Raw genomic sequence first — 143,137 nt, 5'->3', positions numbered from 1 at the left:
AGCATTTGGCTATGTTTGTGTGCCCCAGCAATGGCCTTTTATCCATTTTCCACCCTTACTTTCAGTAATTCATTTTTTTTAAAAGTCGGGTAAGCTCGGATGTAACCGATGAATGTGTCTTGTCTAAATCATTGAATAAGGCTTTCCACTAATCTTTTTGCTTCGTGAGGCTCTGAATTTTCAGTTCTTGAAGTTGTAAACTCTCTTCCATTTTTAACTTTAATCGTTTATTTTTTTGTTCCAACACATCTTTCTCGATTTGGAGTTTTCTTTTAACTGTTTCCATTTTGAGCAAAAGATCTCAAAGAATGGCCTTTGAAGAGTGGCCAAATGTTTGTTCTTGAAGAAGCACAATGTCTTTACCCCTCTTTGCATGCCATACACTATATTTTTGGGTAATGTCATAAGTAAGCCTACCTTGATTAACTTTGATGGTTTGCTTCCATGCTTTTTTTTATCTTTTCAATCATTCCATATGCCTCTTTATCAGTGAAAAAAATTTTCACTAGTTAAGTCTATAGGTTTCTGGAATGAATTTCTCGCATTCAGATTGTCCTCTCACTAAAGTTGGGGCATAAGTAACAGCACCCAATAGGCCCAATAAAAACACCCGAGGTTGATTTTCACAACTGTATAACACTGTGTCATGACGCATCTAAGGAGCTCTCTAAACTATCCCTTGACTATTAAAGGCCCAAAAGTATGAAACCCATTCTTATTTTTACTTTGCTTTAGGCCATGTGCTGTAACAAAACTCTTTGATTGGGATGCTGGAATGTAGGTATGGCTTATGAAACTAGCTTTCTTTACACTCAATGTGACTCTGCATCCATACATAAAATAATTATAAGCATCCATTAAACTGACTTTTACCATTTCTGTGATAAAAATTTAAAGAACGAATGGTTTCTGCTAAAATAATTGGTGTTGCATTGACTTGGTATGCTAACTGGTCAATGAAGTCTATCACTGCGACACCAATATACCCAATAACTTTTAGGAATATGACCAGTATATGAAGCTATAGCCATAGCCACTAACCCTTGATCATCATCCACATACCCCTGGATAAAATCTCATAGAAAACTTTATGGGATAGCCTTACTTTTACCTTTTGTCTTGACATATGCATCAACTTGGGGCAAGCTAGTCCAAATATTTGCACTAGCTTTTTATGATAGCCCACCTTATTTGACCAATAAATCTTGTCTGGGTTTGGCAAATCGAAGTAAATGAGGACCATATATTCTTCAATTATGGGCACCATATCTATTTCATTAAAGATGAAACATCTATAACAGAGATCCTAAAACTGAATGATGGCTCTAATCAGATTATTATCCACGTTCACTTGGAGTAGTGAAGCTATGTCCTCATATTTGTTCTCAAATACCTCATACCTTATTCTACTCATGCATCCCTAGACATTGCTTAAGTCAGTCAGGTCATTTTGTTGGAGATCAAGATGAGCTCTCTCAGGCAATGATGAGATAAAAATTTTAGGCAAGCAATCACCCTATTTTTTTTAACCTTCCTCTGACTTGATTTTCAATTAATGAGCAGATTCATGACGAATTGATGTAAACTTTGATTGCATTTGACTTTTCATAGATATAAATGTGATATCTGATTTATCAATAACTGATATGTGACAAATATTTCCTATATGAGAATAATGCAAATGATAATGTTAAAATATGACCATGAAAATGATGCATAGAATGAAATGATATGGAAATGATATAGATGCACAAAATCAAACAAAACAAATGGTTAGATAAGCATTATACAAGTTGTTCCTTCTTGTGTCCTAATTTTGGGTTATATCTATCAATAGATAAGAATGGCTCTATCTTAAGATTGGTCTCTTAAAGGAAAACTATATGCAGGGTTATGAGGTTTTGACCACTAACAGTTCTCGAATTGTTCCTTACATTATTGTCCATCATAGACTAGTAAGGCAGTCCAAGCCTCACCTATCACAAGCTACCAATGAAAATGATTCAATTTGAGTGAAAGTATTTCGCTAGCCACTACAGAGATTATCATCTCACAATAGCATAGGTACTTTACTTTCTCCTAAGAGGGACAAAGCCTAGGTATAGAGCTCATATAATGCAAATGCATGTGATAGTATGTGTGAAGGAACATATAATTATTAACCCCATAAATAAAATACAAGACAAAAAAGGAAAAATGTTAGTAAACAAATAATTGCAATGTAAAATCATTAGATCAAATGATAGGATAAATTTAAATTGTTATGGCATGACTCTCTATGGTTATCCTAAGTGGAGTCACAAAACTATTATAATATATAGATCCATAAATCTATAGCTAAACTTAACAAGTGGAAGAATCGCCACCAATCTTTTTTAACTAGATGTGATTGACCACCTAAAGAATCTATCCTCTTAAGAAGCTCTTAAGCTTGACTAAGAGTCCCTAAAAGAATAGGTTTAGGTCTACAAATCAAAACAGGGTTCAGGAGTTCAATTACATGTGAAGAAAGTTATAACACCCCCATATGTCCATCCAAATGATGGTACTATATTATTTTAAATTTATCCTCAGGTCTTAATTTTAATGGTTTCAAATTTTTATTTGAAATATTGAAAATAATTCTTAAGATTCTTCCATCAATATGGTAGAATTTTCAAAATTATTTCTCACCTCAAAAGCATTCAAGGATCTCATTTGTTTCCTTGAAGAAGCTCCGTCATCGAAAAAAGATTTATTTATTATTCTTTTTTTATCAAATATATATCCAATTATTACACCATTTTGGCCAAATTAGAAATATTTTCTCTTTTTGAATTTCTAAAATTTTCACAATTTGGGCCTATTTAGAAATTCTTTTTATTTCTTTTTTTTATTGGATTTCTAAATTTTTCACCATTTTGGTCAATTTAGAAATATTTTCTTTTTTAAAATTTCTAAATTTTTCACTATTTGGGCCTATTTAAAAATTTTTTTTTCTTTTTTCCCTTTTTTTTGGAAAGAAAATAATATGACAATTATTTTTATTGAAATTTCATTTAAATTCTTCCATCATTTGGGACAAATGTAAAGAAATTTCTCATCTAGAGATTTCTTAAGAATATACCATTTGAAATTCCTGAGATTCCCATCCTTGGATAATTGTCAAATATTTTCAACCAAAATTTTTATTAATATATATTTTTTATTTTTATTTTTTTATTTTTTTGTTTGAAAATAAATATTAATTATTGTTATTAAAATTTTATCTACATTATTTCACTATTTGGGACAAATCTAAACAAAATTTTTCACCTAAGAATTTTATAAAAATTTATCATTTGAAATTTCTATAAATTTCATCATTGGATAATTAATATTTATTTTCAAAAAAATATTTTATATTTTATTTTTATTTTTATATTTTTTTCAAATTTAATCATGTAAAAATACTAAGAAGAAAACTCATAAATAAAATATAAAAAATACCAAAGAAATGGCTCAACTCAGCGACTAAAATGGCTTGGTTGGAGGCATAAATGTTAGCCTGAAATACATAGCTCAAGGCACGGCTCAGCTCGACTTGACTGAGGGGTTGGCTGGAACACGGGTTAACCAAAACGGGTTACGCTCGAGTCAGTTTGGTCGAAATAGAAACGCGTGAATCCTAAGGGGTTTCTTAGCGCCAAAACGATGTTGTTTTACGATGTATAAAAAGCTAATTTTGGCCTTTTTTCACCATATCTCCCTTTTTCCCTCTCACTCTTCTCCCTTTTTCTCTCATTTTCTCTCTAGACCCCCTAAGAACATCGATTAAATTTCACCAGATTTTGGAAAATTAGCTAGAATCTGGGTTATTCACCGAAAGTTCATCGAAAAGTTCACCAGTTTCTGGAAAATGGACGCCAGAAACTAGGAGCTTTGCTGGAATCTTGGGAGGTCACCGAAAAGTCACCGAAAAATTCAAACTTCACTGAAAAATTTTACAGGAACCTGAAATTTTTCCAAAAAGTTTCTAGAAAATTTTTTTTTTTAAAACTAAAAAATCTTCCAAACTCTCTTTTTTACTACTTTCTACTTTTCTTCTCTCCCTTTCTATGTGTTCTCTCAAGCTTAGCTTGGGTCTATATTTATAGGACTTTAAAACCATAGAATTCAAAGTTGAATAAAAATCCCACTTTCCTTTAAACTTTTAATCTTAATCAACCTCTTTCAATCCATCTCAAACTCTTCAACCTAATTTTACACAAATTCAACCATTCTTTTTTCATTTTTTCCACTTTTATTACTTTTTTATTTTTTAATTAACAGAATTAGTCCAATAGACCCCCAATCAAATTGGGGTGTCCACAAATAGAAGGACCAAATTTATACAAAGGATTAAGTCCTTAATTTTGCATGATTAAATGTATTAAATGCACAATTTGACCTTTACGAATTTCTATTTGGCTACTTTCCTCATCCTGATATTTTGTTGGATTAACTTGCAGTGAAATTCTAAGTAACTTTCTTTTGTTTTGTATTTTTCTTTAATGGATATTTATTTGATATTTGTTCTTTTGGACTATCTTTTTCTATTATGGAGCTTTTTTCATAATTATTCTTGAAATTGGTAATTTATTTTAAGTTTTCTAAGCTAGTAATTTCATCCTTGTTTCACTATTACAGCCTTCCTTTTTTATTCTGGTCTAATTTAGGTTTTTTATCTTTTATTTCATTTTTTTCTTCATTAAGAGTTTGTGTATTAAAATATTTTAATTAATTCATTGGGAGTCCAAATGAAATTCTTGCAAGTGATTCATAATAAAAAATAATAAAGAAAAAAAGATCTTCAGTGTCTTGCTATTCAATATTTATTTTAAAATAATTAAACAAATTACTCATAATGTTTTGAAAAAGATATGCATTAAGAAAAATTATCAAATATATTAATAATAAAATTTTTAAGTTTTACAAATAAAATTAATAAAATGATATTTACCTTTTAAAATATATTAAAAAAATTAACTAAAATAAAAAATAAATTATATGTCAATTTTTAACTTCACTTATTAAATTAAAAAAATACAAACAATATATCGAATAATTTTTCATACCTTAAACACTAAACCATACAAAGCTATGTTAGGCCGGAAAGATTAAATCTATGATAACGGGCAACCGTCATCTCATAATGTACACAGAGGTGGTCGATTTCTCCACATTCATTTTTTGGACTATCATCTCAGAATGTACTAGTTTCATTTTTCTTTTTTTTTTTTCTTTTAAAATGAACCCAACCGCACGAATTGAAAGAATCTTTGATCTTTCCTCGTTTACTTGGAAGCCCATTGTTGGATTTTCAAAATTAAATTTATGTAGTATTTGATATGAGTTGATCACTCAAAAAATTATGATGATTTATACATAATGATTAGATCACTTTGTTTGGTAAACACTTAGGTTCTGTTTGGTAATTAGAAGTTAATTTTCTAAAGAAAAATATTTTTCATGAAAGATATTTTTTAGAAAATCAAATATTTTTTGCTGTTTGGATTATTTTATGAGAAATATTTTTTACCGTGTTAATCTTTAAAATTTTCACCATAACACATCAAAATTTCAAAAACTATTATTATTAATAGTAAAAATTTCATATTTTAACATAAAAAAAATTATATCTAATATTATATAATATAAGATCTTATATCCTATATATAAAATTATAAAAAAAATTAAAATCATATCCATAAAAAAAATATCACATATAAATTTTCAATATAATAATATTGTTCCTAAACAAAATTCTTCTATGCTCTTAATTAAGTTAAAGCATGTCCATTGTTACTAAACAAAAAAATCCTACAACCATGTCCATTTTTACTAAACTAAACATTCTATAGCCATGTCCATTGTTCCTAAATAAAAACACCCTCCACTCTCAAGTCAGAGCCATGTCCATTAATATTTATAAGATGAAGGATATTTTATTTGCCAAACAAAAACAATTACATAAATAAGTTTTGCGGCATTATGTAAACAAGTTTTAATTGTCATCCCTACAATTGAAAAAATTTTGAAGCCAAACTATTTTAAGATTATCATTTTTCACCATGAATGCCATCACTTACATTTTATGCTCAACTAAATAATCAAAGGTAGAGGAAAGAGCTACGTTATCAAACCCTTCATTCTTCATCACTTGCTCATAAAAGTCAATAGCAACAATTTGATTTTAATTTAATTTTTTTAATGGCATTGGCAATATCTTTAGGCTTCTTTGATATTTTATCAAGTTTCTCATCTTCGACAATTAGAGAGTGTTTTTTTTTTTTTGCAATTAGATCGAGGTTGTGAAATACTAATCGAGGAGGATGCTTTTTTCCCTTTGATGGTATCTTAATCAATTTTATTTTTCAATCCTACAGGTATCAAATCAACCTCGGTGTTCTCCAAATCTATACCAACAAAAGATTTGGCGAAACTCCCAATAACCATATCTTTCCCTAAAACTAAAGCCATTTTTTCACACATGTCAAGTTTCTTGTTGATGAATGGTTCATGTTTAGAATGTGCCTATTTATGGTTATTAACATTAAAAAAAAAATCAGTCCACCATAATAACAAAATATTAATATAATCCTTTAAAAAATTAAGTTACCATCACTTCATCATCATAAACTTTTCTTGATGCAGATACAACAAGCTAAAACTATATCTACTTGGGTGTCATATTTTCAAAATGGTTCAGAATCTAGTACAAGAAAATGTTTTTTTCAAAATTCTAAATACTCGTTTGGTAGTTGTTCGTAAAAAAGAATGGTGAAGATTAAAAAGTTCTTTCTCATTCTCAAGATGGTGATCACTAAACTCTTTCAAGTGATATCGAACACCATGATATGGATTGATAATTTCATTTCGGATGCCATATCCAACATCAGCAAGATAGTATTTGCCTACAAATTTACAAAAATTATATTGTTGCTAAATAGACTAGTTATCCAAATAATGTAAATTACTAATCTTTTAAATTTCACTAGCTAACTTTGTGGAATTCTAAATCCTCTTGGCCTTGAAAGTGCATCATTTAAAATACAAGAATCATGTGCATTTCTTCCCAAACAGTAAGCGCATATATAAATTTCATGTCAAAAGTGATTGTAGCTAAAACATTTTTTGTCATTCCTCCCTTTAAAGCAAGAAATCTTCCTTGAATCTCAATTGGCACAGATGCATGAATATGAGTGCCAATTAATAATCCCATACAATCTTATTATTATTGTAGGATAGATTTTAGAAAATAAAATTTATAAACTTTGTCTAAAATATATATGAAAAAATTTTTACTACTAACATTGATTCATACCTTAAAATATGGATAAAATCTCAGATTATTCCTTATTTTAGGTAGAGTTGAATTATCAAGTAACCTAATCATATCTTTATAGAATTTCAAATTTACTTTTAAGACAATTCTAAAGTATCTATGAATTGTCTCAATTTTTCTAAAATATCTTGATCTAATCACTCGCAACCTTACATAATGACCAATTAGATGTACAAATACAATCATTTGTTCCCTCATAGACACATATCTATTTGATTTTATTAAATTATTCTATAAAAATGTTACACAATCTAAAAAATGCAATTGGTCTCATCCTTATTTGGTTCATGTAATAAGTATCACCTTTATGTGAAATATTGTTGATGTACATATCCTTTTTTTCATCTCGATTAACACTAAGCTCAATTGGTATATAATTATTATATCTAGATTTTTCAATGAAAATAATACCAAAAGCCAATATAGACACCCATTTGCATCCAGGGTTAATCGGGATAGATTTTTATTGCTATTATTATTTTTATTAGTATTATTATTGATATTGTTATATTATTATTATATTATATTATTATTATTATCATTGTTATTATCCAGTATGCCTACTACTACTACTACTACTACTATTATTTTTTTTTTATTATTATTATTATTATACTTCTTTTCTTTTCTTTTTTGCCTAATCTCGTTGAACAAGGAAATTGAATCCCTTGAATCGAAAGGATCCAGTATGCATGGTCAATGATCATAATCCAAAATCAAATCAGAAGACTTTCAATTCAACCCAAACAAATCAACAAAGACATAGCCTAAAATCATGCTCGGGTAGAATTCAATCCCAGGATTCAAATCTAGATTGGTTATGTGCAATCCCTAAATCCTTACTGAAGAGTGCCTATAAATTGGACAATGTTTAATTAAACAGAACATGGGTGAATTTTTGGGTAAAAAACTCTTTTATTGCAATACTAGAAAAATCTGGGCAATAGGGTTTCTAGGACTATAGTTTCAAATTTTCTAGATTCAAGGTTTTGGGTTATTGAAAGGTGTTTAGATTTCTAGGTTGATCTGAAGTAATTGAAATGAAGTTTAAATTTATGAAAAATCTAGGATTTTCTAGAAATTTTTGGAAATTTTGAGAAAATTTGAGTTTTGAGGTTGAATATTTGAATTTTTTGGTGGTTTTTTATATGAAGTTTAAAGATTTCGACAAGATTCCTGCCAATTTTCCAAAAATTAACAGTCAAACCCAGTTTTCGCTAGTGTTCTTGGATAGGATTTTAGAGAGAAATGAGAGAGTATTTGGCTAGAGAGAAATGAGAGAGTATTTGAGGAAAAACTTAGGAGTGTGGCTTTTACATGGTGCCAAAACGATGTTGGTTTGAAAGTCACAGACCCTCATATAGACCTGTTGACCTGCGTGCCAACCCACATGCTAACTCGACCTAATCGCAGGTTTTTTTTTTATTTTAATTTTATTTTTTGATTTTAGTTTTTATTTTATATTTTAAGTTATTTTATTTTTATTTTTATTTTCATTTTTTATTCATTTTATTTTATCATTTATTTACTTTTATTGAGTAGCTTATTATTTATTAAATATTTTGCAAAAATTCCTTTTTATTTATGAAAAACAATAATAAAAAAAAGAAAAAAATCTTTTCAAATAACTTCATGAATCCTACCAAACTATTGGAGAATCTTCATAAATTTAAATTTTATGGAACCCACCAAACTATTGAAAAATTTCACAAATAAATTTTAAAAAGTAAAAAAATAATTTTTATCTTACCAAACTATTAGAGGATTGCTTCCTAAGTTAAATCTTACCAAACTATTAGAAGATTTAATGAACTTTTTTAAAAGAATAAAATCTTTATAAATATCTTTCAAATAAAATCTCACTAAACTATTGGAAGATCTACCTCAAAGTAAATCCTACCAAATTATTTGAGGATTTTACTATTTTTCCTAATTAAAATACATTAATAAATATGATGACAAAGCCTCTTTAAGGTGAGCCACTAATCTTCATGAATACTCTTGAGGTGAGAAAATTATCTTAAATTGCTACCAAACTATTGGGGTAATTTTAGGATTAATTTTTAATATTAAATATTTTGGTAAAGCATAAACATTTTTAAGGCTTGAATAATTTGAAATCAAACAAGTACCATCTTTTGATAGGCACTGTGAATGTGTTATAACATTTCTCACGCGTAACTATACTATTTAAAGATATCTAAGTTAATCTTGGTATTCATCTTTAAATGGAACAGATTCGATCAGATGGCTAATCACACCTAAACAAAAAAAATTGGTGGTGACTCCCTTAATCCATGTCTAGCGATAAGTCTACGGATCTATACGTTATGATAACTAACATTGAAGTAGCTACACCTATAACCATTACACATAAAGAATTTTTATCTATCTACAAAAAAATAATTATAACAATATTCAATTTCTATTGTATTATGAGAACTAATTTTGATAAAAAATATACAAAAGTTTCAATTTTTATAACAAAATTGAGCTCAAAAGATAAAGTATAATATATAGTTACAGACAAATAAAACAAAGACAAGCAAGACAAATAAACCATACCTAAGACAAGCAAAGCTCAAGGTCGATTTTCATACAACAAGATTTTCATGCAACACCAAGACAAACAAAGCTCATCGTTGATAATAAATACTTTGATATATACATATATATATATGATAAGAAACCTAATATTTAAATGAATGAAAAAATAATCAAAGAAAAAAGTATTTCAATTATAATCAGATTTTAAAAACAATAAGTATAGCAACAAAGTTCAAAAATAAAAAATTAGGGAAAGAAAAAATTATAAAAATTGAAAGATCTAAAAATCAACCTTTTAAATAGAGAAGTTTGAAGCTAAACCTGGTGCTGGAACAAGAGTGTTTCACCCACGAAGCAAATAGAAGAGAAAAGAAAAACAAAAAAAAAAAAAAAAGAGTAAAGGATTATGGTTTGTCAATAAAATTGGTGCTCAAAAGAAAAAAGGCGATTTGTAAGTTTTGATGGTGGCTCGAGATGGAGAATGGGTTAGGATTTGAGAAGGATTATGGTTTGTCGATATAATTTGGGGTAATAAAAGTGACGAAAATTATCTTCAACTGGAAAAAAAAAAAAAAGAAAAAAGAACACAATTTCCATGTGTTAGGGTATAATTTTTTTGTAGACCCAAAAGTAATTTCCTTTGACCAAATTATTAATATCTTTCTTAACACTGAAAAATATGAAACATGACTTCCAAAATCATTTTTCTTTATTACTAAATAGAGTTTTAGTGATCTTATGTGGTAGTGATATTAGATCATGAAAGTAATCGAATCACTACATTAAAAAGTGATTTAATTTTCATCCAAAAAAATGAGAAACTTTTATCATTGAGATGAATTGATATCTAAAATTAATAATAGTCCATATTATTCATTTAATATATAAATTAAAATTTTGATTCCTTTTAAAGTTGTAATTATTTTATATTATAAATTTTTATATTTTCAAATTAATATTCATTATAACAAGTTCAAAAATAATTTGTGCATTTTTTTATTTTTTAATGTTTTATATATAATATAATGTATTTGTTTTTTTATTATGATTTTAATATATTGGTTTTATTTTCTAATTCAAATGTTTTTTATACTATTTATATTATAAAAATTAGCTTACTTAATAAATTAATTAATTAATAATGTAATTATATTGATTATAAAATAAAAAAATTATTATGTTTTATGAATTATTATCTTTAAACAATATATCAATCATTAATTTATTTAACTATTATAATAAGAATGGTTATTTTCTTACTTTTAAATAAAATAATATTTGATTTTTAGTAATATTAAACACAATGATCTTTAATTCATATGAATTAATGATTATTAATCAAATAAAGTGATTTTAAATTACGAGTGATAAGATTACCTTAATAATAAGATCACCTCCATGATTACATTACTATAGTGATTTTAAAAATATATCAAATACTACTTTAGGTTTATTTGTTTCTTGTAAATTGGATTTTAAAAAATATTTTTTGAAATATATTTATATTTTTTAAAAAAATATTTTATTATTTGGATGAATTAATAAAAAATATTTTTATTGTTTGGTTGTTTTTTAAAATTTTTATTTTTTAAAATAATATTGATATAATTATTAAAATTGATTTTTTATTAAAATAATAAATTTATTTTTAAATTATTAATATTTAAAATTAGTTATATTATTTTAATAATATTTAGTATTAAAATATTATACACTTAAAACAAGCCTATTTATTTTTAATATGTTAATATTTAAAATAGTATTACAATTATTAAAATGGTGTTTCTATTAATATAATAATATTAAAAACCATAATATTTATTACTAAATATTTAAAATATTTATACTATTAAAAAAAGTGTATTTTATATTAAAAATATTTATTATTAAATCATAAAAAAGTATTATTTATTTATTATTCAAATATAAATATAAATATATTTATCACTAAAATATAAAAAATAATATATTACTGAAATTTTGGTTCCAAACTTTTTATTTTTTAGGGAATGAGAAGGAAAAAGGAATAAAGTATAAATATTAAAAATGATTTATTATTAAAATAATAAGTTTATTATTTAAGTTCTTAATATTTAAAATTAGTTATATTTTAATAATAATATTTAATATTAAAATATTATACACTTAAAATAAAACTATTTATTTTTCATATATTAATAATTAAAATAGTATTACTATTATTAAAATATTGTTTATATTAATATAATAATATTAAAACTAATAATATTTTGATTAAAATATTAAAAATATCCATACTATTAAATTAATTATATTTTATATTAAAAATATTTATTGTTAAATCATAAAAAATTATAATTTACTTATTATTCAGGTAGCAATGTAAATACATTTATCAATAAATTTTAAAAAATAATATATTATTGAAATTTTGGTTTCAAGCTTTTTATTTTATAGAGAAGGAGAAGGAAAAAGTAATAAAGTCTAAAAAAAAGCTCCGCCTCATACCATCAGAAGATAGAATGCGGGTAACTAAAGTGAAGAATCCCAACATGGTCTAAAATGAAGTGGTCGCTTTTTTCCTTCATTTACGCTACAATCAGAAGTGAGAGCGGGAGGAACGGCCAGCGGGCTTTTCTCACCGCTCTTTATCATTTTTTTTTTTGTTTGGCCAGTCCTTATCATTTGTTTACAAATAATAATAAAACTAAAAAATAAAAAGAAAAGAGAGATGGTCATGGACATGGTCCCGCCTTAGAGTAGAGAGTAAGTTATTCGCGTAAATAAAAAAAAATAAAATTATAAAGGTGCTCGCCCGTTGTTATAGGATTAAAATTTTTGTATCTTTTATTTATATTTATCAATTTTTTATTAAAAGTTTATCGGACATTAATTTTTTTTATCAAAGAAAAATGTTATGGGTTAAAATCTTTTTGTTTTGTCATTTTTATTCACTATTTTTTCGAAAATTATCTAATTAAAAAAGAAAAAAAGATGAAAAGTAAAAAAATCCTACCTATTATCATAAAAATATATATAATTGAAATAAAAATTCAAAACACAAAAAATTGTAAAAAGCAAAAAAACTGAAAATGAAAAAAAAAAATGTTAACAGAATGGGTCACATGGAAGTCTAATTGAGTTTAAAATATTAAATAATAAATTTATTAATATAATATATAAATATATAGTTAAATTAATAATAAAACATATAATTTTATATGTACTTCAAAATAAATTAAAACAAAATAATTTAAGTACACATTCGCTTTAATGTTACATCTTATAAAAAATTTGATCTATCTCAACTCAAATTCAATCTCAAATCGAATTGAAATAGATCAAAATTAATTGATACATATTGCTTTAGCATTTATAAAATTTATCTAATTAAAAATACAAAAAAAGACAAAAAAGAAAAAAAATTAAATGGAGTACTACGTCAATATCTCCATTGGTCCCATTGTTTTAAACAAAATTAATTTATTAAAAATGCATAAAAAGAACAAAAAAAAAAAAAAAAGGAAAAATGAGAAGAAAATTTATTGGGTGCTATGTGGACATTTCAATTGAGTTCAAAATATTAAATTTTAAATTAAGGTACTAATGATAATTTGAGTGATTAAAAAACAATAAAAACTAGGTTGTAACATGTACATATTTGGTTTTTTCTTTTTAATGATCTTCTTTTAAAAAAAAAAAAAGGAAAGGAAGAGAAAAAGCGAAAAAATGGTAAATTGAAAAGATGAAAAGCAAAAAAATTGAGTTATTGCGTGACATTTGCAATGATGAATTTTTTAAAAATATATATATAATGGATTTAAAAAAAATTAAAAAAAAAAATAAAGAATCTTAAAAAAAATTTTAAAAATCTTTATTAAATATTATTAAAAAATTAAAAAGAATAAAAAAGAAAAAGCAATGAAGAAATGTTTGATAATAAGTAGGTCTAACACGTCATAAAATAAAATCTTTTAAAAATATATGCACATTTTTATGATATTTAAAGATATTTATTAAATATTAAAAAAAATAAAAACATGAAAGTAACTAGTGATAGTAAAAAAGAAACAAAAGTACATTACCAAAATTGAATATTTAGATTCTCACAGAATAATCTGTATGCCATGTTGATGCCAGTTCCAGATTATCTAACTCAATTGGATGATCAGTTGGCTACCCCCTTACCATTCAACTAATTAAAGTGTATACCAAAACCACTTCCAGCCTTTCATTGCAATTTCAAATCAATTAGGTTTAGGGTTTTATTGGGCTAACTGTATATATGTATCAAAAGAGAATCAATTTTTCTTAGCCCCACGAAAAAAAAAAAAAAAAAAAAAAAAAACATGAAACAATTTAATCATAGCCCTAGAAAATGTCATTGTGTTTCTAACCTCTTATTTTCATTATATTTTAGAAACTTTTTAAATTCAAAACTCTCATTATTCTTGGGTTTAATTTAGTTTATTTGTTTATTAAGTTCTTTCATAGATGTACTACATAAATGCATCAAAAGTTATTTAATTATAATAAAAATTAATATTTTATACACTGATAATATATCACTTTTATATATTATTAATAAATAATACAATGACACTTCATTAATGAATAAAATTTAAAATTTTTAAGTTCTTAAAAATAAATATTAATAAACTTATTTAGAGTTAATTAATTATAATTAAAACTTTTTTTTCTTTGTCACTTCCTTATGCATTTACCACATCTCTCTTTTGATTTTGTAATTCTTTTTACTAAATACGATTTTTATTTCACTCAAATTTTGTGATTTTAAAGTGATTTTATTGGACTTCACTTTGGAATTTTTATTTTTGTTTGTAATTTTGGATATTGACTTTGGGTATTAGGTGTTGAATGACTTTATCTACTCTTAATTTTCCTCTTTTAATCTTAGGATTTTGTTTATTTTCAAAGGAATGAATTATAATTAATTAACCTTAAAATAAATTTATTAATATTTATTTTTAAGAGCTTAAAAATTTTAAATTTTATTTATTAATGAGATATTATTGTATTATTTATTGACGGTATATAAAAATAATATACTATCAATATATAAAATATTAATCCTTGTAATAATTATAGTAGTAATTTTTATTCATGAATATAACCTCGTAAAATAAATCTGTTTCGAAGATTCAAACCCGAATGAATCCAATAATGCAAAAGAAAGGGCATATATGTAACTTGGCTTGACAAGCAACCTGGATTCTAAAATATTGGTTGATCAAACTGTCTGCCGCGACGTCTTTACTCTTTATGAAAATTACATTGCTTTAGCGTTTCTTTTGATAAAGCAAAAGATGAAACCAAAAGAGAAAGAGGACCTTGGATGCTGTTAACGTGAATTTTTCCTTTAGCCTTTAGATTCTCTCTCTCTCTCTCTCTCTGTATATCTTCTTCCATCTGAATAAAAGGGTTGGGATCTCCAGGACCCTCGTCTAATCGTACGTCATAGTTACCAATGGTTTCTCCAGATATGAAGTTCCCCTTCCTCTTTCCTCTCATCTTTTTCTTCATCTGTTCGTCTACTCCCGTTTCTTCGCATAATCTGTCTCTCAGAAAGCAAGCATCAATCCTGGTTTCTCTAAAACAAGAATTTAAATCCTCCACTCCTCTGGCTACTTGGAACGTCTCAAATTACTTGTCTCTTTGTTCTTGGACTGGCATCCAGTGTGATGTTTCGAATAGATCAGTAGTTTCTCTTGATATATCCAATTCTAACATTTCTGGTTCTCTCTCTCCGGTGATCACCCAACTTCCAAGCCTAGCATATCTCTCGGTGCCTGGCAACAGCTTCTCGGGTGAGTTTCCGCAAGAAATTCACAAGCTAACAAAGCTTCAGTTTCTAAACATATCGAGCAATATGTTCAGTGGAGAGCTAAACTGGGAATTCTCTAAGATGAAAGAGCTCGTGGCATTAGATGCTTATGACAATAATTTCAATGGCTCACTCCCATTAGGCGTCACTCAACTTCCCAAGTTGACGCACTTAAATTTTGGCGGGAATTACTTTAGCGGAGAAATCCCTAAGGCCTACGGAAGTTTGGAGCAGCTCAAACATCTGTCTCTTGCTGGTAATGATTTGGGTGGTTCCATACCTGCTGAGCTCGGTAATCTAACAAATCTCAAGCAACTTTTCCTGGGTTATTACAATGAGTATGATGGTGGTATTCCATCTGAGTTTGGCAAGTTGGTCAATCTTGTTCATTTAGACCTAGCTAACTGTAGCTTGAAGGGTCCAATTCCTCCCGAACTTGGCAATCTAAAGAAACTGGATACTCTCTTCTTGCAAACAAATTACATCAGTGGTTCGATTCCTCCTCAACTGGGCAACTTTAGTAACTTGAAATCCCTTGACCTTTCAAATAATAAGCTAACAGGGGACATTCCACTTGAGTTGTCTGGTCTTCGTGAGCTCATCCTCCTGAACTTGTTCGTTAACAAGTTGCATGGCGAGATTCCTCACTTTATTGCGGAGCTACCCAAGTTGGAAGTTCTGAAGCTGTGGCACAATAATTTCACGGGATCCATTCCTTCAATGCTTGGAGAAAACGGTAGATTGATGGAGCTTGATCTGTCAACTAATAAGCTCACTGGTTTGGTCCCTAAATCTCTTTGCTTCGGAGGGAGGCTGCAGATCTTAATACTGTTCAACAATTTCTTGTTTGGTCCTCTACCGGAGGATCTTAGTAAATGTGACACACTATCAAGAGTTCGAATGGGACAGAATTATCTGACAGGATACATACCAAATGGATTTCTTTACTTGCCAGAGTTATCACTCGTAGAGTTGCAGAACAATTACCTCAGCGGACGAATTCCACAAGATACAGGTAAGGTACCCACAAAACTTGGCCAGCTGAATCTTTCAAACAACAGGTTATCTGGGTCACTTCCAGCTTCAATTGGAAATTTCTCTAGCTTGCAGATTCTACTACTTAGTTCGAACAGATTCACAGGGGAAATTCCATCTGAAATTGGCCGATTGAAAATTGTGCTAAAGTTGGATATGAGTAGAAATAACTTCTCAGGCACAATCCCATCCAAGTTAGGTAATTGTCCCCTGCTAACTTATCTGGATTTGAGCCAGAACCAACTCACTGGTCCAATCCCAGTTCAAATCGCTCAAATTCACATATTGAATTACCTCAATGTTTCTTGGAACCACCTAAACCAAAGCCTTCCCAAGGAGTTTGGTTCTATAAAAAGCCTAACTAGTGCAGATTTTTCTCACAACAACTTCTCCGGATCAATACCGCAGTTTGGACAGTATTCATTTTTCAACTCAACGTCCTTTGTTGGTAACCCTCAGCTTTGTGTGCCATACTTTAACAATTGCAACTATTCTTCAATCTCTCCTTTAGAATTACATAACCTGAGTGGCCCAAATTCTCATGTCCCTGCAAAATTTAAGCTTCTTTTTGCGTTGGGGCTTTTAGTTTGTTCCTTGATATTTGCTGCTTTGGCAATCATCAAGACACGAAAGGTACGAAGAAATTCACATTCTTGGAAGCTAACCGCATTCCAAAAGCTGGAATTTGGAAGCAAAGATATCTTGGAATGTATAAAAGAAAACAATGTGATAGGGAGAGGTGGAGCTGGCATTGTCTACAGAGGAATTATGCCGAACGGAGAGCAAGTAGCAGTTAAGAAGCTTTTAGGCACAAGCAAAGGTTCTTTGCATGATAACGGCCTCTCAGCAGAAATAAAGACTTTGGGTACAATTCGACACAGGAATATCGTGCGATTGCTGGCACTTTGTTCCAATAAAGAGACCAATATACTAATATACGAGTACATGCCAAATGGAAGCTTAGGTGAGGTTCTTCATGGAAAAGGAGGCGGCTACCTCAGGTGGGAAACTAGGCTGAAAATAGCCATAGAAGCTGCAAAGGGCCTATGTTACCTGCACCATGATTGTTCCCCGCTGATAATCCATCGAGATGTGAAGTCGAACAACATTTTACTAAACTCTGATTTTGAGGCTCATGTAGCAGATTTTGGGCTTGCCAAGTTCTTGCATGACACTGGAACTTCAGAGTGCATGTCGGCGATAGCTGGTTCATATGGTTATATTGCTCCAGGTACAGCTTTCACTACGTGGTTACATCGACTTGCTCTCTCTCTCTCTCTCTCAATATAAACAAATTAACATTCACTAACCTAGTCTTTTGATCCTAGTGAATATACATGTCCCCTGATAAACCGGTTGCATTGCATCATTGATTTGAGAACCATATTGATCCTCATTATATAGCAAATAGATTATGGATAGAAAAGCAATGAAGGAAAGTCGGAGTTTAATCAGATTAGTCGAAGTACATAGTAAACCATACCCTATTTCATATTAGTCTTCATCGCCTCGTTTCCACAACATAGAGAATAAACTTTAGCTTGACTAAAGCAGAAGCAAAGTCGTGGAGTCCAAGGATGTGAAAGGCTCCACTAGCATAAAATTCTGCAGCACTTCCGCGACAAATGGGGTGACTCGTAAGATTTTGCATTATGTCTTGGAATCTTTTTTTTTTTTTTTTGGCTAATCATGTCTTGGAATCATAAATCCATATTTTTTGCACCGATCACACACAAACTTTTTGACTGAAAATGTAGATTAGAAGAATAACAAAATGCATACAAATCCAAAGCCTGCCTTCCCCAGAATCCTGATGGGGATCTAAGCTTACTTTCCCTATGCCCTAGAATGTATAAAATGCAAACATAAAGCACCAAGTACTTTTTCCTCTTCAGCGCAGGGATAAGCACTTTACTTGGGGGAAGAGAGCTGAGCTTTGTTTCTTTTTCTGTAAGTGTGCAGAAAGAGAAAAATGAAAAAAAAAAAAAAAAAAAAACCAACTATATACAATTGACGGGTCATGGAATTAAATTTGGACACTGCGAATGGAACCCCATTGCCCATATAAATGACACTTAAATTTGACAGTAATGGTGTGGTGAACAAAAAATAATTATGTTTCACTTCCTCTTATCTCAGAGTATGCATACACTTTGAAAGTTGATGAGAAGAGTGACGTATACAGCTTTGGAGTGGTACTGTTGGAGCTAATAACAGGGCGGAGGCCAGTCGGTGACTTTGGAGAGGAAGGGCTAGACATTGTTCAGTGGACCAAGAGAGAGACAAACTGGAATAAAGAAGGGGTAGTGAAGATAGTTGACCAGCAAGTAAGTAATATTCCAGTGAATGAAGCAATGCAGGTTTTCTTTGTGGCGATGTTGTGCGTTGAGGAGCACAGTGTGGAACGTCCAACAATGAGAGAAGTTGTTCAAATGCTTGCTCAGGCCAAACAACCTAACACATTTCACATGCAATGACTTTGACAAGTTGTTTTCTGGCTGTGCAAAATTCTCAACACTCAGGCATTTAAGTTCCAACCTTCCTAGGATGGCAGCTGTTAATTTATACCACTAGTATATACAACTACACCGGTGCTTTCCTTCTAGTATTTCCAAGCTTTCCCAGTTTTCCATGTAAAATACGGAAACTATTTTTTTTGCACCTCAACTGAGGGGTGTTTCCATCGGTTTTCAAAATTTAAACAAAAAAAAAAAAAAGTACTGCAAACATATTGGCTTTATGATTTTGTCAATGATTTGCATGGCATATACAATCAAACAATCATGTGAAATGGCCTTTTTTGACAGTCCAGATTGAAATACAAGTTTCGTGCCAATAGAAAAATGGAACTTCTTAAATCCTCTCCTTACTGTTTTACGAGTAGAGCATGGGTTTACAAGTGTACATAAAACGTCTTCAAGTAGTAAAATTTCCAAACTAGTAGTGCTATTTACTTCCAATCCCAAACTAATCATGGAGTTGTGACTTTATCTCATAAAAGAGTAACTGATGGATGTCAATCATTCAATGAAAAGCAGATAACAGAAATGCGAAAGAAAATAACGCATCTTGAAACAGTTCCATTTTACTTTGGTTCTAAAGACAAATACAATCGATCGAGGGAGGAGGGCAGGAGCAACACACACTAGTCAAGCAAAACTTACACCTCAACAAGTATCAAGGTTATTGCTTAAGCACAGCTTACCCAAATGTACCGTACTCCCAAAACACTACATCATCGGGTATCGAGCTTATGCTTTCTGCTGAAACAAAGGTTGATGCCACAGTTATAATGATCCTTTATTTATATTATCATTGAAAGTTTCTAAATGAAGGACAAGGGTATTCACACACATACGTACATATTTTAGTCACAGTTTCCTCAAGGTATTATCTCCTTCCCTTTTGGTCATAACAATGTCTTAACTTCAGCCGGGTAAATTCTTAAATCATTAGGTCATCAAAGAAATTGCAAGTTCTGTTTTGCTAAAAAAAAATAATAATAATTTAGTCAAATTGACCAATCTAATAAAGGTTGATGTATAAGACCAATGTGGAGGATACATACAACTAATTAATTCACATCGACTTCAAAAATCATATGGGGTTTAGAGGATAAAAATAAAAAATTGCAACGACCAATTGTCTGTATCATCCAGTTAACACTAAAATTATGATACTTCTTTTCCAAGTGTTAAGCTTCAATATTACTGAAAGAATTCAATATAATAATATTCACCTAAAATGACCAATAAATATTGATTAATGATAACCTATTGCTAACTTATATAAGACTTCAAATTTTTTGTAAGATAAATATCTTAATAAATTAGAATATTTGATAAAAATTCTTCATCCACTAGAATAGCAGCAAGTGAACAAAAACTGTTGCTTGTATTATAAGTAAAGTTGGATTCTTGTCAGTGTTCTAATAACAGTGACAAATGAATGCACTGTTACAGGAAAAATACATTTTCCATTTTGCCCTCCCCCAAAAGCACCTTTTTTTTCAGCCACCAAAAATCTCTCGGCTTCCCCCTCTGCGTCTTTCCCTGGCTTGCACTAAGATTTTTTTGTATTTTTTCTCTATATTCCTTTGTTTCTTCTTTTTTAGTTACTGTTTTTTATATTATCTTATATCCATAATGTATTAGTTTTAGCTTTTTAATTCTCTTTTCATAAATTAAATTACTAAGTAAGAATCATTAATTATAATTATAAATAAATTTAAAAATTCCATTCCGCTAATATTACTGCAATTATTGGTTATTATTTATTTTTGTAACCTTAGATGTAACATGTTACTTGATGATACTTTTTTTTTCTCAATTATTTATCTACGTTTTTTATTTTATGAATAATAATGCTAAATCAATGAATTTTATCCAAAAATGGTTATTGCTCTTTCTTGGGATCCAAAATTTTTTTTTTTTTTTTGTTTTTCTAATCACTTCGGTTTTTTTTTTTTTTTTTTTTATCATATTCATATATTTGATGGCTCATTTTATTTTTTTTTATGAAAATTTGATATTATTGTCTAACACCAACTCTCAACTCAATAAAATTGGCACGCGTCGTTTATTTTATTTTCATCAATATTGTTAAAAGGTCTAGTTAACGGGTAGACATGGACGTTTATAAAGGTTAGTTAAAATACTATTCTAAAACATATTTTTCATCTAGTGCACTATTGTCTTACCAAATTCAGGAAGGCACAATATATTTATTACATAATTCTTTCTATGAATATCACCTTAACTAGTTTCTACATACACTCATTAATATTTCCTTTTTTTAAAATATTAACAAAGGTAATTGATTGATGATTCTTTAAAATATTAATTAAAGGTAATTGATTGATGATTATTCCACTACTATATTGAGGGATTCAATTTAAATTGATGTTATTTATTGTAGTTATATATTAGAGTTATAATTATCAAAATCGGATTGAATTGTTGGTTGGATCAATTAAATCTGTGACCCAATACTCAAACTTATCTGATTTTATTATTAGACCATACTTGCAATTTAAAGTTATTATATAGAACATTGGGTTCTTAATTTTAATGATTAAAGATCAAATTTCAATGCTTTAGCAACCAAAACAAAAAGGAAAATTAAAGTCAATGATATAAACACAAAACTAGAATTCGAGTCTTTCTATTTGTTAACTAACTTTTAAATTCAATTTCTGCCTACTAAATATGAATCTAAATAATGTATTTTCAAATGTATATTATTATTATTATTTAATTTTAATAATGTCTTAACTTTTTATGAAAATAATATTTTAATTTAAGCGTCATTTGGGATTGTTGCCAATTTTGTGTTTATATTTTATGTTTCTGAATTTTTGTTTCATTTTATTTTTAATTTATTGAATTTGAAAATATATTTGGATACAAATTTTTTTTTTTTTTTTTTTTTTGGGGTTGCACAAATTTGTCAAGATGAGATGAGGTTATAAGAGGAAGTGACTAAAACTTCAGATTTTAAAATGGCAGAGGTTCAAATCCTTTTATTAGCAAATTTTCATGAATCTTTTGATTTTGAAATATTAAAATTGACATTGTAGCCGTGCGAATGACCAGTGCTGGTGCCGTAACAATGCCAAAAAAGTTTCCAAAATTTTGGATGCATCATTTTTTATGTTTTCAACAATTTCAGAAACATTATGTTTTGCTTTTGGTTTTTGGATATGAAACTCTCACCAAACATGTTTTTACTTTCATTTTTTTTCTAAATTGAAACAAAAAACAATCCCAATCAGTCCCTCAACAACTTGACAATAATATTAAAAATTCTGGTTCTATAATTGTAATACCGCTGCAATGTGCGGATACCAAAGCTTGTTAAAAACCAAAGAAAATTCATCATTAACTACCCTTCAATTATATATGACAAGATAAGAAAGTACAAGGTTCTGTAATCTATGTACCTTTAAATAGTCTCAACAAGTTCTGCCACCAGCAAACTCCAATTCTCACTAGATTACACTTCATTACAAAGCAGCTGAGCAACTTCAAATCCAAGTTTAAGCAAGAAGACGGTATAATACGAGCCTGCAACTGTTGCTCATGAGTTATGAGACAGCTTCCGAGTCCTCTTTATAGCATTCTTTGTAAGAGCATCAGATATCTCTCTTTTTCTTTTGGAGTTGCTCTTGATGGTATTCTCATTGTTATTTATGTTGCTGCAATCCACAACTTCAGAGCACTTTCCAGCAAGTTTTAGTTTATCTTGAACAAAAACTTTTAATCTCCACAAAGTTAATTCACTCTGTGCGACAAGTCAAATGAGAGCAGGATCCACCTCAGTATTTGCACCCTCAATCGAAGATAGTAATCTAAATAGAAAAGATGTAGTCACAAACACGTTATTGGAACCAAAGCAATTACCTGGGCATCTATGTCAAGATCCACCTCTTGGGCTGCTGGTTGAAAGCCTGGATTGTTCTCAGCAACTATCTCCAGAGCCTTACTAAGATCTTCAGGCGACAATCGGGTGAGAGCTGTCCCAAGTTTCTTTTTCTCTTCAGTTGACATTTTTCTATATGATGGTCCATAGTTAGCATTTATAGTTAAAAGGTCTCAAAGAACTAAAAATATGAACTCAAATGGTCAGGCATGAAAACAGTAGACAGAATGTGCAAGTAATACTTCATACATATATTTTCAATGAAATTAGCCAAGCAAAATGTGATATTTTATTTATTTATTTTTTTTTTGCCAATAACCAAAATTTGATCTTTATTCTATCAACGAAAGCCAGAACTGTGATACCTCTACCAAAAACTTAAGAATGTACCATCATTTACCCTGAAATTACCATAAAATGCAATTAAGAAATGAGAGATCTATGGCTGGTTGAAAATGAAATAGATGGTTAACTCCCACAGCATGATTTACCAAGCCATTACCACAAATGCAATTAAGAGCTAGAAAGTACAGTTTGTTGGAGATTACATAGATGATTAACTCTCTCTCTCTCTCTCTCTCTCTCCCGCCACAGCCACAAATTGCAACATACTAATAATTATTGTTGAAAAGAAGAGAAATCATTCTCAAATTCATGTCAACAAAGTAGTCTTTACCATATGAAGCCAAATCCATCTGATACAACTCTCACCCTGATGCAAACCAATTGATGGTATTCGTAAATTTGTGCCAAATGCATCAAAATCCATACAATTACATATCTTTAAACATACCTGCATTTCTGAATGACTCTCTGTCTGAGTTTATCCAATTGCGAATCAATCTCGCAAAGCTGAAAGAATCAACAATTCTATTGTTCAGAGCATCTTACATAAATAATAAAATTTGAGTTGGCATGCCTTCATTGATAGATAAGGATTAGCGTAAAAACAAAAATAAAGGTTGAAAGCATTCTTCCAATTTATATTTTTTATGCAAGAGGCTCCTAAAGTTACATACTTCATTGCTCAACTCTCTGGCCATGTTAGCATGAGCTGCCTCTTGTGCCAGCTTCATATCTAGCTCAGCCTTTGCATCCTCCTCAACCTGTCTTTTCTCCTGCAAGTAACCTCAAGCAAGTGAACTGACACACAACACTCCTGATTCTAGAACCTCCTGCTTAAAAGACAAAATGCTACTGAAACCAGGTTCAGATAAACCATCAACCATTTATCAGTGAAAGTTACCCATACCCAGATGGTAGCTTACCTCTTCAGCAACTTTAGGCAAAAGTTGCAGCCACTTCTCCTCAAATTTTTCCAATAAAGTTTTGGCCATTATATGGACATCATGTCTTTCATCATTGTATTTCATTGCATTCTTAAACACTAATCTAACATCAGCATAAATTTCGCGTACATTCTTGTACCCAGTATCATCCTTAGCCTCCATCTTACTTTTTATTGTACCAAAGTCCATAGGCTTCTGAATAACCTAACACACACGACCTTATAGTGTATCAGTTAAAGCATACATAATATGGAATAAATATATTAAATAATCAGAATTAAAGAAGTATGGACCACAAATGAGAGATCTTTATGAGCATACGCATATATCTTCTATAAATCTTTATCAAGAAAAAAAAATAGTATTGTGAATTTCTAAAGCACAGAAAAGAGTGTGTCAAATATAAAGGCCAATAAAAACAGAAAATATGTGTCTTCATATATATGAGAAAGATAGCCAATCAGAAAATTTAGAAACAATCAATAAGCTTTACCTCATAATAGTCATGCAAACCAAGACCTTCAACATCAACAGGATGCATAAAAGGGCGCGCCCATTTGTGCTGAGTGATCTGAAAAATGACCAGTATAATTGAAATTAACTAGTAAATATGAATAAGAACTAGTCCGCATTGCTGTTAGCACCTTAAAGCATTGACACCATTAGTTTTCAACAAAAATGGTTTAATTTTGTGCAAGACCACATTAAGTTTTAAGCAATTAGAGGAATCGGAGAGGGAGGATGACAATACTTGTATTGATTTAATAGCAATAAAGTAAAGAAAAACAATATTAAAAATGACAATGATGGGGATGCTGGTTGTGGTCGTGGTGCGAAATCCTTAATAAATTTAAAAATCTAAGTATTCTGTCTTATTACCAGCAACCAAAGGCACTCATCCACCTAGAAGAAATTGGTGAAAAGGATGACTGAATAGAGTAAAGAGTTTAGATGGAGGAAAAAAGTTGTCTGTGCGGATAAATATGATAACTGTTCAATTTAACGCTACATAAGAAGAAGAGGCAAAGATTTTTTCCCCTAAAAGCACAGACTTTATTAAGAAAAGAGAGAATGAAGAGAGAAAAATGAGGAAGAATCAAGCTCTAACATACCTTGCCAACCTAAAGGGCAAAACTTCCTAAAATATTGCCATGTGAACCATCTGTGATAGAAGTTTATACACCAGATAAGTATGAGTAGCACATACCATTCATGTAAAAGGTCCCTGATTAGAACAGCTCAGGACAACATCTTACTAATATTCTTCTTAATTTTTCTAATAAAAAGCTAGCTTTCTTTGCCCTTATCTATGTAAGAATAGATAAGATTTAATCAGAAAAAGTAAACAAATAATTCAGATGAACAAATTTGAGATCTAGAAGAAAGAAACTTGAAGGAAGACATGGGTTTTCAAATAGAAGGTGTAGCCTGAAGATATGATCAATACCTTCAAAGAAAATTCAAAATATTTATAATTACCTGGCGTAAAATCATGGCAAATTGATGCATAAGATCCTGCATTCTCTTCAGAGCAGCTGCCTCTCTATGTGATGCTTCTTGCTGCTGCTTCTCGATGCTACTAAGCTGCTTTTCCTTGACTTTGTCCTTAAAAGCAGAAGAACATTTGGTAGTAGTCAGCTGCATATTATCTGTAGTCATGTAGAACTGTTCAACATCATTGACTCTTTGCTCAAGCTGCAAGTTGAATATAGTTCTAATCAATAATTTAAGGAAGCAAGTATATAGGAAAGCTGCAAAATGCAGGAAGACTTAATATGAATAAGCGTGCAGCCACATTAGCAGAAAGGTGAGAGTATATACCAATATCAGGAAAAACAAAATAGCAAGAAAAAACTCATCAGATATCATGATGAAGTAGAAGAGCCACTTGGGCGAATTATCATCAAAATCCGACATTTTAATTAAAATTTAGATACTAGCTCCCAGTTTCCAAATATGACATTAACTTACATTTGATTCCAAAGTTGAAAAATCTTAAGAAAGGAACCAAATTCCAAAAGGAAAGAACAATCATTCAACATGTGGACCTGGATAGGCTTCCTGTAGTAGGTTTTCCTTTTTTTTTTAAATTATTCTAATTCTATGTTAGTGCAGCTTCATCTTTGGTACTTCTTAAGTAGTAGATATGCATAAACTCTAAAAGACTTGTGATAGAGTAGCTGCTATAAAATAAGAAAGACTACGTCAATCATGAATAATGGACCCAAAAAAAAAACAGCATAAATTATGGAATTCTGAAAAAGAAACTTTGTGGCCAAAGTAGTTATGGGTTTCCTTCATTTTTTTTTTTTTTCTGGGGTTATAAAACGCTTACCTGAATGACAGTGGTGGAAATTTCATCAATGCATCGCCCTAAATCTTCCACTTCTGATTCTGGACCAACACCTTCAACCTTCACTGCTTCCATCTGCGACTCCACTTGGCATGAATTGCTAGCGTTAATGTATAAATTGGAATAATAACTTTAATCAACTGCAAAAAATCATTCACAAAATTACATCCTAATTGAGCCAGTACAAAATTCTTTTGACGAAAGAGAGAGACAATTTCAAAAACCCCGATGGCATAAAAAAAGCAAAAAAAAAAAAAAAAAGAGTTCAAAACCCTTGAGAAATTTTGCGAGAATAATTCGGTTAGCGAAGCCACGGTTCCAGAGGCAGAGGCTGACGGCAGACATGATCTTGTGGGCAGAGACCCGAAAGTATAAGGAACCCCTGCTTCTTGGATTGAATTTTCAGCTCTCATTTCTAATTTAGCCCATTGGGCTTCCATTTTGGACCGCTCTACTCGTCTTCTGCTATTGGTAATCGCAATTGCCAATTACTTATTATTATACATTTTACTTCTTTAAGGGTTTTTTTTTTTTGTTTAATCATTGATAGAATATAGTAAGAAAAGCAAGTAACTTTTGAGGCACTGATTTAGTGGTTGGAAGAAATTTTAAAATTTTAAATTTAAATCTCACAATTTATTTATTTAATTTATTCAATGATATAATATTTAATTATAATTATACTTATAATTTCATAAAAAAATCAATCAACAAATAACAATGAACCAAATACTGAAACATCACTCCAACGAAAACATGCTTATTATTATCATTTTGAATCATTAAAGAAAATACTAAATTTACAAACAATTTTTAGGTATTTCTAACTTTTCAATAAAAACAAAACAAGTAATTATAAGAATTTTACTTGTTTTGAAATACGAAGACGTGAGGATATCAAATCAAAAATTTTAAATAAAAATAATTATAAGAATTTTACTTGTTTTGACATGCGAAGACGTGAGGATATCAAATCAAAAATTTTAAATAAAAGTAATTATAAGAAATTTTCTTGTTTTGAAGTACGTAGACGCGAGCATATCAAATCAAAAATTTTAAATAAAATTATACATGGTCGAATTCTTTCACACAAATGGTTGAAAATAATAAATAATCAAAGTTACGAGTATTTATTTCATAAAATCTTAAGATTTTTTAATATTTTTTAAATATATTTAATTTTCATTGCATTGAAACTTAAAAAAAAAATTTATTGTAACAGTTTTGAGACCACCAAACGTAAAGAATTTAAAAATTGAGAAAAATAAAAGAGTTGTCACCAATCTTTTTTGAATGTGTAATTGATCACCTAAAGGTTTATCTTTTTAACAAAATTATAAAAACAGGTTTAAAATTTATCAAAAAGATAAATTTTGATCTACAAAAAATTAGGTTGAGTCCAAGAGTCAGTTACGTGTGGAGAAGGGTTAGCACCCCCATAATATCCATAAATTAGTACCAATTAATTATGTACTATTTTCGATGTTGGATGAAATAGTTTTAATTTGAAATTTAATAATAATCTCTTTTGTTTGGAAAAATAAAATTTTGCTAAAACTATTTATTTAGGAATATTGAAGAAATCTTTAAGTTAAAGAATTATCTTCAAATTCTCCAACATCTAGGCAGAATTTAAAATAACTCTTTTCGCTTAAAATTTAATACATCAATCCTTAAAATGAAATAACACTCTTTATAAAAAATAATTGTTGGTAACTTTTCAATATCTAGACAGAGTATCAAGAATTATTTCTTTTGAAATGTTATTTTTATTTTATTTTATAATATCAAAAATAAAATTTATTGTCCCTATTTTGTTATAAAACATTTTATCATCAAGTAGTAAATAAAAATTAAAGACAAAATAATGCAGACAATTACCAATGATAACACGTTAACGTATGTATGCCAATGAATGTTATGTAAGATGAAATGTAATTTTAAAGTTGGGGTCTTAAGTATAATGAGATCATCCTGACTTTCTAACATCTAGGTAGAGCTTAGGTGCGACTGTTTATATTTAAGATCTCAATTTACTATTATACTTTTTATTTATTAATCTCATTATTAATGCGAATTAAGAGTTCATATAAAAAAACTTAATGAAATAAAGTTTCTTAAATACTCCATCATCTAGGCGGCATTCAAGAACAAATTATTTCATATGATATTTTCACACGTATCCTTAAAGTTTCAAAATGATTTTGAATATAGGCTTAGGTCGAGGTTTTAGGACTTGCATGATTTTTGGGTAATTATTAGGTATTATGTGTTAAATTTGGGGTTTAAACTTTTAGGACTAAATAAAACACGAATATCTCTAAAAATCTCCAACATCTAGGTAAATTTTAGGAGCAAGTTCGATTTTTATGATTTTTAAAAATTTACTTATTATTATTATTATTATTATTATTATTATTATTATTATTATAAAGAGTTAATATTAATTCACTTAGTTTAAAAAAAATTTTCTTTAATAATAATTTTCCAACATCTAGACAAAATTCTCATTATTTAAAATACGATTATATCCTCTCCAACATCTAAGTAGGAAAAAGTTTTTATTATTATTATTATTATTATTATTATTATTATTATTATTATTATTATGCATATTTTATCTTTTTTGTTTAATATTTGGATTATTAAAAAAACATTAAAAGGAATTAAAAGTTTTAAAAATCATTTAGATTTTTATTATTGTTATTGTCATTTAATTATTATTATTGTTAATTATTACTATAAAACAAAAAATATTTATTTTAATAAACTCTAAAAGTTTTAAACCATGCATAAATAACAATAATAATAATAATAATGTTAAAAATGATATAAATAAATAATATATAAAAATAAAAAAAAAATTTACTTGAACCGGACCGATCAATGGTCGGTCTGGTTGGTTCTAATTGTGGGGTTCAGATCGGTTCATTACGATTCGTCTGGATCAATTGAAGGCTGGCTGAGGCAGGTTAGCAGGTTTGTTTGCGCAGATCTCAGGTCGGCTAATTGGGCAAGCGCGAATCCTCCATGTTCTATACAACGTCATTTTGCTTTTTTGTTTCCTTATAAAAAGCCCCATTTTTTTAGCTCATTTCTTCTTCTCTTCCAAAAAAACAAGTCATAGCTCTAAAAATATCCTCTCTGGCTTTGCCAGAAATCGGTGTCGCGTCATCGCATCAGTCGTCGTTTAAAGTCATCGTCGGTGGTCGTGTCATCTTTGCGAATCCAGTCTCCTTTTTGCCAGAAACAGTTTTCAATAATAGCAAATCGAGCTTTGAGGTTTCTGGATTCCCTTTTTTTCTTTTCTTTTCTTTTTGAAATTAAACTAATGATTTTTTTTTCTTGTATGATAATTTTGGCACTGAGGTTCAGGTTCCTTCCTTCATGAAGTACTATGTTGTTGGTTTTTTGTTTGTTTGGACTGTTTTGGCTTTTTTGGTTTTTTTTTAATTTTTTGGTAGATGAAGTGTTTAAGCTCTTAGGAACGGTTTTAGGCTTTTAGGTGTTGGAGCTTAGTGTTTCGGGGTACCTGGATATGTGTCCGAGAGAGATGAAAAGAAAGGAGGTTGAGTGCTTTTATAGGGTTGGGTGGTGGTGCAAGATGGAGTAAATGGTGGCTGTAGGGTAGGCCATAGGTTGGCTGGTCAGGTGGCTGGTGAGGGCGACTGATCTAATAGGATTGGGTAGTGGTGGCTGGTCTGATGGGACTGGGTAAGGGTGGTTAGATTTGATGGGATTAGACAGGGGGCTGGATAGGGCATTAGCGGCACCGTACACCAACCCTCATGCTTTTTATCTTTTTTATTTTTATTTTTTATTTTATTTTTTTAATTAATAAATATTAAAGTAAAATAAAATAAAATATAAATATGTTTTGGGCTTAAAGAATGAGATTGGGTTTCACGCCTGGTTGGATTAAATTGGGCTTAAAGCCCAATTGAGTCAAAATCAGGCCTAGAGCCCAGTTAAACCAAAATTGAGCTTGGGGCTCAGCCAAATCGGAATCAGGTCTGGGCTTGAAAACACAATACACGCGATGAATTTTAAAATGAGACTCGACTAAAAATTGGACAAATTTGGTGTCTACACCTTTAATTGGGTATTCTCAAACAACGCTAATGATAACTAATTAAAAGATTGAATTGTCGTTTATGTATATGTCTTAATAGTTTAGGAACCGTTAGATGAAAAGATTTTAAAATCGAAAAAACTAAAAGAGTCACTACTGATCTTTTTAAACGTGTGATTAATCACTCAAAAGTTTATCTTTTTAATAAAATGATAAAATAAGTTTAAATTTTATTAAAAAGATAATTTTTAATTTATGAAAATAGAATTAAGTTCAAGAGTCAGTTACGTATGTAAAAATATTAGCACCTCCATAATGTCTATAAAAATTGGTACCAATTAATCACGTTTTATCTTTAGTGTTAGATAAAATAGTTTCAATTTAAAATTTAATAATAATTATTCTCATTTTTTGAAAAAAAAATCAATTTTATTGATCCTTTATTTAGGAATATCGCAAAAATCTTTTAGATAAAAAATTATCTTAAAATTTTTCAACATCAAGATAAAATTTAGAGATATTTCGCCTAACATTTATTATAACATTTCTTAAAAATAAAAATAACACTCTTTGTAAAAGATAATTATTGATGACTCTCCAACATCTAAACAAAGTACCAAAATTATTTCTTTCAAAATATTATATTTATTTTATTTTATAATTTCACATTTTTAAACTACAATTTTTTAAAAAATAAATTTCTACATAAAAAAAAACTAAATGATAGTACAATTTGCTAGCAAATGATAATTAAATGTGTAGACATGTAAAACAAATACAAATAATAATGAATAGATGCATGTATACCAATGGATGTTATGCAAGGTGATGAAATTCAATTTTGAAAACTAATTTTTAAATATAATGAAACTATTTTGATTCCTAACATCTAGAAAAAATTTAGGTGCGACTATTTATATTAAGATCCTATTTTATTTTTTCCTTTATTTTAATTTCATTATTATTATGAGTTAATGACTCATATGAAAAACTTAATAAAATAAAATTTCTTAAATATCTCATATTTTACGAGGTATTCAAGAACAAATTACTTCACATAAAATTTTCACACATATCCTTAAAATTTTGGAATGGTTTTAGGTATGGGTTTAAGTCGGGACTTTAAGGTTGGAAGGATTTTCGGGTGATGATTTGGGGTTACATGTTGAATTTAGAGTTTCAGTTAGATTTAGGGTCTTGTTGGATTTTTACGATTTAAGGTCTCATTTGATGGTTTTGAAATTTTAAGGTTTCAATTGGGATTACGAGGTTTTAGGGTTTAGAGATTTTAGTATTTAGGGTTTAAGGTTTTAAGTATTTAAGGTTTAAGGTTTTGAGTATTTAGGGTTTAAAGTTTAGAGTTTAGGTTTTGAAGATTTAGGATTTTGATTATTTAAGGTTTGAGGTTTTGAGGGTTTAGGGTTTTAAAGGTTTAGCATTTTGAGTTTTAAGGTTTAAAGTGTTTTAGGATTTTCAAATTTTAGGGTTTCAAATTTTGGATTTTTAGGGTTTTGAGAGTTTAAAGGTTTCCGATTTTAGGGTTTCAAAATTTAGATTTTTAGAGTTTGAAGAGTTTAAAGGTTTGGAATTTTATGGTTTCAAGGGTTTTAGAAGTTTAGGGTTTTGATTTTAGTGTTTCAAATTTTGAATTTTTAAGATTTTGAGAGTTTTAGGGTTTGGAGTTTTATGGTTTCAATTTTAAAGTTTTAAAATTTTGAGGTTTAAGATTTTGAAAGTTTTAAAATTTTGAAGGTTTTGATGGTTTTGAAGGTTGAAAGTTTCGATTTTATGGTTTCAAAATTTGAATTTTTAAGGTTTTGAAAGTTTTAGGATTTAGAGTTTTTAGGGTTTGGATTTTAAAGTTTTAAAATATCGTAATTTAGGGTTTTGAATGTTTAAGGTTTTGAGGTTTTAGGGTTTAAAGTTTATTAGGATTGTAAGAGTTTTGCAATTTTAAGGTTTAAGGTTTTGAATTTTAAAGTTTTAGAATTTTAAAATTTAAAAATACAAACATCTCTAAAAATTCCTAACATTTAGGTAAACTTTCAAAACAAATTTGTTTTTTATGATTTTTAAAAATTAGTTAAATTTATATATATATATATTTATTTTATTTTTTTTCATAAAATTTGTTATTATTATTATTATTATTGTTGTTGTTGTTGTTATTTATTACTTATTTATTTTTATTCTTATTAGTTAATAATTTTTCAACATCTAAACGTGATTACTTGTTACAATTTTTCTAAAAAAAGTATTTTTATTCCCTTCATTATCTAAGTAAAGAAAAAAATCTTTTCTATAATTCCATTTTCATTATCATTGTTTATACATATATATTTTTAGTTATTATTCTTCTTTATTTTTCAAATTTAAAAATATAAAAAGTTTTGAAATCATTTTCATTATTGTTATTATTATTTTTTAGTTATTTTTTTATTTTATAAGGTTTATTTTAATTTTTAATGAAATTTAAAATTATCAAAAAATTAAATTTTATTTTTCATTATTTATTGTTATTTCTTCATTATTGTAAATTTTATATTTACTATTTTGTTTTCTTATCAATATTATATTTATTTTAACATATCCTAAATTATAAATTAAAAATGCTAGAAATAACACAAAAAATAAAAAAATGAAATAATTAATAATTAGTAAAAAATAAAAAAATATCAATTTTCACCGATCAAAGATGAGTCAATGCCATTCAATAACCAATCAACATTGGTTTGGAGCAGTCTAAGGCAATTCTGAACCGCTTCAAATGTTACAAAGTGAGTTGTGTGAATCTTGAGTCAAATTCGAGTTCATGTGCGAATCTTTCTTACCTATAATGATATCGCTTTTGTTTTTTTTTTTTTGTGACACTACAAAAAGTCAAAAAAAAAATTTTGTTACTGTGTTGCCGACGTTGGATTCTCTTACCAAAGAGACTATGATTTTTATATTTTTTGCTTTGTTTTTAGTTTGATTTTTGGTTTTTTTTTTTTTCCTGAAGATTTTTCTTTTTTGTTTGGCAAAGTTTTTATTATCTTTTTGGTTTCACTCCGGTGGAGTCTCTCTCTCTCCCCCCCCCCCCCCCCCTTTTTTTGATCCCTTCCGAGAGGTTTCCTGTGAGGCTCCATTTATAGAGCCTAACCAAGAGACAAACCTTCGAATTTCTCGACCGTGATTCATGCTGGTGATAGGTGTAGTTGGTAGGATGCCAATGGAGCCGTGTACGGCACCTTGGCTCCCCTGATTTCTGTTTCTATGTTTTTTTTTTTTTCATTATTTTCATTTTTTGTTGGTTTTTTTAATTAATTAAATATTTTATTTAATGTTATTGTATTTTAATATTTAATTAGAAAACCAAATATAATAAAATAAAAATAAAAACAGTGGGCTCAGGCCCAACAAATAAAATTAGATCTTGACCCAAATAAATCGAAATTGAACTGACTCAAAGAACTTGGACAAATTTAGTGTCAATTATAAAGCTTTTAGTTATCTCAGGAGGCAAACGGCATTGTCTATTAGCACTTTGATTATTCTTCCAATAGTAGACCTCCCAAGCAGATGAATACTATACTATGAAGTACTCTTGCAACTTTATAAAGATTGTATGCTAATTGTTAATTATATAATAATATATAACGGGATAAAATATTGAAAATTGATTTTTTTTTTGTTTGTTTGTTTGAACTGTCTTTAATTAATTTCATTTAAGCCGTTGCTTTAATTTTATGAAGCCTTGGGTGGTTCAGCAGGCAGCCTCGCCCACTCAAGCTGCTTTTTCTTGAACGACGACGTCAACCTCTTCTTTCTAGTCTTCATCCACTGCTATCTCCTTTCTCTTTGCTGCTTGTTTCTTCCTTATCAGCTGCTAGCTGTTGCTGCTGGCTCTTCTACTTCAAGTAAGGTTGAGACCTGAGACCTTGTTAAAGATAAACAGCACAGCCTTATACTCTAACACTGCTTTTGATCCCTGAAACTCGGTTAAGTACTCGACAGACTTTAATTAATTATGCTAATTACAGGAGTAGTATATGTATTGTACTACTTTTTTTTTAAGACTCAGAAGTTATAACTACTACTAATAATTAAGATTTATATAGAGTACATGCATGTCCATCTTTAATTACCAATTTTAGAGAGCTCTTCAAGGAAATTATAAACTGCAGCGGACTGCTTCTTTAATCCTCCTGCCTCTCTAGGGTCCTTAACTATGGTATGTTGGGAATAATTATATATTAAAACCAGATAAAACAAACAAAAAAAGACTTTTAAAGTAGATTAAAAGCTTAACTAAAATTATGAGACTGGGATGATCGAAAATAATTATTAATAATAATGAAAAATAAGCTAACCTTAATTCATACGGGTAATGTTTTTTTTTTTTTTTTTGAGTAATACTATGTTTGGATTAAAGGGATAGAAAAGAAAATAAAAGAAAGTAATAGAAATAGAAAAATAATTTTTTTATTTAGATAAACTTTTAATTTAAAAAAAAAGTAAAGAGGTGAAAACCCAATAACTTTTTATTTCCTTTGTAATCTTCACTTTTTTAATACCTCAATTTAGAGAAAAAATAAAGAAAAAAATTAAAAAATTTTTTATTTTTATGAGAAGACTTTTGTATCCATATTTTTATTATAATATTAAATTTGATTATATAACCGATACTTTTTACAAAAATAATTTCTTTTTATTAGTATTTTATATAACATCACTTTTTAAAAATATTTTATAATTTTTTAAGTCTTAACAATAAAATAATCTAAATTATTGTTAGAATAAATTAAAAAGATTGAATTATACACAAAATTAAGAATAAATCAATAACTAGCTAATATATCTTATCATATTAAACATACTCAATTTAGTTTAAAAAGATTTATTTATACAAGTTAGATAGTATAAAAATATATTTGCATATTATACGTTATTTTATTAAAAAAAATTATAATTGAAAAAAATATCATAATAAATTATTTCATTCTCTTTTCACTATATCTAATCAATAGTTGTTAAATTTTATTTTCTTTTATTTATTTTTTATTTATTAATTTTAACTATCTAAATAAGAGATATATGTACTCTTTCTATTCCTTTCTTTTTTTTTTCTTTTATTAATATTTATCTAAACATAAAGTAAAGGATAAAGGATAGATTAAAAATTATATATATATATATATATATATATATATATATATATACACCTATACAAATTGAGAGAGGGGTTTTTATAATTATCATTAACTCGAGAATCAGAAAATGTACATGGGAATGCTTGGCCATAATTTGTGTATGAGCAAAACCAAAGAGTAGGAGACAAGTTTAACACATACATTACCAATTACTTAATGGTAGGGCTTCCTTGTTAGCCAACTTAATGAGAATTACGGGTCGGGTGCTTGGGATTGTAATATCTTATAGTTAGTATTTGATGAGAATACTAATAGTAATTACCTTCCTTAAACATTATCAATCGGCATCATTCCCATATATCTTCATCCAATGTTGTATAAATAATATATTTCCTGGGCGAACAACTGCCATAACCTTAATTAGCAAGTACAGGCATTATGCAGAAAGGATGCAGAGCTCTGTATCTTATGAAATGAAGATGTAAAAGACAATGTTAATAAATTACTGCTATAAAATCTGGATTTAGGGGAGTCATTAGACCTTAATAAAATTTCTATTTGCTAACTGGTATGTAGGTTTTCCATTGTCTATTTCCTATTTTATTGCCTTTGAATTGAAGCATTTGATACCATTTGCAAAAATGCTTGTTGTTGCTGTGTTTCCCGACCATAAAGTTGCTGGACTACTGGAGTCAAGGTTGAAATTAATCTTCTTCACCAAGAAAGTGTTACGTGAAAGGAAATCCTTGTTAAATACACATAATTAACACCCCCCCCCCCCCCCCCCCCCCCCAAAAAAAAAAAAGAACAGAAAGGAAATAGTTTACAGCCAAACCACAACTTGGTAACTAAGATCACATTAATATTTGACTGAAAAATCTAAAACAAGGCAAATGCACCCATGAATTAGGTAAGATATATTACAGTCTTTGATAATTTGATCTAAATATTAATAACCTTACTCAAGCCACCCACTTAAACACCAATATCTTGAATTACAACAGCAGAGTCAGTAAACAGCAATTCACATAACTGATTTGTGCATCTTGGCCAAAGCAAAAGTTGTTGCTGGTGAATCAAAAGCTAGCACTCACCCGCAGATGGTGTCAAACTTTAAACTCTTGACAGCTGTTTTATTGCAAGTATTTTGAACATAGCAATCTTCCAATCATGCAAGCAGAGCCGATAACGCATTTTCACATTGGCTTGTAGTTGTAATGAAATTTCACATTAATCCATGGCATAATTAGGGGCCACAGCTAAAATCCTGCTATCTCTAGCTGATCGTGCTGCACCTTCACCCTCTTCTTGCAATTGCCTACCATCATCTATCACAACTTCACAACCAAGTGGCCTTCCCTCCTAATCGATCTCTGCATCACACAGAACTATTAGGAAATAAATAAAATCATCATAATTGTTGAAATACAGTAAAAGGTAATTAAAAAATAAAAATACTAGTTGTTTTTCCTCAAAAGTGATCTTATTCGTTTAATTTCTATTTCTACTTCCGTAGTGGAACTTTAGTTGTTTTTCTCATTCTGCTGATTCACATGCCACCGAATTAGGTCACCCTGACTCATTCCAACCAGCCAGTCTCTGCAAAAGATAAAATTGCTTCAATTTCAAGATAATGGATCCTGTAATCTATCCATTTTGCATGGCTGTAAAGGCTGGGTAGTTTAGCAAACATGATAACTAAGAATCAATATAGACTACATCATTACAGCATCTTGATCTTGCAGTTTCGAAGAAGCAAATTTCAGGCAAAGCTGATAAGAAAATTTTAAACAAAAATATTCATTCCAATGTTTCGGTAAGAATTGCAAAAAAATGAAAGGTTTTACCTGCTTGCTTTAAACCTTCTTCGTGCTGTGTAAGTCGCATGACAAGGGCTTGAGTAACCCTCATAATATAACCTTCCTTTACCTTATATTCTTCCTTTTGTTGATTGGTAGAACCTACTCCATTTTCAGAATGATAATAGTTCATTTTTATCCTCAAATCAAGTGTTTATGGAAAGAAAGAGATTCAAGTAACACAGCTTATATAGTCCTACGTGTACTCCCAGAAGCTGGCTCAGCTGGTTGAGCACCACCTTGGCCAGAATTATCATTTCTATCATCAGCACCATCACTATTTCCTTCTTGAAATTCTGACAAATCAATCTCAGTGGACACCACACTGCATGGTGAAGAAAGATACTATCTCAAAAAGTAAAAAAGGAGACAGAAAAGTTGGGAGAAGAACATTCAGGATTCTATAAAAGTTACCTTATTATGGATGTTTTCAGCAACCTAACAGCTACGCGAACGTGTCGAGGTTGTACCTACAAAAGAACTGTTTTTCTAACTCCAAGGTGCATAAAAATAACAACGAAAGAAAATGTTAGATAGGCTTTTCTAGACAAAGCACCTGAGTTTCCAAATAACTCCGAGCAATGGCCCCAGACAACCAGATTAATGCCTCCAGCTGCCTAACTGTCATTCGGCGGTACACAATTCTGCTGCTGCCAGGAGTTGTGTCACCTCGTCTGATTGCAACATAAGACTCAACCAAGAGTTTTCTTGCTTCTGAGGATAGCTGCATTTCGCCATTTAGCTTCGCAAAGGCAATGAAAAATAACCATATCCTATGCAGTGAAAGGTTGCGCAGAAACCTTTGGTCTAAAAGTTTTTGCATATATATTGTGTCGCTTCAATTGTGCAGAAGTGAATGCAGGATGAAGTGCATCTTTACGTTTCTAGTTAACTCTCACAATATGGTGGGCAATATGGTAATCAGTTTGATCATCTGGGTCGTCGATCATGACATATACCAGATCAAACCTAGAAAGAATAGCTGGAGGGAGAGCAACATTATACTGGAGAGGAAGAAACATAGCATAGCTATCTGTTTACAAGAGAATATATCAAACTTATAACCAGCATCAAATACTGAAAAACTGGGGAAAAAAGATTGCAAATGCCTATTTAAATCAGACTTAATAGATTTCTATGCAGTATGGGAATGCTCTAACTTTCATGCTTTAGACTTATCATAACGCCCTCTGGTAGGATTTGCTGCCGCTAGAATCGATAGCATGGCATTTAATGTAACTCGTATCCCAGCTTTAGTAATGCTTATGGTCTGTTGTTCCATGGCTTCATGAATTGCAACCTTCACATAGAATTGCATATCAGACACCAGATACTTCTGAAAGTAAACACTGTGCTCCAGTGAGACAATATGAACATTACCTGATCTCTGACATCCATTTTGTCAAATTCATCAATGCAACATATGCCATTGTCAGCCAGCATCGGCGCACCTGCCTGGAAATAGGTCAGATGTAATTTTGCAGAGACACCTAAAGCAGGGGTTCAATTAATGAGTTAACAACTGGGATACAGAGAAGAAAAGGTGAGTATAAATTTATTTTCTGTGCCTTTACATTTTGTAAATCAGATGTCTAAATTAGGTTTTCCTTAATAATAATTATCCTCCGGCTGCACAATAATGAAAAGTGACACTGCCTGTCACTTAATAATCAAATCAAACACAGTAACCAATGCTGCATTTCTAAAAAATGGACACTGCCTGTCAGTGGAAGTTTTAAAGTAGACTTTGATGAAGCATTGGATGGTAATAGCACCAAAGGAGCGGCAGGGGTGGTGATAAGGAATTCACAGGGGAAGTATTTGGGGCTGTTTCTATTAGAATATGTGAAGTTAGAGATCCTTTTAGTATAGAAGCATATGCAGCAGTTTAAGCGCTGGATTTTGGTTGAGGGTTGAAGGTGATGCCCTAAGGATTATCAAGAAGCTTATATCTGCAGAAGTAGACATGTCGCCTATTGGAATGATTATAGAGGAAGCCGAGGCAAAGATGACTTTATTTCAGTCATATGTTGATTTCACATACAAGACGTAGCAAAACTTGGTTTGCAATTAGAAGAGAGTGAATTTTGGATTGAAGATTACCCTAGTGTAATACCTTAATGTGTACAAGAGGATTGTAATCAAATTTAATGAATAGAATCTATCATTTTATACAAAAAAAGTTATTGGTGTATGATCTTTTATTTAAAAAACAAAATTATAATCTCTCTTTTTTAAAACAAAAAAATCTTTTGTTTTGTAGATGTACATATAATTAAAGAATTTATATTTAATGCATTATTATATAAATTTTATATACTCGTAGTGAATAAGATGATAATATATAATTAATGTATAAATATCAATTTTTAAAATAAATATATAAAAATTAATATTTTATAAATAATTTACTCATTAATAAAGTGTTATCATCTGAATCATTTCAATAATAAAATAATATAATCCGATTCATTTATAATATATAAATTATATACTGTGCATCAAAAATAAATCTATCCTTGGAATAACCTTAAAAAGACAAAGATTTTAGTTCCCAACTCCTTTTTAACGGAGGTCTGATCACCCTTTCTTCAAAAACACACCTGAAGCATTAGTAGTCTTAAAACCACCACCATCCAAGTAGCGCGCTACTCATCAGCAGCAGCAACAACGACATCTGATACATACACATATTTTATCACACCATTAATTCCCATCACTAACATATAGCCGGCCATGAACAACAACACTACCAGCCACCACCAATTCCATGATAATAATGGACAAGACCAAAAGGGCATCTCAAAGAAGCGGTATATGTTTCTCTTATTCATCAATTATACGTGCCTATTTGTGGGTTCTGTATCATCAAGCTTGCTCTCAAAGTACTATTTCAACCACAAAGGCTCCAGCAAATGGGTTTCCACATGGGTTCAGTCTGCAGGATTCCCTCTCCTTTTCTTTCCCATTTTCCTCCCTTACTATCTGTTCAAATGCACTCAAAGAAAGCCCTTCACTCGTTTCACTTCCGGAATCTTAAGCTTGTCCATGTTCATAGGCCTCATGCTAGGCTTAAACAACCTTCTTTTTTCTTGGGGCAACTCTTATCTGCCTGTATCCACCTCCGCCCTCCTGCTATCATCTCAACTAGTATTCAATCTCATACTGTCCGTAATTATAGTGAAGCAAAAGATCAATTTCATGAACCTCAACTGCGTCATCCTATTGACGTTGAGCTCAATCCTCCTAGCCCTAGGATCCAGTCATGACAGACCGCAGGACCTGACGCGAGCGAATTACTTCATAGGGTTTTTGGCAACAATAGGAGCGGGATTGCTTTTTGCTCTGTATCTACCAATTGTGGAGATGACATACAGGAAGGTGTATTGTTATGCGATGGTGATGGAGATGCAGCTAGTGATGGAGATATCGGCGACGGTATTAGCAAGCGTGGGGATGGCGTGCGACGGGGGATTTGCGGAGATGAAAAGAGAGAGCAGGGAGGTGTTCGACAAGGGGGAGGGCGTGTACTGGGCGACGGTCGTGACCAACGTGGTGACTTGGCAGCTGTGCTTTATGGGAACGGCGGGAACGGTTTTCTTGACGTGTTCGCTGACGGGAGGGATATGCATGACAGCATTGCTGGGCATGAACGTGTTGGGAGGGGTATTGGTGTACAAGGAGGAGTTTGGTGGGGTGAAAGCAGTGTCCACTGTGATGTGTGGGTGGGGGTTTTGTTCCTACGTCTATGGGACATATGTTAGCATGATGAAGCACTTGGACCCTCGTAAACAAATGAATCAGGCTACTGAGATGGCTCAGGGTCAGGATCAGGGTCAAGCCCAAGTGGTAACTGCTTCCTCTGATCATCATCTTGGCCCTGGGGTTTGAACAAATTAATTAATGTTCGCCCTTTTGATTAGTTAGCTGGGATCTGAGTAATGAATTTCTCTGTTTTAATTTCTCCTGCAGCCTTGAAGAAAACAAAATTACTCCTTCTATTTGATAATTAAGTTTGATCATTTATATTATATCTTTATATTATATATATATATATGATGAGTGGCCCGCTTGTTAATTAAATTATCGATATACAGGCTTAATTTTGGATTTTTTCTGAATTTTTTTTTAATTTTTCATGGGTGTTGTAATGTTAGTTATAAATTGATATCATTAACTAAAGATATGAAGAGTTTCAAATCAGTAGTACTATTTCTAGCGCATTATTATCAACATAACCATGATGATTGGCAAAAGAGTGGAAGACCTTTATTCATAGATCACGAGTATGCAGACCTATTCACATTGACTTTTCAACTTACCGTATAAGGAGAGGCAATCCTCTTTTCTTCCATCTTATCTTATATTGTGTGCAGATTAACATGTTTAATTATGTTGTAATTTGTTAATTAATTTTTTTTGTGATTATAATTTAATTATGATATAATAATTAATTATATGAATATAAAATTTTATTACAATTATAATTTTTTGTAATTTAAAAAAAAAGACTTTAACCATTATATGTTCTCATGAAGAAAACTCTACAACTTCAATATGTCGGCATTCAAGATCAATTCATAAATATATACATATATATATATATATATATATATATATTAGTGTTATGTTTCACGCTGTGATGTCGGCTTTTTATATTATTTTGTAATTAGTTTGTGAACCAATGTATGAATTATTTCATTTATTTAAATGTGTGTTTATACTGCGAAATTTATATTTTTCTTATAATTATATCAAAGTTTAAACTTTTATGACAAATATAAAATATAAATATATATTCAATTAATTAACGTGTCATAAGAAAATTAAACTTTACTATTATTATCTTGATCAATATGTTGAAAATAAATGTGAAAAATAAGAGATATTAAATATGGATAACAAAGTAAAAACAATTGAATATAAATATGATATTAGTTTTTTAGGAGAACATATTGAATGATCAATTAAATAATAAAAAAAGTATTGACCACCTTTACTAAATTATGATTTTGATCAAAATACTGAAAAAATATCAATAATGTGACAAACAAAAAAGAATTGAATAAAATAATGTCAAAGAAGAAATCATCTAAATAAAATAAACAATAAAATTACAAAAACAATATAAATCTTAAAGGAAAATTGAATTTTGAAAAAAATGATGTATCATATATTATTAATTATTAATAGCCTTAAAGTGATATGTGTTTTTCGAATTTAAAAAGAAACTAAGAATAAAGTATTTGAAAATTAAAAACATAGAAGAGATATATATGTGATTTTAAATTTAGGGAGTATATATTTCTTTTAATTATTTATAATAAAAAAATCAATAATTTAATTTGTTTTTAAATTTATCAATATTTTAATTAAAAATTAATTACTTGGTTAATGAATATTTTGTCATATATTATTATCTTCTTATCTAAATAATGTCAATCTAACCCCACACCAAAGTTTAAATTCACCATCCATATAAAATATATTTTTTTATCTATTTTAGTCTTAATTATTTTCTTAAGGAATTTTATATATCATAGGACATATAAAAACATTAAAAAAATTATTATTTTAATGCAAATTAAAAATAACTATAAGTATTATATGTTACTGTAGACCTATGATCTTATTTAACTTATTAATGAAAGTCTTTTATGTAACACTTAATTTATACACTTAAAAATAATGTAAAGTGAAAGTTGGTTATATATTTACTGCATATGGAGAAATTATAACAATACAGATCTTTCATAAATGCATTTGGTTTTACTGACTATTATACAAAAATCAATTAATTTAGAATAAAAATATTAAAAAATGTATATTACAAATATAATAATAAAAATGCAATAGTTAAATGTATCCACACTTTACATAATATATATAATAATAATAATAATAATAAACAAATAAATAAATGAAGTCCAAAACTTCAAAATTGTTTACAACGTACTTATATAGTTTAAATGCAAAATGAAGAACAAGTACATGTTTTATATAAAAAATACTCAAGTTATTTTTAAATAAATTATTATTTTTATAATTGAAATGATCCCTGTAATCTTATCTCATTTAAATGAAGATAAAGATTATAAACTATTTAGCATAAAAATTTGGATAAAAATGATTTTTAAGATTTGAAATATCTTTTAAATTTAAATAATAAGGCTATTCGGTAGCTAATTACAATTAAAAAACTATCTTGTATATAGACACTCTAATCTGTTTAGGAGTCTACAAGATTAATTTTGATAATTAAAAAATAAAAAATAATAAAAATAAAAAACAAAAAAAGTAGTTGAATTTGTGAAAAATTGGATTGAAGAGTTTGGGATGGATTGGAAGAGGTTGAATGAGACTAAAAGTCAAGAGGAAATTGAGACTTTTATTCGGCTTTGAATTCTGTCCTATAAATATAGACCCTAGCCAAAATTAAAAAACATAGAGAAAATGAAAAAAGAAAAAAAAAAGGTGTTTAGAAAGTAGAAGCAAGGGAAAGGTGTTACGACAATCCTAGGATTTTTTAGAATTTGTTTTCAAAATTTTGGTAATTTTTTTTTGAAAAATTTTCAAATTTCGACAAATTTTTTGGCTACATTTTTTAGTTTTTTGCGTGTTTTTCCAATTTTTGGTGAAATATTCAACCGGATTCTGGGTTGCTAGAGAGAGAGAGAAAATAGGGAGAAAAGAGAGAGGGAAGAAGGGGAATATGCTAAAAAGGGTCAGATTTAATTTTATATACTCTGCTAAAATGATGTCGTTTTGAAATTTAATAAACCCCATGATTCGCGCTTTTTGCCAATGGATAACCCGACCTGAGCGCCAATCCAATTCTGTTAACCCACGTTCTAACTTATTCTCTTAGCCGACCTGAGCCGCGCCAAGTCTTCAAGCCACGTTCCTCGAACCATGGTTTCTGTCTCGAGTCGAGCCGATTCTAGCCACAAGTCGAGCCATTTTTTGGTTTTTTTTTTGTATTTTATTTATTTATTTTATGTGTTTATTTATTTTTTTTTTAGAATTTTTGCATGATTTGATTTTATAAAAAAAATAAATTTTAGAAATAAATATTAATTATCCAATGATGAAATTTATAAAAATTCCAAATGGTAAATTTCTATAAAATTCATATGTGAGAAATTTTATCTAAATTTATCTCAAATAGTGCAATAATTTAGATAAAGTTTTAACAACAATAATTAATATTTATTTTCAAAACAAAGAAAAAGAAGAGAAAAAATATAAAAATTTTGAAATTAAATACAAATTACCCAAAGATGAGATTCTTAAAAATTTCAAATGGTAAATTCTTAAGAAATTTCTAGGTGATAAAATTTTATCTAAATTTATCTCAAATGGTAAAATAATTTAGATGAAGTTTCAATAAAAGAAATTATATTCTTTTTCAAATAAAAATTTGAGTTGAAAATATTTGATAATCATCCCATGATGAGATTCTTAAAAATTTTAAATTGTAAATTTCTAAGAAATCTCTAAATGAAAATTTTTCTTTAAATTTATCATAAATGGTGGAAGAATTTAAATGAAATTTTAAATAAAAATAATTGTTATATTATTTTCTTTCAAAAAAAATAATAAAAAAATTTCTAAATAGGCCCATGGTGAAAAATTTAGAAATAAAAAAATAATTAAAAAAATTTCTAAATAGACCCAAATTATGAAAAATTTAAAAATTCAAAAAAATATGTTTTTAATTTGGCAAAAATGGTGAAATAATTAGATATATTTTCAACAAAAAAATAATAAATAAGCTTTTTTTCGATAACGAAGCTTCTTCAAGAAAATAAATAAGATCATTAAATACTATTGAGGTAAAAAAATATTTTTAAAAATGCTATCAGATTGATGAAAAAATCTTATAAATTATTTTCAATATTTAACATAAAAATTTGAAACTATTAGACTCAAGACCCTAAGATAAATTTAAAATAATATGGTATCATCATTCGGATGGGTATATGGGGGTGCTATAACCTTCTTCATATGTAACCGAACCCTTGAATCTTATTCTGGTTAGTAGACCCTAAACTATTCTTTTATGGACCCTTAGTCAAGTTTAGGAGCTCTTTAAAATGATAGATTTCTTAGGTGACCAATCACATATAATAAAAAAGATTTGTGGTGACTCCATCAATTTGTTAAGTCTAACTATAGATTTATAGATCTATATGTTATGATATTATGTGTCAATAATATAGATTGTCCACATAAAATTACATATAAGCAAATTTTATCGTGTAACATATATGTTATAATATAATATTATATATGATATGATGATATATGATTGTATTATTTAAATAATTTTGATTTAGATTAGACATACATAAAAAATACTAGTTAAAATTTATAAATTTATATTATAAATATTATATCCAAATTAAATATTACTAGATAATGTCTCACATGTTACTATAGTTCAACAACAACAACAATTAAAAACATTAAAATATATTTGTACATACCTATTTTATTAGCATGTGAAATATTAAGCTTTTTAAAAACAAATGTGAACGTTTGTCATGAGCAACCAAAAAATAAATAAATAATAAAGAATTGAAATGGGTTGAGAATTTTGCAACACAAATCAATATATTTACGAGCAGGTTCTTTCAATACTTTTCGAATTTGTAAACTAGGTCTTTCAATTGATGGATTTTGCAAAAGAAAATTGTAAATTAGTGGCTATATTTATTAATAAATCTTAAGAGTTTAAATAAAATGATAAAAAAAATACTTATAAATCGGTGAATTTTTTTTTAGATAAGCAAAATCTGGATGAAAACTGAATAACTAAAAATAAGTATTTTTTTAAGGTTTTTTTATATAGGCTTCTGCAAGATCAACAATAATAAATAAATTAACAGGACAATGGTTAGAAAAGAAAGAGGAAAAGGTTTCATCATCATTGAGTTTAATGAATTAAACTTTACACTTTTTCTTCGTAAATGGATTAATTGTGATAATGGGGTGAAGAAACCAATAATTATTGAAATTAAATATTTGTTGATTTGAACATTCTCTTAGATAATTGTAAAGTTTTAATTTACAAGTTGAAAGGTCAAACCAATATGTGAAGTTGTAAAGTCAAACAAATAAGAAAAATTTCTTTAAAAATAAGAGAATAACTTATTTATAAAGTTGACACGTAACACCTTTTGAAAAAATTGAAGGTTCAAATAGAATTATGTTAGATAAAAAAAAAGTTCTATGTAGTTATTTAGTTCAACAAAAAAGGTAGTATAAATAGTTTTGTCTTCAATAATTAAACTAAAGTTTGTTGTCAAAAGAAGAATAATCTTTTTAGTAATTTGATATCCAAGCATGTTACTGTAAGATTGATTATTTTTATACTGTTCAATCTTCCATTATTGTTAAACTACAATACAAAGAAGGGTAAAATTGTATTAATAAGATTAGATTGCATCTAAAAAGGTTTGTATTGTATTTTTTTTTTTTTGGTAGAATTTGTGTTCAAGAAAGAAAGTTTGTATTATATTACCTTTTATTTCAAGCTAATCGATCATCATCATGGGTTCTTTCTTTGCACTGTTTGTGATAAAAACAATTTTAAGTTAAATTTGGTAACATTTTTTAATAATTTTTTTTATTTTTTATTGTAAGTTCTTAGGGAATAGATCTGAAGGCAATGTAACCTATATTGGTGAGTCTTGAAGCTATCATCAACATGACATGATCCATGTGTATTTATATTATTTAATAAATATGTTATATCCATGTGTATTTATATAATTTAATAAATATGTTATACTTAAATTACATTAAATATTGAGTATATTTATCCACAACTAATTAAATTCATGAATGTCATAGATTCATGAATAATTAAATTCATGAATAGTTGGATTAATTCATTTTGTATTTGATTAAACATTAAGTATATTTATTCATAATTAATTAAATTAATAAATATCATAAATTCATGAATGATTAAGTTCGTGAATATTAATTTTGGATTTGATTTATAATTAATTGATAGAAATATGAATATAAATCCAAATTTTTAAATGATACTAAACACGAAATACATTTATCCATTATTAACTGAGTTTATGAGTATTATAGATTCATGAATGTTTAAATTCATGAATAATCAAAGTATATAGTAATGTTAAATTAGATATTATTAAATAAACATTGATGACATGTTAAAAAAAACTAACATGACAATTAAAAATAGCTTATATTGTAGTGTCCAGATGTCACAATGTTGCAAATGGGCTAATGTGGAGCTTATGTGGCATTGTCCACAAGTCAAAATTCCAACAAACAGTGAATAAAATATATATGAGTTATATATATATTTATTTATTTATTTATACACATATATATAGTATCTAAACAATCGTGCAAATATATTTTTAAATACAAAAAAAAAAAAAAATTATTGTCACCTAAAGCCATCGGTTAAGAACCAAATATTCAATATTTATTCAAAATATTTCGTAAAGAACTAGAATTCATTTTAATCAATAAACAGGTAATATCTATGTACTAAAAGATAAAATATAAACACATATTTGTTGCCATTACATTTTATATTTGCCATAATTATCTCCAAATCAATACAACTTATCATCTTATGTGGATATTTTAAAAATAACTATTAATAAATATAAATTTTGATATAAATAAAGCTGTAATTCCACAGCAACAATGCATTGAATAAATCTTCAACCAATTCCCAAATATGTCCTCGAAAACGAATTGAATTTCCATTTTAATGTTGCCACGCAGTCACGCACAAGTTTTGATTGGGAAAAATATAATTATCCTCGTACGATTTAATGGAAAATAGACTTTATCCTTTCTTTTTTTTTTAATTTTAAAAATACTCTCTTACCCTCATGAGGTTTGGTAAAATGTAAACTAACCCCTCTCTACTCTGAGGTGTTATTTATTAAGTTAATCTTAAAGGAAACCATAATATGTCCTGGTTAATTATTAATCATTTATTTCACTCTTATTTATGTTTTTTCTTTTCATTTTTTCTTATACCTAAGACTTTTTTTTAACTGTAAAATAATATAATTTAATTAATTTTAAAATTATCTTTAATTATTATTAAATTAAAATTTAATTATGTTATATTCTTCTTTTAAACATAATTATGTTTTATTCTAATTCAACTACATGCTAAATATTTTTAAAATAATTTTTAATCCTACTACATACTAACTTTGAGATGAATTTATTACACTATTTTTATTTAAAATAAATTAATTACTATTATTTAAAAAAAAAATTAGTGATAAAGAAATAAAAAAGAAAATACAAGAAAATAAAGGAGAAGAAAAACAAAAAAAATATAATTATGATTCATGAGATTTTATTGAAAACAATCTTACCTCTATTAGTTTGAAAAGCACATTTTTCTCTATAGCAAGGTAACTAATATTATTTCAAATTTTATTTAAAAATTAAAAACACACTTGTTTTGTTTTTTTTCTCCTCATTTTGGTCCTTTCCTAAAAGTACAAATAGATTAAAACAGCTACAAAGAAGAAAATTAAAAGAAATAAAAAAAGATTAAAACATATTTGAAATTTTTGTTCAAAAAAACTATAACAAAGAAGATAAAAAAATTCAACAAAAAATCCAATTTGAAATACTTTTTAATTCGACCATGTCTTAAAAACACAATAAAAAAAAAAAAAAGAACACCATTAAGAAAAAAGAAAAGCTGGAATTTTTATTAATATTTCAGTTTTTTTTTTCTTAAATGTTTCACAACCTATCATAAATCACCACATAAAAAATTGAACACACAAAAAAAAAAAGTTAGAAAATTTTGACTAGGATAGCGAAAAAGTGGTAATTGAGGGTTTTCGACTTTAGATTTTCGTTAAAAAAAAAATGTTGGTTTTGTTAAGACATAGTCAAAAAATGAAAAAAAAAAGAAAGGTTTAAGAAAAAATAATAGGTGAAAGCTTTAAAGGTGGAGAAAATAAGAAAATAATAGCTTCATCGATAAGATCTAACAGCTAGAATGATGACAATGAAGAAATCAAAGATAGAAGGTTAGAGTGTTTCTTTAGAGAAATAATAAGGAGCAGCATTAGAGAGATAAAATGAAGAGGAAAATGAGGTACGGTTACGGTTACGGCTTTTTCATGTATATATTGTAGATTTCTAAACAATAATGTTTTAATTAGTAGGCTAAGTGGTTTTAAGATAAATAATTAGTAGGTTAAGTCACCAGAAATTTAAAAAAAAAGAAAAGAAAAGAAAATAAGAGGCAGGTTGGACTAAGTTCATTAAATTGATTAAACTCAATTGTAGTTAAGATACCTACCCATTCTTCATATTTTTTATTTTACTTATATAATGTTTAATTTTTATGCATTAATTAAATTTATAAAATTATTTTAAAAAGTAATGAATAATAAAAAATGATCAATTGACTAAATTATTTTAAAATGTCAAGAATAATAAAAATTACGAAAATGAAATTATTAAATCAATATATGCTAAATCAAAATATAAATATTTAAATATGAAATGCAAATCAAATCATCAATAACACTTGCCAATATACATTTAGATTATGTAGGTTATTAATAATTACTTTTAATATATTTAATTTTTATAATTAAAAAATATATAATTATTTTTATATTAGCATATATATAGATATACAATATTTAATATTTTCATAATAAAATTTATTTAAATAACAAATTTTACTCTCACAAAAAAAAAAAAAAAAACCATGATACTTTAAAATAATTATCTTTGAATTCATTAATACTATTATTATTTATAGCTTTATTTAATTATGATTATTCTTTTTTAATATTAGTTCTTTTTTATTTTCTTGCTAGATTTTTATTATTAGTTCAGTTAAGATTTTTTTTAATATTTGAAAAAATTTTACATTAATGTAAATTTTATATTTTATTATTAAATAAAAATGATTAAAATTTAAAATATTTTTAAGACAAATAAATTTAAGAATTAAAAAATGTAAAATTTATATTAATATAAATGAATACCTACTTTTATATATATATATATATATATATATATGCATTTCTGATCTCTTTTTGAAATGATTTGTCCTAATAAAAAAATCTTACGATATTTTTTGCGATTATAAATGTGATGCTGACACAGACTCGCATACGTTCTGTTAAAGCAATAATTATAATGAGAATTAAAGACTAGTAGTAATCATTAATGATAAAGTAGAAATATATAGATAGAAATAATTGAATTTTTTGTGGGATGTCTAATCACACATTCCTTTATTTTTTAGTTTTTTTTTTAAGTATACTTACTTTATTCTTTTAATTACCTTGTGATTTAATTAGTATTTTTTTAAAGTACTTAACTTACTTTTTTTTCTTTTTTTTTTTTTTTAAATACTTACTTTATTCTGTTAGTTACCTTGTGATTTAATTTGTATGCCCTTTTCTCCGATCGTGGAGTAATTAAGGTTAAGTATGGAGATGGTTATGACATAGTTCGGGCGACCAGCTGTATATAATTACTTCTTTAATCCACATCATTTATGAATTAATACAAGTTTAAGTCCATTCGAAAGCATTATGTGCAAGCTAAAAACTTTCATCTGGCATATGTTTCAAATAAAATAAAATAAAATATTTGATTGATACCATAAATTTTAATTTCATTCTGAAATTTACAAATAATTAGATATGGATATTCTATTGAAAGTTTCTCCTATTTATGAGGTGCCCTTTTAATGTTGCTATTGAAAGTATTTTTTGTGTTCAAAACTTATTTTTAATCAAAAAGCAATGTTAAATAAAAAAAAAAAATTAACTTTTCAATTTAAAGGCTTGATTTTTAACCCAAATCAAAAATTTTTTTATAAAGTGCTTTTACAATGAAAAAAAATGCATTTAGGTTTTAAAAAATCACTTTATTATCCCTATATTTATAATATTTATTATTTTATTCATATTTTTTAAAAACATTTTAATTATTCATATCACTTTCTTACAATAATACCAAACACTTAAAATTTTAATCACGTTTTTTAAAAGTATTTTTTCCAACTCATTTTTTTTAACAACAATGCTAAAATAGCCCTTACTATTAGACAACTAATTAATAGGTAACATATACGAATTATTAAAATAAAAACAAAATTAATTAAATAAAATTTAAAGTTATACTTATATGTAGCAAATTAAAATTAATTATACATTTGGAAACTAAACCTACCCCCTCCCATTTATTTTCTAAATGTTTGCCTACATTAATTCTCCCTCTCAGGTTGACTCTTGATTCTATCATTGTTCTCCTTATGCTCATTAATATGAAATTTTGATTTGGCTTTAAAAAATGTTAAATTACATAAAATCACCTTATGGTTTAAAATAAATTTGAAGTAATCCATAGGATTTAAAATGTGACACTTAATTATTTTATAATTTGTTTTATTTATTTTTTACCCAAAAATTTAACTTTTTCTATTATTTCCAATTTTTTTGTTTTTTTTTCTCCTCCAACAATTTACTCTTTTTTCTTTATTTAATTTCTCCATTAGCCTTCTAACCACTGATTCAAAGTATTCGAAAACTTCAAAAGGAACCCTTCTTATTTCTTATGTATTATTTGTACGATTGGATTATGGATTTGTTGGATTTCTACTTTTCGACTTTTTGCTGATTTAGGCTTTGTTCAATTTTTAGGTTTGGATTTACGAGGTATTGTATATAAATTTTTTTTGGTTGTGTGCGAATTTGGGTTCGCATGTGTTAAATTTTCATTTGACAACCACACCAATTTTCAAAGACAACCGTTAATAGAGCAAATAGTCTCGAAAAAACCCAAAAATAAACCCAGCAGCCACGAAAAAACCTGTAGAGCTTGAATCCACCTTAAATTAACCACACCCAATATACCCACAAAATAATTATAAATTCACATAATAACCACAACAACTCATTATTAAAGGTTTATATTTTTTGTGAGTTTCGGTTTGAATTTTTTGAGAATTTTTTAATTTTAAAACAGAGACAGAAAAAGAAAGAAAGGAATATTGACTGGCAATACAGTGAACAACAAGTGATGCATAGACGATGAAATAGACGGCAATTGGTGGATGTTATGGTGGGCTTCATCAGAAATTGGATTTTGTTCTTAGAGTTAACTATGTTGAAATAAATTAGAGAAAAGATTAGAGAATGTTGGAGAGAGAAAATAAAAATAAAAAAAAGTTTAAAAAAAATGAAAAATGTTACGATTTTGGGTAAAAAAATAATCAAATAAATCATAAAATAATTAAGTATCAATTTTTAAATCTCATGAGTCAATATTAATCTACCTAAAACCACAAACTAATTTTATGTAATTTACCTTTAAAAAAAATATCTCTTCTCTCTTTTCTGTGAGCATAACGACTCTCTCTCTTTCTTTGGTGTTATTTTTATATCTTATCTCACTTTGCATTCCTCAATCAACTCATTGCTCCAAGTAGTTGCAAGTACACATCTTTAGCCTCGTTTTCTTGCCTGCCCTAATGAACATTTGATTTCCAATTTCTTCTTTTTAATTTAAATGTTAAAGTGAAACACATCAATGAAGATTGAATAAGGACCCTACAGTGCTCTTAAATTGATTTGGAAGAATATTTTAGAGATTATAGAGTACATAAAAGCATGCCTTTTTTGAATAGTAAAAGAAGAAAAAGCTATTGATAAGGAATGAGAGCCATATTCCTGAGATGAGAACCTCACGACAATATACATACATACATATATATATATATATATATATGAACACGTGTTTCCATCTTCCTTATTCTCCAGAGTTCCTAGCCCTTGGAAGCATACTTTTACTTTTGACTCTAACATCTCATATATATATATATATATATATATATATTAGTGTAGTTTTTACATTTTTTTTAATTATAATTATTAAATTTAAAAAGTGATTTTGATTCAAATGAATTATAAATTTAATTTTAAAAAAATTTTAAAAATATAAATAAAATTAAACCCTTTTCATATATAAAATATTTTTATCCTAATAAATGAAGTGAATTAATAAAAATAATTATACACTACATATAACTTTTCGCAGATGCAACCCAACCCAAACTGTTAAGGTGGCTGGTCATCCACTATATATAAATATTAATTATATTTTGTCTCTAATATCTATACATAAATAAATCTTACAAAAAAAGTTGGTTTTACTTTGCCAGTTTGTTCTCTTATTGTTCATTTCAAATTCTTGCTTTGTCTGCAATTAAAAGGCTTGTTGTTATGTCCATACCTAAAACGAATGATAACATATATATGTATATGTATATGTATATAACTGGGCAATAATGTTATTGTCCTAGTAAAAGCAAGTCCATTGATAGGCTGCTTTTCTGCGCCTTCCCTAAGCGCAAGTAGTGGGTGGAGGGCCACACAATGAAGGACACACTGCCCACTGGCTACTGGAGAAGCACGCTCTCCAGTTGGTGTTTGAAACACTAGTGGAAAGAAAATAAGACCATTGGACCATGGGGACTGGAGAGATGGATCTTCTCCCTCCCCCAGCTCCAGCCGGAACAACAATAAAACCGATTTATAAAAGTTGTATGCATGACTTAATATTAGCTACCGTTGAAAAAATTTTGAAATGGTGGGAGTAATTTAGGTATTATAAAATGAGGTGAGAAATAAGTTAAGAAAGACAAATTGTAGAAGGATTGAGAAATCTAACTATTAAATCAAATGAGTTAATATATTTATTTATTTTTAATTTTAAAGTGATTTGGCAAAATTAATGATTTTTTTTTGTTTTTATTTTTTAAATATTGAAATTATTTTTTGATGGTGGTAAAGCATTTCATAATAATACATGTAGCACAAAGACTTTTTTTTCAATTATCTTGCTTATTTTTCAAAAAATTACATCTAGATTAAATAGATTTTGAAAATAGTTTTTTTAAATCGTCTTACTTATTTATTAAATTATATAAAATCCAAAACAAATATTTTAAATTTATCTTACTCAATTAAAAAATTACATCTAAATTTGTACAAATCCAGAAACGAAGCATGGGTCTTTGTCCTCTTCTATATTAAAGCAGTCCCAATGTGATCATATCACCTAATTAATTAAAGTAGTTGCATTTACTTTAAATCATGATATCCTGCTAATTAATTAAGGTAGTTGAAGTAAAAAGGGCAGTACAAAAGCAAACTTTTTTAAATCACAAATCACTTTTAATTAGATGCTTATATATATATATATATGACTTTTGAAGGGATCTTGTATGTATGGGGCATGTTTAATTTCGGCTGACTATGCTTTTCTCATATTATCCCTATGCTAGGTTTGTATTTATGTTTTGCGATGCATGTATAAGTATGTATTACAAATATAGTATATGTTACAAAATGGAGTCAAATTCTAAGGTGTTTTGGAAACTTTTGACTTAATGAAGCTTGATTTTATATGGATGTAACTAGTTAAATGAAACTTGGTTGGTAGTTATCCAGTGATGTTAAAATTTAGTTAGTAAAATCTGAGCATTGGTGCACTAAAGTGTTAGCATTTCACAACTTGCGAAGAAAAAAATTGGATGGGATAAGAAGAGGGATATATAGATCTATATATGATATACTATAAAAATAATTGATCCCATGCAGATAGAAATTGAAAGTGTAATTAGGTCTGGTGGTTGCAAATTGGAGAAATTTGATGGGCAGGAAAGTAGATACCTATGCAGCAGGAGAGAGAGGGGCAGAGTTTGGGACAAGTGATATCATGAATGATGGGGGAGCAGAGGGGATCGAGATAGTCTATCATTTTTATTGGCCTGTCCTTACCCTAAAATAAATAAAGATTAAAGAGTTCAAGCATTGCATCTGCATGCATAAACAAGTAAAGTGACATATATATATATATATATATATAGGTGAACAAAAAGAAAAAGGACAGCACCACAGCTCATCAGATGGATCATGGATCAAATTCGTCCAGGAAAAACCCTAGACATCAACTTCTTCTTTTTGTGTTTGTGGTGCCCAAGAATGCTTCCGCAAGGGCGCACCCCACTATGATCTTTTGTCAGATATTCTTCCATGCATTGCTCCCCCTATATATTTTCTATTTTCTATTACTCCATCTCCACCAATATATAAAAATGCTACTACTAATCATTAATTTAATAGCAATCCGCTACTTTTTTTTTTTTTTTTAATTTGGTTTTTCCCGTGAGAAAGGGTTTGGGAGTTGCATATATCGTTGAGAAAAGCGTTAAGATTCCAACCTAGTAAAATGGCGACAAGGAATTATTCTTTTGACTCAGTCCATTTTTTTTTGTCTGTACACCTGATGTACTAACCGGAATCTATCCAGCAACGGAGGATTTTGTTCCTTTAATTTCTCTTGATTTTTTCACCGTTAATTATCTTTCCTTTTCAATTATCGAAAATGATTGAAAAACACAAGGTGACTATAGGTGAGGGTGTTTTCTTTTCTTGTTCTTTTTGTTTTTGTTTGGTTTTAATAACGAGAATAAGTCAAGCAAAAATCTATTAAGAATTGACGGCTGTGGACATTAATTAATCATGCTAATTAGATGGGGAAAGATTACAATCTGCGAACAGTCAATGCTGAATTAGAATTACACAATAATTTGGATGTTTGAAGCTTCCTTATCATATATGCTTAAATTTAATTAGTTTTCATGCTAAAGCACACTTGTAGTTTTAAATCTTTAATTTGGGTTTTATTTTTATCTTTAATCTTTAAATTATTTTATGATAGTCCCAAATTTTTTTAAAAGGTTGTCCATATGATCACTCTACATAAAAATAAAAAGGTATTACAAATCAAAATAATGAATTCAGAATTATTATTCTTTACAATCATATCAAAATGTAGATATTATAAAGGAAATAAAATTTATAAAAATTTTTTAAATGAAACGAAAATCTAATTTTTCTCTTAATTTTAAAAATTCAACTAGAACCAGGGTAAAATTGTATTTTAGTTTCCTTCAAAATAATTATAAAATTTTTATTTTTTTAATAAATATATTTTAGTATGATAATAAAAAGTAATAATTTTGAGTCCATTACCTAATTCTATTTATTTTTATTTTATTTTATTAAATTTTATTTTTTCAATATTTACAAATTTTGATAATAATATAAAATTAATTCCTATTAAAAATAAAGTTAGAAACTATTTTTAACAAAAAAGAAAGAAATAATGCATACCAGAATAATCTAAATATATTTATTAGTAAAAAAATAAAATTTTTAAAATTTTAAAAGGAAACAAAATTATCGTTTTTCCCTTAATTTTGAAAATTCAACTTAAAATCAAAGGAAAAAGTGGTACCTTATTTTCTTTCATAATAATTATAAAAATTTTATTTTTTAATAAATATATTTTGTTATGATAGCAAAAAGTAATAATTATGAATCCATTACCCTAATTCTATTTCTTTTTTATTTTATTTTAGGAAATTTTATTTCCCTAATATTTATAAATTTTGATAAAAATATAAAATTAAATCCAATTAAAAATAAAGTTGTAGATTATTTTTAACAAAAAAGAAAGAAATGAAATATATTCAAATAATTTTGACTTTCAAGTTAAAAAAACAAAATGAGAAGAAATGAACGTAACTGAGGTGAAAATATTTAGATAGATATGTAATAAGATTAAAAGAGACAAATTTAGAAATGAAGAGATTTTAGAAAATTTAGGGTAAGTTTGAATTAAGGAAAAGATTAAAGAAAGCTATTTGAAATTATCTGCACATGTGAAACTTAAGTCTATTTATGCACCAATTATGCAAAATAAGTTTTTAAATTTAGGAGATACCAAAACTTCTAGAAGTAAGCCACGAAAGATATAGATGCAAGTATTAAGAAATGATATAAATGTTAAAAAAAAATAGTTGAAAAGCTTGTTATTAATAGAAATGAGTGGCATAAAAAAATTTAAAACTATGACCTAAGATGATTTCTTTTTGGGCCTCTCATACAATCAATTTTAGAATTATGAGATATAAGGCTTAATTTGTTATTGTTATTGTAATTTGGACTCTTGAGTGTTTGTTATTTATTTTCTAAAAAACAAGCTTGTATATACTAAATAATTAATAAAGTTTACATTCTAACTATAATTTTAAATTTAAAGAGTAAGAATCATGCTCAATTGCTAAATGATCTTTAATGAATTACTTATAATAAACTATTTCCTCAAGAGATTATAATAATAAATAAATTTATTGTGTTAGGTTGGCATAATTTTAGAGAGTTCTAGATTATACTATTAATAATTTTAAAAAATGTACTTTCTAAATTATTAATTATTATTTACTTTTATTTAATTAAGTGTTAACACATTATTTGAATATGTTTCCTTTCTTTCTTTCTTTTTTTTAATTCTAACTTTATTCATAATAGAATTTAATTTTATATTTTTATCAAAATTTATAAATATAAGGAAAATAAATTTTGATTAAATTAGAATAAAGAAAGAAAATAAAATCATTATTGATCCAAAGTTATTATATTTGCTATGATATTAAAACGTATTTATTACAAAGAAAATAAAATTATTAAAATTATTAAGAAGTAAACTAAAGTACCCCTTTTCTTAATTTTCAGGTGAATTTTGAAAACAAGGGGCAAAAAAGGATAGTTCTATTTCATTTTTAAAATTTTTAAAAGTTTTATTATTTTCTAATAAATATATTTTAGTATGATAGTAAAAAATAATAATTTTAGATAAATTATCTTTAAGTTGTAATTTTTTTCCTATTTTTATGCAAAATTTGATTAAATAACCATATTGACACCATTTTAAAAGATTTGAAAATATCATGAAATAATTTAAAAATTAAGAATTAAAATAAAACCTATATAAAAAGTTTGATACTACAAATGGAGTTTGCCCTAATTTCCATTCAAGGACAGAATCTTGTAAGCCCTAACAAAAAGTATGGTTGCAGCCATACATTCTATTTTCTAATACATGCATTCAGAATCGGCAATGCTTGATGTGTTGTGGAATTAATTTGAACTCTAAACCCTAAATCCAAAAGTTAAAAAGTGATTGAGGGTATGAGGCTTGAGCCTGGTGGGCTGGTTTGAGAATGGACCCATTTTTTAGTAACCACGAGGTGGCCCAGTGAGCAAGGAGCTGATAGACAGTCTGATAGTGCTGCCTGCTAATTAGGCAGTAGCAATGGGGAAAATGAGGAAAAATCAATAAGAATTAACTGATAATCTCAAAGGAGCAAAAAAAGAGAAGTTTGTTAGTGGCTGCGAAGGGCCTAAGTTCGCATGATTTGTTAATTGTTGTACAAAAAAAAAAAGTATATTTATTTTGTTTTAATGGTATCTTTTCTTAATAGGTGGTATCCTTAATATGTAAAGAGAGAGAGAGAGAGAGACGCTGCAATCTGCGCATGAAAAAGAAAAGAAAAACACTGAGATGATTTAGGCATGCCGCCATCGACGTCCTAGACTCTGGCTCTAATTTATCCCTTTCAGCTACATAGCACTACCTTTAATGTCAGAGGTAGTTGTTACAGCAAACGGCATTCCCCGAGAACTAGATGAAATCTTTATGGATGTTATGTACACGATGAGTATAAGTTAACGAAGGCTGTTGGAGAATAAGTATGAGAGCCTGCAAAGGAAAAACACAAATATCCTGTGGCTTCATTCAATAAACTGCTTGGCCTATATGCAATACTAATAACTTTTCAATCCAACGTTTTTATTTACTGCTTTGGCCTTTTGAACTTTTTGTTTAATAACTTTGGCCGTATGAACTTACTAACAATTCTTAAACTAAGCCACAAATAAAAATGCTACACAAAACATATATATATATAATTAGGATAATAGAAGCCATTGAAAAAAGGTTGAACAACAGGCAAGAATATGTTTGAATATAATTAACATCCTTCTTCTCATAATTACTCATAATTATTATCATACCCTCTTATCATAATCATAGAAATGTGCCTTTTATCATAATTGATCAAAATTATTATAATACCCATCATTATATAATTGCGATAATATTTCATAAACTATAATTGATTAAAATTATTATAATATCCCTTCACTCATAATTACAAAAATACATTTCCTATCATAATTAATAAAAAACTACTATAAAACCACTTTACCATAATTAAACAAAAATTATTATAATGCCCCTCACTATAATTAGAAAAAAACTCTTGTATATGATTATACAATATATGACCCTCCTACCACAATTAATCAAAATTATTATAATGATCCTTTTTATCTTAAGTACAAAAATATCTCACACCATAATTGGCAACAACTATCAAATATCTCTCCAATCATAATTATGAAAATGTTTTTCGATCAAAAATTATAAAATATTCCTCATACAATAATTATAAAAATATTTTTATGAGTGTTAATAAGTAATTGATATGTGGTATTTTATTTTAAATTTACTATAATGTCTTTATAAAATTATGTACTAAATTTTTACATGAGATAAAATTAATCACATATTAAATTATTAAAATATCATTACAATTACTTTATAGAAATGTGACATGTGGTATTTCGTTTAAAATTTACTATAATACTACTATTAAATTACATATTAAATTTTAATATAATATAAAATTAGCTATATATTAAATACATATTAAATTATTAAAATACTTTTGCAATCATTTCATTAAAATGTGATGTGTCATATTTTATAAAATTATTGTAATACCCTTGTTAAATTACATATTAAATTAAACACATAAAACTTAACTCTATATTAAATTACTATAATAAAATAAAATAAAATTAGTTTTATTTTATTTTAAATATTTTTACAAAAAATTTATAAACTATAATAAATTTAAAATTATACATTTGATCAAATAATTAATAAAAATACAACATTGAAGATATAGTATAAAAAATTATAATCACAATAAATGAAATGCTACACGTATCTTAATTTTAATACTGTATAAAATTTTTATTTATTTTATTATTTATTATTTATATATTAAAATAATTACAAAAAATTGATAAATAATAAAAATAAAAATTTTGATAAAAAAAATAATTCAGCGGGGTGTCGATTTCTAATGGTTAAAATAATAATAACTTGTAAACAAACTAAAAAACAAACACGTGAGTGAGTGAGTGGGACCACCAAGCAAGCAAAGCCAGTCCCACCTTCACCAGGCATAACCTAACGCTTTTTAATTTTGTCGTGGGAGGGACACCAAAATAAAAAATGAACCTTACGTTGCTTCGCATTCAAGTCCCCATATTTGACACTCTTTGGTTTTTTCATTCAAACCTCTTCATATTTCAACACTTACACCGTTTGTTTTTCCTAATTCCACTCCTCTATGGGCCTCATACTCATCATCATTGTCTTTAGGCGGCTAAATCATAATTTCACAAATGTCAAAAGAAAAGAAAAGTATCTTAGATTAGTTAGATGATGAGAATAAGTGGCGTGGCCCTTTTGGACTTGTCCAAAACCATAAAATATGACCCACCCATATACATACCATACCACCTTCTGCCTTCCTTGGAATATATTTTGAAGGATAGAATAAATCCATGATATTACCTCGTAAAATAATAATAATAATAATAAAATCAACAAAGCAAGCCGAACCACGCACATTGGCAACCTCCCACTGGCGCTTGGCGGTGCTGGGCCCCACTCCTGACCAGAAAGTCCTCCATCCCAATCGGACACAGCTAATCAACCAAATTATTCCTCCTTTCTCCTTTTAATAAAAGCATAAAATTGTCAACACATCGATTTGAATACGTTAAATTTAATTATAACTAAATAAAGAATGCAACGGCTTTTTCTCTCTCTCTCCCCCTCTCCTACTATATCAAGCAGGCTTCATATACCATCTGGAGTATTATTTACTTTTATAAATCTATCAACACAAAAAAAATTAAAAAAATTAAAAAACGAACCCTAAACCCTCCCAATAAATTGCCCTGTCCTACCCAACCATCTAATTAAATAACCACAAAATTAAAATAAAAAGAAAAAAAAAAAAAAAAGAAAAGAAAAGAAAAAGAAACCCAATGCAAAGTTGCTCTAACTATTGGCGAGTGTTTTGTAACCTAGTTCCAATCATTTTGAGCTCAAATTTCTTGACAGACCCAGCAACATCCCTCAAGGTTGTGTCCAAAACATAAGGGGTTTTCTCAAAGTTGATCTCCGTGGAATTGATCAGGTATCGGCATGGCTCGCGCCTTTCTGCGATGGTTCCATGATAATGGAAGTACTTGATCCTGCCCTCTGTCTTGTAGGTGGTCTTGCCCGCTAGGTTCTGCGACATGTGAACCCCCGTTGCAAACACGTTGCGTGGTTGAATTGCGTATTTGCGGTCCCTCCTTATTCCTCTTTTCACATCTCTATATACAAGCTTCTCAAAGCCCCATTTCCTGAGGATTGCATTTTACAATAACCGACAAATAAGATTATATTGAATTTAAAGATATATATATATATATATATTTGATTACATTAAGAGGACAAAATCTTAGTATAAATAAAGGAAAGGGAAGAAGATCTGATTCAAAATCAGACTCTTAATATCCTCTCAAATGCCTTTAACCACCAAGCTAAAGGCTTGGAAACTGTTTTTTTTTTCTTTTGGTCAACAATAGGCATAGATATTCAATACAGCCGTTTATTCTTATCAAAACTAGTAATCTGTTGGGCATGAAAATCAGAGTTGCATTCCGATTAACAGGATATGGAATATGCATTTTGATTCCCCTGGTAATATACCTAACTAACTGTAGCAGCAGTAAATTATGACAAATCCTTTGATTGCACCGTTGGCTTATTTGTTTACTTTTCTGCTATTTCCACCACATTCACCAAAATTGATAAATAGCCACCTATAATCCATCTGAAAAACATCAATCTGCAGAACATTTCAAACCTATCCAAAATAAGGACATGGAGAGAAGCTCAATAAATCTCTCCATGATTATCACTTTCGAAATAGAGATTTCAGCAAACAGGAAACTAGTTCCAAGCTATCTCACATAATCCCAACAACTCAGTCTCAATCTGAGAAATTTTATATTTGAGCCACAGTACCTGTCTTAATCTCACATTTGACTTCAGCATCAACATGATTCAAGATTCACAACTTTCCGAATTTTGTTGTTTATTTCCAAGTTGATTTCATTACACTAACTAGTTTTTCTTTAGCTCAATTTACAAAATTTTGATGGCTAACATCTCAACGTGTCTTATTGAAGAATAGAACATCAGCAATTGAAGGACAAATTGTAATCTTCCCTAAAATAAATTGACTTTTGAACCAACAACACTGGTAGGATAGTTTTTTTTAATCAGATTGGTAGGATAGTATTTAAACGAATAACGAGGGTCCTAGTCAAGAAGATAAAACAATGACTTTAGAACAAGTTTGGAACCCGCCCCACTTCCATCCGCCCTAATACAATCAGGAGCATAAAACAATGAATTTAGAACAAGTTTGGAACCCACCCCACTTCCACCTGCCCTAATACAATCAGGAGAAAGAAGACTCAAAGTACCATCACAGGGTAAAATAACTACAACTATGTAAAAAGCACTTGATTTTAGTTCTAACCTTCAACATCAATTGTAAAATGTTGCAATCAATCAACCACCACAAGATTAATTACAATGGATGCATAAATCAGACTATTAGCTGGGGAAATTAACAAAAAGAGAAGGGTTGATTTTTCCCTATGCTATGCTAAGGATTGGTATTTCAAGGATTAATTAAATTCAGACCTTTGCTTATAATTTTAATCACCACGATCTAACATGTATGATTCATTTAATCTTTTTCCTAATAGGATTGGCATCAAATTGAAATTTCAGCGATTACAGAATTCGTCAAATAAAAATAAAATACTAATAGTGGAAGCATACCTGTGACGTTTAGCAGCGTCAACGGAGTGGCAAAGCTTGCTGCTCATAGGCATCTGTTCAATAGTGAACTGAGAATAGTCGGAAAGGGAATCGAGCACAGAACGAATGGTGCTCTTGGGAGGCACATAGATGTATTCATCCACATCGAAGAAGAATATCCACTTTGCCATAAATTTGTATCTGTGCAAGCAATCATTCACCACCATGAATTGATTGTGGTAGTACCCATCGAATCTCTCCTGCTCCCTTATGTCTTGAAGGGTAACGTAGCCAAGCTCCATCCAAGGCTTTAAAACCTCCAACACCTCCTCGTGGACCCCACCCGCGTCGTGAAAAACGAAATGAGACCTCTCCCCGAACAACCTGACGTGGTAGGCTATCCACTCCCTCACTCTCAGGGGGCTCAGTGTCCCATACAATGAGGATCCGCAGTAAAGGTAATCGTACTTGGGCTTGGAGGTGAAGAGGGAAAGGTTGAAGGTGCCGGTTGGTTCTGTCAAGGCAGGGATGGTGTCGGTGAGGTTGAATTTGGAGTCACCTCCTCCGGATGTGGAGGAGTGGAGAAGTAGTGTCCCTCCAGAATTGTCAAGGTTGATGGGCTGGGGAAAGGTACAGTTCACAACCACCACAGTATAGACGCGGCCATATCCCCAGTCAGGGAGGATCTTGTAACTAAGGCTACTAGTTATGTTGGTGTCGTTTTCTTTATTACTGCTGAAAGGGAGCCACTGGCATTGGTAGGTGGGGCGGGAATAGAGGTGGAGGGGCTTGGAGGCGAGGCCCACAATGGCAAAGGTGTTGAGGCCGCCTCTGTAGGAGCCCATGGTGATGAAATTGTAGGCGGCTGCACCGTAGGGGTTGAATGCGCGGCGTATGATGCCGCTGGGGAGGACCTCATCTGTTTCTTTCTGGGTATAATTATGAAAAAGAGAGGGGGGAGAAGGTAGGGTGGGGGGGGTAGTGGGGCCAGCGGCGGCGATGCGAGAGATACAGAAGCGGAGATCAGAGGCGGATATGGTAAAGCGTGAGGGGATAAACTGGAGGAGGGTAGCGAGGGAACAAAGGATGAGGAGTGCGGTTAACAAGAGCTTGAGTTCTGCAGCGAAGTTGCATACCACCCCAACCAGCATCTTGTTGTGCTTCTCTCCTGAGGCAGCAGCTGATCTCTCTTTTCCCATTGCAAAGAGCAAGTAGGCAACCAAAGAATATCTCTCTCTATCTCTCTCTTTCGCGGTCTCACAACCAGAAGAAGATTGACGGGGAAGCCTTGTTTGAGGAGCAGGGATGAGAGAAGAAGCAATTCTTGTCGATTTCACTCGCTCTTTCGATCTGTCTCTCCGTGTCGGTCTTTTAAATTTTGTTTTTTTTTTTTTTAATTTCTTATTATACACGCATCATTATAAAATGTAATATAGTAATTTTGTTAAAGAAAATAATATTATTATTTAGTATTAAAATGCAATATATTAAACACCGATGTGAAAAATAAATAAATTATTAAAATAAAAAAAACGTAGTTATGAAGATTTTTTTTAAATTAAAAATTTATATAATTAATATATATGTACACTTTAAACAGTAATTTATATTAAATATAAAATTTAAATTTTAACGTTGGTAATTTTTTTTAAACTAGGATATTCTTTTATAAAAAAATATTTTTCTTGTAATCTATGTTTATTTGGTGATTTAATTAGTTGAATAATGTGCGTAAACTTACTAATTTTGAATTTCTTTTCTTTCAGAAAGGATTTTGTGGATATCGGAGGATTTGTAAGCATATATTCAAATTGTTTCATATGATCTTTAACACTATTAACTGTTCCCACTTTGAGAATGAGCTGGGGAGAAAATGCCATAGTGACCAACCGATTATCAAGGGCAAGAAAAGTCTTACATTTTGATTACGCATGTCCCATGTTCATTTATTGAATTAAAAAAAATTAAATTACAATCCAAAAATAATTAATCCTAATTAAAACCCAAAAGTCTTCGTACATTTTAATTAAGTTCATAGGTTTATTTTTCTATCTATTTTTCAATGATTAAAAACTTATCTCCTTTATTTTCTCAAACACCAAAAGCCTTATATATATATATATATATATATGCCCTTCGTTTCGCTTAGAGATTTTTTTTTTATATAAATATTTGTATTGAATTACTTTTATAAATAGAATTTTATATTATATTATATTAAATAAAAATTGTTTATTTAAATAATTTTATTTTGTGTATATATTTAATATATATATATATATATATATTGATATTACCATAAGAGGAGGGATAAATTTATACAATGTAAAATTTTTTAAACCATTTTTATCTTATTTTTACTTGTTTCTTTCATTCATTTAATCTATTAAAATCAAAAATTAAAAAAAAATATAAAACTAAAAAAATCATATTTATTAATTAGGAAATTAAATATATAAAAATTAATTAATTACTAATTATATAATACAAATGTGTTGGCTCAAAAATAAATATATTTTATTATTATTAAAATTAAAAATTACATGGTAAAAATAAAGTTTAAAAATTATTTAATTTTTACGAACCTATAAGTCTTTTGTTCTTATTTCTTATATTATTAAAATCTATCCTAACTTAGAAATTTAAACAAATAAATAATAAAATAATAAAACAAAAAAAATAAAGTAAAACAAAAAAAAATTATAATGAATAAAAAAAATCAAAACTAACACATACAGATCAGATCTTTTATTGAGTTAATGAATCAAAGGATCAAGTTCTAAAATTCTCAAAATGACATCATTTTGTTTCATATATATATATATATATATATTCATCAATTTAAAAAACAAGATGAGGTGAATTAACACCAAGAAAATAATAGGAGGAAAAATTAATTGAAGCGTTTGACAACAAAAATGACATGTGCAATGCTTTTATAACATCTCTAATCTCTTATTGGTTAAATATAAGAACATGATATGATATGATATATATATATATATATATATAAATAGAGATTTAAACACATATTTGTGATACATTTTTTATGAGATAAAATTTTAAAAATTTTAATGTCAAAATGGATAATAGTTTATAGATTAAGAACTTATTTTCACAAATGGTATTAGAGCGATCATTAATTAAAATTTTGAAACCTAAGTGTTACACCATGAAAGTCATTTTTAAAATCTTATGAGAATTAAGTTTTATACGGTGAGAGTCATATCTAAAATCTCAAGGCTTAGTGTTATTCTGGTTTTGTATGTTTTTTTATGAAACTTCAAGTTTTAACAAAATAGAGTTTTTGATATCCTAATTTCATATCAATATATTTTAAGAATTTGTTATCACTTAAAATTAAGGTGTCAACCTTGTTTTAGATCACATAGGTCAAAGGCAATAGCCAGCTACAAAATAAAAATGTCATTGAAACATGCATATATACATGTTCATATTCACTTTTTTTTTTTCATTTTTAGGCCATTCTATGTTTAAATTCACTCGTTTTTTTTTTAAAGAAATCCATATATATATATTAATTCTTGTATAATTATCATAATTTCCTTGATATATATGATGATAACTTTTTATTAGTTTTTTTTTTAATAACAAATACACAAAATAGTGATTTAAGGTGTTTTTAATAAAAAAAACACTTTAAATAATTCTCAATATTTTTTTTAAAAGGGATTATTTAAGGCATTTTTAGTAAAAAAAAATACCTTAAATAATACCTTCTAATTTTTTTAAAAGTATTATTTAAGGTATTTTTAACTAAAAACGCTTTAAATAATCAATTTCATTACTTATAAGATTTAATAGATAAAATATAAAAAAAATTAGAGTAGCTTAGTTGGTTAGAATATATGATTATTAATTATAAGGTCCTAGGTTCGATTTTTTTTTTCTAGCGCTTTAATATTTTTTGAAAGGTATTATTTAAGAAGTTTTTTACTAAAAATACCTTAAATAATTCATTTAATTACTTATAAGATTTAAGAGATAAAATATAAAAAAATTAGAATAGCTCATTGGTTAAAGCATATGCCTATTAATCATAAGGTAATAGGTTCAATCTTTTTTTAACGCTTATTTTTTGAGATTATTTAAGGTATTTTTTGTTAAAAATTTACTTTAAATAATGCTGAACAATTTTTTTAAAGGATTATTTAAGGAGATTTTGGCTAGAAATACCTTAAATAATCTTCTAAGAAAGGCTTTAAATAATCTTAAAAAAAAATTAATATTATTTAAGGTGTTTTTTTAATCAAAAAACGTCTTAAATAATGCTAAACAATTTTTTTAAGGAATTATTTAAAATATTTTTTTATTAGAAAACGTTTTAAATAATCCATAAAACAAATTAATATTGTTTAAGACGTTTTTGATCAAAAAAATACCTTAAATAATGTTGAACAATTTTTTTAAGGGATTATTTATGGTTTTTTTTTGTTAAAAAATGTCTTAAATAATTTTTTTCAAAATTAAATGAGATTATTTAAGGCGTTTTTGGTCAAAAAAATATTTTAAATAATCTCTAAAAAAATAAAACAGTATTATTTAAGGCATTTATAGTTAGAAAATGTCTTAAATAATACTGATAATTTTTTTAGGGAATTATTTAAGATATTTTTTGGCTAAAAATATCTTAAATAATTTTCAAAAAAATTTAAATAAGATTATTTAAGACATTTTTCATACTAAAGGCCATTAATTGTAATATAAAAAAAAAATTAGCAATAGAAACCTATAACTAAGACATGCTTTTTTAAATTGTAACGATTATTTTATAATTTTTTATTTAAATTAAATTTAAAAATAATATAATTTTTCTTTGAAATTTTAAGATTTTAGATATTGTTGAAAATTTATCACTTTTTCTTAAAATCAAATTACTTTAAACCAAATATTAAAATTAAATTCCACCAATAAAAATAAAAAAAATGTATAAATTCCTCCGAAATAAACTCTCAAAATTAAAAAGAAAAAAAGTATAGATTCCTCCAAAAGCAAACCTTCATTAATGATTATATAATTAATGGAACAAATAGTTGGCCAGTGAGGAACAGAACTAATTGCTTGGATATAATTTTGTTACGGCCAAGAGCTGCGCCTGACAGATGTTGACAACTTTTGGTTGATTTACTTTATTAAATAATAATTTGTTTATCCTGTATACTTGCTTCTCAATATTGGTATCGATAGTGATCAAAGCAAGGCCAGGCCTACTTGAAACCTGTAATTGATGGAATAGGAATACTTGATCGTATTTATTTTTCTTGGTTTAATCAACTTTATTGAGAGTGGTTTTATTTACCTGAAAGGGAATCGAAAATATAATTGTGGCATAGATGGAGATAGAATCTACAAATCCATCATTAACCGGATAGAAAGCACGGTGAATTTGGGCGGGGAAAGATTGTTGTTGCCCATTCCATATACATATATATACCCCTCTATCGCCAATATTCCTGTTTAGAGATCTCAAGTTTAAAACTGTCGAGGATAGTGGGGTTAATTGAGAAGAGGATCCTCTTCAATCAGTGGTTAAATTTTCAACGAAGGCTTCAGCCAACTACTTTCCTGTGCTTCTGTGTGTGTGTTTTTTCTGTCCCAAACCACTTTCCTTGGTTGAAAGGGCAAAAAAGACCTAAACAGCATTGATCAGGTAAAACAGTCAAGAAAAATGCTCTTCTATCATCCATGCCATTAATAAATTAAACCTGCAAAGCCGAAGCATTGTTTATTCGAGGACGGATAGCCCATATTGCATAAATGTAGAAAAATCCAGATGCGATATTGGATTAGGACTAAATACAGGATTTATTTTTGTGCAAGAAATATATAGCATTATTGTTTTTGAAAGTATTGTGTTGTTATTTGTAACACAACTTGTATCTTCGTTACTCTTCGCACTGCCTCAGCCATTACAAACAGTATCTATTTGTCTGGGCACTTGGTAGGAAGTGGAGCCCCGCAAACCTGTGGATTCCCATCATAAATGGAGGAATCATTGAATCTTGGCTGAAGAGGAATTCTTCCAGAAAAGTTGTTATATGACAGGTTTAATCGAGTCAAAGAAGCCAGAGATGTCAAGCTTTGTGGGATTGCTCCTGAAAGACAGTTGTGTGACAGATCAAGCGACTCCAGCAGTTGCAAGTTTCCAATTTCCAATTTTCTCAGGAATGCTATTGCTCAGAAAATTACTTGACAAATTCAAGATGCGCAGTGCAAAAAGGTTTGTGATCTCACTAGGGATTTCTCCTGTAAGATGATTCCCTGAAAGGTCAATGCTATTTACATTTGCCTCAACGCTGCTATATTCAGGATCTCTTCCTCCTGTTACCACCTTTATTAGCTCTTCAAACCCCTCGCTGCTATTTCCATAGACCAGTGCGGTCAGATTACCAATACACTTGGGAATGGGCCCTGAAATTTTGTTGTGGGAAAGATCTAATATGTGAAAATTTTGAAGACTACAGAACTGGTCGGTAATGTGCCCACTGAAAAAGTTTGAGCCAAGACGTAGCATGAAAAAGGAAGACAATTTTTCCACCCACAAGGGTAGAGTCCCCGATAATTTATTCCCTCCAAGGTCCATGCTTGTCAAACCGGAGCAGTTTTGCAATGAAGAAGGGATTTCCCCATCCAGATTATTGTTGCTCAACAATAGCACACTTAGAGAATATAGGAAACCGAAAGAACTTGGGATGTTTCCTCTCAAACTATTATTTGAGATATCAATGCCTCATAACATTAGTGATTGACACCAACGGTTAGGGAGTTCTCCAGAAAGCTTGTTGTTTCTAAGAGAAAGAATTTGCAGGCCCTCTATTTCACACATGGATGATGGGATTCTGCCACTGAGATGATTCCTAGAGAAATATAATTTCTCTAATCTTGGCATCAAGACCCCAATATTTTCAGGTATTGATCCTGAAAATGAATTTTCTTGAAGGAATACATCGGTTGCATTAGTGGACCAAGATGGGAGAGGACCCTCAAAGCAATTATAACTCAGATCGATGACATTTGAATATGGAAACTGTAACTGGTGTGGCAACTTCCCCCTGATTTGGTTTTGCGATAGAACCAAATAGGTGACTTTAGCAGACACTTCTGAAAACCATTGCCCTGGTATGCTGTCTGCTATTCCAACATTTTTTAAGATTACAGAGGTAAGTTTATTTTGAACTTGAAGCCATACAGGAAAGGAGGGACCTACTATGCAGTTTTCAAGTTGGATAGACTTAAGTTTGAAAGGAGGAAACCACCCGTGGGACACACTGAAAGCCAAGGACCTCGTTGGATCTGTTGTGAGACGAACATGCCGTAAACTCCTGAGATTCATGAGGTGGGTTTCTTTCAATATACCCTTCCAAGAATTTGCTATTAGGTTTATATCAGCTAGCCCATGGAGTTGCCCAAAGCTTTCAGGAATTGTACCATTCATCATATTATACGACAGGTCTAATTTTCTCAGCGCTGACAAGCTTCCAGTAGATGATGGAATTGAGCCCCAGAAAGAGTTGCTAGAGAGATCTAGGTGCTGTAAATATTTAAGCAATCCTAATGACTCGGGCAATTCCCCAATCAATGAGTTAGAACTCAGATCAAGTAACTCTAACTTATTGTTTGGGCTACTTGAGAATCCACTAAAAAGCTCATGAATGTCACCATGGAAATTATTTGCAGAAAGATCTAGAATCTGTAGTTTGCTAAGATTTCCTAATAATCCAGGAATGTGACCATCGAGGTTCAAATTATCCGACAAATCAAGGACTTGGAGATTTTTCAGGTTTGCGAATTCAGCACGAATTGAACCGCTGAAAAAGTCCCATCTCAGATACAGTTCTGTGAGACCGGTGAGATTGAACAACCATTGGGGAACTAAGGAATTAAAAGAATTCTCTGACAGATCAAGAACTGAAAGTGAGGTGAGGTTAACGGATGGTAATGAGAATGGGAGACCTTTAAGTTCACACCAGCGCAAACGCAAGTCTACCAAGGAAGGTAGCATATTAATTATTTGCAGCCAATGCTCACCTATGCTATCCAGTTTGGCAAATCCCAGGTTTAGATATTTTAAAAAAGAGAGAGCTCTAAGCCATGTCAGACTCCGTGAACGTAATTCCCAGGGGCCTTTACTGCTATACGAGTCAGCATAGAGGTCCAGATACCGTAAGTTGGTCAAATTTCCAAGACAAGGTGGAATCTTTCCAGCAAATGATGCAAAAGAGAGATTGAGATATCTCAAAATTTTCAGATCGCCAAAGAAGTTGGGAATTTCAAGTCCTTCAAAATCGTTCAGGCTAAGGTCCAGATAAGTTAGATATTCCAAGTGAAGCAAAGAATAGTTGATCTTACCTCCCAAACAGGAATATTTATATGCTATTGGATCAGCTACTCCATTGATTAACTGATATGGATTTCTAAGGTCGAGCTTCGTGACACGTCCTGTTTGGTTGTTGCATTTGATGCCTTTCCATCTACAACAATCTTCACCAACCCAGGAAGAAAGCCTGGAAGAAGGGTCGGTGAGACCTTCTCTGAGGACAACAAGTGCTCTTCATTCGGTATCGGTGCATTTGACATCAATCGAAAAGACGATAAGTTGTGAATTTGTATTGACAAGGAAGAGCAGGAGCAAATATGAAACAAGGAGTCGACAAGTTGATATGAAATTAGGCTTGTTACCCATACCAATAAGGAGGCCTTATCAGCTGCGGTAAAATTAGGTCCAGTTGAGCAACTTATAAGCGCTTGGCAGGGAGTCTGATATGGTGTTGCTCTGACATTGCTTTTTGTCCATTATTACTGGTAGCATATCTGTTGTGCGGCCTGCCATAATGTCCACTTGCTAAGTGGTGTGGATTGTGGAAGTCATCATTCATCCGTCCTGCTTGATGCTTTTATTACTTTGCCTAACTCGAAACTCAAGAGTCAAGGCTCAACAGTCAACATCGAGAACGATGTTTATAAAATAAGAAAACCTCTTTCCTGTATATTTTCTATCATGTAATTTAAAGCATGGTTAAAATAAGAGAAAAAGCTATAAATTAATTTGTTCTATAAATTTACAAGAAAAACATGTTTGAATTACTGAGTATGAACTCAAACATGTCAATGCCCTATAATATTAAAAGACTACTACTAATAGTCTAGTTGAAACTTTGAATTACTCAAAACAAAATGCTATAGATATGTATATGTATTTATGTATGTATTCATCAATCAAAGTATATATTACTAATTCTAAGCTAGTTATTCAGCCATGTATATATATACATTACTATATTTTTTATTGGGGGAGGGATATATCTATATATGCCCACATGAATAATGCATTGCATGTACTGGATATGAATAATAATGAGTGGCCTGGGAAGCTAGGACTAAAACCATTTTAGAACAGGCCACGAGGCCCAAGACAAAACAGATAAGCTTAGATATCCATAAGCGAAAATGAAAGGCCCATGCCTTTATCAAATTCAAATCATCAACCCTCATTCTACGTTGTGAAGGACCAGCAGCGGTTTCCGTGCTTCAGCACTGGGCTGCCCATCTGGTCATATTCTTACAAACAGAATTCCAGCCCAGTCCCATATTTTCTCTTTACATCTGATTTTATTAATATAAATATGTTTTTTCCAATAATTTTTATATTGAATGTAAATATTCAATAATCTTCTCGAACCAAGATTGAACTTAAAAATCTAAATCCAATTCTGACTTGAACCCACTTATTCTGAGCAGAGCAGCAGGTAATCCCACCCTTCATCTCTAATTGTGAAAGAGATTTTAATGGTTGTACATATATTCACACTGCAATTTATTACTACTTATGAAGCATTTTCCTATTAAAAATGGGAAAAATAAAATAATATTATACAAAGTCAACTTTTGCCTACTTTCTGCATTACGGAACATCTAAAGAAATGTGATGGCAAGTGCAACAAATTTTTTTTTTCAATTTTTCAAAATGTAAGAAAATTAGAACTTGATCTCTTGTTAATTAAAATGAAAAGAAAAATAAAACTGCAATGGTTTGTAGTATAAAGGCATAGGTGGGGTAGTGAAGAATTTATGAATGTATTTGGATGATACTTTAGCTTCAGTCCAATCAAAGTTTCTTCCAATAAATTGATGCTATAACCCAACCAACAGTCTCTGTCTCATAATAATATATTAATATTAATTGCTTCAACGCTTTTTAAGTCTTTGACCCCTTCATTACTCCAACTTGCCTTGCAAGCTGGGCTATTTCCCCTTTCTTCTTCCACATTGACTCCATCTCAGGATAAAGACTTGGACACTACTTGCTGATAATAAAAGAAAATCATCCATGGAAATAGACCAAACCCAGTCTTAATTTTCTATTCCAATATTGAAGTTTCCTTCGAGTTTGTTGATCAAAGTCAACAGTTATATTCGCCAAATTCTGTTCAGTCCATATATATAGATATATGTATGTATGTATGTATAGTCACGCATTGGTTTGTTTATTAGTGCTAGTAGTTGTTACCTTTGCAATAATGATGTGAATTAAGTAGTATTAATTCCGCCCCAACAAATGGCTTTTTCCCTCTTGCTAGTTCTAAGGCTAATCAAAATTTGGGTTTATTTTTTGATAAAATCTAATCAAACAGAAGTAAAAGAAGTCATGAGCGAGAGTCATAGCGAGGGGCTTACAATTCTATGGACGACGTAACTAAACTAATCTAATAATGCATACAGACACAAGTCTTGCTAAGATGATGAGCGAGGTCACCCACCTTGACTCCAGTTAACATCTCTCTATTTCGTTCTTAAAAAAAAAAAAAGAAAGAGTAAAATGCTTAATTCAAATGTCCCTTAAGATTGAATTGAAGTAATCCAATAAAAATATCAAAAACAAAGAAACATAAACAAAAAATTAAAAAAAAGGTGCAATCTTTATCAGAAGAAAAATATCTGAGGATCTAGCAATGTTGTTCCTTTTGCTTACTATTAGTATTTAGTAGTTGAAATGTAGCATTAGCAATGAAAATATGGCAGTTCTGCTGACTCCGTCTACCACCTTCCATCTTTTCTCTCTCCCCCCCTATCGTTTCCTTTACGTCACAGTTAGATTGAGAAAGTTTAACCATCAGTCCATCACGAAAAGCAAACTCACCTCCCTAATCTAATCCTAATATACTATATATCTACAGCTATCTAATAAAACTACTATGTTTCGCAGCGACTTTTTTCTCTCATCACTCGCCACCCGTACCGTAGACTCTTGCCAAGAACACGTCCATGCTACATCTTTTCCATTTTCTTTAGCCCCTCTCTCTGAAGAAACAAACAGAACAAGTACAATCACAGGTCCAGACTCCAGAGTCGTTAAAATTTCCTGAGATGATGATATGCATATGCATGCTTCCATATTTCAAGAAACTTATTCCTCTGTTTCTAGCATCGCTCCTCGTATTTAGCAGAGTCTCTGCAAGGTTTGTTGTAGAGAAGAATAGCATCCGAGTGCTATCTCCATTGAGTCTGCGAACAAAGCATGACGGTGCCATAGGTAACTTTGGAATACCAGACTACGGAGGGTTTATTGTAGGCTCAGTGGTTTATCCAGATAAAGGGGCTAATGGCTGTGAACCCTTTGATGGTGTGCCCTTCAAGTCCAAGTTTCCTCGCCCCTCTGTTCTCCTTCTTGATCGTGGAGGTATTTCTCTATTCATTTTTGTCTTCAAAAATATGATCACAAGTCCCGTTTATAGTTTTTTTTTTTTTTTTCATTTTTTTGTGATATTATTTTGATAAATTCGTCGAATTTGACTTGTTTTCATAAGAATTTGATCCGTGAGAGGCCTCTTACTGTTACAATTGCTATTATACTATTGTTTGGACATACGAGGATAAGTATTTTAGTATTTTCTATTGTAATTCTTTCTGTGACTCTCTCTTCTTCTAACTCTTAATGAATACACATGCACATATTTCCATTATTGACTGATCATGAAATAAAGAAAAGTTTCCAAGAACATGGTAGGTGCTGGTTGTACGTTTGTTTTAAGCGGTTTTCTCTTTTTTTTTTTTTTTGGTTTTTTGCCCTTGATCAATAGCATGTGCATATGCATCAGTATAAGCAGTTTTATTAATGAGCAGGAGTTTAATTTTGCTTCTCCTTGCTTGATTTTTTCCTTTCTAATTTACAAATAGAGCCTTCTATATTAATCTCATCATCAAATCCTTCTTGATTCTTTGTCTTGCACTCGTAGATTGTTACTTTGCCTTGAAGGCATGGCATGGCCAACAGGCTGGAGCTGCAGCAGTATTGGTGGCTGATAGCATAGATGAACCTCTAATAACTATGGATTCTCCTGAGGAAAGCTCTGACGCAAATGAGTATGTGGAGAAGATAGGAATTCCGTCAGCTTTGATAGAAAAGTCTTTTGGTGACAGCCTGAAGGAGGCCTTGAAGAAGAATGAAGATGTAGTGGTAAAGTTAGACTGGAGCGAGTCAATGCCCCATCCTGACCAGAGAGTTGAATATGAGCTTTGGACGAATAGCAATGATGAATGTGGGGTTCGTTGCGATGAGCAGATGAATTTTGTAAAGAATTTCAAGGGCAATGCGCAGATACTTGAAAAATGGGGTTACACTTTGTTCACACCACATTACATAACTTGGTATTGTCCTCGGGCTTTTGTTTCTAGCAGTCAGTGCAAGTCTCAGTGCATAAACCATGGAAGATATTGTGCTCCTGATCCAGAACAAGATTTTGCAGAGGGATATCAAGGAAAAGAAGTGGTGTTTGAGAACTTGAGACAGCTCTGTGTGCACAGAGTTGCCAATGAGAGCAAGAGGTCTTGGATTTGGTGGGATTACGTAACAGATTTCCATATCAGGTGTTCAATGAAGGATAAGAGATACAGCAAAAAATGTGCTGAGGATGTCATGCGCTCACTTGGTAGGTGCTCTTTTCTGTGGGATTTTGTGTATCATATCTTCTTGCATTCTTGCTTGATTGGCTTCATATGCTTAACCAGATTTGCCTGTTGAGAAAATCAAAAAGTGCATGGGTGATCCTGAAGCTGATGTCGAGAACGAAGTCCTGAAAACTGAGCAAGAGCTTCAGGTCATTATCTCTTGTCATATTAAATAACACAGTTACTATTTTAAGATTAATGATCTTAAAATGAAGCAAAATGTTAACTTTCTTATCTAGTTACAATATGTGGAACTTAGGTTGGCCGAGGTTCTCGTGGTGATGTTACCATTTTGCCAACATTGGTTATCAATAATGTTCAATATCGAGGTTTGTTACATAGCATGTTGAATATTAGATTGCAAAATTTCAAAGAGCTCTTTGGGTTTTCTCTCATGTTACATCGTTTCAATTTAAATCAGCAATGTTTGATCTTAATTCCTTATCCAAGTTTGTTAGTATGTTACTGCTAAAACGTTGTAGGTAACCTGTTTCAGTTTTCCCAAAATTACTTTTCTCACCAGGCTAAAATGAAAAATATTTTGACATGTATTTCGTCTTCCAATTCTCCCTCCCTCCCCATTTCTTTATATATCAAGTCAATCATGTCAGAAGCAACAGCATCTTGTAAAAGGAGAGCAGATGATAAACAATAAAAGCAATATATGATTGATGTATTTCTTTTTCTAGTCTTCCTCTATTTATTGAAAATAAAATGTCCTGATAGGTCCTATAAAGATCATTTCATACCCTTGGTTTGCATTAATTGTTACCTAATTTCATACTTTATATTTACCCACTTATTTCATGGATGCTTCTTTCCCCCATCTTGCTACTAGATTTATCCTCGCCCTTATCAATTAATCAAAGAAATCTATTTTCATCTAACAATTTCCTAAATTGCTTTGGGAGTTAACTTTTATTGAATCACTTAAATAATGCCGAAGTTCTTGGTTTGCTTGGTATGAAGGAAAATTGGATAGAACTGCTGTGCTTAAGGCCATCTGTGCTGGATTTAAGGAGACCACAGAACCTCCAGTTTGTTTAAGTGCAGGTAGATTGGGCCTGCTTACTGTCTAAACTAGGTGCAGTACCTTTACATTCGGGAAAGATCTTTTGTAACTCTTATTTAATATTGTCTTCATGCTTTGTTGACAGATCTCGAAACTAATGAGTGCCTTGAAAGAAATGGTGGTTGTTGGCAGGATAAACAAGCTAACATTACTGCGTGCAAGGTAAAACATAGATATTTTACTCAATATTATATTGCAATTGAACGGTGAGACTTTAGCTCCATATAAAGGGTACTTTTACTAATAAAAGGGATGTTGATTTTGTTTAGGATACATTCAGAGGACGAGTGTGTGAATGCCCCACTGTGAAGGGTGTGCAGTATCAAGGAGATGGTTATGTAACTTGTGAAGGTGCAAATCTTCCTTCTGTTAAATGAGATTTTTGTTTAATGAAGTTGGACAGTTATAGGTGATGGTTCTCTTGCGGTTGGACAAAGTTGGGAATTGGGATATCTATATGATGCCTCAAATCTTCTGAATTCTGCTAACATATCAGTTATACGTTTTTTTTTTTAATAACGCTTTTGGCTTTTCAACTTTTTTAGTTTTTTTAAAGTGATTCGAGTCCTTCAAATATTGCACGTGAAAAACCATTGTGGTTGCTACCTCAATCACATGATTACCTATAGATACTTGTGAAAGCATGAATTATTCAGTTCATTTGCCATGTAACCTTCTGTCTGTGTACCTTTTATTTTCCCCATCCAGTCATATAACATTTCTTATCTTTATGATACAAGACCCTACTGTTGAATAACATGAATATGTCCTGATTATGTTAGCCACATTGCAAGTTTATGTTGCTAGCGATCCTTTCCATTTCTTCCTTCATTGTTTTTCCCCTTGGCTGTGAGGTGGGGTTTGAAGGAAGGAAGTCTTTTGCAGTTGACTGAATGCTACTTGCTTTTTCTCGTCTACTTTTTCAGCTTTTGGACCTGCGAGATGTACAATTAACAACGGAGGTTGCTGGTCTGAAACAATAAATGGATTAACTTTCTCAGCCTGCTCAGTTCAGTGATTTATTCCTTATTGGGTGCCTTTTCCAATGATTTTCTATTATTCCGTAATTTTTTGGGGGGGTTTTGACCAAAATCACTGCTTTTCATAAAAGCAGGAAACCCAATTAAGAGGTTGTCATTGTCCACAAGGCTTCAGAGGGGATGGTCAAAAATGTGAAGGTGCTTTGTTCCTCCAGTTTTACACCTTAAAAAGAACATTTTATCTTTGTTCTTAACCCTTTAGGTCCTTTTCAATTACATCAGAATTCTTCATCTCCATCTGTTTGCTTTGCTTAAGATATCAATGAATGCAAGGAAGGAAGTGTTTGTCGTTGTGATGGCTGCTCCTGTAAAAACACTTGGGGTGCATATGAGTGCAAGTGCAAAGGTGACCTTCTCTATATAAGGGAGCAAGATTCTTGCATTGGTAAGATGATGAATTCAAGTTATAACTTGGTTTGGCAGAGAATTCCAGTGGCATTCATTTACCTTAGTAAATTAATACCATTCACATGTACTTGCAGTTATTTCCTGCTTTACATCAAAACTCACAACCATGGAAAGTTTGAATCTAAGATTGAGGTTTTCTTTGGCCAAAATCGTCTCAATGCCTTTGATGCAGAGTTTTGAAAATTAAAGTGCATAGCATTTTGAGGAAGAATTGCAAAGTGCATAGTTAATTGAAAATTAAAGAGAAAATACAGATAAAAAAAGCAATAATTTTGTTCCCTGAAACATATGAAAGACTGATTGAAGGCTGAATTAATAGAATGGTTAGTGTTGTAAAAAGAAATGTCTGATCTTTGTTCATCGTCCGTACAGAGAGAAATGGATCACGCTTTGGGTGGTTCCTCACCTTCTTGGTCCTGGCAGCTGTGACAGTTGCTGGCTTAGCTGGGTATATATTCTACAAATATAGGCTCCGGGTATGTCTAAACTACTTTGGATAGAGTGACTTTCCATGTTGCTTTATTTGTCTCTTTGATTGGTATACATTTATTTCTACTTGCAGTCTTACATGGACTCCGAGATTATGGCTATCATGTCGCAGTACATGCCTCTTGACAATCACCATAACAACGAAGTTCCTAGTGAGGTTGGACCTTAATTTGCGACAAAACTCAACAATAGAAACAAAGGTAAGTAAAAAACTTGTTTGCTATGCGTTGTTACTCAGCTTGTTTTGTTGCTATTACGGTGAACAGCTGCATTTTTTGCAGATGGAGGGAGGAGGTTACAAGCAATCAGTTGGATTTTATCCGTTATGCTTTATGCTGGTCCTGAAATTCAAGTGATCTATATATACATATACATAGATAGATACAGTTTGCGAAAATGACCAAAAAGACAGACTTCTTTTACTGCTATATATACAGGCACAGCCACCATGAGTTATCTTTATACAGAAAATTTCCTTCACAGATAGAATCCTCTTTTTTATATTTTTAAAAAGGTTTTTACTCTCTTTATGGTAGGTTGTAGGCAAAATAGTTGAGATGTAAACATAGATTGAAGTTCAGGTGATGACTCATGATCTATATTCTATTTTCTATACAAGTATAAGAAAAGTAAAAGAATAAAAGTGTTGTTGTAAAAGTAAATAATTCCTAGCATTACCAACAATTGTAGCTTGTAAGCAGATTTTAAGGTAAAAAAAAGTTGTGTATTTATTTCATGGGCTTGCTCTTTTGAAAGCATCATGTTTGTTTTGTTTTGTACTGTATTGGTAGTTACTCCAACTATTTGGCGAGGAGGAGGAGGAGGAGGAGCATTCATCGAGAGTCGAACTCAAGACACAACTAGGTGCTCAGTTTCATGCTTTCATCACAACCATCAATAAGAAATATCAGGACTTCGAAGTTGCAACAGTTTCAGTTCCTCCTCCGCCTCTCGACATCTTCAAAACACATATTTTCATCAACTATCTATATCAAATCTAAACCAAACACAAAACCCAAAATGAAAAAATAAAAGTTTATGTTAGTTCTGGTCTGAATTAGGATTATACATTCTTTTTCTTAGACCACAAAAGACAAAAAATGCGTTTGATCAATTGTAAATCGCTCTGCTATTAGTTGTGATTGGAAGAGCTGCCAGTAAAAGCCTCCAAGTAGCCTGAAGAGAAAAAAAATACAGACGTGGATTCTTAATTAAAAGGCATTGGCAGTTTTCCTTTTTATTTTGTGCCTGAAAAAGACATTGACAGTTGAAAGAGTTCTCTCCTCTTATTCCTTAAACCATTTTTTTTCAAAATGTACAATCTGAGAGCCTTAATATGTTGAAGTGATACATGCTACTGTGCAGTCATATAAAAAATGATAGAATGGAGAAAATATGGTTAAAAAGTATTTTTCTAGATAGTGTACAACTTCAACAAATATTCCTCGAGAGCAAAGTGATTTTGGGAACATTTTCACCAATAATCCCCACAGGAACATCTTCCATTACGGAAATGATGGAACCTCCTCACATCTCTTAGGATAATTTCCCTATCTGTTATCCTTGAGATGTACTTAGTAGCCTCATGGCAATCATTACAAACTCTAAGGTTCTTTGCAACTCTAATTGTGCTACCAGGAGGGCTATTGAGAATACCAAAAGCTATTGCCAGTTTCTCACTATGCCCACAAAGCAAAGTTTCTTTCTCCTCCTCATCAACATTATGAAGTACACAAGAAGTATCAGGCACATAGCCTTCCTTTCTCATCTTTTCTGAGAGGGTTTCAAGGAATCTATGTAGTTGTCCACTTTGTGGGTGTGAAGCATCACCAGCTACAAACTTGTGAACCTCATCACCGAACTCAATCCAGCTACACCCTGGTTCTTTTCTTACCCCCATTTCTTTCATCTTCTTCCGAACATCCATTGCCTTGTCCCATAGTTGAGCTGATGAGTATATGTTGGAGAGTAAAACATAGTGGCTTGCCATATCAGGTTCTAGGTGGAAGAGATTCCTAGCTGCAATTTCCCCAATTTCAACTTTTTGGTGGATTCGACAAGAACCAAGCAAACTACTCCAAGCCCCAGTCTTGTCCAATTCAGAGGGCATGGAATTGATCAATTGATATGCTTCCTTGACTTGACCGGCTCGACCAAGCAAATCCACAATGCATGCATAGTGATCTGGTGTAGGTTTGATCCCATACTCATCCTTCATCCTATAAAACAAGGTTAGGCCTTCACTTACCATCCCTGAGTGGCTACACGCTGCAAATATAGCAATGAAAGTAACTTCATTAGGCTTGACTTCCTTAACCTTAGATACTTCTGCCACCATACAGTTGAACAACTCCAAGGCTTCTTCTCCCTTGCCATGCATCCCATAAGCCATAATAATGACATTCCAGGTAATTACATTTCGGATGGGTATAATATCAAACACTTTTCTAGATAGGTTCAAGCAGCCACATTTTGCATACATGTCTACCAATGCACTTCCAACACCAACATCTGATGCCAACATGTTTCTTAAGGCATATGCATGGATCTCTTTTCCCTTTGCCAATGCAGCCAAGGTGGCACAACCAGGAAGAACTGTCATAAGGGTTATAGAATTAGGTTTAAGAGGAATGCTTTTCTCATCCTCATAATAGTCCTGATCATTCTTCTCTTTTTCAACACTTTGCATCTCATGTAGCAGAAGAAGTGCATTATCATGATGCCCACAAATAACATAACCAGTTATCATTGTATTCCAAGACACGACATCTCTAACTTCCATGTTGTCAAATATAGATTTTGAAATTTGTATCTTCCCCATTCTAGAGTACATATCCATAAGTGCATTTTGCACATAGTGGTCAGTCCCCAAACCTCTCTTCACCACATGTCCATGAATTCCTAGTTTATTAGCAAATGCTTCACTCTGCGCACATGCAGGCACAATGCTGGCCATTGTGGTGGCATTGGGGCAGAGCCCAGCAACTGCTTCCATTTCAATGAAGAGTATCAAAGCGTCCTCATCATGCTCATTTTGTGCATATCCGGTGATCATAGCATTCCAAAGAGCAGTTTTCCTATCTATGACACAATCAAAAACTCGACGACCACTTTGAACCCTTCTACAATTGCAATACATGTCAACCAAAGCACTAGCAACAAAAGAATTTTCAATCAAAATATCATGTCTCAAGGCATACGCATGAAGTTGTTTCCCAATTTCCAACAGTTCCAAGTGTGAGCACGCGGGCAGCACACTTGCGATTGTGACACCATCAGGCTTGAGACCTTCAAGAACCATGCGGTGCAATAACAGTAATGCTTCAAAAAGCATATCATTTTGGGATAAGGAGCTCAACATGGTGTTCCATGAAATTAAATCACGCTGCTCAAACAACTCAAATAACACCATAGCATCGTCGAGATGTCCTAGTTTGGAATACATAGCCATCAATGCATTATTAGTAAAGGTCTTGATATCGCCCATTCTCAAGCTGTATCCATGAAGCTGCTTTCCAAGGCGTAAGCCATCACGCCTAGGCAAATTTGAACAAGCATGCGCAACGCTGACCAACGTAAATGAGCTAGGCTCCAGATTATCCAGCAGCATAAACCTAAAGGCCTCTAATGCAGTCTCCCAGTCCTCAAACCGACACAATGCGGAAATGAAGGAGTTCCAAGAAACGGTATCTCTCTGGGACTGGGGAATTCTGTCAAACACCTTGTACACATCCCAAATGTCCCCACATTTGCCGTAAGCATTGACCAGGGTATTGGCCACAGTGACGGGGGAGGTTCCATAGCCAAATTTGAGAACGTGAGCATGAATCTGCTGTCCCAAGGCCAAGTCGCGAAGAGACGTGGCAGCCTTGAGGACAGCGGGGAAAGCGAAGTGATCGGGTGGGATACCGGAAGAAGTCATATTGACATAGGTTAAAATGGCTTGGTGGAATTGGTTGGATCGGGTACTGGATCTGAGAGATTCGGTCCATGAGACACGAGAGATAGAGCGGGTTTTAGAAGGAATGGGTTGGTGGGTTTGGTCGGTTTGGAGGGAAGGGATTGGATTTGGAGGAGCAGTAGCAGATAAAGAGAGGGAAAGGCTGTGACTGTGAGAGGACATTTGGTGGTTATTAACGTAGTTGTTTTTGGCAGACAGGATTTATGTACTTGTTGAAAAGGCGGCGGGGAGTGTGTGGGGCCACTTTGGATTTCTAATCCAAGGACCAATGACCAAACCTAGGGGCACAACAGAATACAAGAACTTTTGGCTCTTTTGTCTTTGGTGGGTCTGGCCTAAAGGACAAAAGAAGACAGAGAGCCTCTTTTGCTTGAAGATAATCTTTGTCCGAGTTGTGGAGAGGAAGAAGAAGATAATATAGAGAAGATTTCTGCATCAAAGGAAGCTGCTGCTGCTATTAATCTTCATCTATCCAAATATATATATATATATATATTCTGTTCCTCATGCACCCACCCCTAGGGTGGTTGGCCAAAACAGTTGCGTTAAGTTAAGTTGTGTCAGTGCTAACTAGTAACTAGTATTATGCAGGCTGACTGCTGTCAAACCAAACAAAAACCTCCTAGCCTAGCCATCTCCTATCTACATCGTCTCTGGTCTCTCAGCTTTAAGCTGCTTGTTTAGTTAAATTAAACTAACACCGGAGGAAAGAGGGCATGGAGTGAATATGTTTAATCAGCTGTTCAAGGTTGGTAAGTCTGAGGATGCAATAAACTATGAACTGAAATAATGGAAAAAGGATGTAAACCGAACACTGTTGTCTACAGTCTCTTGTGCCGAGAAGGAAAGCTCTGGCGCCCCCTGCTATCTTTCCTTCTCAGAAATTTTGACTGATTTAAACATTGGAGTGCATTCCAAAATAATATTTCCGGCGCCCCTGATCTTATTCTCTGTGGCTCAACATTCAGCAAGCTACACTCTCACCGGACCACAAATTACATCACTATATATGTATATGCACTACAATGTTCACCCATGATCCTGATTCCAAAGGAAATTGACACAAATTTCTAAAAAAGTCTTTTGACATTTCCTTGTCGTTGACATTTGAGAGTTGTCTTCTTCAATGGTTATCGAAAATTTAAAACACGAAGTAGTCCAATGACACTCGTTAACAAATATTTCTAAAGCATTTACAGATGGCTCAACTCCCATTGTCATTCATTGTGATTCAAATCATTCTTTTATGTATGGAGTTCGCATTTATCTACAAAAACTACAATGATTAATGATCTAATTATGCTAGCGTCCTTCGTTACGTTACCTAGAGAAACACTAAGATGTGCCTGAAACAAGGCTTCAGAGAAGGATTGTTTTTTCCCTGCCACTCTCAAACTCCCCAGGAGATTTTTTCTTCGGTAATACCCTCAGAGATGTCTTCTGCTGTGCTGTCATGGTTAAAGAATGATAAAAGATGGATTGACATTAGGCATCTTGAGTCACTCTAAAACGACAAGCTGTTGAAACACTGGGAAAACCTGGCCTGCTTAATCCTTTCATATTCATAGTATCACATTGATCTTAACATCACGCCCCAATCTTGCAATTTGGTTTCTTATTCTTTCATATATGCTGATATGAAATGTTCACAAAATTTTGAGTTAAAGAAATCTGATTCACAGCTATTTCCAACAGTGAATATTCAAATGAAAACTCCATTTAGAACTAATCATCCAGTATCAAGGAGCTCATAAAATAAGAACTGAAATTGCAAGTGATAAAATGAGAATCTCTCATGTGCCCTGATCATGCCTAAAATGCAATTTAGCATGCATCACGCTTTCATATTAGTCCTAAAACTCATATTTAAGACGAAGTCCATAACTTAAGAGGCCTCGGCAGCAGGTTGGGTCACTCCAAACTTCAGAAGCAACTTGCTCACAGCCTCTGGTGAGCAAACTTGATATTTCACTTTTCCCGAAGGCAAGAGGAAGACCTCAGCTAATTCAAGTTTTTCAGAAGTAAGACTTGTACTATCCATTGTCTTGCTGAGCACCTTAAGTGCAAGCCGGAGAGCCTCTTCTCTAGTAATATCATCCTTGCAGTCCTGCTTAAGCATTGATTGTGCCGCCTGGTTGTTTGCCCCAATTGCAGCAGCCTTCCAACCACCATAATTTCCACTCGGGTCACTCATGTATAGCTGGAAACCAAAGTTTTTATCCCAACCAGCAAACAGAAAAGAAACACCAAATGGACGAAGCCCACCAAACTGTGTGTAGCCTTGTTTGGTATCACAGAGGGATTGCACAAGCTGTTCAACCGGCATTGGTTCTTGGTATGCATAAGTATAGCGTTGGGCTTGAACCCTGGCTGTGTTGATGAGTATATTAGCATCAGACATTATTCCAGCCACAGCACATGCTACATGATCATCAATCTTGTACATCTTTTCAGTTGACGTTGATGTGTGTAGAAGCTTGGAGGTGACTTTCTTCTCACCAACCAGAACTACACCATCTTTTGACAGTATCCCAATTGCAGTTCCCGCATTCCCAATAGCCTCCATCGCATATTCAACTTGGTAAAGACGACCTTCGGGGGAGAAGATCGTTGTGCGGCTATCATATCTTCGAGACATTTGTTATCTTAAAACTGAAGATAAAAAAGAAAATAGGAAAGTGGAAATTTTTTTAGGAGAAAAGTTTGTTTTTAAGGTGTAAAAATAAAGGAACAAAACTTGGATGAAGTTCTTTAAATGAACTTTGTAAAGTTCTTAAAATTGATTTAATAAAAACTTAAATAAAAAATCTAAACCAATAGATTGATGAAGTTCAATATGAAGATCAATAATATGTATTAAAAATGTCGTTAATAGTTCAAATTTAATGGTTACTTATTTAATGGTAAAAATTCTATCAAAATTTTTACTAAAAATGCTTATCTAAAAATATATCAAAATTTATTATTATTATTATTTTTAATTTTACACAGTTGATCTATATAACAAGACCTTTCAATATATTGGTTTTGATTTTTGATTTAGTTTTTATTTAATGATTTTTAGTACAGAACTTCATGAACTTTACTTAAATCACTTCATCTATGTTTTCCAAAAAAAAAAGAGTATAACAAGCGTACAAATAAGACATAAAAAGTTTCAAGCAAACTGATTGAGGAAACAGTCAGGTAAGTATAAAACTTACCAGCAATTAATAGCACAATCTTGTTCCTTGAGTGAAATTAGAAAATGTTCAAGCTCATTTCATTGCAATTCATAGGATCATATTAAAAACCATCATAAATAAATCTCAATGATAACGAGTCCAATAATAAATATCATGCAATATCATGATTCAGTCCCAAAAAATGATAACTAGTCTTATCAAAATCAAAGTAATTGGAATCTACAATTAAATTTACTACTTTTGAGGGAAACTTTTGAGATATCAGCAGCCTGTGTTTATCTCAGTAGGAAAAAAGAAATGTAAAATGCTATATAAGAAGCTAGGGAGAAGGAAGAATGAGGTCTCCACTTAAAAGAGAGAGAAAGTGGAACATGGTTTCTCCCAAGGAAGATATGTATTTGGGCAACGACGAAAACTTAGGGACTTTGCTCGTGAAAATGTATAGGACCGAAGGACTAATTTCACCTTGTTAAGCAAGAAAAATATTTACTTACTAGGAGTAGGAATAGGAGTAGTATACTATAAAGTTAATCACTCAGCAAACTAAAACCCTTATTGAACATAAATTCATTGGCTAAGCATGGAAACAATCGACAAGACCCAACTAGTCTAAATTAGCAATTTCTCAAATGATTTAGTATTACGAACGAAAGGAGAAAAGGGTATGGTTTTTGCGGCGATTGGAGCGACGACTGCCGATCGATAACAAAAAACTATAGATTTGAAATGGAGACACTCAAAGCAAAGCAAAGTACAATGGTTGAGAGAAAAAGAGAATGAGAAATTTGACCTGAAAAAGCCGATCTGCCTTCTGCTTCTGCGTCTGCTTCTGCTTCTGCTTCCGGGTTGAATTGGGAAAAGACAAGGAGGATTAACCCAAACACCAAGAAACCTCACACTTGCATTCGCCTAAATGTTGAATTTCCATTTTGACCCTCGGCCTTTCTTTTTTTCCTTTTAAAGCTTTTACTACTAAAAGGAAAAAGGGAAGTGGATCAGCCCAAATCTGACCCGCTAAATGTGGATTTCTAAATATACGTTGGAGGCGTCATTCTTCGACTAGCAATGGGCTGATGCCCATGTTCCGATATTCACAGCAGCAACCTTGGTCCCGAACTTATATGAAATCACCCCAATTGATAATTAGTTTGCCAATATTGATTTGCATTAATAATGAGAACAGGAAAATTGTTTCTTCTATTCATTGGATTCCTATTTCCTTGTTCTGTTCCTCTTATGGTAACACTGCAAGCCAGGACTCCTCTTCTGTTGGCTGTTTGCGGTGGTGGACGTTGTGGGACTTCCGAGGATTATATTTTTAAGAAACCGAAAGAGGATATGAACAGGCTAAACACCGTCCAGGTCCAGCCCAGCCGAGTCAAAATTTTAGTTAAGAGAGCAAATAACTCAGTCTGGTATAAAATTACCCAACAATAAACATTTACTAACTAGTATATTCTAATCCGGTCATCTTGACCTTGAGATGACAAAACAATCTAAGGAAATTACAAATTTCTTACATATTTTCCATGGTACTAAATCTTTTACACATGCTCATGATCCATCTGTAGACAATGTTAAACGGCCCACTACGATTCTAATTAATCGAGGTTTAGGGGTAAGACCTGAGGGTGATCTAATTCCTCCTCTCTGGCCTTCTCCAAACATAGGACAAAAATACGTCTCTATACACTTCAAATATCACCACATTCGAATTCAATATATATATATATATATATATATATATATAGATAACAAACACTCGAATTTAATATTCTCCTAATAGAACGCAAATTTGGAATAAAATCCAGACAGTTAAATAACTCAGTTGTTATATTCTAGCAGGTTTAGAGCAGCTCAGGAAAAATGTCAGAGAAAACAAATGACTATCTACCATCTACTACCTCGCTTTGCAAATAATACAACACAATTACATCTGACTTGGTTGCCGGACCCCCAAAATTGATTCAGAAATTTGGATGGTATCAAATCCAAGGTCCTCGTGTAAGTCATGCCAAGATCATTTGATCATGCATCCAAGAAATTCTCAGGATGCAGTCCTCTCCTCTAGTTGAACTAAAATGCCATTCGACCAGCAAGCCTGCTCTCCAGTATCCTTCTGTCTATTGCTGCATCAATAGAGCTCATCTGAAAACAAAATCCATACCAAAATTATGAGAGGGGAACCATGACCATCCATCAGTTGGCCAAAACAGATAACGTTAAAGCTTGGTCCTATGCAAAAGATACCAAACTTTGCGAAAGAAGCTGACCTGGAAAAGTCTGAATTCACGATCAATAAAATAAATTGTAATGAAGCTACGATTGAGGAAAAATCTGTTGGGTATCATCTTGTTCCACCCAAACCCCACACTTCAAAATCAATCATAGGGAGAAAGAATAACTCCAAATTTTAAAGGATCATGTACATACTCTGTTTAACTGAGTAAAATGCTAATGGGGAGAAATCCTTGAGTGGATTGCAGCAAGCTTGTCAAAGTTGCAATTACCAACTACCAGCAAAAATAATGTAAATACCTACTTGAATCTTTTGACGCCCAAACAGTTGGGAGGCAATTGCTTGCAAAGTGGAAAATCATATTTTAAAATAAAAGCACATGCCTATCAATCAACGGGAATGCTTGATTAAAAGGCTCATAAATTCTAAGCATATTGTGTTCTTTTTTTAATATGGAATAAAGTAAAACACGATTCACATGAAAAAACCTCATCAAATATGTAACAAAAGCATATACAACTGAATTTGGAGCATAAAGCCTACCCATCTGGTTAGATGTGCAAACCCACTCCATATACTAGAGAGGTAGTTATGACTTACCTGGCTAGTTTCATCATGAACCTGATACTTGGCTAAGGACATTCTTCTCTCTTCCTGCAAGTATTTAAATTAGAATCATTTAGTAACAATTTGCAATCATCAACTAGAAAAGAGCAAATAAAAAATGCATTTAAAGAGAAGTTAGGAACTAACCATGGACATTGCCTCATCATCCCAAACTAAATAAACCTCGTTTACAGCTTGCTGTATAGCAGGAACTTTATTTGCAATGACAGGGGGTGGTCCAATTGATGGACCACCAGTATTTGGACCAGAGGCATATGAATGAGAACTGACTCCAGCTCCAACTATAAGTAAATAAAAGCAAAGAAAAAATAGAAGTTACAATAGTAGGACAAAAGCAAGTTAACTTGGAATGAAGTAGAAGTACAATAGAAGGGCCAAATGACAAGGAGTACAAAAATTATCTCAAGCACGTTGCAAGATCCAACTTATTAAAAATTTCAAAAGGGGATCCACTCTACTGAGAAAAGCAACAAAATTGTGGAGGAAAGAAATTGTACATTTTCCAAAGCAATAAAGCAAAGCATGTAAAGAACTTGTGCTAAGTCCTCTTATTATAAGCAGGGGTGATTTAAATGCTTGCATACTGTGAAAACAAGAAGAAAGCTTTTAATTGTAATGAAAATAGTAAATACATGGGCAGTGGTAGTCCGAAGGGCTAGCTCACCTGCCATATGTAATCATTGAGTTGGGTTATGCCACAAAAGATAATTAAGTTTATAATTGCTTAGAATGGCAGCCTTGGGACGCAAAAAAGAAAAGGGAGAACATTCTTATGCTATAACATGTTTAGCCAGAAAAAAAAATCATCAAAATTATAAAGGATGGCAAACGCCAAAGCCATTTTGTTCATATGGTCTTTAAAGTTCTGCCTCGGTTTTTTATTTCCATTTTATCATGGAGGGAAATTTCCACTCTCCAACATTGTGTAGATATAGCCCTATAGACAACTAACAATATAGAGACAAATTTTTTGTCTAGTCATGAGAACAGTCAAACCTGGAATATTAGCAGCTTGATAGCTGCCTGTCGCAGAAGTATTAACACTTGAATGCACTTCAATTGAGCCTTTTACTTCGGCAGAAGTGCTTGGTAGAACACTTGTTGGCAAAGTAGTAGAAAATGGTGAGCTCTGAGTAGGTATATTGTTATTGACAACAGGGAACAAGGGTTGGGATACAGGAAGAGTAGGTGTTGATGTAGGCAATCCAGGTGGAGCAATTTGTGAAGGTTGGAGTGCAGGTGATGTTGAAGGCCTCACACTTTGCACTGGAAATAATGGCTGCTGCACATATCCCGTAGGCGCAGACGGAGGAACTGAAACTGAAGGATGCCGTGGGAACCAAGGCTGTGGACGAGGAGGCACTGCCCAACCAGTAGGAGGTACAGGCACTGCAGCATTATAACTAAGGCAAACAACCACAGAGAAAAATTATTAAATAATTTAAACCCATTGCATGTAAAATGGCCCGATGTACTATGTTATTGACTTTTCAGGATGATGGCTATCTTTATGAAAGCAAACTGAAATGTTGTATGATTGCATATGTACACATGAAAAGTGCCCCAAAATGAAAGAAGTGATGAAGAAATAAGCCTATTATTCTTACATAATTCCAATTATAAGTTTCAACAATTATATTTCATAACCGACAGGCCAAACAATAAATAGAATAAAATGTGCTAAGATAAAAGTCCGAAGAGAACATACACTGGCTGCACTGTTCCTAAAGTTGATTGAGGAGGATATCCAACACCAACTGGCCCAGGCACCAAACCTCCCATGAGCTGAGCTGATGGAATATCCAATTTGGTTGCTTTTGATGGAGCATCTTCTTCTGCAAGAAATTTTAATTTTATGCATTAGGAAGACAAAATAACAAATATAAACTCATAATGTCCATATGCAATAATGTCAAGCTTGTTAATTAACAATTACTCTGTGAACGCTCTAAGCACATGTACATCTAGATAACATTTGCAACAAGATACTAGTTGACATAAAGGAAAATTCATAAAAACACAAAAAAAAAACAATCGAGTAGCAAAAGTGGCAATTAGGTGGCAGTTAATTGTGCAAATGTACATAAACACATACTTTATACGTTTGTAAGCAACAACTCAAGCTATCATCATCTGATGTGGAACATAGTTATAAATGATATATCAATATGAATACCTTCTTCTCCATAATGAGTGGTTAATACATCAGGTGGGATTCCTTGCATTCCATATATTTCAATGTCAGTAGATTCTCTGCCAGGTTTTGCGTTGGGAACCCTGTAAAAAATTGTTGTCAGTGTAACATAGCAGGTCTACAGATAGAAAGCTCTTCAAAATTGAATTTTAGGTTGTACTCCATCAAATACTTTAGACTTAAATATATTTCTTGGACAAATGTTCAAAGCAACAAAATTACTAAGTTATCTATAGTAAAATATGTGATTATTAATTAATACAGACACAAGAAAATGACTATAGTTATCTATCTGTTTTATCTTGTCCACAGAAAGTGAATGGAATGCAACAACTTCTAGAGATCAACATAACTGGGACAAAAATATAGTATTCTGACTGAGAGCAATTCTCAGGAACCTAGGTTTCATTTGGTTGCCAGCTCTACTAATTGGTTTTTTCCTCTGAAAGCAAAAGGTAATGAAGTGCCATTTAGACATAAAAGCAAAGTTTTGTACTAAAAAAAAAAGTCATGCTATTTGCTTGGGCCATACAGAAAAATATGAAAAAGCAACAAGCAAATACCAAAGTGACAAAGCAACCAAGCCTCAACTTCTTTCACTTTCTTTGATCAACCAATTTATTCTTTTAGTTTTTTTTTTTTTTTTGGCAGCAAGTGTCTAATAAACTGAACAAGGAAAAAAGCTCACACAATATAAACCTTATTTAGGAATTCACTAGCATAATCTAAATCTAAATGAGCTAGTCTTCCCCACTATTTTTTCCTACACGATATTTTTCTCCAATATGTATAAACAGTTAATGCAAAAAGCGATGAATTATCCCCTAAAACTAATGGAATAAAGCCCTGAACGGATTACTTAGTCGCCAGCCCCACCCCCACCAAAGAAATAAAACAATTAACATAAATAATATACGAAACAGATGAAATTAAGTACAAGTAGATATAATAATTAAAAAAAGTGTAGGAAAAGGGAGATACTTGGTCACGGACTCCTTATGAACCTGAAGCACATGGATAGCCATACCACCGGCAGTGGAGAGCTTCTTGTGACAGACGTGGCACTTGAAGTGCTTGGCCTTCTGGTGCTGAACGAGGATCTTCTCGTCGTCGAATTCTCTGTCGCAATAGTAGCACCAAACCTTGGACGATACTCTTTTCTTCTTCTTTCCCATTTAGGTTTCTCGTCGGCGATTAGGGTTTCTCCTCTGACTCTGATCTGCAATTTTCTTTAATTTAGTTTTTTTTTCTTTTTTTTTTTGATTGATCTGTTTATGACTTATGACTGCGGGTGGCGCCTTTTGTTAGATCTTTCCACTGTTGCATGCCACGTCTGTGCCATGTGCGTCTAAATAGGTCCCACTACTTACTACTCGCTTCTCTTAGCTTCTGGGCTCCAGCTGCTTGCCCGTGATGTTTAGGTTTGGCCCAATAGTTATTGGGCCTACTCAACTCAATGGTCTAAACAGAACAGGCTCCTGAAAAAACCCACTTCATCATCTATACCCTAGTCTAGCAGCAGTAGTATTCGGCAAGGTCCAAAAACAAAGACCATATCACTGGAGGGGTTAAATAAGTGGTGCCTACGTGAAACGGTCTATTAAAAAATTAATTTATGTGTTACGTGTTAATCTAATATTATTATTTAACACGTTATGCTAACATAATTTGCGAAGATTTAAGATCATTACTCACCGTGTACATCTATAATTTTTATGAGTCGGGATTGATACTATTTTTTATGTTAAATCGGATCATATGACCCATTAATATGGTTTGATAAAATATATATATATATATATATACTTATAAAAAGGAATTAAAATAACTCACTAAAATAACAAATAGAAATTGACAATCACTTTCCTCTCTCAGCCTATTACTCCGTAACTCACTTTCCCAATTTCATCGTTGCCCTTCTTCCACGATCTTTGTCCAAAATTCAAATTCATTCTTTTAATGGTTAAGGTACCACTAGTATAGCATTTTTTATTTTTATTTTTGAATTTTTATATTTATTTATTTTCGTATTCATATTTAATAATTTTTTTAATTTAATTTTATTTATATTATTATAAGTATTTAATGGATATGATTAATTCTCATACACATAATTATTTAAAAAAAATTAATTTTAATTTTTTTATCTTTATCTTGCATATTTATATAAATTTTTTTAATAAATCAATATATTTTAATTATTTTAAAATAATAATTTATATTATTTAATAAAAAATATATTTACTAAACATATAATATATATATATGTAGGATGTAGGGTAAGTACTAAAAAAAAAAAAAATTAAAATTTTTTTATTATTTTAATTTTTTTTTATTTTCCCCTTTCTTCCCTTATTTTTTTCTTCATTCTCCGCTCTTCCTTTTCCCCCAAACTTAATGTGGTCACTAATAACCAAATTGACTCCTTTAAAATAAAATAAAAATGATTTTATCCAAGGTTCACATGGCACCCATTTTTCTCTTTCTTGTATGCCATAATTGGCATGGCACTCGGCATGCTCTGGTTTTCGGTACATGGGTTTTGTGATGGGCTTTCTGTAGATGACGTAGCATAAGTCAAGGGCTCATGGATCCCCTAACACTAGATACCCAAAATCAGAACCAAAAGACTCAATTAATCGGGCTTGCTCATTGACTCCTCCATCTCAGACTAAAAGGGTTTTGGTTTTAGATGCCGGCATAAATACAGCACCACTGTCTCTCAATAACCATTTCAAAGCCTCTCTTCATTTTTTTCCTCCAACATTTCTGCAGCAAGGTGAAGATTTGAGCCTCTGAGGGATCAAAGCATCCATGTCCAGCAAGAGGATTTCGGTTCTTACCTTTAACTCTCTCACCGCTTTATCCAATGTACGATATTTCTCTGATTCGGCCACATATTTCAATAAATTTCTCAGCACTGCCACTGAAAGATGGGATTTTCATAGCCATGATAGTGCATATGATACCCCAAATCCCATAGGGTATGAGCATAAACAAAATGCTCAAAATGATATCAATATGCAGAATCAAGCAGAGTCGTATGGGAAGGGGCTTATGAGACAGAATCAAAATGACCTTAACTTACAAAGATTTCCAGAATCTCGGGGAAGCCTGAATGAGAATTTTATGCACAACAACTGGCAATTTCAGCGAAGCCAAAGTGATCAGCATGTTCCAAATTTCAGTCAGTACCAGCAGAATCCACAGGATATTTATAATGCTAATTCTTATGGTGAAGTATCAGCTACTTCTAATCCTGAGGGAGATTCAACTGATGTTTCTGAAACTATGTCAAATAATGCTACGGTCGAGATGCTGGATAAATTTTTCAATAAAGGGAATGTTAAAGAAGCAGTTGAAGTTTTGGGGTTGATGGAAAAGCAAGGTGTTCATGTGGATTTGGCCCGAATTTTGCTGTTAATGAAGGCATGTGGGGAAGTAAAAGCTTTACAAGAGGCAAAAACTGTTCATGAACACATCAAAAGATCATTCTCACCTCTTAAAATAAGCATCCATAATAAGATTTTAGAGATGTATTCAAAATGTGGTTCTATGAATGATGCATTCGATGTATTTGACAAAATGCCCAGGCGCAATCTGACATCTTGGGATACTATGATAACATGGCTTGCTAAGAATGGGCTAGGGGAGGACGGCCTTGATCTATTTTCTCAGTTTAAGAAGTTAGGGTTGAAACCAGACGCTAAAATGTTCATTGGAGTGTTCTCTGCTTGTGGTGTTGAGGGTGATATAAATGAGGGAATGTTGCACTTTGCGTCAATGAGCAGTGAGTATGGCATTGTCCCATCCATGGAGCATTACCTGGGTGTTGTCGAAATGCTGGGGAGTACAGGACATCTGGATGAAGCCTTCGAATTCATTGAAAATATGCCATTTGAGCCCAGTGTTGATGTGTGGGAAACTTTAATGAATCTCTGCAGAGTTCATGGGCACTTGGAACTTGGGGATCGTTGTGCTGAGCTTGTGATGCAGTTAGATCCCTGTCGCTTGAATGAACAATCAAAGGCAGGCCTCATACCTGTGAAAGATTCTGACCTTGCAAAACAGGGTGAGAAGAAGTTGGCAAGTCAAAGTCCTCTTGAAGTCAGGAGCAGGGTCCATGAGTATCGTGCAGGAGATACATCACATCCTGAGAATGACAGAATATATGCACTGCTAAAAAGTTTGAAAGAGCACATGAAAGAAGCTGGTTATATTCCAGAGACGCGGTTTGTTTTGCATGATATAGACCTGGAAAGTAAGGAAGAAGCTCTTCTTGCTCATAGTGAGAGACTTGCTCTTGCTAATGGTCTCCTCACTACTCCAGCTCGTGGACAGATTCGCATAATCAAGAATCTTCGTGTCTGTGGCGATTGCCATGCTGCATTTAAGATCATGTCAAAGATTGTTGGCAGAGAGATCGTAATGCGAGATGCTAAGAGGTTTCATCATTTCAGCGAAGGCTTATGCTCTTGTCGAGATTATTGGTGATTAAAATAAAACTTGAGGTATCATTCCTCTATTTTTTATTTTATACTTTTTTTGAGTGAAAAAGTTGTTAAAAGTATCTGTAACCTGTAATTTATTAGATAATAAAGAAGATAAAAAGAACCCAGTAACGAGCACTAATTTGTTGTAATTACTTTCTTCTACTTGTTGATGTATTTTTACTAGACATTAGCTGCCTGCAATTGATTATATAAACAAATACTGTTTATGCAGAACATCCAAATGCTTCAAACTCAGTATATCTCTACCAGTCAGCTTTACATTGGTGGCCTCTGACTCTTAAGACAGACAGGGAAAGCTGCTATTGTGAACCGGCTCTCAACAGAAACCAAATGTGAAAGGATTGATTCTTTCCAAAGATGAAGTTAGAAAGAAACTGAGAGAAGAGAAAAAGGGGGATAGATGGGTATTAAAAAATGCAGTGCTAAGTAGACTGGAGGGGCTCTTGGTTGAGGATGAATTTTCTTCATGTGAGAGGCCAATTTTAGTGCTAAGTAGACCTGATTCAAGGCTCTTTTATCTGCCAGGCACCAATAAATGGAAAGTTTTTAATGGACAGTTCCTTTTGGAAAGTTGATTCCATTGGTTACCCAGTGACTGATCTTTTTAAGTTTGATCTAGGCTTATTATGTGACAAAAGATAATGAGATAGAATAAGAATGATAAAAAGAACTGTTGAATATATTGTCATTTTACGCCAATGGAGATTCTCTCTCACTTTTTGAACTCATTAATGATAGCTTTTTTTTTTTTTTTTTGTATGCGAGATTAAGTATATTTGTTTGGTACAGTTCTAGAATTTTACTTGCCATATTGTTGTGGAAGTAAAGGTTTTACTATATCATTTTTTTACTAGAAAAAAGATTTAGGTATTTTTTTTTAGTATACTTAAATATATGTTAATATTAATAAATTATAAAACTATCCATCATGTTTATATAATTTTGATATTTAAATTATCCATCTCATTAATATATTACTAATGAAAATCTATTAATTTTGATGTTTATATTCATGGTATTATTATTATGGATATAAAAGATGGAATTATCCTTCCCTATGTAGTTGAAAACAAATAAAACAAACAACAACAACAACAACAACAAATCGTGTCGTTGTCTTGCTTTAAAAGTAAAGTAGCAGAACTTAAGAAACATGTCTTTTACCGAAAGAAACAAAAATTGCAATACGAGAAAAACGGGGAAATCAAATCAGTCTTTTGGCCGGGTTGGTCAAGTGAGGTGCGATTGCTAAAGCAAAATCCATAGACCTTAGCCTAGTTCATATCACTAAATTCATAAGTGAACGGACTGCGGAAGTGGAAGTCTTTTGGTCAGGCAAAGGGAATCGGTAAGTATCATCATCGTACAGGAGCAGAGCAGCTGCTATGCTAGTCTTGCCGATCAAAGTGCCATCGTTGTAGCTATGTTGTATTTGATGTTTTCTGTTCACCAACCGTTCGTCTAAATGCTCACGTCTTTCCTTCCTCTAATCCTCGTATTGCATCTTTTCAGTTTATATAGCTAACCATATTTTTGCGATGGACAAAATATCGGCTGCTTGTGCCATGGAATGGAGCATCCAGCTCGACAAGGCTCTCCGCTCCAACAACCCAGGTTTCAGCTACTTCTCTTTTCCTTTTTTTTTTTTTTTACGAACTCCAAACCAACCAACCCCATTTCTTCTTCTTCGTTTTAAGCAAGTATTGATGTGAAATCCATATGTTTCTTCTCCAACGAATACAATAGCAATACCATCTGATTTCTTTTGTTCCAAATGAGCTTTTACCACTAACCTGAATTTTTCCTTATTCAGCTCGAGCTGTTGAGGCCATATTACAAACTGGGTCAAGACTTGAACAGTGGAGACAAGAACCAGAAGCAACTAAGTCAGTATGCTCCATCTTCGGTTTAGTACCCGGTGAGGACAGGCTTTTTGCCAACACTATACTTTTAAGGCTTGCAGAAGCATTTCAGTCTGGTGATAAAAACATCAGGCTATCTGTTGTCAGAATTTTCTTGAAGAATAGGAGGTATGATAGAAGCAAGAAAAACAAGAAGCAAACGAGACGAGCTTTTCTGAATGGCAGAGTGCGTAACCATGAAGAACTTTTGAGGAGAGTGAAGGTTGTTTTTGACACAGGTGATATTGAGTCAAGAGCAATGGCTTTAGTTCTCTTTGGTTGTTGGGCTGATTTTGCAAAAGATAGTGCAGAGATACGTTACTTGGTACTTTCCAGTATGGTCTCTTCTTATGTTTTGGAGGTGAGACTGGTGTCTGGAACATCAACGTTTCTTCTGCAAAAACTCAAATGTTCTTTTTGTTTATTACTATATTCTTGCAATAAGTTTTTGTTTTTATTTTTATTTTAAAAGAATGGTGATTAGCTGAGCTTATTTGAGCCTAAGCTAAGGTTTTTAACTTAAATTTAGGATCCTCAAATGTGTTTAGACGTTATATACTCACAAACACTCACATGTGCAGATAAATATTTTGCCCCTTAGATTTAGCAACCCATACCCACCTTCCCACACAGAGACAAGAAACAAAAGATCAGAGATCTTATTGGCTATTGCACTTATTGACACTTGCAGTGACTTATGATTTTTGGAAAATGAATAGGACTTATTTGCAGCCTTTGCTTTGGTTTCTATAGGTGAAAGCATCATTGTTTGCTGCTGGTTGCTTTTGCGAGTTAGCAGATGACTTTGCATCTGTTATCTTGGAGATGCTGGTGAATATGATGGCTTCCTTAGAAACACTGCCGGCTGTAAGGTTGGCAGGTGCAAGTGTTTTTACTCGAATGGTTTGCTCATATTCAGTTTCAAGCAGGGCTTACAAGGTTTTATCTATCTCTCTTTCACTTGGTCATATCCTGAAATATATATTCCAGTTTGAATATGTAAATGTGTCTTTCTGGTTATCATGCAAAATTATCACCAGGCCTCCAAAGGACAATTCTCCTTAGTTTTTATCCGTTACGGTACAAGTTTTTCTGGGTATATTTGACATTTTATTTTGCAGGGGATGCACTTAATGTTAAATGAGTTATTGTCCCTTGCATCCCTTTCAAAGTGTTGTGTCTTACTCTTGAGGCATATAAATGCATATATATTCAAAATTTTCTAACATATCATTCTCTGACTTAGCAGAAAAGCATGACCATTTTTATATGTGCAGGCATTAAAACCAGTACTTGTGAGGTAATATATTTGGTTAATTTTCTAACATTAACCATCTGTTTTCTCTCATTTTAAACTGAAAATTTGAGAAGGAATCTTTCACTTAGCACACAAATTCCTAAAAAAATTTTACTAGTCTACTGGTCCAATAGGAAATGCAACAATACGAAGATTTCAGTGACAAGTAGAAATCCATAAGCTATTCAAAAAATAATTCTATTTGTTTGTAACAAGATTAGTTTTGTCAAATAATTTATACTTTGACCAGACTCTCTGTTTTGGATCTTTTCATCTTAGCTACAATTAATTGGTACTATCTTGCAGACAGGTGTAAAGCTGGTTTCTGATTCTTCAGAAGAGAATTTTATCATTTCCATGCTGGTTTCACTCTCAAAACTTGTTTCCAAGTCAACAGGTCTTATTTCTGAACAGGTATTTCTTCCAGCATCAGTTCATGTGGGTGGGGCAGGGTGCAGTGTAATTCTTGTTCACCATCTCTCTTTCTCGAAATATATCCCGCACATCTCTTTGTTTTCTGCTTTTATTTAGCCTTGTTTGTGGGATTATACACTTATAATTTTATGATATCTTTGTGTCTTTCCATTTGGATACAGGTTGATTTGCTTTTATCATGTCTTAGTCAGGAAAATACTTTGCAGTTGCGACTAACAGCATTAAGGTGCTTACATCTTATTTTTGTAAAAGAAGGGTGTTGCTCTTCTGTTAATATGCATGTGACCAAAACATTATTCAGCATACTAGATGAATCTCAACTTCCATCAGTCATGCAATGTGGAGCTCTCCAGATTTTACATAAGGTTATCTCTAAGCCAGTGATAAACTGGTTGTTTAGTATTGTTAGATTTAAATTCTGTTGATGCATTTTGGGCAATTTGCAGATCCTTTTGTACACACTACCTAACCTCCCTTCTTTCGAAATGCTTGAATTTGCTCGGATGTTAGCCATTCTAGAGAATGCTTCACAGTCCCCAATCATGTCAAAGAGCCTTGCAGCTCTTCGAGTTCTGACAGATGTGTCAAACAAACTTTGGGCAAGAGCTGAAAGTGAATCTTTTGCTGTGTGTTCCTCACCTCTGCCATCACGGGTCATCTCATTAATTATGGCACAGCTCAGCTCACTGGTGAAGCCATTACCTGATCCTTGTCAGACTAATTCCAGAATATTTCAAGAAGTTAAAAGCCTCCTCAATCTTATTCTTCAGCTGGTTGGGGAAAATCCAGATTTGGGTGTGATGGTGCTGGATGAAATCAGTTCATTTATTGAATATTTTGTGAATCTGAATGAAAGTTTTGTGGCTATTGGACAAATTGGTTCATCTGGGATTCTGGACTTTGAAGGAGAAAAATGCAAAGTCTTCAGGTCCAAGCTTTTATTTAATATACACAGATTTGTGGCTGCCTGCCTTCAAAATCTCAATGAAGCTAGGGCAATCACTACCAATGTCTTTGACAAAGTAAAGCTTCTGGTGGAGCATCTACACCATGGCAGGGTATTTGATTGCTATACACATACCATTTACTCTTTACTATTGCATTCTTGTCTTGTTGGAAACATGGATATTTTTCATATGGAGCACCCATTTAAGCAAGAACTTGCTACCCTTGAGCATGCCAGCAAGATGATGTCAGAGAGTGATAACTGGCATGCCTATAAAGCTGGAATATATGCGGCGTGTCAGGGAGCATGGATTACAGCAACTTTTATTTTTGCACAGCTAATGACAAGAGTTCAATCTGATTCCTGTTATTGCTGGTTTAAATCATTAGTTCAGTTTTCCTATTCTGAGGCAAAAGTCCGGCTTAGTGTCTTGGCAAAGCAACAATCCATTTTAGCAGGTTCACTGGACATTAATGAACTCCTTGCTTCTTTTAAAGATAATTTAGTTGGACAAGATGCTGCAGGGAATAACAGTGAGCCTAATTATAGGGATGTGCTTGTTGGGGCATATCACAATCAATGTTCTTCGATAGAAACATTAGAAAGAGTTGACATATCTAGAAAGGCATTCTGTTTTCAAAGATGGTTCTTTGCTCTGAGAGCAAAGTTTCTGGGGGCTGCTGGGGAGATTCTTGAAGTCTTGGACACATCTAAAGAGGAAAATTTTAGCAATATAATTGAGGTTCAGAACAGTGCTTTGCCCAACCTCAAGCATCTTAAAAAATTCACTCAGTTATCTTTCCGATTGAAGAGACTAGCAAAGGAATTGGATCTGATAAGCTCATCTTTCATTGGTATGGATGGTGAGAGCTCGAAAACCATTGCAATGCTTGCACTTGATTGTTCAGTTTTGGCCTTTACTGCCGGATTCCCACTTTTCTTTCCAAATCTTCCTGGTTATAAAAATTCAAGAACTTGTGATCATGAGGACTCCCAGCAGAATTATTTAAGTTCAATGCTACTGCAAGATTTGATTGGGCGTCTATTGCACATTGACTCTGAGATCAGGGTAGATCTCTGTCTACTTTTAGGTAATGGAGGACATACTGAAAAATGTTTTCACCGGCAGTGCAGAAATCATATATTGACAAGTGGGCATGAAGTAAGGGATATACTCAATATAATTAGGAATGCTGTTTCCACCATGATTCGTTTGCAAAGTGAGACGAACGGGATGCAAATTGAGGCAATAATGTTCCATGTTACAAAGAATGGGTTAGAACTACTGTTAGACACCATCAAGAAATGGCTTCAAATCCCATTCCTGATCCCAAAGTATTTTTTTAACACAAGGTATTTGCTAGGCACTATTTCCACTGTTCAGCTTTGTTTATACGCATGTTTTCAATTACAAAAACTTTTAGTTGATCGCTGAAGATTGAATAATGATTCTCCCTTACAATTATCTTCTATAATGGTGTATGCATTTCTTGTGTTAAAATTGAATTTCTTCCTAAGACCATAGCAGAACTGGTTGTGATAACTGGTATCTTTTGCAACTCTATAGATAACTGGTATCTTTTGCAACTCTATAGTATCCTGATTTCTGAAATTGAATTAAATCTCAGGCCTTTAATTGGTTCAGAGCTCTTTGTGTTTAATACAGACACAAGAAATCAAAATCAGATTAGTGTCTTGCCCGGCTTTCAAGTCTCACTAAATCTCTGTCTGCAACTGAGAAATGCCTCACCTGAGTTCTCACTTCAATTGAACAAGTTGTACTGCCTTCTTCACTGTAGAGTGTCCTTTCGGAGGCCATCCGGTAGTGAAAGTAATAATCAACAAATGGAGTGGGATAGTCATCCTTGGGAAAGTGAGGACATGGTAGAAATGAATGAGAAGTTATTTGACTATGTGACAGAGTGTGCAATCAAGAGTAATCATGGTAAGCGTTTCTGGGAAAATGATATTAATGATGACCAGATTGCAAATGGAGTTGTGTGTTTCGAACCAAATTCTAAAGGGCAAGGATTTTCAAATTGTGTACTTGATGTCTCTCATTTTCCAGTGGGTTCTTATAGAGTCAAATGGTATAGCTGTTGTATTGACAATCAAGGTTCTTACTGGAGTCTTCTGCCGTTGAACTCTGGACCAGTATTTACTGTACGGCAATCTCATGTTAATTGATCTTGTCTTAGACAACTGACTATGAGTGCAAATATAATGTTTGTCTTGGAGGTGATAAGTAATAAGGTTAATATTTCATTTCTTTGCAATTATATGTTTGTTACTTTGAGTTTTGCATATTTTTCAAGATCCTTAAGATTTGAAAATTTTCATGATTCTAATTTTTACCTTTAATCTAGTTGCTATTATTTTATGATGTAAATGCTACAATAAATCAAAGACACAAAGAAAAAAAAGGAAAAAACGACAGATTGCTGTAAGATGTGTTATTGAGGGGTATTGTCTTGTCATTTTCATTGTGTACAATATATCTCCTCCATAATTTTCTGTTATTTTGAAAAAAAAAAAAAATGTGTTTTAAGGTGTAGGAACAAGATTCGCAATAGCGTAATGTAATCATACATCTATCCATCCATCCCTAACCTTAAGCTTCTTTAAAAGTATGACGATGATCACCCTGCATGCTCTCCTAATTTGGAAAATCAAAATGAGCAGCAACGTGCAATGATAGTTTCTTATACATTTCCCATCTAATAATAAATATAGACTTTGCAATTGCTTGTGTCCGTTACCAACTGTTTTTTGTGAATGAAAACAACTTCAATAAAAGGAAGTGCTCTTGAAGTAAAGCCAAGAAAGGTTTCCTTTTATTGGGGCTCAGTTACTTGAAGATGAAGAAGCAGTACTATAGCAAGCAATTGAAACTACCTTCCTTACGCACCCAATTCCTTTACTTCTCATCATTTCTCTTTCTTTCTTTCTTTCTTTCTTTCTTTCTACCACCAGCGAGATGGTGCATTTATGGAGCATCAATCTTAACACACATTTTATGCACGTATTTGCTAAAAAAAGGTTTATAATTTATTAAAGCACTGTAAAATCTATGTGAAATTCACCCAAAAAAAAAATATCTCCATTAATGAACTTTATAAAAGATAATTATAGTGCATTTATGGAGCATTAAATTTCTTTTCTCCTTTTCATTCATTTTACAAACTGACAAATTCCAAGAATATCAGCAAAAAGAGGAAAAACTTGATGATCATTATTCATTAACCATGCTGAACCACATAAAACAACAACAACAACAATAATAATAATAATAATAATAAACCATTGTTGATCCTCCTAACAATTTTGTCCAACATTGTTTCTCTTAATCTTATATCCAATCATTAATGAAATAAGCAGTCAACACCCCCACCAATATTATGCGATTGATCAGCAAACTGTTCCATGAAACATCTTCAATCTTATTTAGTGCATAAATCAATCTCCCCTAAAGTAGTATATGTAACCCTCTTTTGCCTTTGCCCTTTGTTTCTGAAAGAGAAAATACCTTTTACACAATGTCAAACTTGTTAGGGTCCGTAAAGTAAGAAGTTGGTAACTGATTACCTTTTTGTCAGAGAAGAAATTAAAATGTCCAACACACAAACAGACGTCCCAAAAACATACTAATTATATTTAAAAAAGAAACTAAACTGTGATAGGTGTCATGTGTGTGATCCAATATTATAAAACATTCTAAAAGATTTTCCTAGGAAATCTTAGTTAGCCTCTTTTCTTTCCATGTTCCTCCAGGTTCTTGCCTTCTATCATTTTAAGTATTGCAAGAAACCGTCTGTCCCTCAAAACTCAAGAGAACAATGGCAAGGGATGTTCTTGCACTCTCCATGATATTGGGTTTGGCAAGTTTGCTCATAATTCATGTTTCTAGCGATAATTCACGGCTGGCTCAGTTTTCTGCGGCTCGTAATTACCATGAGCAAATGCGCCAATTGCAAGCGTTTAAGGCTTCTCTTCTAATTGGTTCATCAGTCTCCCTCTCTCCGTCCTCTGCTCCGCCACTACAGGTATAATTTCTTTTTCTAGTCAATCGTGTTCCTAACGTTAATTTCCTCAAGTTTTCCATGACATTAATTATTGCATAAAATACAAACTGACGATGGATATAGGCAGAACCCGCTCCACGTGTGTATCGCGTAACAAAATACGGAGCCGATCCAACAGGAAAATCAGACAGCACAGAAGCACTAAACAAGGCAATAGCGGCTGCATTTCAAGGTCCAAGTGAAGGGTTCTTGATGGAAGGGATCACTAATCTTGGAGGGCCACAAATTAACCTTGAAGGTGGAAATTACCTCATCAGTAAACCACTAAGGCTACCGGCTGTTTTTGCAGGGAATCTTATGGTATGCTCCCTAAAGATTTTGAATCAATTGAAATGATTGGCTATATATTAATTAATTAATGTCCTAAATTTTCTTGATGAGAATATATAGAAGAAAATAAAATATATGTATCATGCATCTCATTGACGTTCGTATGTATATTAATTTCGGTACGTATTAGCATTGCCACACAGCATTTGGTCTTTGTGGTGAAAGATCCGTGGCAAGATGAACTGTGCCTGAAAAACTGCATTCATAAAAAACAAAACATAAAACTTCTGCAGTTGTTGAAAATTGAAATTACAGCTATATTTTATCATATTAGATGACATAAGCACCTTCCGATTTGTTTGACACTATGTTCATTTGCCAAATGGATCCTTTAGACCATCTCGTGAATTTCAATGACCATTCATTGCTGGAAAAGTCTGTGTCAAAATTCATTATTTTAATTTGGATTGGAGAAATAATCACATTTCATAATTTCCTATCTAGGAAAAACCATACCGTCACTTTCATCAAAAGGCTTTACTATTTTTTTTTTGTCAAGCAAACAAGAAATCTACAGCCGTGATCGATAATGACCAGGAAACCGTATATCTGATGATCCATGTGATGTAAGAAAAAAGTTCTTTTAATTTGTCATGAAAACTGAAATGTAGTTGTTCCTATTGGTTAAAAAGCAAAAAGCAGAAGCTTGGGGCAACAATTTCTTCTTGTTTGGACAAAATTAGCAAAGATAGCTGAGGAAACAAAATTAACAACATCAAGTTTAGTTGAGGAAGATCTCCAATTAAAACTAATTTCATCTCCATTAATTATTCATTAATTTATTGACTTCGATTTTTTTATGAGACAGATCCATGGAGGGACATTGCGAGCCTCAGATAATTTTCCAGCTGATGGGTATCTTATTGATTTATCGGCATCATCGGCTATCAGTCAATATGGCGAGGAAGGAAGCGCCTTGAATTCACAGCTTTCTTCATTATCATCCTATAACTACGAGTACATAACCCTCAAAGACCTGATGTTGGATTCTAATTATAGAGGTGGAGGCATTTCAGTTGTAAACTCACTGAGGACTAGCATTGACAACTGCTACATTGCCCATTTCACCACCAACGGAATTTTAATCCAAGGTGGGCACGAGACCTATATCAGGAATTCTTTCCTGGGCCAGCATATCACCGCCGGTGGTGATGAAGGCGAAAGGAACTTTACTGGCACTGCCATTAACCTAATGGGCAACGATAATGCTGTCACAGATGTGGTGATTTTTTCAGCTGCCATAGGAATAATGGTTTCAGGTCAAGCCAACTCCTTTTCTGGGGTGCATTGTTACAACAAAGCAACAGGTTTTGGTGGCACGGGGATTTATTTGAAGCTGCCTGGTCTGACACAAACCCGGATAGTGAATTCTTACATGGATTACACTGGTATTGTGGCTGAAGACCCGGTGCAACTTCATATCTCTAGCAGTTTTTTCCTTGGTGATGCATTCGTTCTCTTGAAATCAATAAATGGGGTAGCAAATGGAGTGAATATAGTGGATAACATGTTCAGTGGCTCCAATAATGGGGTTGAAATTGTGCAACTAGACCAATCAAAGGGGCCTTTCAAAGAAATTGATCAGGTTGTAGTTGATAGGAATAATGTTAATGGGATGAACATTAAAGCAACAGTTGCAAGAGGGGCTGTTCAAGGGAATGGGAACTCGTGGACAATTGATTTTAATCCCGTTCTTTTATTTCCTGACCGGATAAAGCATGTGCAATATTCAGTAAGCACAGACGGCAGCTCATTTCCTAGCCATGCCCTGTGTAATTTGTCTGAAAATCGTGTTGTGATCGAGTCAGACGTCGCTGTATCGGCAAATGTCTTCGTTACAGTGGATCAGGCTTAAGCAGCTGACGTTATTTATTCTTATTATTATAATTTTTTTTGGTCGAGATTTATCTTACTTGACAATTGTGAATATGGGGAAACGAGGCTAACTTTTTCGATACTATGTTTCTGTTGGAATCCATATTTCAATTTACAAAATTCAGTGTAATTGTTGAAAAAAAAAAAACTACTGCTGATTAATTTAATAAATAAGACACGATTACTTCATTTTATAAATGCTTATGAATTGTGGAGTTTGTTTTAGTAAATCAGGAAACACAAAATTGATAGACTGTTGAGTACTGTTACTATATATTGATTCATAGGTATGATCTTTTTTTTTTTTTTTATGTAATTAACTTTTTCTATGCCTTGGAAAAAATTCAATGGCTAAGTTTTAGTGGTATATAATTGTTAAGGTATTCTCTCCTTCAAACTTATTCTGCTTCAGCTTTATATATATATATATATATATTCTATATGTGTATTAATTTATTTGAATGATGCATGCGTACTTAGAGAATTCATCAATGGAGTATATCATACATATTTACGCAACCAATTATTTATATATAGGTAAGTAGGGTGGGTTTTTTTGGGGGATGGGGTTGGGGGTTGGGTGGGCGTGCATAAGAAACGTTATATAGCAAATAAAGTCTGGCCCAGTGATGTTCTCAGTGGATTTTTTGGGGCTCAGAGCAGTGTAACAAAGGCTGAGCAAATGGAGGTCCGACCCAGTCATATTTTTACTTTCATCTTAGAGGGTTGGCCCAACCCCATTGTTTAATGGGTAATATAGAGGCTCCTAATTCCAGCGGAATATCCTTTATGGGCTAGGGGATATTATAATTTATAAATAAGCAGAAACAAAGCCTATAACTAAGCCCAATTTCTCATTAAAATTAACGGTACATTTGAGATGGATATGGGTTTTGCTCTAGATTTCCCAATTCCAATTGAATAAAACGTGTTTGCTGACTGTTAACACTGGAAGAATCTTAATTGATTTCTATTTACACGAGGCAAATTGTGAACAAAAGGTACATAGATTCTCTTGTGAACAAAATTAATTATTTCCCCTTTCATCTGATATATTCCGAAGCCATTCATTTGGATACTTAATTTCAACAGTATTTCATATCTTAGTTTGAATGCACCTTTTAATTCAGATCATGTTCCATACTTAATCGATCAATTAGGTGAAAGGAGGATCGTTGCGAGCGCCAGACACATTTCCAGGAGACCTGCATCTCATTGAAGTATGGTCTCCGAATTGTCAGGTCCTTAAGGAAAAAGCATCTGTCCCTACTGTTTTTACCCATGCAAAAGATCATATTGTAGGAATCTAATATGAGGACATCACCTTCCGCGACATTCTTTTTTGATTCAAGTTATCAAGGAGGAGGGATCTTCATTATTGATTCCGCCAGAATTCGCATAAATAATTGCTTCTTTCTTCACTTCTCGACGGAAAAGGATATTTCTAGTTGAAAAAGGCCACGAGACTTTCTTACCAAGCTGTTTCCTAGGACATCAATAGTCCACAAGTAGCGGTGGAGACAGAGGAGAGAAAAGTTTTACAAAATGATATCACGGATGTTGCCATCTTCTCAGCAGGCATTGGAATTTTATTAGGAGGGCAGGCTAATATTGTCGCAGGGGTACACTGTTACAACAAAAGCAACATCATTTGGTGGCGTGGGAATTTTAGGGAAATCAGCTGGTTCACTAACTAGGATTGATAAATGTTTACCTGGATTTCAAAGTTATATATAGTCATGGAAGACCCTGTTGAAGTTCATGTTACCAATGGATTTTTCTTTGGAGATGCTAAAGTAGTGTTAAAGTCAATTAATTTGTGATAGATCAGAACAATGTGAATGGAAATTAACGGTAGCCGGCAATGGAACAAAATGGGTTGCTGATTTTTCATCGTTATTAGTAGTTCCAGATGGAATTAATAATTTCCAGTACTCATTTCATATTCAAACGGAGGCAGCTGCAGGGTTCCCTCTACACTCTACATACTTATATAATTAGTACTAGCAGTATGCTTAAAGAAAAATCCACTCTTGCAGTTTCCTTTTCAATTTATGGGAATCGATGAAAGGACTTGGAATAGTATATATATACCAAAACAATAATAATCAACTTCAACAAAAGCTTAGGAGCTTGTGAATGCTTTACACCCCCCCAATATTACCTTAATTACCAATTCTGTGAGTTTCCTCTCTCTCTCGCCGCTATTTGATGCTTTTGAATTTACTTTGCAATTTTTTCCCTAGTCCGAAAATGAAAACAAAAACTAAAAACAGCAGAACGTCAAACAGTGATCAATGATCTCAAGAATCCCATGTCGCTTAAGTCAAGCAATGATATATAGGCTACACATTCCGTGGTGGATCTCTACTAATATGGCCAGAATAATTTCGTCACGTTTCCTCATGAACTTAATTATAGTCTTCACGCTGTAATTAATGTAGGAAGCATGCTTCTTTTCTTTTTTAATTAATCTGACCTTTTATGCCACAAGATTTGTGCTAATTAATGTGAATCAAATGTGATTATATATGACGTTTACCCAGGAATCATCTTAATTTATATATTGAGTGGCAAATTTTGGATTTGGAGAAGTTCTCTGTATCATCGTAAGTCACTTTGAGATTATTGGTTGAATTGGCAGCTAGCATCACAGAAATGAGAACCCAATTTAAGTTGAATCATTAGAATTTTTCCAAATAAATCCTGAAATCCAAAATAGTATTAATTTAACAGTAGTATAATATTACCTTTTAAGATAATTTACTCGTTTAGTTCAAAAAAATCTTTCTATATATATATATATATATATATATATATATATATATATTATAGGACCAATGCTGTTGTTATTTTGTGTATGGACGTAGAATTGTCATTATTATTATTTATTTCATTTGGTGGAAGGAAACTCATTTTTTGGTTCCCTTAAATTTGGTGACGAGATATTTAAATCCCAAATCTCTTATTTGGAAAATTGATAAAATTATCAAAAAAAAAAAAAAAAAGTTAATCTGATGTTCTCTATTATATATATATATATATATAGCAAGACAAATGTGACATGTGGACCATGACACCTTACACAAATATACCATTTAGTGGAGTAGTAGCCAATCCAAGTAAAACTTGATTGCCAACTTATCTATCCAACCTAGAATTTGACATCCCAATGACGAAAAGCAGAAGATGGAACTATATAATATATCAGAATCATAATTATTCATATCCACTTTTTGTTGTTTCTCCACTAGTAATTAGAAGGAAATCTATTTATACTCTTATATTTGCAATTTTCTGGGCTTAATTTTATGTGATTAGAGATGAGGAAAGAGGAGAGAAAGTTGTGGCCAGAACTCAATTTTGAGACAATATTGCATGTTTTTTGAGAATTAGTCTAGGGAGATAGCTTGTCCACCTTTATGCCAGAATAATTTTCATGTTTCTCTGCAACTTGATGAAACCAACCAATAGAAATTTGAAAAATTCTTGGAAAGAGAGTGATGCTTTTATCTTGCTTTGAAGCGCATTAAACAAAAGGGAAGACAGTGGATTATCAAGTAAGCATAAGCACATCCCATGCCACTATCCCATCACATTTACCAACACCATATATTTGATCAGCCTCATTGCTCTTTGGCCTCATGTTCCTCTTGCTTGCTGTGTGTACGTACCATGTGTCTGCTCTCCCACTCCATTTTTCACATCTCTATCTGCTCATACTTAAGTACATTCAATTTAATTTCGCCACTTCTCCCTCTCTCCATGGCTCAAACTTCACCATCTCCCTCTACTAATCCCACCTTAAGCATCCCCTGTCAGGAGACACAAGAACCGACAGTAGACATGAACCTTATGATAATCGTGGCAGCCATGTTGTGTGCCTTTGTTTGTGCCTTAGGCCTTCACTCCACGCTACAATGTGTGTTTCAGTGCACGCATCGTGCTGTGACCGAGCCCAGGGAATGGGTGGCCGCGCGTAGACTAAACTCGGGTCTCAAGAAGAAAGAAATGGTAGCTTTGCCAACTTCAACTTATGCCAATTCAGGCTCACCATCATCTGCTTCAGGTTGTGCAATTTGCCTGACAGATTTCTTGGATGGTGACAAAATACGGATGCTTCCCAAATGCAACCATCGCTTCCATGTTGCTTGCATCGACAAATGGCTGCTCTCTCACTCTTCCTGTCCTACTTGCCGGCATAGGCTCAAGTCCAATGACTCTATGCCCTCCTTAGATCAAATTGTTACAACTTTGTGAAGTTGTTGTAGCAGAATTGATGTACTGTTTTTAATTGCATATTTTCTTAATTTCGTCTTCTTCTTAGTCATTTCTTCGCGGAATCTGAATCTATATATGGAGCTGATGGACAATTCTGCAACATCATAAGTTCAGGGGCAAATGTTATACTAATTAAAATACCGTCAGGATTTACAATTTTTGCACTTTTGTACGGATTCAAAAGAAAAAAAAAATATTTATCAGTCATTAGCATGCATATTTATTCTATATCTCTTAGAGATCAATTATTGAAGAGGCTTGTAGGTAACAAATAGTATTACTGATCCTTCAAAGACAGAAAATTAGATCACTTTATATTTTAATTAATTTTGGAAAATTTCTTTTTATTTACTTTTTTTGCCCTTTTTTCTACTACATATAAACATACATACGTAAATACTGTTTTTTCAAAAAAAAAAGAAAAAAAGAGTGAAGTAGCTGGTCTGGTCATATGCAAACGGATCAAACCAGTATTTCCGTATGCCTAAGCTAGCAACCTTGAAGCTTGTTTGCGAAAGTGGATTGGATCCATCACCATATGATAGAAAGTAAGGGACAACATATAAAGCGTTAAGAAAAGCAGAAAACGACATGTAAGACGTGATACAATAATATTGTAATATCTTTCTTCTTCTTTTTTTTATCTAGAAAGCAAAAATGCTAGGTATAGCAATAATGATCCTCTCCGCCACAAAGTTTGCCATATCCACTGATTAATGCAAAAGAAAAGGTTTGTTGGATGTGGAATCTTTTAAGTTTGAGGAAACTAAATAAATAAATAATAATAATAATAATAATAATAATAATAATAATAATGTAAAACAATACACAGAGTAAACATTAGTTTTTTTGTTTCTTTAATTCCTCTGCCACTAAAATTTAATTTGATGATGTTGTTCCGATATGGACTCCCTCGTCGGACTTGGTTTCTTCCTAATTAACTTCAAAATAAATAGAAAATGGGGTAATTTCACCCCCAACTGCAAAAAATAAAACATGATGGAGTTAAAATATGAAATAGTTAAAGTGATGTTATCTTACATTTAATAAATATTTAATTTTTTATAATTTTATATTTAAGTTAAACCATTTTTACTTACTGTCAATTAATTTTAAATTGAATATTTAATATGATATCAACGTCAGAACCTTTAATTTTTTCTGTTACTCTTTTCGAATCTATCATGTAGTAAATTTTTTTCATCTCTGCCTACACATAAATGTAACTTGTTAAAGTGATATTATCCTTCATCTAATAAATATATAATTTCTTATAGTTTTATATTCAAGTTGGATTGTTCTATTTACTATTAATTAATTTTAAATTAGATGCTTAACAAAAATTAATTCAATTAGAGTAGTATTATTTTTTTTTCATTGCAAAAAATTTTAAAAAAATGTAGCAGTGATTTTTTAATTAAAATAAAAGGGAAAAATATTAAAAACAATTTGAATCTAATCATACAAAACATGATGAAGTTTCTAAGAAATATTTTCATGTAGATCATATAGTATTGAATTAATATATTAGTACAAATAGTTACCTAATAATTCGGTTATGATAAAAATGGGACTAAAGATAATAATAAATTAAGGAGAATTGTTTAATTAATTTATCTTTTTTACTAAAAGATACTAATTAGATTAATACTATTACTAAATGTAAAAGTTGAAATTAACTAGAAAGAAACGTAAAAAATTTGGATTGATGAACAAAGGTGAGGTAGTTGCGGATGAAACTAAGAAAAAATCTTCTTGATGGGTCCCAAAAATTAAGCTCCACTTTGTTTCTTAAGTTTTTATATCATTTTAACATTTAACTATTAATATATAGTTTACATCACTTAATTCGGGACATTATATTTAATTATTTTCATTATATAGAGTAAATGCATATATATATATATTTATTTATTTATTGCACTTTGCACATGTTATATCCAAAGTGCATAAGTACACCACAATCATCCATTACATATGTAAAATTCATTAGTTTGAACTGGTCTCACTTTGCGAGACAAGTATTCAAAAAATTAAATTAAAACCATATTATAATGATATATATAGTTCTAATTTAATTTATTGGATGGTTTATAAATTAATAAGCATTTCGATCGAATCTTAAAAACCTTTTGGCTTTTAAGTGGTTTGACCAGAACAGAACAAAAGGGAAAAGATCAGACAAGTAAACATAATTTAATACTTTTGCATTGCTCGATCATGACTATATATTCTAAAACACTTGATGAATACCATTCAGTTACTTTTATTCACCTAATAATTTCTCACTTCATGCAGTAAACATAATTTAATACTTTCAATAAAGGAATTAAGAATGCTAAGCTAAGCTAAGCTTTATGCAAGGAGAATACGAATCATCCATGACAAACCCTTGTGTGATCTCAGAACCTCATCTTCTAGGGAAACAAGATGATGTAAGAAGAAAATCATCAGCCGGGATACTGTCAAAAGAAAACTCGCATTCTTGTTCTTCATTTAGCTGCTGCTCCTGCTGGTAGTGTTGTAGATGATCTTCTTGCTGTTGCACTTGTTGAGATTGCGGAGACCAATAATTCTCAAAAAAAGGCTGCGATATTGAAGCATGATCAGTACTGTGATAATCGTGCTCCTTTCCAAGTGCGAAATCTATATTGACAGGACCTCTTGGGTTGCCAAATGAAATGGAAGTGCAACAACGGCGACAGCCTGTGTATTGTTGCACCAAGGACCGGAAGTTTTTAGCGTCGGCACCGAGGAGTGTGGTGGGTGTCCTTTTAGAAGCTCTGGATCGACTCCGAATAGGCTTTGTTGTACATCCCTTAGGAATCGGAGAATCCGAAAGAAGTATGAATGGTTTGTTGATAGAGTTGCATCCATTCACTAGAGCTAGAAAGAGTTTCATTCATGGTTTTACGGGTTGGATTAATTTGCTTTTTTTTTTTAAAATTTTTCTGTTTGTCTTCTACTACCATGAATATAACTGCAATTTCCACGAGGTTGTAACTTCCCCACGCAATTTGAACTGTAAGCCTCCAACTTATATAAATAGTGGGTTGGTGACCACGTCTACATCGGCCTGGTAAAAGTAATTGACATGTCAATTCTTGACCATTCTTAATGGATCAAATAGGGGTGACTTATTGCCAAAGGATGTGGCTGTTTCCTCGAAGCAGCAGTTGTTTATGTCAAATGAGATCAACTTAGGTTTCAAAGTTAAAACCCTGGCCTTCTTTTTCAGGGTTTATCACAAAGGAGGAAAATAGGATTAGGGTAGCTTATACTTAGAGATATAATCAATGGAGTTCAAGTCGATATAATATTAAATTTGAATTCGAACTTGATTCGAAATTTAAAATTTAAAATTCGATTCGAATTTAATCAAATTTTATTTTTTTAATTCGAATTCGACTCGGTATAAAAATCAAACTACTCGAACTCGTTTGATTAAGCTCGATTAACATATAAAAATAAATTTAATTTTTATATTTAACAAAAATTTAATTATTTATGCTCGAGTTCAAATTCAAGTTCGAGATAGTTTATTAATTAAAATAATAAAAATATATTAAATATAAAAATTCGATTAAATTTGTTAACTATTTGAATTGGATATAAAAATATTTAAATTTAATTCGATTGATAAATAAAATTATTTAAATTTAAATTTAACTCGATAATAATCAAATCAAATTTAAATTTTATTTATACACTTGCTTATTCACTTCGCTGCTCGAAAAAGTCTAAGGACTGTTTCGTTTTTGCAGCTTCTGCTCTTCTGGGTTTGGGAATTGGGATGCTCATAATTGGCCAACTTTTAAAAGATGATTTCGAAGTTGGGCCTTGTAATTCAAGTCAGGCTTGGTTGTTGGAGCTTATGCTCAGTGTCACGGGTCGAGACTCAAGCTCCGAACCCGCGCGGCTTCGGGACCCGGACATTCACTCTTCCGGCGTTTCAGATCAGTCTTCTGCCTCGGTTCACACCCTTGTGAGATATTATCCGCTCTGGCCCCCTGGTCTCACCGTTTTGTCCTATAAAAGGTGCCTCACAAGGCGGAGATGGTGTGAACCCTTATATACCCCAGTGACCCTCCTATTATGTTCGATGTGGGATTCAAGACTTCCCCTTAGGTCCGTGACATCCTCCCGCACCCAACCTCGTGACGCCCTCGTCACGGAGGCCGGCCACCCTGCCTACCTCCCTCGAGGCGCTCGGCGTGGATCGAACGGTTTAGGGTTGGCTCTGATACCACTTGTCACGGGTCGAGACTTAAGCTCCGAACCCGCACGGCTCCGGGACCCGGGCATTCACCCTTCCGGCGTCCCAGATCAACCTTCTGCCTCGGTTCACACCCTTGTGAGGTATTGTCCGCTCTGGCCCCCTGGCCTCACGGTTTTGTCCTATAAAAGGCGTCTCACAAGGCGGAGATGGTGTGAACCCTTATATACCCCAGTGACCCTCCTATTATGTTCGATGTGGGATTCAAGACTTCCCCTTAGGTCCGTGACACTCAGCCTGCGACACTGAATTCAAAACTCGGCTCCATTCATTCGACTCGATAATCACAAAATTATGACTCTACCATCATGCCCTTCCTTATCTTTTTTTCCCTTGATGGGAGTGTTATTTACCCTTGTGCTACATTTCTTTTAAGAATGAAAAAAGGGAAAATAGAAGCATTCTCTGTTAAGATTGTAATTTCTTCATGATAACTATTTCTTTTTTGTCTGGATGCTGATCATCCAAAAAGCGAAGACTTTTGATTTTTTACGTATACCCTCTTCAGATCAGATGAAGGTGGTAAATTATAGTATGTCTTGTCTTTTTTTTATTTTGACTCCAATGTCAACCGAAGTGAGATAGTGTTTTTATATACATTGAATAACTTGATGGATTCAAATTTTGCTGTAGGAAAAAAAAAATGAAACTTTGATGGGTTCATTTAGCGTTTGAAGAATTGAGTTTTGGCTTCCTAATTGAATAAAACCTTACTTAAATCATACTTCTGCTCTGAACATGAGGAGACACTACTTAAACATGAACTTTCCTCCAATGTTGCTTGTTGATGTCCTTTAAGAAGGAAACGAATAGTAATTCCTGTTTCCTTGTGTATGATACGAATGCAAACAGAAAATTATTTAACGTACTTAAATAAAGACATAGTTTCCCGATTCATAATCAAATTCTGACAGATAAACAAACACCACAAATAGGTGATGAATGGTTAGATAACATAGTCCTTACAAGAGGTAATTGCTATCATTTGCAGTTTCATTGGTGTAACGGTGGTCTCTATTAAGCTCCTGTAAAGAAATATTGTCCAAGTCGAAACCGTGGTGAGCATTGTCAAGTGATACTGCATGTTGTTGTTCCTGGTACAGATGCTGATGTTGCTGGTGAGATGCGTTCTGTTGCTGCCGTAGCTGCTCTTGATGACTTTGTTGATAAAAATAATCGTTGCCGGAAGCTGACATTATGGAAGTAGCGGTACCGCTTTGATTCCGTTCAGTCCCGAGAGCAAAATTCAAGTTAATCGGGCCTCTTCTTTTCCCTAGTGAAAGGGGTGTGCTAGGACAACCTGTAAATTGTTGCACCAAGGCTCGAAAATTGCTGGCGTTAGCATTGAGAAGGGTGGTGGGTGTTTTCTTTGAAGCTCTAGACCTTCTTCTTATTGGCTTTGAGGAAGAACCCTTAGGCGTCAATTGATCACTTGCTGAATGTAAATTGCTTGTTCTAGGGCTAAGGTTGCTCACCGGAGAGACACTTGTTGCCACTATAGTGGAATCAGAGAATCCCAAAGATGATGCTGACAGTTCATCAGCAGTTTGTTCATAGAATTGCATCCATTCATTGGAGGTAGCCGCAGTGGTGCTCATGGAATATTATTGAGTGACCACTCTCCGTCTGTTTTCCCTGCTTTTAGTTCTTTCACGGAAAGGAAAAGCTTTACCTTCAGTTCGTTTATATGGACACAAATTCACAATCTCTGGTCAAAGTAGACAGGTGTATTCTTGACCCTGCTAACGAAGAAAATAAAATGAGTTGAACCCAAAGTAGAGATGCTGCCTGGAAACAACATCTGTTAACATCAAATGGGTCATGATGCGTTTAGGTTAACTTTAGACATTGGGTGGGTGAATTTGGAGCCTTTTGAGATGGTCTTTGCTTCTTGGTCAAGCTTATGTTTAAGGGAATTTAACATGTATTTCCTAGTTGATACAATAAATCTTGGCTGATTTCCCTCTTTTCTTCTCCCTCAAGTTTTGCATACGTAATATAATGATAGATATACTATAAAAAATCAAACAGTCTGAATTGGATTGGCAATGTGTCATGATTCAGATTTGTGATGACAATCAAAGCAATTCCATAGGACTGACCAATGAGGCTGATGGCTGAATTTGCCGGTACAACATGCACTAAATTCTATTAGTAAATTTTAAAAAGTCAACACACCGGCTATGTACTTGGCTCTAGAATCATACTCTTTTCACATTGCCATCCATCTATTTGCATTTATAGGATTACAACCTAATTAATTGAGGATGATCATGGAACCTGATATGCCGCTATAAATACATTCACAAAACAAAGAAATATATAAATATATATATTTTTTATATATGTTAATTTGCACACACATAGCTACAACTCTATGCTTGCTATTTTGGGGTGTGGGAATCCATATAACCAATGTTTCTTCTAACCCCATTTCCTAACCTATTAATTTGTAAATTGCAGAGAGAGTCATCATTTTAAAATTTTGACTTTAGAATTTGAGCACCGGCAATCAGGAAGGAAATTAACGAAATAGTTTGATTTAAAGTAGCATATAACATTATAAAAGCATTTAACTTTTTCTTTTTTGAGTTGCAGCAGCCATGAGTTGATCACCGCTCTTCAGTTTAGGCAAGCATATGTCGTTACACCAAACTAAAAAAAACGAACAAAGAAGTTTGCAGTCAAGTATCCTATTCTACAATCCAGCAAGCAAGCAGCATCCTTCAAACCAAATAAATATTATTTTAAAGGGCATATTGCTGAAGATGAGATATAGAATGACAAGTGATGTAAGATCTTACCTATTACTATAAATAAATTTTGACGGTTCTTTTCTTGATAGTTACATATATATTGAAACTGTATTTTACCGAATAAAATACTATTGATATTGATCAAGTAACTCGTGCGAATTTAATGTATGTTTTTTTTCAACGACATAGACTTTCAAGTACGCAATCTAGAATATAGAGTGATAAACACTGATGCGTCTTACCAGGCAGGGATTGTTGCTTCTTTTTCTTGTTAACCAAGTTTACCAGATGAGGTTTTGACCAGAGATTACTTGCCCCAAATGCTTTGAAGCGTCATCGTTCCAAAGGAATTATTGAGAACCAGTTTTAATTTGACTCAGGGCTGGCTGGTACTTATCCTTTAACCTAGATAGTCAAAAGAAAAATGAGAATTTTAATTTGCTGAATTGGTATTGGTTTCTCCGGTCCATTTTCCATTTTTCTTTTCTTTTCTGTTCTGTTTTCCTTTACCTCATTATTAAGGCAAATGCATTGGCTATATGATGAATGGGAAACAGTTGGGAAATTTCGCTTCGTTTCAAAATGTGAAAAGACTATATTAATTAGTAATTATATTTAGTTTTGACCATTAGGAAGTCATTGTGACCAGTTTGTGAAGAAGCAGATGATGTTAATTGGTCATAGATGAACAAAATGGAAATGATCATGGAGTGGTGGAAATTTATTGCCCTAAACTCCTACAACTAGACTAGTACGTTTTGACTTGGTCTCCCCATCGCCCCCTAAAAATAGACATGCATCCTCCAATTCAGTGGCTTTGCTACACCGGGAACCTGAGCACTGTCCGCTGCCGCTTCCATATTTTATATATATATATATATATATATATATATATATACATACATATATATATATATATATTTTTATCCAATTGAAACAAAACTCAATTCAAACTACCACTTAATTTAAACGGGACAGCAAAAGCCAGATTCAAGAAAAGCCACAAGCATGCAATTGCACCGCACAACTGCCAGCTACACTGCTCTTTGTTTTTTATTTGTGTTTGTAAGTTGTTAAGATAAACCAAACAAAAGGACCGAAAGCTTTGTTGCCAATTGCCAAACATATTTAGGAAAAGCGAGCAGCAGGTCAGGTCAGTTGAGTTGGCTTATCAACTTGGCCAAACCAATTCACACACACACACACAAAGGGAACAGAACCACAAATGAAGTATCTAACTAATCGTTTCAATCATCATACAAATAGCAATTAGTCTTAACTAAGAACCAAATGCCAAATGCCAAAGGCCATCTAGATTCTGGAGGCTCAAAAGCCATCCATATAATTATGTAACTGCTCAATGCTACGCAATCTGTTCAACAATATTACACTACTTCGGTCATGATATTTACTTTGAATTGATATTAAAGGACTAATACCAACTAGAGACCACATTTCGAAGGCTACGGTGCATGGATGATAGAATTGCAAATATAGAGAGAAAGGAACACTCCGTGCTAAAGAGAGATCAATGATCATATATATTATACAACAAGTACATTTACATTTAACAGGGTGGAAAACTTGCCTATGACTTAAAATGAGGGGAGTGAACAAAACAAAAATCACACAAATGGAAAAATTATTATTCACTCCCGCACCCTTCAATTTCCTTCCTATAAAACAGAAACCTCAAGTTGTTGATAAGGAAAATAATAGTTTTTCAAATTTTATTTCTACTCTACAGTTATTTCTAATATGGTGGTAAGTCTGGGGTTTTTATATCTTCGAAGAAGTAAAGAAGAGCAAACCACGCTTACAGAAGAAAGAGCCATACAGGCACCAGCTGCCCATGGTGGCAACTTAATCCCTAGTGAAGGAAAGAAAGCCCCAGCAGCAATTGGAATAGCAATAACATTGTATGCCATGGCAAAAACATAGTTCCATCTTATTCGAGAGAATGTTTTCCTGGAGAGATCAATGGCTGTGATTACATCTTCTAAGTTATTTCTCATCAAAACATAGTCTGCAGCTTCTATGGCAATATCTGTCCCTGCCCCAATTGCCATACCAACATCTGCAGCCGCTAGAGCAGGAGAATCATTGATCCCATCCCCCACCATAGCAACAATGCTGCCATCTTTCTGAAAGGAACGTACAACATCAGCTTTTCCAGCCGGCATTACCTCTGCCCTTACATCTTGGATGCCCACCTGTCCAAAAACAAGTAAATTTAATTCATGCTGAACAGAAATTTTAACAACCTACAGCCTCTCATATTGTGATCTTAATTTATATGTATAATCAGATTAGACGAATTGCTGCTTACAACCAATAATACCAAAGACATCATTTTCTACTGCTTCTTATACCAAATATGGAAACAAATGCACCCAACATATTCATGATTGAGTTCAGATAGGCAGTATTTGAGCGGGAAGCTCAATGCCGTATTAATTCAGATAAGCAGTATTTCAACAGGAAGCCCATCCAAATAATGCACATGCAGGTACGCATGCATACAAACCTCCCTAGCAACAGCCTGAGCCGTCCTCCAATTATCTCCAGTAACCATGACAGTTCTGACACCCATTTTCCCTAGGCCTGCTACAACGACAGCAGCTTCTCTCTTCAATGGATCTGCTACCCCCAAAACTCCAATCACATTATCCTCGTATGCTGCAAGTACGCCAGTCCTGGCACTTTCTTCCAAATCCACTAGGAAATTTTCAACATGGGTAGGAATGTTAACTCCACTTTCAGTTAGCAGCTTTCGATTGCCAACCTGTTCACGAACACCACTTTTGTTTAGTGCAATGAAGACAATTTCTGAAGCCTCAGAAATTATAAATAACAATGACCAAACACTCACCAGTACTCGCTTTCCATCAATAAAACACTGAATTCCTCTTCCTGGCACAGCAGAGAACTCTGCAACGTCAAGAAGCCATGCAGAAAATGTGGATCCTTTGCTGCTGTTTTGGGCATCTTCAGTTAGCGAATTCTCATCAAAGAAATGGAAGTGGCGAGCATATTCCACTATGGCTTTTGCCAATGGGTGTTCGCTGCTAGCCTAAGCAATGAGAAGAAGGGAAATTCAGTAACTGTAGAAATGCATGAAAGAAGAGAATGCAGAAGAAAAGGCTGCCTACTCCCTTGCACCTTTCATAGTAAGTCTATATTCTAAATGTGCTCTTTTTATTGTCAAATGCCCTGTTTAGGACTTGAAACCAGAAATGATACAATAATAAATACACATACAGAGATAGACAGAGGAATATTGTTTTTGAAACTAGTTAGGCTGTTAGAAATTACCTCTGCAGAAGCCACCAGCGTAAGGAACTCTCCGCGATCCATCCCTGAGAAAACTTTTGCACTTGTGACCTTGGCTTTGCCTTGGGTCAAAGTGCCGGTTTTGTCAAATATAATATACTTGACCTTCTGAGCTCGTTCCAGTGCATCTCCTCCTTTTATCAACACACCATTATTAGCTCCAACCCCTGTTGCAACCATGACAGCAGTTGGAGTTGCCAACCCAAGAGCACAAGGACATGCAATTACCACCACAGATATTGAAAACATAAGAGCGAAAACAAAGTAATTGCCATTTTCTGGTAGCCACTGCTCTGGGTAGGCTCCAACAACTCCACCAACATACCTACAAGCAATCAACAAACGAATTCAATATTAGATGGAGGTCACAGACATTTTATCTCACAAAAAGGTGAATATGACAAAATAAGCCATTCAGATATTACCATCCCAACAATGTGAACAATGCCAAAGTAACAACAGTAGGAACAAAGATGCTTGCAACCTGCAAGCCACGGAAATCTAGAGTTAAGGACAAAACATAACATACAAGCAAGTTAACATAATTGCCTGTAAAGAATTAGCATTAACAAACAGATTCTTCCTCCAACATAAAGTCATGACCTCGGAGATGCTATCACATTGAACAAAAAATTTTAATGTGAAAATATACTTGAAAAATCGTGTAAAGTTTAAGTGTCTATGGGGGTGCATGTATTAAGGGAACCTCCAGTAGTTTTTTAGGATGAATTTTGCCACAACCATTCCAAACTTACCTATAAACCATTTGATATTATTTTAATAGAAACTATAAGACTTAAAGGCTATAATGGCCATTTACAAATTAATATAAAAATGTAAAAACTCACCCACTTCTCCTCCACTATCTCCCTGCTCTCCTAAAATGTCAATTCCCCCTTTCAATTTTATATTTTACCAAAAAAAATACTTTAAGGATACGTTTATTATATTTTCTTCACCCATGCAAATGGACAGCATTAGGCTAGTATACTAATAAAATAGGATAGATTAACAAATCATATACAGCCCCATCAGCTGATTCAAATAGTAACATTTAAACATTTCATATGTCCGATCACAATCAAAATTACTATCTATTCAATCCAGATCTTGAGGAGATTTTAAAATAATTATTTTAGTTAAGAAAGGGCAGACATGCAATCTCTTTTCTTCTTCAAGCACCAAAAAATCAAGTTTCCACAAAGAAAACTTACAAAATCAGCAAACTTCTGAATAGGAGCTTTGCACATCTGGGCTGTCTCAACCAAACTAATTATCTGGCTCAAAACTGCTTCAGAGCCTACTTTGGTAGCTTTTATGTGAAGAGCACCATTTAAATTTATTGTTCCTCCAATAACTGGTGAATCAACCTCTTTCAAAACAGGTTCAGATTCACCAGTTACCATGCTCTCATTTACATAACTTGAACCCCATATAACAACACCATCAGCAGGAAGCTTCGCACCAGGAATAACCTTTAATGTATCACCAGGCTGAATTAATAAAGCATCTAACTCCCTTTCCTCAATAATGTTTCCACCTGCAAAAAGTATAAAACAGAAGGCATTCAGTTCTTTGTAGTTCTTCAATTTCATTTTTGACATTAAATTTGATCGTAATTAAGATCATATAAAACTAGCAATCCTTTGACTAATTTTTTTCTAAAAGACCTTGTGGGATCAATAAAAGGAGTAACATCCTAGTCTCCTAGACAAACTTCAAACTACATTTGCAAAATAAAGAAAAGATAAAGAAACCAATACCTTTGTCTTTAACTACCAATGATGCTGTTGGTGGTGCAAGTTCAACTAACTTCTTGATGGCATCTGATGTTTTTCCCTTTGCAAGGCATTCCAAATACTTTCCTAATAATACAAATGTTATCAACATGGCACTTGTTTCGAAGTATGTTGGTGACCAAAAACCAGTTACTGCACCATAAAGAAGCGCACCAACAGAGTAGAAGTAAGAAGCCGAAGTACCCAATGCAACCAAAACATCCATGTTGGTTGAACCATTTCGAAGAGCTCTGCCAGCTGCAATGTAGAAGCGCTTCCCAACAACAAACTGAACAACACTTACTAATGCCCATTTCAACCAATCACCCATTGAGAAAGGTCCACATCTCCAGAGCAGGAAGGCATCCAACAATGGTATATGTGGACAAACTACTTGAATTACAAAGACAGGAATCTGGATCAGCACATGCCAACAATTAGTTTGAAAGTAATACGAGGGAATGGGACCTACTAATTAACAATTTTCATCTTGCATCACATTACATATAGGCCAAAAGGCAAGAGTATTACTCTGCTTTCATGTTAAGTCTCTATGGATTCAAATACAGACTCTTATAGAGTCTACCCTTTAGCTTCTCAAATGCATATGTTTAAGGGGAAAAATAAGTGCTGCAACATAGCTCAAAAACTAATACTAGTAAAGAAGAGATATAAAATACTCACACTGAGAAACAAACTGGAAGCAAAAAGCTGGAACATTTTTGAGGTTTCTTCAACATCTTTATTAGTCATTCTTGCATATGGGTTCACAACATGAAGTTTGAACTTCCCATTACTTCCTCCTTCAATCCCATCAACCAAAGATCTGGAACTGACAACTTCAGGATCAAAGAAAACTTCAAGTTCTCCAGAAGTTTTGTCAAAACGAAATTGTCGGACCCCTTTCAAGCTGCTAAGGATGCCTTCCAGAAGATGTACATCTAGCACATTAAATACACCACCAACCCCAAGTACAATTTTATCCTGCTCACTACTCTGTACAAGTGAGGCTTCAAAACCAGCATCTTCAATTGCATTGACTATATCATCTTTACTAAGTACAGTAGGATCATATTCAACTTCCCCCAGTGAAGTGGCTAAGGCAACAACTGCCCTCTTAACACCAGGAAGATTTCTCAAAATACATTCAACAGAGTTGACACAGGCTGCACAGGTCATACCCCCTATTGTAAACTGCCCTATAAGCATTCCACGTGGCTTTGTTCCAGCATTGCTGGGTTCAGGTAGAATCTCTGCCTCAAACCCTGCATCTTCAATGGCATTCTTGATGTCTTCATCCTGAATTTCATGGAAAAGTTAGAGAAATTTTGGTTTCTAAAAGCTACATTGCCAAAGTACATGCATTTGATTCAAGCACATGCACTGAATCCAAGACAAGTAGGGGTTTCAAGTACTAGGCATAAAGACTATAGGAGAACCCAGCCAGCACTCCAGAAAGAAGGAAAACAATTCATCTTTTTTGTTTCTATCCAGCAAAATATGTGTCAATGATATTCTAGTAATATTCCGATAATATTCTAGACTGTAGTGACTTGTGTATTACAATGAGGCTTAAAGCCTATTTATAAAAAGGTAAAATATTACAAAATAAAAAATACAATAAATAGAAATAATTACTAAATCAATTCCTATAATCTACTAAATCAATATATAATATTCTCTAAATCAATATCAAATTAATCTAGAACATTACTGGAATATCATTGACAATATGCATAGGCTATTCAAAAATTGAATTTAGCCAAATATGTATCTCATGACAGAAAATAGGTGAAAGAATAGATCAAAGCTTCTGTCCCATCTACTTACTGAAAAAAGGAAAGAAAGAAAGCTTCAATCCTCTAGCTGAGCATAACATATATGCTACCATATTAAAGTCTGATGAGAAACTTTCTCCCCACCCAAAAAAAAAAAAAAAAAAAAAACCAATAATAGAAAACCCTTTTAGATGAAAAAAAAAGAGATATATAAAGGGAACATAACAGAGAAACCACCAGTTAAAGCAATAATAGCAATGATAAACAAATTTAGCCTACAGTCACTATTACTTCAGCAAAATGCTAATAATGATTTCAAACCCAAACGAAACGCAAACACCATAGATGCACCACCATGTTGTTTGTCCTCTCCGTGTATGTGACCAAGAGACAGAGAGATCAAACATTAATAATCATCGAAAAGGTCTTTTCTGGTCCAAACAAATTGAGAACCTGATTATTTACCCACTATATATTGATGTAGTAACCATGATGAATCATGATATAAAAGTAACAAATCATAATCATTCCTCCAAAGAACTTGCCTACAGTTAATGAGACAGATATGAAACAGTAAAATCAGACCACAAATGCTATAACTTAATCGCATAATTAATCAATATAGCATTATAAAAATTAAAACATGAAAAAAGCTCCAAATCAAATAGCTAATAACAATAAGCTTAATTACAAGAATGGAAATGAAATTATGCATCAAAATCAACTAAATTATGTAAATGAAAAGAGCAACTTGTAAACTTCATTAAACATTAATTAAGTCAATTTTCACTAATTAAACCAACAGAAGACCATAATCGAAAGTCAAATATGGAATAAAGCAATTAAACTAAAGTTATATAATTTCTTTCCTGTTGGCCAAAAAAACACTAAATTTCTCTAATTAAGCAAACCCAAAAACCTTGATTTAGGGGAAAAAAAAAGCAGTAACCTTGACCAAAATAGGATCAAAAACAACATCAGCACGGTTCTGCAACAAAGCCACAGATGCTCTGGAAACCCCATCGATGCTTTTCAAAGCCCCCTCAACGGAATTGGAGCAGGCCGCACACGTCATTCCCGTTACGTTCACTTGAATTCTCCGCATACCCTCTTCGATAGTCGCCGAATTATCATGTCCGTCGTCGTAAGAATCCAAAAGCCGCGTACCTTCCTCCATGTCGACGGAATCGTCACCGGCTACCGCCCTAGAAGACGGCAATCTCCTGCCGCCGGCCACCTGCGTCAGTTGCAGGTTCCTGATGCTCGGCGACATTTGGGTACACAACTAAATAATTCAACGGAGATGAAATTCAGCAAAGACAAAAACCGAGAGAGAGCAGATTAGAGGGAAACAAAACAAATTACGAAATGTACTTATAGAAAGAGAGAGATTATGACTTTAATGATAATAAAACCAAAAAAAAAAAAAAAGAAATTGATTAGACAGAGAAACTGTGTGCTGGAGGGATTTCCGAGGGAGATGGTGGGGACGGCAATTTTTCAACTTAGAACTAGAAGCTGTTGGATCTAATTACCAATTTGCCCTTACATGCTATGCAGATTTACCGTTGTACCTCTTTGTAATTGCAGATATTTCCAATTAGCAGTTGTACTGCACAGCTGGGATGATGTGGGGCCCTATCCTGCAAGGTATCACCCAATCCCTCCCTTTTCTTTACGAAACAAAAGTACACGTTCCCTTAAACCTACTACTATTAATGATTAAGTTAAACAGTGAAACCTACCATTAACTACCTACTATTCTGTGTGTCCAATCTCCACGCCTGGATTACATAGATTTTGCTTCTAACAGAAACTGATTTTCCCCATGCTTTTTCTTTTCTTCCTTTTGAAATTCTAATATTATAAGTAATTTAAATCTTACAAAAGATCCAAAATATTATTATATATTTTTTAATCATCATATTAATTTATTAATTATTTTTAAATATACCTTTATAAGAATATGATAATATTTTAAGATTTGTCAACACTGTTTGAGATAATTTTCTTAATAATATTAATAATAGTTTTGAACTAGAACCCAAACATTTGGATCAAATAGGTCGTTCATGAACCTCATTTTTTTTTTTTTAAATAAGGTAAAAATTTATCATTTTTCAAATCAAAAAATAACTTTAATTGTATTATTTTAAAACATATGTAGTTGATACCTACATATGCTTGTTATTTCTAAATAATAGAGTGGTTTCACGTGCTTGTGGATTCATCAAGAATAACAGCTTATGTAGAATGAAAAACATTATTAATTCATTAGCTTATAAAATATGTCAATGTTAATAAGCATGAAAAACTAACATATTAAAAAATAACAATATATATTTTATTTGTTAGGGTTTCTTTTCATTTGGTTGATGTTGTTGTTGTTAGAAAATAAATTAAGCTATGCGTTGCTTTCAGTCTTTCAACTTTTTCTGTCTACGAAATTGAAAAGAAATCAAGTTTTTCTTTTAATTGGGAAGACTGCCTTCGGCTGTAGCCTGTAAGACATCATTTTTAATTGTTATTAATATTAATTAACTAGTAATTAATAATTTATGTAGTACTACTATATACTATAAATCAAAGGGACAGTTGTGTAATTTCGAAAGGTTACAAAGGTCGGGTCAACTCGAGAATTGAAATGGTGTGTTTCGTTGGTTCTGACTACATTTCTTTTTTCTTTTGAAAATGGTTCTGAACATCTTAATCTTAAGAGACAAGGTATCCGGCTGGTGGCATTCACTTCCATTACGCAACGTCTTAAGACTCTATTTTATGTTATTATTATTGTTCGTCCAAAGTCTTTTCTTCTGATCTGCTCTTCTTACACAACACACAATGGCCAAACCTAACCTTGAGCTTTCCCGTATGGTAGTCAGTAACCTTTTATCTTCTTGCTCCTTAATTTTCTCTTTCTCGTTCTCGCAAGTAATGGTTATTTTACGTGATACTCGGAAAAAAATATTTTTTTTTAATAAAAAAAATTAAAAAGATAAAAGATTTATTTGTAAATAACCTAATTTTTAATGAGGTTAATTTGTACTATAATTTTCGATCGACAACTTATTGAAAGAAAATAAAAATTTATTCTCTTTTTTTTCTTTATACAAAATAGATAAGTTCAAATATTTCAAGTGAATAGTAAAATAAAATCTACATTGAACGTTGTATTTCATAGATGAGTAGATAATTTACTTTAATTTTGAAGAAATAATGTTGATTATTATGTATTAAGATTTAACTTGTAATCAAAAAACTTTAAAATTTTAAGAAACCTATTATTACTCTACAAGATTAGTTTAAGTAAATCATTTAAACTTTAACCAAAGTCTAATAAAGTGTTGAGAAAGTTTAGTAATGTAATTTTATTATTATAAAAATAAAAAACAGAGATTTGATAGGGTTAGAAAGAAAATTTTCTATCTCGTATGAATTCTAGTGTTTGCAATGATGGATTAAAATAATACTATGATTAAAGAATAAAATATTGTTATGACTATTATATATTGTTGGAAGGCTTATTGAATTTATTTGCCAATAAAATAAACAAAGGTTAATACCAAGTTTTCTATGAAGAGTAGTTTAATTTTTACTTAAGGATATGCAGGTTGCCTAGTAATAGTAACAGGGAAAAATTACGAAATTCTTCTTAATCTTTATACAAAGAATTACAGATTAAGCCATATATGTTTGGAAAGCTTATTGAGTCTACTTTCCAACAAAAAAATAGAATTGAATTTGGAGTTTCCTATGAATAAATGTCTAATTTTTATTAGAAGGTATATATGCTATATGATAGTAGCATATGACATGGATTTTAAAAATTATTATAATTAATCTATAAGGAATCATGAGATGAGCCATATATGATTAGAAAGCTTATCGATTCTAATTTTTAACGTATTAAAAAGATCTTAATTTCAAATTGGATATTTTGAAATATGACTATTTTAGTGAAAAAGAGCTTAAGCTGTTAATATTAATTAGTTGAGTTAACTTTTGTTTAACTTAATTGTTTTTGAAATAATTGGTCTCAAAATGGGTTGATTAATTTTTTGTTATGTTGAAATTATCTTAAATAGGCCATTAATTATTTTGAGAGAAAAATTAAGTGATGAAATCGAAATGAGGTAAGCAGAATTTCACACATTTTGCTTGTTTTCAAACCTATTTATATATGTATGCTTCTAAATAAGTAAATGTTTTATTTCATTATTTTTGATATATGAAATAGGATCAAGCATATGATTATTTTGTGTTTTTACTATATAAATGATGGATCATATTTATGAATGAAATGAGAAAATGATTTATGTTTAAGGAACAATTTTATAATAGCTACATTTTTACATTCATGAGTTTAGGATCATCGATATCAGAACTAGTTATATAGCCTTGGTTAACGAGTTATAGTAGATAGCATAGCCATGATCATATGACCCCAGCAAACAGGTTATAGTAGTTAGCATTAGGTCTTGATCTGCAGGTTATAATAGTTAACAATAATCATAATGATGAAATTATCAATACGACCAATGTTATGAGTTATAGCAGTGACGTAGCTAATGATAAACTAATGATTTATGATGATTTGTGATGATTTTAAAGATTAATCCATGATTTGTATATAAAGATTATTTACAATGATATTTAATGATTAATCCAAGATTTGGTTTGATTACGATATTTAAATGATAACATATTTTATAATGATTTATAAATTGACATATTTTGACATTAATTTATGAATTTGTAAAATATTTGACAGAACGATGATCTTTGAAATGTTTTGATATTCTGCTTAGTTGAATGTTTTAAATGATCTATATAATATGTATGAAAATGATACTTGATTCGATAAAATGTATGAGCTTATACTTGTTAAACTGTGATTTGCTCATTCTCTTTTTACTTTTTCTTTATAGATAAGTAAGTGATAAGTTTGCTTAACTATGTGAGAAGCTAAAAGATCAGATTGGAAATATTACTGAAACATTAGTAAGCTCTTATGAAGTGGTTTAGTATTTTTATTAGTTTGCATTTGGGAATATGAAGATTTCTTATTAGTTGAATTAAAGTTACAGATTTTCTTGAACAAATTATTTTATTAAAAAATTTTAAAATGATTAAGAAAGAAGATTTCATATTATTTTAGAGTTTTACTTCAAGATAATATGGTCATGTTATGTCTTAATCTCAAGACATAAATAAGGTGGTATTAGAGCTTAAGTTACGATCTTTGGAGAATTTTTAATAGATATATTATGATAAAATTTTCTTTAAAAGCCTAAGTTATGATTTTTGAAGATTTTTTTTAAAGTTCAGGTTATGATCTTTAAACTATGTGGGAAGTTTAAAAGCTTATATTATGATTTTAGATATTTTCTAAGAACTTCGGTTATAATCTTTGAAGATTTTCTAAGAGGTTAAATTATGATAATTAGATTAACGATGATTTTTTTAAGAACGTAACTTATGATCCTTGGATTGAAAAAGATATTCTATGAGTATAGTTATGATCTATCTATTATGTGAAAATTTTTAAGAATTTAAATGATTATCTTTGGATAATATGATGATTTTTCAAGAAAATAACTTTGATCCATAAACTATAGTGGCAAGTATAAGTAAATGATTTGATAAATTTTAAAGTAGTTAAAGTTTCAATGAATTTTGAGGAATCAATGATTCAATGAAATTTTAGTGTAATTATTTTGGTTGATATTTACATATTGTTTTTGAATTTTGTAGTTAAGAGAAAGTGTAGTTACTTTGATATAGTACGATTTTATAAGTTGAAGAGATTTTTGATGTGACTTATAATAAGATATATTTTATGAGTTAAAAGATTATTCAAGAGAATGATTTGATCATTAAAAATCCTATGGGTTTGAAAAAAGGCCTTCAACTTAATGAGATTTTAAAGTATTTGATAAATGTAACTGAATCATTAATCATAGATTAAGAGTGGTATATAAGTGTATATTATTGAAATTAAAAGTATAAAATATTAGAGTTCGAATGAAGTAATGTTTTGAAATTATAAAGTAATCAAATCTCAATTACAATATTAGAGAATGTCTTGATAGATTCAGTTGTAAATATTATAATTATGGTAAATAGTTTTATATACGTAAAGAAATATATTCACTTGATTTGGTTCTACATTTTTATTGAGAAAGTATTTAAGGTTTGATCACATGAGTTGAATGTTTGCATAGTTAATTTAAAGTCTTTATTTGGAGTGTAAAGAATTTTCTCAATTGTCAAAGTGATTATTTGTGGTTATAGTTTATAATTGAAGTATAATATTATATTCCTTCGAATTTTATATTTATGGAAAATATTACTTATTGTGGTATAAGGTTATGTACTTAGCAAGAAATTAAATTTGTGGATAAAAATTAACATTTGTGGTTATCTAGATGATTTAGTAAAGAAGTTGATTTTGAAGGAGTAATCGATTTATAGAAAAAAAATATATGTTTTTGTTAATGATTGTTTGAAATCTTACCAGTGCAAAAAATTATTCATTTTATGATCAAGTCTTAATAATTAGTGATGATTTTGTGTACTTGGTGATGCTGAGCATGTACTCGATTTTAGATAAATTTGAGAAAATTTTTGAAATAGTGTGATGCATTTAGTTATTATTCATAACTATAATTTCGACATGAATTCAAGTATTTAGAGTTTTTAGTGTTTAAATTCTATAAAAGAATTTTATTTATGAGTTATGATACATAGGTTTTAACTTAGACTCAAAGTTAATACCAATATATTTTGTTAAAAGAAAACTTGAGACATTATGATATGGGCGAAGATGTGAAGAATCAGTTGTTATATGATAACCGATCTAATAAATTAGAAATAACAATATTCGAAATTGGAGACAACTTATGTAACTAAAGATCTATGTTTAAATTTAAATAGTATAAATTTATGGATATGATATATTACATAAATTTCATATGTTTTATAACGGTTAATTAATAGAAAATTTTATATTGTTGGTGGAGAAGAAAGGAAAATTAAAGTAGTATGTGATATCTTTTTGGTGACTAAAGTATTTGTTGATATTATTATTCAACTCTAAGGTTGTATATGGTTATGAATACCCGACGTAAAGTGAATTACATGAAATTTCATGGACATACATTTTTCTTGTCATGAAATAATGTTATGAAAGTTAATTTGTTATTTTAGAGTTTTACTATAAAAAAATATCAAAGTATGCAGCGGAAGCTTAATTTGGTTTAAGTTATAAATTTTTGGGCTATTATTAGTTGAGAAAGTGATGAATCTTTAATAAATAAAGATTAATGGATTTTGGGTAACAATATTTTAGGTAAGAATATTTTGTGTTCCTTCTAGTTTTGAAGGTTTTATCGATGGTAGACATTCTTCTAAGCAATGCTTAAGTCATGACTTGAAAAGAAATTTTTTATAACAATAGTAATAAGAAAAATATTTAATTATTCATCTTGAAGTTTTGTATAGAAGTATATCTAAATCTCAAACTTATTAGGATAAGAAAAAGCAAAAAGAAACTTTTATTTCTTGAATTTATGGATAAAATGGTTGATAAATTTTAGTTTATTAAGGAATAGTTTGCGGTGAAAGTTTAAACTTCACAAAGATGGCACATTACACTTTGGGAACAAGTTGTGTGTACCAAATAATTTTGAGCTGAAATAAGAGATCTTAGAGAAAACACATAGGTCTCGATTCATTATACATCCTGGAGGCACTAAGATGTATAAGGATTTGAAAGAAAGTTTTTGGTGAAATAATATGAAACGTGAAATAGCTCAGCTTGTGTTCCAATGTCTAATGTGTCAACAAGTTAAGGTTGAACACCAAAGACCATCTGAATTGTTGCAACCTTTAGAGATATCAAAACAGAAGAAGAAGCACATCTCTATGGATTTTGTGATAGGCTTGTTTAAGTTATCGAAATGGAATAATGTAGTATGGGTAGTTATTGATAGACTAACTAAATCAACTCATTTTTTACCTATTAAGTCGACTACGTCACTTAATAAACTAGCATAATTGTACATGGATAAAATTGTCTAATTGCATACAGTTTCAGTAAATATTGTGTTAGATAGATATTTTAGATTTGTCTTTAAATTTTAGGCAAGCCTGCAGTGAGCTAAGAGGATAAATTTGGAATTGAATACAGCCTTTCATCTTCAGACGGATAAGCAAACAGAGAGAATGAATCAAATTTTAGAAGATATGCTTCGAACATGTGTGATTGATCTAAAAGGTAATTAGGATGATTACCTACCTTTAGCAGAGTTTTCTTGTAATAATAATTACTAATTCAGCATTAAGATGGCTCTTTTTGAAGCCTTGTACGATAAGAAATGCAAATCCCTTTTATGTTAGGATGATGTTGGGAAGAAAAAACTTTGGAGGCTAGAAATGACGCAACTGACTATGGAAAAGATCAAGTGATTAAAGAAAATTTAAAGTGGCACAAGATCATCAAAAGAGTTAGGCAGACAAAAAGATATGGAAGTTGGAGTTTCAATAAAAAGATTGTGTCTTTTTAAAGGTGTCACCCACAAAAGGTGATATGTAGTTTGGAAATTAAGAAAAGTTAAGCACACGTTATATAGGACCATTTGAAATTTTCAATAAGGTGAGAGAACTTGCATATAGGATAGCATTGCTACTTCAGCTATCCGATATACATAATGTGTTTCATGTGTCCATGTTGAAAAAATATGTCTTTGACACAAGCCATGTGATAAAGTATGGACATTTAGAAGTTCAAGAAGATTTAACATATTTGGAATATCCTATTTGAATAGTTGATCAGAAAGAGCAGGTCTTAAGGCACATAATTATTTCCTTTATAAAAGTTCAATGGAGCAATCATACACCAAGAGAAGCAACTTGAGAAATGAAAGATGATATAAAAAAATGACATCCTCAGTTATTTGAAAATGAAGGTAAATCAAGTTTTGATGACAAAACTTTTTATAAGTTGGGGAGAATGTAATACTTGTAAAAAAATATATTTTAAGTACTTTATAAATGAAGGGAGTTTTTAATAAAAAGTTAGAAAGGCAAAGGACTTATAAATAAATAACCCAACTTTTAATAGGGTTAACTTATACTGATATTTTTAGTGGACAACTGATCGAAAAAAATAAAAGCTTATTTCTCATTTCTTTCTTATACAGAATAGATAAATCGAAAGATTTCAAGTGAAGGGTAAAACAAAATCTACAAAGAGAGTTATCTTTTAAAGGTGAGTAAATAATTTGCTTCAATTTTGGAGAAATAATGTTGATTATTAAATTTTAAGGTTTAACTTGTAATCGAAAAACCCTAAAATTTTAGGAAATTAATTATCCCTATTCAAGATTCGTTTAGGCAAATCATTTAGACTTTAATCAAAATTTAATAAAGTGTTGAGAAAGTTTAGTAATATGATTTTATTACTGTAAAAATAGGAAACAAAAATTTGATGGGGTTAGAAAGAAAATTTTCTATTTCTTATAAACCTTAGTATTTGCAGTGGTGGATTAAAATAATATTTTATATTAAAAGACAAAATATGGCTATGATTATTAATATCATTGGAAAGCTTGTTGAATTTGCTTTCCAATGAAATAAATGGAAGTCAATTCCAAGTTTTCTATAAAGAATAGTTTAATTTTTACTCAAAGATGTGCAGGCTGCCTAGTAGTAGCAACGGAAGGAATTACGAAATTCCTCGTAATTTTTATACAATGAATTATAGATTAAGCCTTATATGTTTGGAAAGCTTATTGAATCTACTTTCCAAAGAAAAAAGTGAAATTGAATTTGGAGTTTCTTATGAATAAATGTGTAATTTTGTTAGAAAATATATATGTTATCTGACAGCAGCATATGACATAAATTGTAAAAATTATTGTAATAAATCTACAAGGAATCATGAGATGGGTCACATATATTTAGAAAGCTTATCGATTCTAATTTCTACTGTATTAAAAAACTCTTAATTCCAAGTTGGATATCTTGAGATATGGCTATTTTAGTGAAAGTAGCTTAAACTATCAGTATTAATTAATTGAGTTAACCCTTATTAACTTAATTGTTTTTGGTATAATTGATCTCAAAATGAGTTGATTAATTTTTGTTATGTTGAACTTATCTTAAATAGGATACTGGGAGAAAAACTAAGTGGTGAAATCAAAGGAAAGTAGAATCTCTTTTGCTTGTTTTCAATTTTATGTATATATGTATATTTCTAAATGAGTAAATATTTTATTTCATTATTTTCGATATATGAAAATAGGATCAAGCATATGATTATTTTGTATTTTTGCTATGTAAATGATGGATCATGCTATATAAATGATGGATCATGCTTATGAATGAAATGAGAAAATAATTTATGTTTAAAGAATAATTTTTTGATAACTGTGTTTTTATATCCCTAAATAGTGGGATCATCAACACCGGAACTAATTTTATAGCCTTGGCTAATGAGTTATAATAGTTAGTATAGCCATGATCATACAACCCTATTAACGAGTTATAGTAGTTAGCATTAGGCCTTAGCCAACTGGTTATAATAGTTAACAATGATTATGATGATGAAATTGTCGATACAGCTAATATCACGGGTTATTGTAATGATCGTAGCTAACGATGAACTAATGATTTATGATGATTTGTGATGATTTTAAAAATTGATCCATGATTTGTATATGAAGATGATTTATGATGATTTTTAATGATTGATCCATGATTTGGTTTGATTACAATATTTGAATGGTAATATATTTTGCAATGATTTATGAATTGATATATTTTGACATTGATCTATGAATTTATGAAATATTTGACAGAATGATGATTTTTGAAATATTTTGACATTATGATTTGACGAATGTTTTGAATGATCTAAATGATATGTATGAAAATGATACTTGATATAGTAAAATATGTGAGCCTATACTTGTTGAGCTGTAATTTACTCATTCCCCTTTTACTTTTTTTTTACAGATAAGTAAGTGATAAATTTACTTAATTATGTGAGAAGCTAGAAGATCAAATTTAAAAGATTACTCGAATATTAGAGATATTATTAGCTAGTAAGCTCTTATGAAATGGTTTAATATTTTTATTAGTTTCTATTTGAGAATATGAAGATTTCTTATTTATTGAATTAAAGTTACAGATTTTCTTAAACATATTATTTTATTAAAAAATTTTAAAATGATTAAAAAAAAGAACATCATATTAATTTAAAATTTTATTTCAAAATAACATAATCGTATTATGTTTCAGTCTCAAGACGTGACATTTTAATTATGACTTTCAATCCTTTATAAATACTACCGGATCCACCCATTTCTTTTGGCTCTACGGGGATTTAATATAACATTCTTAAAGCATATTGAATTTTTTTTTCCTTTTTCCTACGTATTGTTATAGTCTCCTAACAAAATGAAACAACTCAGTCCTTGTCACACCTAAAAATATTAATTAAGGAATCATAAAAGTTTACTTCTGTTTGTATTAATTACTTGTCAGTGTTAACGTGTGTGTGTGTGTATATTACTTAAAACAAAAAATCAAGAAGACATTCTTGGATTCAAGCACTGCTTTGCAGCTTCTTCGGGGCGAAGCTCTGCTCGCCTAATTATAAACTTTGTTGGTCTGAACCGTTGAAGTTTAATATTTACTTTTTATGAGTTAATAACATATCTGCTACAGCTAATTAATTAGTTTTCAAGGATATAGGGTTTTGAAGTCGGAATATATATATATATATATATATCATAGCTTTTTGCATCAGTCCAATATCACAGTATCAGGAAGCAAACTTTGTTTCATTGTGATAAAGCTTGTTGGAAAGATGACCTTACTTCCACTAATCGAGGCAAAAGAAACAAATGTTACGAAAAGAAAGCCAATCATGCACGTATATGTAACAGAAGCAAAAGAAACAAAGCCAACACATAATGGATATCCTCGATTGCACGCACCTCCACAATCCACATCCTCTTGTTTCCCCACCACTCTCGTGGCTTTTATTTGGGAATGGGAACCCTATTTTCACGTACGGTCATTCACCTTTTTCAGCTACGCTTTGCTTACTTTTATGCCTCGTTTAGCATTCGACGTAGTTTTTTAATACAAAATGCATTGATAAATACATTAAGATTTGTGTTACAAGTATTTTTTTATTGTCAAAAGTGAGCCAACCTTAATAAATTATTTAAAAAAACTTTAATAGGATTATATATTGTAAAAGGAATATTTAATCTAAATAATCAAGCACAAAAACAGAGTTAGCTTTCCATGGGTTGGTGCTTTCATCAATAAGGTATACATGGAAGAATCAAAACAGCACAGAGAGTTAACGAGTGATAACATGATATGCTAAGAACTTCTTCCTTCGTTTGGTGATTTAATGGTTGATCAATATATATATATATATATATATATATATATATATTGAAGTATTTAGAGATTTTAATTTTGATAAGATACATATATGTATATCAATAATTGAATCAAATGTTTAATGACATTTTTTAATCAAACATGAATTCCTTTAAAGACTTTATTGATAGAATGAGAAATAAGGTTCATTTTCTTTTTAAAGTTATAAATTCTTTATGAATGGTTGGATCTGGTATATAGTTGAAGTCAGTTGCCTAACTCATACTACTCTCAAAATGAGGAGAGCAATACGCACTATGGGAGGCTATGAGCGCCACCGAATGGATAATTAAAGGCTAAGATAAATAAAAAGCCTTAGATACTATTCCATCTAAAAATCTAAGGGGGGGGGGGGTGGGGAACACCATCAGTACCCGTTTTTTTTTTTTATTTTGGTATATGTATGTGTATATCAAGACAAATAAAGTGATTTGGACGTTGTCGAAATCTAGGGGTTTGGTTTAGTGGTATGTCGGTGAAAGGACAGGTGATATCTGCAGACGGTTGGTACAACGTCATTGGACCAAATTAGTCATGTTTCGTTATCCACCCCAGCAAATCACACTATGACCTGTTCGCTTTTGCTATTATACATCACCATAACCATATCAACTTTTTTTTTTTGTCTAGGAATTAACAGGAGTTAAGCTTTAACTAATAATTTTAATATGTTGAGTTGATTACATGGGAATTTCGTACATATGTTATATGCTCCAGCTTATATATGCTTACAATATAACACGGAAGTACTACTTTTTTCAGGTTGAGTATTGTTTAGATTAAGGAGCTGTTGATTCAGTCACCAAGTTGTATAATTAGCTTTTTGCCAAATGGCTGTGGAATAGTAGCTTGCATAAATGGTGGCCTTTTCATACATTAATTCCTGAGTACTTTATAGCAAAGCTACCGGTGCATGCATGAGGATGAGGTTGAGCCATAAAAGGTCAATTCCTGCTTTTCTTCCCATGCCCCTTTCATATAAACAAAGATAGAACGCACCAAGTGCAGCAATTCTGGAGGATGTCCAAGCCTCTAAATCCAAATAGAAATGGGCCATCAAGGACTGCTTTCTGAATGATCTATATTAATCCTTCTGTATTGATACACTGCAAGTGCTAACTGGATTTTTGGCCCATTGTTATGTTTTTTGGGCTTCCTTTTGCAAGATTACTGAAGAGACTGACGAATTAACCGGTGTCCATTTGTTTTTCATTCATTGCATTGCGAATATGACAATACTCAACGGCTGAAGAAGCAGAATCAGGAGGGAGATCAGAGACCAAAAAGCCTTTTGCTGCATAATACATATCTTTGCAAGCTCTCTTTCACTCGATGGGTCTCTCCGGGGGTATGAGCTTTTACAACCTTCCATTCATGCCAACTTTGTGGATGTACCTGTCAATTTCATCTTCAATCTCAAATTTTATGTCTTACTAAAATCACTAGACGTTTAGAATCTCTATCATTTTGTTAAAAACCAACTAGATTTTTAAAAAGACATAAATAATAGGCACCTGTGAAGTGTAAAGCCACTGCCAAGACAAGCAAAACTTTGTGAACAGCTACGTACTCAGCACCTTCATTAATATCAGGTAAGTCAAAGCCATTACATGAATACAAAATTGTCGGAGTCGCCAGAGAGACGATCTAAGTTCATTAGAGCAAAATCTGTCTAGAGCCGGCCACCTAAGTCAAATTTCTAAGAAAAGAGAGAATTGATTCCATCGGTGAAGTGAACTACACTCCATACCAAATATTAATTAACCATACTTAAGCAAGATGATCAATTAACACCACGTTCCTACCTAATAATGAACACGTAGTAATTAAGATGTTATAATTAATTAAGCTAAACAATTGACTGCCAAGATTTTTTTCTCTATTAAGAAAGAGCTGCCCTTTGAGGGGCACCCTTCCGCTCGTTGCTGAGCGAGACAACAATGCCTCCTAGGAAACTACTGCCCTTTTCCTTCTCTCTCACAACCTTGTTATCCCGTAGTGAGATTTCTGATCTGCCCATGCTCTCGTCGGGACATGACGATCCTTTGTAATGCACAGGGTCTTCCAGGATGGAGTTTGAAGTAATTTGATCGTCGTCAGTGAGCTCAGGACCGTCCACTCTTAATCCTTCAAACTGTGAAAATGCAAAATCTGATTCATCAGTAGGCCTGTGTAGAATGGTTGATAGATCCTCTCCTTAATCCACCGTCTGCCACTTATAATTGGTGCATTTTCACAAGTTACTGTATGTGAGATCATAATGAATTCAATAAATTAATATCAAGGGAAAAAATGGGTGGTTGGAGGAATTAAATATAGGAGATGAGCTATGTAGGAAGCCACATTTTTTATAGGGTAGAGACTACCATATAGCACCACATTTTAACAGGAGATGACACATTCAGTGATTTTGGCGCTATCACATCCAATCCAATTAGAGATATTTAATTTTAGAAACGATCAGTCAATATATAAATGAAAAGAAGATCTTTTTGCTTTGTTTTGAAAACAGACAAACATTGAAGTAAGAAATAGACCTTGCATGAGAGAGAACATAAGTTGAATGGCTCCTGGAGAATCTTGTCACAAGTGAAGCAAATGTTGGCAGAGCCCTTACATGATCTTGATTGGGGCCTCTGGTTCAAGAATATCACTATAGCACCATTTATGGTGTAGGGCTGCCTGCCAAACAACAAAAATACTAACTATTGTTTTCATATTACAATTATTATTAATTGTTTTGCTGGCATCCACTTGTACAATATGCAAAATGAATAACACATTCTACTAGTATAATTTCTGTTCAGTTTTGAAAAATAACCAGAATATATATTTTCCAGTTCATGGTAAATTGATAAAGTAAGTCTTATTACTTGCCATATTGGAATTTAGGTGAAATGTTAGACAATTGGCAACCAACAGTTTTAGAAAAATGAATTTGGGTAAGATAAGATATTATTAATGAATGTTTTCTCTTATAACTATTGTTTTATCAAAGGGGGAATTGAATTGAGAGACATAATTGGGTCTAACTTTCGCTATCTTTGAAAGCAACAGCTGAGAAACCTTTGCAGAGAAAATGGATGTAAAAGAAATCTTCCATATATGGTAAACAACCAATTCCAAAAAGTTGGAATCAAAGGAATAAGCACGTGGTAAAGCATTTCTAGAATATCGCCATACACATAAATAAATAAATAGATAAAGAAGAGTCAATGGCGTGGAAAAAAAAAAGTAGATTTAAAGATGTTAGAAGAAAAAGGCGATTGGCTGAGTAAAAAGAATTAATTCTTAAAAAAAAAAAAGAAGATAATCTAGAACATATATGAAGAAGGCTTTGAGTGAGATTTCAGTGAATATCTAGAAGAAACAACAAGTATTAGTTAGTGTATGAGCTTTCATTAGAAAATAAAACCATGTTTCAGCAAGAAAACATAGGGTGAAGAAAGAAAAAAAAAAAAGAAAGAGAGCTGTTGAAAAATTCATGAGAATGACCAGTTAATTAAGAAGCACTACAATGAATTAAAGTAAGGGATTAAAGCATAAAATATTTTGAAAGCTAGTAAAAGGGAATTACAGTAAAATTCTTTAGACCTTAAAGAAAAAGAATTAAAAGTAATTCTGACTGTGTACCTGTTACATAAGTTCCCATGAATTCTGTAGACGCAGAGGCTAAAACAGCCTGAAGAATCAAAAGGATTTCCAAATAAAAAAAAGAATTGAAAAAAGATAAGCAGAGAAATGATTTAGAAAAGTAGGCTATAATCAAGAGACGAGGAGTTAAAGAAAGAAGGGGAGAAAAGAAAAGATACATATATGGTGCAAAATGCAATTTGATGATGACAATTGTTGGAACCTGAGACTGGCAGGCATCAAAAACACTGAAAACAGAACCTGAGAAATGTACCTATGAGTAGAAAATGGAAGTTAGTAGGTAGAAACCAGAGAATTTTTCCGGTACCCAGAAAAGAAATTGAGGTGAGCAGCAAAAAAGTGTTAGAAAGTGTGGGCCGGCTTCATTGGTTTTGACCAATTACAAGACCTAAAGCTTTTTTTGTCTTTGACCGGGAGTCCTACTTGATAAAAAGGAAGGTGGATAGTTTTGGCATGAAAGGGTGAGGCGCCGAATAGAAAGAAGAAAAGCCCACAAAAAAATATATATATTTATAAAGCGAAAAAGATGAAAAAAGAGTTAGTTAAATGAAAGGTGATTTATGATATAATTATATTAAAATTTTATTAGTAAATTTATAATTTAGAGTTTTATATTTTAAACGGTGAAGATCGAGTTTGAAGTTAAGAATAAATTTATAGTGTATTTATTGAGTCACTTATTTGATAAGATGTCTTTAATTATCTCATTAATTATTGATTAGCTTTAGTTTTAGTTAGAAAATAACTTTGTATATTCAATATTTGATAGTGAAAATTTTTTTAGTAGTTCATGATTTTTACCCTCTATATTAAAAGGTTTTTCACTTAAATTTTGGTGTGCTTTATTTTTTTACATTTTAAATTATTGATTGTTGTATATTACTATAAGCTTATTGCGATATATTACTTTTACGTTGTTGTATTTATTACTTCAAGTCCAACAAGTAGTATCAGAGTAGGAGTTATTTTTTAGATATTGATATAAAAGCAATCCAAGACAGAAGTAAATTCTGTTTGAGATATTGATATAGGTTACATGATAAAATTGACAGCATCAAATTATTTAATTTAGAAGTCTATAATGGAATATTATTTATACTATAAAGATTTGTATGAGTCGATATTGAGTAGTTCGACTAAACTAACAGATACGAAAGATGAAAGTTAAAAAAAGTTAGGCAAAAATACACCAGTTACAATAAAAAAATAGGTTGATATCAGCGTATTTCATCATATAGTACAAAAGACAGATGCCCACTCTATTTGAGAAAAATTGACAACATTGTATGAGAGGAAAACATGTATGAATAAAGTTATACTTGTTAAAAAGCTTGTAACTTTATAATATAGGGATGGACGATCAGTTATAGAGCACTTGAGTGATTTTCAAGGTATATTAAATCGGGTAACTACTATGGAGCTTAAGATGGATAAT

The 143,137-nt window shown here is 31.6% G+C and overlaps 13 protein-coding genes and 7 pseudogenes across 26 annotated transcripts; 8 read left to right on the top strand and 12 right to left on the bottom strand.

Annotated features, from left to right (window-relative positions):
• Positions 1–6,470: 6,470 nt before the first annotated feature.
• LOC149518992 (uncharacterized) lies at positions 6,471–7,396 on the bottom strand (annotated as a pseudogene).
• A 7,745-nt stretch (positions 7,397–15,141) lies between these two features.
• BAM3 (Leucine-rich receptor-like protein kinase family protein) lies at positions 15,142–19,478 on the top strand. The gene is made up of 2 exons (XM_022870639.2): positions 15,142–17,982; positions 18,891–19,478. The coding sequence occupies exons 1-2, from the start codon at positions 15,360–15,362 to the stop codon at positions 19,226–19,228; spliced, it is 2,961 nt and encodes a 986-aa protein (XP_022726374.1). The 5' UTR covers positions 15,142–15,359; the 3' UTR covers positions 19,229–19,478.
• Positions 19,479–22,520: 3,042 nt separating this feature from the next.
• Positions 22,521–27,199, bottom strand: LOC111282564 (transcription factor GTE1-like). 2 transcript variants are annotated; one of them, XM_022870694.2, is made up of 9 exons: positions 27,086–27,199; positions 26,796–26,953; positions 25,940–26,155; positions 24,954–25,031; positions 24,440–24,664; positions 24,191–24,289; positions 23,965–24,023; positions 23,153–23,303; positions 22,521–23,033 (listed from the first exon to the last, which is right to left on the bottom strand). In XM_022870694.2, exons 2-9 carry the CDS (start codon positions 26,886–26,888, stop codon positions 22,830–22,832), a joined length of 1,125 nt encoding a protein of 374 aa, XP_022726429.1. In that variant the 5' UTR covers positions 26,889–26,953; positions 27,086–27,199; the 3' UTR covers positions 22,521–22,829. The 2 variants fall into 2 exon arrangements, with proteins under 2 accessions (XP_022726429.1, XP_022726430.1); XM_022870695.2 differs by having other exon boundaries at positions 24,440–24,655.
• A 9,747-nt stretch (positions 27,200–36,946) lies between these two features.
• LOC111281720 (DNA replication licensing factor MCM6-like) lies at positions 36,947–40,512 on the bottom strand (annotated as a pseudogene).
• On the top strand, positions 40,346–42,014 carry LOC111282593 (putative purine permease 4 pseudogene; annotated as a pseudogene).
• A 19,628-nt stretch (positions 42,015–61,642) lies between these two features.
• Positions 61,643–65,167, bottom strand: LOC111282600 (galactan beta-1,4-galactosyltransferase GALS3-like). Its single transcript, XM_022870752.2, has 2 exons — positions 63,842–65,167; positions 61,643–62,346 (listed from the first exon to the last, which is right to left on the bottom strand). The coding sequence occupies exons 1-2, from the start codon at positions 65,017–65,019 to the stop codon at positions 62,001–62,003; spliced, it is 1,524 nt and encodes a 507-aa protein (XP_022726487.1). The 5' UTR covers positions 65,020–65,167; the 3' UTR covers positions 61,643–62,000.
• Positions 65,168–69,265: 4,098 nt separating this feature from the next.
• On the bottom strand, positions 69,266–72,658 carry LOC111281721 (receptor-like protein EIX1; annotated as a pseudogene).
• Positions 72,659–75,033: 2,375 nt separating this feature from the next.
• LOC111281892 (vacuolar-sorting receptor 7-like) lies at positions 75,034–80,531 on the top strand. 2 transcript variants are annotated; one of them, XR_016342442.1, is made up of 13 exons: positions 75,034–75,518; positions 76,075–76,767; positions 76,847–76,935; positions 77,046–77,115; positions 77,756–77,839; positions 77,944–78,020; positions 78,128–78,209; positions 78,785–78,867; positions 78,973–79,036; positions 79,121–79,283; positions 79,679–79,782; positions 79,869–79,995; positions 80,077–80,531. XR_016342442.1 is itself a non-coding variant. In XM_022869676.2 (13 exons), the coding sequence occupies exons 1-12, from the start codon at positions 75,206–75,208 to the stop codon at positions 79,962–79,964; spliced, it is 1,884 nt and encodes a 627-aa protein (XP_022725411.2). In that variant the 5' UTR covers positions 75,034–75,205; the 3' UTR covers positions 79,965–79,995; positions 80,077–80,531. The 2 variants fall into 2 exon arrangements, 1 of the variants encoding a protein (XP_022725411.2); XM_022869676.2 differs by having other exon boundaries at positions 79,155–79,283.
• A 658-nt stretch (positions 80,532–81,189) lies between these two features.
• On the bottom strand, positions 81,190–84,208 carry OTP84 (Tetratricopeptide repeat (TPR)-like superfamily protein). The gene has a single exon (XM_022869675.2). It carries the CDS (start codon positions 83,916–83,918, stop codon positions 81,270–81,272), a length of 2,649 nt encoding a protein of 882 aa, XP_022725410.2. The 5' UTR covers positions 83,919–84,208; the 3' UTR covers positions 81,190–81,269.
• A 1,243-nt stretch (positions 84,209–85,451) lies between these two features.
• Positions 85,452–87,826, bottom strand: LOC111281894 (proteasome subunit alpha type-4). The gene is made up of 2 exons (XM_022869687.2): positions 87,732–87,826; positions 85,452–86,408 (listed from the first exon to the last, which is right to left on the bottom strand). The coding sequence occupies exon 2, from the start codon at positions 86,392–86,394 to the stop codon at positions 85,642–85,644; it is 753 nt and encodes a 250-aa protein (XP_022725422.2). The 5' UTR covers positions 86,395–86,408; positions 87,732–87,826; the 3' UTR covers positions 85,452–85,641.
• Positions 87,827–88,735: 909 nt separating this feature from the next.
• On the bottom strand, positions 88,736–93,277 carry LOC111281893 (protein SUPPRESSOR OF FRI 4-like). Of its 3 annotated transcripts, none has more exons than XR_016342443.1 (7): positions 92,983–93,277; positions 91,984–92,084; positions 91,516–91,642; positions 90,804–91,210; positions 89,934–90,088; positions 89,215–89,834; positions 88,736–89,089 (listed from the first exon to the last, which is right to left on the bottom strand). XR_016342443.1 is itself a non-coding variant. In XM_022869683.2 (7 exons), exons 1-7 carry the CDS (start codon positions 93,174–93,176, stop codon positions 89,018–89,020), a joined length of 1,110 nt encoding a protein of 369 aa, XP_022725418.1. In that variant the 5' UTR covers positions 93,177–93,277; the 3' UTR covers positions 88,736–89,017. The 3 variants fall into 3 exon arrangements, 2 of the variants coding, with proteins under 2 accessions (XP_022725418.1, XP_022725420.1); XM_022869683.2 differs by having other exon boundaries at positions 89,781–89,834; XM_022869685.2 differs by having other exon boundaries at positions 88,810–89,089; positions 89,781–89,834; positions 90,831–91,210.
• Positions 93,278–94,690: 1,413 nt separating this feature from the next.
• On the top strand, positions 94,691–97,243 carry LOC111282736 (pentatricopeptide repeat-containing protein At4g32450, mitochondrial-like). Its single transcript, XM_022870973.2, has 2 exons — positions 94,691–96,512; positions 96,727–97,243. Exon 1 carries the CDS (start codon positions 94,816–94,818, stop codon positions 96,493–96,495), a length of 1,680 nt encoding a protein of 559 aa, XP_022726708.1. The 5' UTR covers positions 94,691–94,815; the 3' UTR covers positions 96,496–96,512; positions 96,727–97,243.
• Positions 97,244–97,734: 491 nt separating this feature from the next.
• Positions 97,735–103,370, top strand: EMB1895 (ARM repeat superfamily protein). 9 transcript variants are annotated; one of them, XM_089761414.1, is made up of 10 exons: positions 97,735–97,863; positions 98,028–98,129; positions 98,329–98,433; positions 98,510–98,777; positions 99,170–99,355; positions 99,666–99,716; positions 100,020–100,127; positions 100,310–100,513; positions 100,595–102,447; positions 102,723–103,370. In XM_089761414.1, the coding sequence occupies exons 3-10, from the start codon at positions 98,408–98,410 to the stop codon at positions 103,279–103,281; spliced, it is 3,255 nt and encodes a 1,084-aa protein (XP_089617540.1). In that variant the 5' UTR covers positions 97,735–97,863; positions 98,028–98,129; positions 98,329–98,407; the 3' UTR covers positions 103,282–103,370. The 9 variants fall into 9 exon arrangements, with proteins under 9 accessions (XP_089617540.1, XP_089617541.1, XP_089617538.1 ...); XM_089761415.1 differs by lacking the exon at positions 99,666–99,716 and having other exon boundaries at positions 98,525–98,777; XM_089761412.1 differs by having other exon boundaries at positions 98,329–98,777; positions 100,336–100,374.
• A 1,406-nt stretch (positions 103,371–104,776) lies between these two features.
• Positions 104,777–107,570, top strand: LOC111283141 (polygalacturonase QRT3-like). The gene is made up of 3 exons (XM_022871565.2): positions 104,777–105,137; positions 105,240–105,476; positions 106,315–107,570. Exons 1-3 carry the CDS (start codon positions 104,931–104,933, stop codon positions 107,359–107,361), a joined length of 1,491 nt encoding a protein of 496 aa, XP_022727300.2. The 5' UTR covers positions 104,777–104,930; the 3' UTR covers positions 107,362–107,570.
• A 493-nt stretch (positions 107,571–108,063) lies between these two features.
• Positions 108,064–109,382, top strand: LOC111281722 (polygalacturonase QRT3 pseudogene; annotated as a pseudogene).
• A 1,503-nt stretch (positions 109,383–110,885) lies between these two features.
• LOC111282518 (putative E3 ubiquitin-protein ligase ATL44) lies at positions 110,886–111,869 on the top strand. Its single transcript, XM_022870629.2, has one exon. The coding sequence runs from the start codon at positions 110,961–110,963 to the stop codon at positions 111,639–111,641; it is 681 nt and encodes a 226-aa protein (XP_022726364.2). The 5' UTR covers positions 110,886–110,960; the 3' UTR covers positions 111,642–111,869.
• Positions 111,870–113,854: 1,985 nt separating this feature from the next.
• Positions 113,855–114,704, bottom strand: LOC111282519 (uncharacterized; annotated as a pseudogene).
• A 2,103-nt stretch (positions 114,705–116,807) lies between these two features.
• LOC111282517 (uncharacterized) lies at positions 116,808–117,669 on the bottom strand. Its single transcript, XM_022870628.2, has one exon. It carries the CDS (start codon positions 117,534–117,536, stop codon positions 116,901–116,903), a length of 636 nt encoding a protein of 211 aa, XP_022726363.2. The 5' UTR covers positions 117,537–117,669; the 3' UTR covers positions 116,808–116,900.
• A 2,540-nt stretch (positions 117,670–120,209) lies between these two features.
• LOC111281944 (copper-transporting ATPase RAN1-like) lies at positions 120,210–126,955 on the bottom strand. Its single transcript, XM_022869769.2, has 9 exons — positions 126,533–126,955; positions 124,490–125,104; positions 123,791–124,220; positions 123,242–123,567; positions 122,453–122,511; positions 122,010–122,352; positions 121,567–121,767; positions 121,222–121,479; positions 120,210–120,907 (listed from the first exon to the last, which is right to left on the bottom strand). Exons 1-9 carry the CDS (start codon positions 126,854–126,856, stop codon positions 120,431–120,433), a joined length of 3,033 nt encoding a protein of 1,010 aa, XP_022725504.1. The 5' UTR covers positions 126,857–126,955; the 3' UTR covers positions 120,210–120,430.
• Positions 126,956–138,632: 11,677 nt separating this feature from the next.
• On the bottom strand, positions 138,633–142,110 carry LOC111281723 (uncharacterized; annotated as a pseudogene). The gene is made up of 4 exons (XR_016342500.1): positions 141,861–142,110; positions 141,682–141,730; positions 140,567–140,730; positions 138,633–140,244 (listed from the first exon to the last, which is right to left on the bottom strand). The product of XR_016342500.1 is annotated as an uncharacterized LOC111281723 (transcript).
• Between the last annotated feature and the right edge of the window lie 1,027 nt (positions 142,111–143,137).

Source organism: Durio zibethinus, chromosome 5, assembly GCF_047325235.1.
Source record: "Durio zibethinus cultivar Kanyao isolate XHJ-2024 chromosome 5, ASM4732523v1, whole genome shotgun sequence".
Classification (NCBI taxonomy): Eukaryota; Viridiplantae; Streptophyta; class Magnoliopsida; order Malvales; family Malvaceae; genus Durio; species Durio zibethinus.
The sequence above is the reverse complement of the archived record's forward strand: the minus strand, read 5'-3'. Positions and strand labels throughout refer to the sequence as shown.

What these genes read in the sequence shown, in the direction of transcription:
- BAM3 (XM_022870639.2), top strand. Translation starts at nt 15,360, where the DNA reads ATGGTTTCTCCAGATATGAAGTTCCCCTTCCTCTTTCCTCTCATCTTT. An exon ending in ATATGGTTATATTGCTCCAG is followed by an intron (nt 17,983 to 18,890) that starts GTACAGCTTTCA and finishes CTCTTATCTCAG; the next exon opens with AGTATGCATACACTTTGAAA.
- LOC111282564 (XM_022870694.2), bottom strand. Translation starts at nt 26,888, where the DNA reads ATGGAAGCAGTGAAGGTTGAAGGTGTTGGTCCAGAATCAGAAGTGGAA. An exon ending in TTGCCATGATTTTACGCCAG is followed by an intron (nt 25,032 to 25,939) that starts GTAATTATAAAT and finishes GTCATTTTTCAG; the next exon opens with ATCACTCAGCACAAATGGGC. An exon ending in CCAGAGAGTTGAGCAATGAA is followed by an intron (nt 24,024 to 24,190) that starts GTATGTAACTTT and finishes TGATTCTTTCAG; the next exon opens with CTTTGCGAGATTGATTCGCA.
- LOC111282600 (XM_022870752.2), bottom strand. Translation starts at nt 65,019, where the DNA reads ATGGGAAAAGAGAGATCAGCTGCTGCCTCAGGAGAGAAGCACAACAAG. An exon ending in GACGCTGCTAAACGTCACAG is followed by an intron (nt 62,347 to 63,841) that starts GTATGCTTCCAC and finishes TGCAATCCTCAG; the next exon opens with GAAATGGGGCTTTGAGAAGC.
- LOC111281892 (XM_022869676.2), top strand. Translation starts at nt 75,206, where the DNA reads ATGATGATATGCATATGCATGCTTCCATATTTCAAGAAACTTATTCCT. An exon ending in GGATGTCATGCGCTCACTTG is followed by an intron (nt 76,768 to 76,846) that starts GTAGGTGCTCTT and finishes ATGCTTAACCAG; the next exon opens with ATTTGCCTGTTGAGAAAATC. An exon ending in TGGTTATGTAACTTGTGAAG is followed by an intron (nt 78,210 to 78,784) that starts GTGCAAATCTTC and finishes CTACTTTTTCAG; the next exon opens with CTTTTGGACCTGCGAGATGT.
- OTP84 (XM_022869675.2), bottom strand. Translation starts at nt 83,918, where the DNA reads ATGTCCTCTCACAGTCACAGCCTTTCCCTCTCTTTATCTGCTACTGCT.
- LOC111281894 (XM_022869687.2), bottom strand. Translation starts at nt 86,394, where the DNA reads ATGTCTCGAAGATATGATAGCCGCACAACGATCTTCTCCCCCGAAGGT.
- LOC111281893 (XM_022869683.2), bottom strand. Translation starts at nt 93,176, where the DNA reads ATGGGAAAGAAGAAGAAAAGAGTATCGTCCAAGGTTTGGTGCTACTAT. An exon ending in ATGATGAGGCAATGTCCATG is followed by an intron (nt 89,835 to 89,933) that starts GTTAGTTCCTAA and finishes AAATACTTGCAG; the next exon opens with GAAGAGAGAAGAATGTCCTT. An exon ending in TTCATGATGAAACTAGCCAG is followed by an intron (nt 89,090 to 89,780) that starts GTAAGTCATAAC and finishes TTTTGTTTTCAG; the next exon opens with ATGAGCTCTATTGATGCAGC.
- LOC111282736 (XM_022870973.2), top strand. Translation starts at nt 94,816, where the DNA reads ATGTCCAGCAAGAGGATTTCGGTTCTTACCTTTAACTCTCTCACCGCT.
- EMB1895 (XM_022869972.2), top strand. Translation starts at nt 98,054, where the DNA reads ATGGACAAAATATCGGCTGCTTGTGCCATGGAATGGAGCATCCAGCTC. An exon ending in TCTCTTCTTATGTTTTGGAG is followed by an intron (nt 98,778 to 99,169) that starts GTGAGACTGGTG and finishes TGGTTTCTATAG; the next exon opens with GTGAAAGCATCATTGTTTGC. An exon ending in TTTCAAGCAGGGCTTACAAG is followed by an intron (nt 99,356 to 99,665) that starts GTTTTATCTATC and finishes CTGACTTAGCAG; the next exon opens with AAAAGCATGACCATTTTTAT.
- LOC111283141 (XM_022871565.2), top strand. Translation starts at nt 104,931, where the DNA reads ATGGCAAGGGATGTTCTTGCACTCTCCATGATATTGGGTTTGGCAAGT. An exon ending in CCTCTGCTCCGCCACTACAG is followed by an intron (nt 105,138 to 105,239) that starts GTATAATTTCTT and finishes CGATGGATATAG; the next exon opens with GCAGAACCCGCTCCACGTGT. An exon ending in TTTTTGCAGGGAATCTTATG is followed by an intron (nt 105,477 to 106,314) that starts GTATGCTCCCTA and finishes TTTATGAGACAG; the next exon opens with ATCCATGGAGGGACATTGCG.
- LOC111282518 (XM_022870629.2), top strand. Translation starts at nt 110,961, where the DNA reads ATGCCACTATCCCATCACATTTACCAACACCATATATTTGATCAGCCT.
- LOC111282517 (XM_022870628.2), bottom strand. Translation starts at nt 117,536, where the DNA reads ATGAGCACCACTGCGGCTACCTCCAATGAATGGATGCAATTCTATGAA.
- LOC111281944 (XM_022869769.2), bottom strand. Translation starts at nt 126,856, where the DNA reads ATGTCGCCGAGCATCAGGAACCTGCAACTGACGCAGGTGGCCGGCGGC. An exon ending in ATTGGTAGTTAAAGACAAAG is followed by an intron (nt 123,568 to 123,790) that starts GTATTGGTTTCT and finishes TACTTTTTGCAG; the next exon opens with GTGGAAACATTATTGAGGAA. An exon ending in TTGTTCACATTGTTGGGATG is followed by an intron (nt 122,353 to 122,452) that starts GTAATATCTGAA and finishes GATTGCTTGTAG; the next exon opens with GTATGTTGGTGGAGTTGTTG.